This window comes from Apodemus sylvaticus, chromosome 13 (genome assembly GCF_947179515.1).
Source record: "Apodemus sylvaticus chromosome 13, mApoSyl1.1, whole genome shotgun sequence".
NCBI lineage: Eukaryota > Metazoa > Chordata > Mammalia > Rodentia > Muridae > Apodemus > Apodemus sylvaticus.
In genome coordinates, this window is record NC_067484.1 from 70,333,214 (window position 1) to 70,474,647 (window position 141,434).

The following is a 141,434-nucleotide window of genomic DNA, read 5'->3' on the forward strand; positions in this document are numbered from 1 at the left end:
GGCTCTGCAGCGTAGTCTGGAGTAACTCAGTTGAATGTCCTCCTCTACTTGATAAGGTCTGTACAAGAAGCCTGGTGCCAGGCTGGAGAGATGGTTCAGCGGTTAAGAGCACTGATTGCTCTTCTGAAGGTCCTGAGTTCAAATCCAGTAACCACATGGTGGCTCACAACCATCCCATAATGAGATCTGATGCCCTCTTCTGGTGTGTCTGAAGATAGTTACAGTGTACTTACGTATAATATATCTTTAAAAAAAAAAAAAAAGAAGAAGAAGAAGAAGCCTGGTGCTGAGGCCATAAACTTCAGGGCCCCTTAGGCACATGCTAGCCATTGTAGTAACCACTGGTTGGTTACCTGTAACTATTGAAAATGTGGGCTGAGGGTGTAGCACAGAAGTTGATTACTTTCCTAAAATGAAAATTATAACTGAACTTAAAAAAAAAATTTAATAAAAATCTTAGACCAGGCAGTGGTGGTGCACACCTTTAATCCCAGCACTTGGGAGGCAGAGGCAGGTGGAATTCTGAGTAGAGGCCAGCCTGGTCTACAGAGTGAGTTCCAGGACACTATATAGAGAAACCCTGTCTTGAAAAAACAAAAAACAAACAAGCAAACAGAAAAAAAGAAAGAAAAGAGAAAAGAAAAGAGAAGAAAAGAAAAGAATAGAGAAAACAAAAACCTTAGGTAGTGGGCTGAAGAGATGGTTCAGTGGTTATAAGAATACATTGACCAGAGTTCAGTTCCCAGCAGCGGACCTGTAACTCCAGCTGTTGTTCCTGAGTGGTGCCCCACAAAAGCTGCTGCCACAAACACAGTCAAAGCAGTGGCAGACCCCTCCTTTCCACCCCAGGCTACAGCCACAGTAGTATAATGTACCACAGGAACTGTCCAAAATGGCGGGTCCTGTCAAAATGGTGGCACTATGGCATTTCCTCAGCCTACAGATGTGACAGGAGCTACAGGAGCTGTCCCTGCACATGTCCTGTTCCTGCCTCAGCCCACAGCTTTTGTGAAACACCACTGCAGGGACTGTCCCAGAAGAGCTGTCCACAGCACCGCCTCTCTAGCCCACCCCACCCCCACCCCCACCCCTACATATACACACCAGCAGACCTACAAAGATGGCACCTCAGCAAAAGCCAGCTGCAGCCAGGAAGGACTTCCCAACCCCTGGGCCTGACGCAGGGAAGAAGGGGTGAAAAAAAGACACTAATTCCTGAGCAAGAAAACTCACCAATCCTTGAGCATCCCACAAAAAAACCACCAATCCCTGAGTCCCCAAGCTCAGGGCTTGAGATCTCACCAATCCTCACTCTGGAAATCTCTGAAAGCTCCGCCCCTTCAGAAATCCTATATAAGCACTGTCCCTTTGTCCAGTTCCCTGTTGTCTACTCCCAGGAGTAGAGGGCAGCTATCCCTGGATTCATCCCTCCTCTTCTTCCTCCTCCCCTCCCCCTCCTCTCTCCCTCCTCTCCCTGCCTCCTCCTGAATTCTTCCCTTCAATAAACCTCCTTTGTGAGATTTACTGCCTGGAGTGACAGTCAGCTTCAGAAGAAACTGAGAAGAAAGGAAGCAAAGAAGAGAAAGAGCAGGGCTGGGGCTCCTGAGCTCCTCGGCTCGGTGGGGTTACCCTCCCCAGAACAGAGCTGTTCTGCCTCTCCTGAGGATGCAGCCTCCGAGCTCTAAGGCTCCTGAGCTGTATCTCAAGAGAGCTGTGTGGTTCCTGGGCATCTGAGTCCCAGGATATCCTTTCATCCTAGCAGAAACCAGCTCCAGGGATCCAAGTCCTCTGACCTCCATGCACACATAATGTGGGCACCTGCACACATCATGCACACACCCACACAACACACACAACTAAAACATCAAACAAATTAAATCCTTAGGCAAAGGGCTGGAGAGAGAGCTGCTTATTTAAGAGCACCTGCTCTAGCAGAAGCCCCAGATTCAGTTCCCAGCACCCACAAAGTATGTCACAAGCATCTATAACTTCAGATCCCAGGAATAGGAGGCATCCCACTTCTGACTCCAGTAGGGAGTAGGCGATAAGTTAGCTTGGCTGATAAAATGAGCCAGTCCAAGCCAAGTTAAATTATAAAGGCAGGTTTGTTGGGGGCAGCTCTTGGGTGAATTCACCTGCTTGCTACATACCATACAGGAGGGGGTCAGTGAAGTCACCATACAGAGGAAGATAGAAGAGAATTAAAGCACAAGCACACAGAGAGGAGAGAGAGAGAGAGAGAGCCCCCAAAGTCTGGGTTATAAAGTGAAGAGTCACCTTGTGAGAGGAAGCCCAGTCCCTGAGCTGGCAAGTTCTGCACAAGGGCGGGGTATGCCAGCCTTGCCCTGTAACAGGTAGGACTGGGGGATGCTGGGAGAACCTGGAGGCCAGATCCACTCTGGTATGTTCAATATGCACCTCAGCTACTTGTCCAGGTCTGAAGCCCAACATCCCAGCCTTTTGTTTATAATAAATTAATAAGGTCTGATATAATTGTCCATGGCTACTCCCTGCTGACATCGAGGTGCCGTGATTGGAACATCCGGAGGCTGGACTGTTGGCCAGGTCTGGGAAGAGCAGGGTGATGTCCAACCTCTGCAGACCTCCGGGGCTAGGGATGTGAAGGCCCCTGAAGCAGTTTGGGAGGCTGGACCAGAGCACCTGTGGCAGGATCTGAGAGATATACGTGTTTGGGACAAAAGACAAATTAAGTTTAGAGAGAAATTTTTTCCTGGCTATACATTTGAAAACTTTAGGCCCATGGTTTTGGTACTTTGAAGTGGGTAGATGTCCCAGAACCAGGGAAAGGGGACTAGATCCCTCCTTCAGGAATTAGGCAGGTTGGGAAGGAAACAAGAGATTGATAGTACTCTTATCTGGAGTCTATTAAGGTCCTGTGAGAGGTGGAGCTAAATAGATTCCCTAAAGCTTACAACAATCTTTTAAGTTTACAAAAAGAGATAAATTTTAGATGTTCCACTATATACCTATGCCATCCCTGGCACTTACAAAGGGCTGGGATTAAAGGTCTCTGCCACTGTGCCTGGCTTATTTTTACAAATGTTTGGTTTTTATTCTTTGGTTTAGTTTTGTTTTGAAGACAAGGTTTTTTGAGTCTATACTAGCCTTAAACTTACTACGTATACAAAAGTGACTCTGGGTTTCTTTCCTGCATCTACCTCCAAAGTGCTGGGATCTGTTTGGAAACCAAGATTCTGTGTATGCTAAGCAAGAACTCTTTTTCTGTACTTTTGTAGGTTTTCTTGTTTTGAGGCAGGGCTTTTTTATATGTAGGCCAAGATGGCCTTGAACTCACAATCCTCCAGCCTTCTGAACGCTGAAGTTACCAGCTTAAGCTATCACACCCTGTCATTTGTTGCTGCATTGTTGGGAAATGAAATTCAGTCTGGTTCTACTCACTCACTGAGCCACACGCCAGGGCCTCAAAGGGCTTTCCAAGAGCCACGCCTCGGCCTTGCAAACAGAGGAAGTCCCCGCCCCGGTTGCCAGGGTGCTCTGTGGCGTCGCATTCTCATTGGCCGGCGACGAGTGGGGCGCGCAGCAGGAGGCCATTTCCAACGAGCTGGCGGGGGCAAAAGATGGCGACGCCCCTTGGGTGGTCGCAGGGGGGCTCTGGATCTGTGTGTCTCGCCTTTGATCAACTGCGGGACGTGATTGAATCTCAGGAGGAACTGATCCACCAACTGAGGAATGTGGTAGGCAGCCAGAGCTCGGGGAAAGGCTGCGCTGGACGCCTCCGGCGGGGGTGGGGCCAGGCTCTCGATGGATGTAGGGGGCGTGGCTAGTATACATTGAGAAGGGCGTCATCTTGGAGGCGGGGCTCACCTAGCTAGGGGAGGAACCAAGAAGAGCAGGGTACTTTCCTAAACTTCATCAAATCGGGCAATATTCCCCATTCTGCCTGGTTGCTGAAGGGTCTGGTAGATACTCGGTGGACTTCAATGTCTCCACGGTCCTTACCAACTCCCTAAGGCATCCTACGCACAGAAACCAGATCATTCCTGAAGCCGCACACCTCTCCAGTGTCAATTGCAGTGGGAATAGGAATTTGGCCTTTCACGGTGCTGATTTAAGAGCCTCCAAACTTTTTTGTGCCCTTTTGTTCCCAATCCCAGTGAGTGGGTGTCATACACTGATGTCATAGGTTACCTCGGTGCTGGCCAGCTTAGAGCTCATGCATGGAGTTTTTTGTTTCTCTTCTCGTAACTGTGTTGAGATGTGTGTATGTCTCAAAACAAACAAAAACAACCGACTTCACATGTGTTTTTCACTCTAGTGATTTTTAGACAGTGTCTTCCCTTCTGAGCAGTTAGATCCAGGGGGATTGTGAGAGGCATACTCTTGTCTCTTTCAACCAAGTGTTTGCCAGCGTGGGCGCTGAATTACCTTCAGTTCCCAGAGGGTCCCTAGATCTTCTCTTGGCTGCTCACCCCCACTGTCTGGAGTGTTTTTTTTTTTTTTCCTCGATTCATCCTATTTAACAGTCAGATTTCAGGATTAATGTCATTTTCTCGGAGAGCAACCCTGATCCTTACTAAAGCTGGACCCGGGGTTCCTCTGTGTACCACAGGCCCTTGTACTTTTGCCGAGGACATACGGTGGAGAGAGTGCTGGCTGTTAGCAATCTCCACGAGGCTGGTTGCTCTTCGTGGGCAGCACTTAGAACCAGGCCTTGGCAAATCTGTGAGATAAATGCTCCTGTCCTAAGGCCGGTCAAGACCTGTGTGCCTTCAACATGGTTCCATTACCCATCCATTGTCCCTTTGTCCTTAGAGGCCATCCTCCTCCCCCTCCCCCCCACCCCCAGTCCCTTCCTGAGCCGGGCTCTGTTGCAGATGGTTCTCCAGGATGAAAATTTTGTCAGTAAAGAAGAGTTCCAGGAAGTAGAGAAGAAACTGGTGGTGAGTAGCAGCCTCTGCAGACCCCTCCTCCCTCTGCAGACCCCTCCTCCCACTTCCCATGATCCCTGAGGCTGGGCAGAAGCCTTGAGTCTTGGCCTTTCAGAACTTCTAGCCCTCCTAGTGAGGCTGAATCTTCTTGCACCTTTGCATGCACCTCTGAAAAGGGGGTTAGTTAAAGGGATCCTAAGAGACCCAAGGTGGCTTGGGATAAAGAGAGTCGTCATCCCTTGCAGGATGAGAAAGCTGCTCATGCCAAAACCAAAGCCCTCCTGGCCAAAGAAGAAGAGAAGTTGCAGTTTGCCCTCGGAGAGGTGGAGGTACTGTCCAAGCAGCTGGAGAAAGAGAAAATGGCCTTTGAAAAAGCGTGAGTGCGTGGGCCTCAGGAAGGGACTCAGAGCTTGGGGGCTCTTCTGCCTTCTGCCTGTTCAGCCTTACATTTTAACTCCCCCCAGGCTCTCCAGTGTCAAGAGCAGAGTCCTGCAGGAGTCTAGCAAGAAGGACCAGCTCATCACCAAGTGCAATGGTAGGCGGGAGGCCCGTGCTGCCCCCCAAGTTAACATACACGGGCTCTTTTCCAACGGCCCAGTGACGGTGCCAAAATCAGGGCTCTACCCCAACTTCTGCCCCCGGCTGAGGATACAGGCAAGTCCAGGCGGGTCACACCTTCGAAAGTGCCTTCAGGGACCAGGCAGGCTACGGAAATGATGGACGCGATCAGTGTGCGGTATTCTTCACAGCCATAAAGGAACGGGCTTGCTCCCATTTTTCTTGAAACATACAACCTTCTTAGTCCACCTTTTGTTTTATCCCATTTTTGATAAGTGTTAGAAATAGTAGTTCTATTTATAACCTTGCTTCAAGAGGAGCTGCAGAGCAAACACAATCCTACTGCGGATCTTAGGACTCAAAGAACTCTGCAGGCCTGGAGACTGGGTTGCCAGAGCCATGCTCCTCCCCTGGGAATAGAGCCTAAGATTGCCAGATCTTAAAAAAACACGAGAATCTAGAAGCCAGATGTTGTGGCCCATGCTTCTAATTCCAGCATTCAGGAGGTGGAGGCAGGAGGATTGGGAGTTTGAGGCCATTGTGGGCTGTGTAAGACTTTGTCTCAAAAGCAAAGCAAAGCAAAACAAAACAAAACAATTTAGAAGTCAATGTTAATGAAAACTTCTAACTTGTTAGTGTAGGCAACTAATTTAGGCAGTTTCAGAGTAGTGTATTCACTGAGTAAAATGTGTCTGGGCCACTGGATTTCAGCTGCCGTGTGCATGCCTTTGGCTCCTCGTTCTGTGGAGCGCTCTGAGCTGGGGGCACAGCGACACAGTGTCCTATCCTGCAGGAACAGCTTTCATTGTCAGAGAATGCTGAACTCTTATTACTGTGAATTCTATGCACGACATCTGTTGGTTCACTGTGGCAGATCTTAAATAGGCCAAAAACCAACCTGAGCCCAAGAGAATTAAGATCCCTCCTCATGAGGCTCCCATGTGGGGCTCTGGGCAGCTTTCACACACACACACACACACACACACACACACACACACACTGCCTTCTGTCACTCCTGGTGAGCATTCCCTGAGAAGTGCCAACAGGCTGTTCTCTTGATCAGGGAAAGCAGGCTGACAGACATGATGGGTGTTTGAGCAAGACTAACCGAAGCCTAACCAGTAGTCACTGTCTCATATGCAGTGTCCTCTACCCCTGGGTCCTATCTGCCTTTATACTTCCCCTTTCCGGAGAGCCCAGAGAGCTGGAGTTATATCCTGGTATAGCCAGAGACACATTACCTTAGGACGTCTCCTTCTACCAAAATCAGCCCAGGCCCTAGGGCTCTGCATGTGTAATGGGGTAAGGGTCTGGTCTGGATGCCTCCCCCATAGAATGTTCTCTACCTCTCCAGTGGCCACAAGCCCTGCCCTAAGCCAGTGTGGTGGTCTGAACCTCATTTTAATCAGTACTTCTGCCTGCTCCTTTGTCATTTCAGGGTTTTGTGGATTTTAGTTTAGTTTTGATTTTTTTCTTGTTCCTGGTGTTTGTTTGTTTTGAGACAGGATTTTTCTGCATAGCTCTGCCTGTTTAAGAACTTGCTCTGTAGACCAGGCTAGTCTCAAACTCAACAGAGGTCCACCCGTCTTTGCCTCCTGAGTGCTGAAATTAAAGGCACCCCCCACCCAGCTCAATTCAATTTCATATATATATTTATATTTACATATTTATTTTTCTTTTCTCTCTCCCTCTTTTTTTTTTTTTTTTTTTTTTTTTTTTTTGTAGTCCTGGCTATCCTGGAGTTCTCTATATGTAGACCAGGCTGGCCTTGAACTCACAGAGATCCCTGCCTCTGCCTCCAAATACTGGAGTTAACAGGTCTGTGTCATCATGCCCAGTAAGTCACACAGATTTCTAGTTCTCTTTGCCAGAAGAATTTTAGATGCAGTTAATCCAAATTATGCAGATGACCTGGAGAACCGGGCTCTGAGGCCCAGTACCGTCATGCAGTGGGCTCCTTCTTGCTCTCCAGCTATCACCAATGTCTCCTTCCTCTTCTCTACATTGTGCCTCTAGGGCCAGATTTCACCTAGACTACTAAATGCACCAACATGTCTGCATGGCCGGAGCCTGGGTTATAGCTACCTCTTCTCCACCTCCCTCCCTCCTTCCCGTGTCTGTGCCCGTGTCTGTGTCTGTGCAGGCAAGGTCCAGAGGTCAGGGTTAGGTGCCGCCCTCAAGCACACTCTACATGATTTTATTTTATGTGTGTGAGTGTTTTACCTGCATATATGTATATATCTGCACTCTGTGCATGATTAGTGCCCACGGATCCCGGAAAAAGGCATCTGATAACCCTGGTACTAGATTTGCAGACAGTTGTGAGCTGCCCTGTCGGTGATGGGACTTGACCCAGAGTCCTCTGCAAAAGCAACAAGTGCTTTTAAAGTTGACTTGGCTGTCAACTACCTGACATTTTTTTTAAAGCAGTGTTTTCGTATTATAGGTGTGTGTGTGTGTGTGTGTGTCTATCCGTCTGTCTGTCTGTGTCCCATAGTATATGTATGGAGGTGAAAGGAAAATGTAGCCTTCACTTTCTCCACCCACTTTGGGTTCTGGAGATGGAACTCAGGTCGTCTGGGTCATCAGCAAGCACTTTTACCTGCTGAGCCATCTCACTGGCCCACTGTCTTATTTCTTGTGACAAGGTCTCACACCAAACCTGGAGCTTGCCAGTTTTGATTAGACTGACAAGTCCCAACCAAGGACTTCTCCAGCATTAGGACTACAGGGGCTTTTTATGTGAGTGCTGCATATCCAAATTGCGGCCTTCATGTCTGTTGCTCAAGCATTTTACCAACCAAACCACCTCTGTAGCCCCCATCCCATTTAAACTGTATGCATTTATGTGTGTGTGCACGTGTGTGCATATGTATGCGGAAGCTGGAGGACAACCTCTGATGTTATCCTTGGAATGGTACCCACTTCCCACAAGTCAGGCTCTCACTGACCTGAAGCTCACCGATTTGACCAACCAGGCTGGCCAAGAGAGTCTCAGGAATCCTCCTGCCTCTGCTTCTCCAGCACTAGGATTATCAGCACACACCACCACACCCAGGGTCTTCGCATGGGTTCTGGGGACCCCACTCCAGAAGCTCATTTTTGCAAGGCAAGTGTCTCACAGAACATGCCCTTCCCCATTCTCACTCCTCCCCTCCATTTTTATATATTTTTCTGATCATTTTGGTTTTTTTTTTTAGGCTTGTGTATCTTATATGTATAGGTGTATTGTCTGCATGTACACAGAGGATTACAGGAGGTTGTTAACCACCATGTGGGTGCTGGGAATGGAACCAGGTCCTCTGGAAGAGCAGCCAGTGCTCTTTACCACTGTGCCCACTCCCCAGCCTCCTCCCCCCTTTCAGGATGGGTTCTCATGCATCCCAGGCTGGCCTCAAACTTGCTAAGGAATGACTTTGAACTGACTGGCCTGCCTTCACTTCCTGAGCACTGGGATTACCCCATGGCGCTCTCTTTTATGAGCTTTGCCAGCTAACCATAGGCATGCACTCAACCTGTGAACTATCTTCTCAGCCCTGTGCAACCATCCCTTTAATCAGGGGGGCTTCCCCCCCCCACCATGTGATCAGATTTCCCAGGGCTCCATGGAGGACAGCTATATGAAAGCTTTCAGATTCTTAAAGCCACCTTGGATTTTGACCTAAGACACAGATGTCCTGTCTCTAATGTGTGCTTGGTTAGGGGGAGGTTTTTCCCTCACTGGCCTACTGGGTGCTCTCTATACGACTGTGGAATGGGGACTATTTATGTTTGAGAAACCTGGTCTGAAGAAGCAGCTAGCCAGCTCGCTAACCCCGCCTCCACAGGAGCCTCCTCCAGTGCAGCCTCGTCCTCGTCCTTCTCTGATCATCTCCTCTTCTGTCTTGTTTTTTTGTTTTTATTTTCCACTCTCCTTGCTTTGGGGCAGGAAATCAAACTCAAGAGCCTCACACTTGCTAGGCAAGTGTTCTAGTAATGAACCACTCCATCAGCCTTCAACCCCTCGACATTTATTTGTTCATTCATTCATTCATTTATTCTGCTGACACAGGGGTCTCAGGTAGCCCAAACTGTCCTTAAACTTGGTAAGATGGCCTTGGTCTTCCCGTACTCTTACCTCTGCCTTCCCAGTGCTGGGGTTAGTAGCGTGTGCTTCCACTCAGTTTAGTTTTGAGTTCTGTTTTTAAGGTTTATTTTATGTGTGACTGTTTTGCCTGCATATATGTATGTGCACCATGTGTGTGCCTAGAGCATGTTATGTATGTGCAACGTGTGTGCCTAGAGCATGTATGTATGTGCACCATGTGTGTGCCTAGAGCATGTTATGTATGTGCAACGTGTGTGCCTAGAGCATGTATGTATGTGCACCATGTGTGTGCCTAGAGCATGTTATGTATGTGCAACGTGTGTGCCTAGAGCATGTATGTATGTGCACCATGTGTGTGCCTAGAGCATGTATGTATGTGCACCATGTGTGTGCCTAGAGCCTATGGAGATGAGAAGAGGGTACCAGATCCCCAGGAACTAGAGTTAATGTGTTTACGAAGTACCCTAGGATACCGGGAACCTCCCTGGAAGAGCAGTCAGTGCTCTTAACTGCTGAGCCATCTGTCCAGCCTCTACTTCCTGAGTCCTGACTTCTTTGAGAAGTTAAACACATCTGGAGTAGGCAAGGGCCTCATCTCCCACAAGAGGCCCTGCATAGCACAAGACCCGGTATATCAGTCTGCCCTTGATAGGTCTGACTTAACTGAGATGGCCAAAAGTTGGTATTTTGAAGCCTAAAAGTTCTTAGAGACACCTTATTCATTCCACAGTACACAGATGTGTGTCCCTGTCCCCTTATGTCCTAGTTGTAGAAAAGGCCAACAATTGATGGATGAGACACTTTAGACATCGGCACAAGGAAAAAAGGGATGGGATGGGAGTATTGGGAAGGGCTACAATTCCCAGACCAAGGGTCTAACCACAGAAGTGGAAAGATCTGAGAGCCAGCCAGGGCTATGACAGGACTCTCCGCTTCTCTCCAAGGATTTTTGCCCCATCCTCACCTGGGTGAGGTTTATAATACAGTGGTAAAGTTACTGACAGAATCATTGTCGGGAGACTCCAAAAAATTGCTGGTAATGGCAGGGTCCTGTGGTAAACACGAAAGCCTATCTACTCAGGAAGTTGAGGTAGCAGGACCAAAAGTTGAAGGCCTGTCATTACTACAGAGTGAGTTAGCACTCACTGCTAGCCTGGTCAACTTAATGAGCCTCTGCTTCAAAGCCAAGTAGAAAGTGGAGATGGGTGTGGCAGTGCAGTTGCGGGGAGGCTGAGACCAGTGGATCTCTTCCAGTTGAGAACAGCCAGAGCTATTATAATAGAAAGACCCTGTCTCAAAAAAGGAAAGATAGAAAGGAAGGAAGGGGACTGGAGAGATGGCTCAGCAAGTAAAAGCACTGATTGCTCTTCTGAAGGTCCTGAGTTCAAATCCCAGCACCCACATGATGGCTCACAACCATCCATAAAGAGATCTGACTCCCTCTTCTGATGTCTGAAGACAGCTACAGTGTACTTACATATAATAAATAAGTAAATATTTAAAAAAAAAAGAAAGGAAGGAAGGAAGGAAGGAAAGAGAGAGAGAGAAAGAGAAAGCGCTGGGTATGGGGTGGGGAGGTAGCATGGTAGCACACCTTTAATCCTAGCACTTGGGAGGCAGAGACAGGAGTTATTTCTGAGTTCAAGGCCAGCATGGTCTACATAGTGAGTTCTAGGATAGCCAGGGCTTTGTAGAAAGATCTGCCCACCCCACCCCTGCCCCAGAATGAGGACGGAGCTCAGTGATGGAGCCCCTACCTATCAGGCATGAGGCCTTGGGTTCAGTCTCCAATACAGAAAAACAAACTCATTCATGCTAAGGAACAGGCAGCTGTCCAAGAAGAACTCCTGGGCAGGGAGAGCAAAGTTTGAAGAGCCACCCAAAGGAAGACCTCAACTCAGAAGCCTGAGAGAGGGAACCACCCTCCTCCCTGCCTCTCTCCCCCACAGAAATTGAATCCCACATTATAAAGCAAGAAGATATACTTAATGGCAAAGAGAATGAGATTAAAGAGTTGCAGCATGTTATCAGCCAGCAGAAACAGATTTTCAGGTGAGGGGCTGGGCCAGGCTGGGGGTTGTTGATGGAAGTGGGGAGCCTGACTTCTGGCCCTGACCCAGGGCTGTCCAGCCTACGACCAGCTGGCTCCATTGCAGGAATCACATGTCTGACTTCCGGATCCAGAAGCAGCAGGAGACCTACATGGCCCAGGTGCTGGACCAGAAGCATAAGAAAGCCTCGGGAACTCGTCGGGCCCGTAGCCGCCAGTGTTCCAGGGAAAAATAAACTGCTGGTTACCTTTCTATTCTCTAGCTGTGATGCCCAGCCTCTACTCTCCCTTCTCAACCCAGGGAAGACAAACTCTTTCCTTCCATCCCTGTGGGTCCCTCACCTCTCCAAGAACAAATCAAGGCACCAAGGGCTTCATGGGAGTTACGGTCTGGGGACTACCACCACTACAACTGCTTCTGAGCTTAGGGAGGGGACACTGCTCATGTCTTCAACCCCCCGCTGCTGCCCTCATTTTGGGGGTGGGGTAAAAGCCAGTGGAAGTGAGTGGGAACTGGGTCTTTGTGGGTCTTGCTGGAACTGTGGGCCAGTAGGCACTGCTGCTTGCTTTGGGTGATTAGTTTTTTCCTACATACACCGCCCCAGTTAGTCCAATCACACCCTACCTGGACTTGAATAAAATGTGAATCTCTGGGGTTAGCTGTAGTGTTAGGGCAGAATGGAGTGTGGGGGTGTGTCTCTGTACTTGTGTGTGTGTGTACATGCATGTTAGCCCTGACCAGAGAATTCAAAGACTGGATTCCAAGACCACAGTGAGGCTGAGAAACCAGAAGCCATCAGGGATTGAGAATATGTGTATACTATTCATACAGATCACATCTGTACCTTCTTCCACTGCTCAACATTCAAACAAGGAAAGTGAGAAAACCTTTTAAAACAGGGAAAGGGCTGCCTGCTCAAGTTGCTCTGGCAGATCTGACAGGATGCGAGGTCAGCCCTGTTCGTTCAGAAGCTATCACTGAGTGGGAGCGCAAGACCCACAAGACAGAGTGGTTAAGTCTAGCCTGTGCTGTGTCACCGTGAGGCTGGGTGCAAGGGAGGGGCCGGTGCATCAGGGCCAGCTGGGCCTGAGTCACAGCAGGACGGTCAGGCCAGAAGTTAAGTACAGTCCTGTCCTATTGTCTGTCATAAGACAAAGACAGCTGGAGACTGCTTCTCTATGAGTGGGGGACTGGTATAAGGGCCTGTGGGCCTAGAGCTTTAGAGGGGACCCTACAAAGATTGGCTTGTCTCCCAGGTTTGTTCTGGATGCTAGGCTGCTTGTGAAAGCTAGCTAGGGATGATCCTCCAGCTCTTTCTAATGGGCCTGAAAGTCTAGCCAGCACCTACCTGAGTTAGGAGAGTCCTCTGATAATCCCTAACCCTATCAAAGGTGGTCTGGGGAGTGTAAGGGGGGGCCCAAAGATGCATAAGGAAGGCGTGGAGGAGAATTTCTTTGTGATGGAAAAGAGTTGGGGGCTGAAGGTGTGGAATTTCAAGATCTCACACCCTGACCTTCATCTCGGGCAAGCCCCTTGCAAGGCCAGAGTTTTCTAGAATCGGGCCTAGCTGCTGCCTCCTCACTAAAGCTGGGCCAGCCTTCCTCTCCTGTCCGCCGGAGGCTGGAGCCCCACCCCCACGCTGTAGCTGCACCTGTGTTGGAGAAAGTTCGGCATGGGGGCTTCACCCCGAAGGGCCCACAGCTTAGGTCTCCCTGCTGCCAAAGCCGCTAGCTCGGGCGTTGACGCTGGCGCTTTAAGACGCTTTGACCCCGCGGCATCCAGGCGGGGCGGGGACAGTGCAGGAGCCACCAGCGGAGGCACTGCGCGGGAGGTAGTGCTAGGTGTCCTGCCCACCATGCTGACTGCGCTCGCCCCGCTAGCCCTTCCTGGGCTCTCTAGGCGGCTGCCTGCTCCTGCGGGGCGTCAGGACTCGTCCGGTTCGTCCGGCTCCTACCACACAGCTCCGGCTTCTCCGGAGCCCCCGGACGTTGGGCCGGACACAGAAGGCCGGGGGACTTGGCTCTGGGTGGCTCCTGGGCGGGGGGCGGGCGCGCAGCCTGTCCTGTCCGTCAGCGCCCAGAATAGCCGCCAGCAGCCCTGCTCCGGCTCGGGTTTCCCGCGAGGCCCGGGCTCCGGCCCGCCGCCGCCCCGGCCCCAGCTGCGCATGCTGCCGTCGGGGGAGATGGAAGTCATCTTCGGCGCGGGGCCTCTGTTCAGCCGCTCCGACGCGGAGGATCTGGAGGAGCGACAGCTCACGGCGCCTACCTTCAGCAGCCCCCTGCTGCCCGGGCCAGCGTCCCCTGCCTCTGTCTCGTCGCAGTCGCAGGTCCCCGACGGGGGCTCTCGCTGGGCCACCTACCTGGAGCTGCCGCCCCGCGAGCCGAGTCCTGCCGTCTCAGGCCAGTACGAGTGCGTGGAGGTGGCCCTGGAGGAGCGCACCGCGCCCGTTAGACCCCGCACGGTGCCCAAACGTCAGATCGAGCTGCGTCCGCGGCCTCGGAGTCCCTCGCAGGACAGCCGCGCGCCGCGTCCCCGACTGCTCCTGCGCACCGGCTCCCTGGACGAGTCTCTGAGCCGCTTGCAGGCCGCCGCGGGCATCGTGCAGACGGCGCTGGCCAGAAAACTGGGCTCTGCCGTCCCAGCCCCCAGCAACGTCACCATTAAGTCTACCGGCAAGCCGGAATCCACGACAAACTCTCAGGAAAGGGCAGCCAGCACTCGCGTGGTCCCGGAAGAGGCTAAGTCTCGGCCACCCCGCGCGCACGACAATTCTGCCTCCGCCAGAGCCCCGCGGCCTTGGCCTAGCCTCCGAGAGCGAGCGATTCGGCGGGACAAGCCGGCGCCCGGGACCGAGCCTCTGGGTCCAGTTAGTTCCAGCATCTTTCTGCAGTCAGAGGAGAAACCGCATCAGGCTCACAAACAGGAATCCAAGACCCAGTTCTGCCGTGAGACTCCGGATCGAACCGTGCCGAGGGCACGGAGTCCTCCTTTCCATCCTAGAGGTTCCCGCGTGCCTCCCAGTAGGGTTGTGAGGCCGAGGAGCCCATCTCCTCCGCAGCAGGCTCCAAACGGGGCCGCACGGGGTCCTCGCTGCCCGTCTCCCCAAAACCCTCCACAACCTCCTAAGATTGTTTGGAGAACGAGTAGCTCCGCCTTCCCTGGCGCATCCTCTGAGTGGGAAAATCGGAATGCCTCCGTAGAGGAAGTCGGCCGCGGAAGGACCCCTTCCCCTCCACCGCTTCCCCAACGGACTCAGGGTGTCGCTAGAGTTGGGAACCCATGTCCTGAAGCTCCTCTTGTGTGGAAGGTTCTGAATTCGAGAGGCGGAGATGCAGTAGGGCTGAGCAGGGACCCGTCGCTGCCAGCCCTGCTCCCACGGGAGTCACCTCATCCTATTGAAACGCGTAGCCCATCGCCCGGGGAGACTTGGAGTCCTGTTGTGCAGGGTTCATCGACGGCATTGCATCAGGAAGCTATGAATGGTCTAACTCAGGATCTGGAGCCGCCTACACCATCAGCACCCGCGACTCCAGAGCTCGCAGAGGAGCTGTGCCTGCTCACACTGGAAAATGCGCATATTGCCTTCAGAAGCTGTCAGCGGTCTCCAGAGGTAGATACAGCGGAACAGCCCCGAAGTCATCCCACAAGCACTCTGGACGACGATGTGTGCCCAGAAGCCTTAGGCTCGGGAGAAGGGGCTTCTGGACGCCCGCGCGTGACCATTCCGCGGCCGCGAGACGTGCGCAAGATGGTTAAGACTACTTACGCGCCAAGCTTCCCGGCAGGGACCCCAGGCTCCGGGCTTCCCGCGCCTCCTGCAGACTCCAGCGGGGAGGAGGGTGATGCATCCAAAACGCACAAGCTCCCCGCACTTGAGTCGCCCGCCCCGGCTCATTACACTTCCATTTTTCTCAAGGACTTTCTGCCTGTGGTACCTCATCCTTATGAGTCACCAGAAACTTCCCTTCATGCAACCCCTAAGGATGCCTCCCAGTCCAGCGGAGTCCCGAGGCGGAGGGCAGAGAACAGCACCGCGAAACCCTTCGCTCGCAGTGAGATCCGCTTGCCTGGCGCTCTAGCCTTCGGCCAGCGGCGGGAGAAAACCCCTAGTGTCCAAAGACGCGGTCCTGGAGGAGAAAACCCGGAGGCTGAGACCCAGAGCCTGGTCCCCGATCGCGAGGGTCGGACCAGCCCTTTAGGAGGCGCTCGCACCTCGACCCAGAGTTCCCCTTTAGAGTCGACGGGGACCGGACCTCCTCGCCCCGGCTCACCGCAGGCGTGTCCAAACTCGAGCCCTATGGCAGCACCCGAGTTGGAGACACCGCTTGTTGCTCCTGCAACTGCGGTCCGGGCGCCCCTCCTTCCCGATCCTGCAGCGACGGCGCCCAGGGCCGCTGCACCCTTCCCGCGAGCTGCCTCTGCGCCTCCCACCGACCGGCTCCCCCCTGCATCCTCCCTGGGGACGCGGAGGCCTCCGGGAGCCGCGCCCGCGGGGAAGGTCCTCGTAGACCCGGAGAGCGGTCGGTACTACCTTGTGGAGGCGCCGAGGCAGCCGAGGCTGCGGGTACTCTTCGATCCCGAGAGCGGGCAGTATGTGGAAGTACTGCTGCCACCCTCGCCCTCTCCCACCCGCCAGTCACGCCAGCCCTATGTCCCGCTGGCCCTAGGGCCCGGCCTCTACCCGCCCGCCTATGGGCCTATCTCTGGCCCGTCTCTGTCACCGCTGTCCCCAAACCTGACGGCCCTTGGTAGTCTCCAGCTACCTTGGGCTCCTGAGGCTGGACCCCTGGAGGGGATGTACTACATGCCCTTGAGCGGGACCCCGAGTCCGGCACCACCAGTGCTCTTCTGTGCCCCACCCTCCAGTTCTGGTCCCCTCCCGTCCACCAAGGGTTCTGTGTTGCCTTTGTGAAGCCTCAGCCCTTATTCCCGTGGAGTTGGGTTTCCTAGAACGCATTGGAAGTTCCGGCTCCCAGTCTCTTAACTTTTTTCTCCCATCAATTCTTTGGCCAGTTCCAGCCAGTCGCCAGACCAGAAGGGACCTTAAGAGAATGTATCTGCTGCCTGGGCTGATATTGCTGGAGCATCTTTAGCAAATGTCTGGCCGACTACCCCCAACCCCCACCTCCCAAAAAAATATGTATCCCTTTCCCAAACCTTCCCAGGGTGTGGTGTGTTTGTGTGTTTATGTAGACAAGCAAGTCCGTCCAAGTGAGAAGTCTAAGAGGTGTTGGAGTTTCCCAGAATAGCAGGTGTGGGAGCAGCAGGACCAGGGCTGCCTTGGTGAACTGTTTGTGTCTCCCTAACACTGGGCCCAGTTGAGTGGAGAAGGACAGTGGGTGCTGCTGAGATGGAAGGGCTGGGTGGTAGCCATCAAACCCTTCCTGGGAGGCTGTGGGAGAACCCAGTGTGTTGCCAGGGCAGCTTGGGGCAAGCTAACGAGAGCTACGAGGATAGTGGCCGGAGATGAAGAATGGATGTGGTATAAGGAGGTGTGGAGGGTTAGCCTGGGTTGGGGGTGAGAGACGTGGATGAAGTGGCCCAGCACTGCTGTAGTTCCTGTAAAGACAGCCAGTGGGACCAGCAGCTACTGACATTAAGGCCAGGCCGGCAGGAGGGACTAGCAAACGAGGAACGGGAGGAAGATTACTCTTTGGGTTTTCTGTGGCTAGGGGTGATTAAGGACAAGTGGTGAATTAAAAAATCTCAAGTGGTCAGCAATCATTTCTCTTGTTTGGCCATTTCTGGAGGTGAGAGGGCAGCAAAAGCAAGAATCTAGGAAAATAAGTTACTTTAGATTGGGGGAATTGTTTAACTAAAATGGAGGCGCTTCATAAATTGCTGTGACAGCCGGGCGGTGGTGGCACATGCACACCTCTAATCCCAGCACTCCGGGGGCAGAGGCAGGTGAACTCTGTGAGTTCAGGGCCAGCCTACAGAATGAGTTCCAGGACAGTCAGGGCTACACAGAGAAATCCTGTCTCAAAAACAACAAACACTGGACTACAGCTAACAGCCCACAGCAGGGAACCTAGGTCTCCCTCAGGTCCCAGCGCCTGTCTCCTGTAGACCCTGAGAGCAGAGCGGCCTTATTTTGAAGCCATTCCCGCCTGGACAGACAGCAAGTAAAGTTGAATGACCAGGATGACAAGAGGGAGGAAGGCCTGGCTGTTATCACGGGTGAGTTAGAGCTGGCAAGAGGAAGGCTGGCCCAGATGGAGTAGGCCAAGGGGCTCTGACCCTGCAGCTGATTCCGTGTTCCAGGAGCAGAGGCAACAGTGCCCACACAGGGACTGGTCCTTCTGTCTGCCCACAGCACAGGAAAGACCCCAACCCTGTGCTCTAGCTGCTCTGAGTCTGGGGTAAACTGAGGGCCAGAGCACAATCTCTGTGGGTGGTCTCTGTGTTGTTTTGAGCCTTGCTGAGGTGTTTGACATGAGGTGTTTGGGAAAGTATAGTTCCCACTAGAAGCAATGCTGGGTAGACATCCGATAGCTTTCTGGTTCCCTTGGAGTGCCTGTCAACTTTGCCCTGGATTGGAAATTGGCTAAAATACTCGTCAAAATAACCTCAGCATCTCTACCATAGACACTGGTCCCAATGACATGGAGGGACCAGGGCCACCCCTAGAGTATATCATCTCGCCCTGGTGTGCAATAAACGGCTGACCATGAAGAGCTATGGTGGCTGAAATGACAACCAAGTGTATGGTCCTAATTTCCTGCTGCCACCTTTTTAAAACAAAACAAAACAAAAAATCACTTTTGCCTGGTGTACACTTTTACTCCCAAGACTTGAGAGGCAGAGGCAGGTGGATCTCTTTGAGTTCAAGGACAGCCAGGGCTATCTCAAAAAGTCAAATAAATCACATTTAAAATACTTAATTTTATTTTATTATGAGCGTTTGCCTGCATGTATGTGTGTGCACCACATGTATGCTTGAGGCCCATGAAGACCAGAAAAGGGCACTGCAGATGGTTGTGAACATTGTGTGAGTGATGGGAACTGAACCCAGGACCTTAGCAAGACAAGCAATTGTTTGTAACCACTGGGCTTTCCTCAACTCCCTGCCTCTTAAACACCCTCCACAAAGCCCTCATGTCTGGCTCTGGCCTAGGTAGAGGGTACCCTAGGAGTGGAGAAAAAGACCACGTATGCTCTCACACACTGTGGTCTCCCAGACTCAGTAAATGTTTCACTACAGTTAGAGCCCCAGGCTAGCAACCACGGCCATGGCCGCGTGCGTGCGTGCGTTCCTCCTGAAGGCTGTGACCTGCGTCCATTGGGAACTCTCAGTGTGGCTTCTCCAGCTGGAGGATTTGTCTCTTCTGAGCTTTCACATCCTCTGTAGGAGAAGAAAGACTGTAACCAGCCACCTCACCCCACAGGATGTTTGGTTCGGTTCCTACCGCTTGTCCAGGTCCCAGTATCCGGTCTCCATCAGCAGCGGAGCAGCCTTGGCCAGCCACTGCCTCTCCCTGCATCTTCATCCTCTAAGTGTTAAGTGGAGCTGAGTCATCAGGAGCCAGGACCCCCCACCCAACTGGGGAACCTGCATGAGTGACACCTGGCATCTCCAGGGCCTCTTGAAGGGAAGAGGGTCAGTGAGGTGTCAGTTCCCTATTGGCCTAAACCACAGATAATTCGAGTGCGCATCTGCGCCCCAACCGCAGCCTGTGCTCCAAGAAGTAAGTTCGGAGGCCATGAGGCTGCCGCTGCTGCTACTGTTGGGGTGCAGGGCTATCCTGGGGAGCTCCGGGGACAGGGTTTCCCTCTCGGCTTCAGCTCCTACGCTGGATGATGAAGAGAAGTACTCAGCTCACATGCCGACTCACCTGCGCTGCGATGCCTGCCGGGCTGTGGCCTTCCAAGTAAGTCCTTGCTCAGACGCCCCATCTGCCTGAGACCTCACCACCGAGCCTTTAACCCCCAGCCCTCTGTCCAGGATATTACCAGCCCCTTCTCTTGAATTGCCATGCCTCAGTTTACTCTCTTGCTTGGTCACCAAAGAACAGACAATCTGAGATGGCCCCATCTTGTCACCCCAGGGAACCAGTCCTCCTCTTATAATTCTCCCTGTCTGTATCCTGTTTTGATCTGGGCACCCTCCCCAGGTCCCTGAGGTGCCTTTAATTCACTCATGTTGAACACACACATATCTATGTGAACCCATCATGCTTGTTCACCTAAGCATGCTGTGTGACTATGTTTCTGTATGTACGCAGGGTGAGCGAGTACATGTGTTATTAAAGACTGGCTAATTTATTTGCGTATTATTATTATCTTTATCATTATTATTGGCTTTCCTTGTTCTCATGGTTTAAAAATAGCATGTGCTACTGGGCAGGTGTGCCCCGAAGGAGGGGCCAGGTCTTTCACTCAGCGTTTTCTCCCCTAGCCCCGGGAGAGTAGGTCCGGCCTGAGCTGGCCCAGCCCAGCTGCGGGGCCTAGAGAAGGGCCCCTACATCCTGCCGTGCAGGTGCTTCCGGCTCAACAGCTCCCCTGACACCTCATTCTCCCCGGAGACTTGGGTGTCTGTCTTTCTCTCATTCCCCTAATTGACCAGCAGTCCCAAAGTGCAGGTTCTCAGCACCTCCTCATTCCAGATGGGGCAACATCTGGCGAAAGCAGAGGCTAAATCTCACACTCCAGACTCCAGTGGGCTGCAGGAGCTGAGTGAATCCACATACACAGATGTCCTGGACCGGACCTGCTCTCAGAACTGGCAGTCGTGAGTTGCTGATGCAGTCCCTGCCACCTTCCTTAAGGGGGAAGCGCCGGTGGGCACAGCCCTCCATCTCCCCATTGGTGCCTCCTGCTCTTCCCACAAAGGCGCTGGTCCTGAGGGAGGGGTTGGCTGGGCTGAAATCTGGGCCACGGTTGCTGTTGGGAACATCTGGGCGAGCAGATGGCCACAGGAAGATCACTGTGAGATCTTGAGACTTAGCTCTGTCTGAACTCAGCAAATGTCCGGTATACTTAGCCTAGAAGAGGAGCAAGTCCCTCCCTGAGCTGGTCTGCATTAATCCTGCATCCCTTGCTTCCCATTACCATCAGCTACGGAGTTCAGGAAGTGAACCAGATGAAGCGTCTCATGGGCCCAGGACTTAGCAAGGGGCCAGAGCCAAGCATCAGCGTGATGGTTACTGGGGGCCCCTGGCCCAATAGGTAATAGCACGTGGGGGGAGAAGCCCCCGGAGTCCTGCTTGGCTCCTCTGCTCCCCCCCCCCAACTAGGGCAGGCTAGACTTCAAGGCGCCCTTGCTCCCCTAGGCTCTCCATGACTTGCTTCCACTACCTGGGTGAGTTTGGAGAGGACCAGATCTATGCCGCCTACCGCCAAGGCCGTGAGAATTTGGAGACGCTGCTCTGCAGGGACACCCGTGGGCCCTGCTCACAGGAGGAGACCCTGGCCCAGAGAGAAGAGCTGTAGTCCACGCTGCGACACTTCTGGATCTTCTCTAATTCTTTTATTATTATTATTATTAGCTGTTTAAAGACAGGCTCTCATCATGTAGCCCAGGCTGGCCTTGAACTTGTCCTGCTCAGCCTCGAAAGCGCTGCAATTAAGTCCTGAGCCTTTGTGCTTGACCCTCCTATATCTTTTTTTTCCCCAGCGGTGGTGATGAGGAGAGGGCAGGGAAACCTGACTTTAACTGTCAATCTTCTTCCTCCACCCCTCCCTGGGGGACTGGGGTTGAGGTTGCCTTTCAAATAAAGCTCACTGACCTCGAATCCTCTCTGTGAAGGCATTTGGGGAAGGGAACGGGGCAGAAAATGGTGTTTCTGTTGAAACCTTTCCCAAGGGGGTCAAATACACACCACTCCACCTACCTGGAAGAGAGTTGGCCTGGTTGGAAATGAGAGCGAGTTAGGAAAGGATCCGGTCACGTGCTCAGGGCCAAACAGTGCCGGGGTTTAGACCATCAGGAGGGAAAGTGCAGATAGTCTCCTGTAGCCTCCTAGGCACGACTGCTTGCTCTCTGTACCCATTTAGACAATAGATAATAAATAGCAAATAAAAATGAGATGGCTTAGCCAGGCGGTGGTGGTGCACGCCTGTAATCCCAGCACTCTGGGAGGCAGAGGCAGGCGAATTTCTGAGTTCGAGGCCAGCCTGGTCTACAGAGTGAGTTCCAGGACAGCCGGGGCTACGGAGAAACCCTGTCTCGAAAAAAAAAAATGAGATGACTGCTCCTAGGTATGTTTGAGGCGCGAAGGATTGTATTGTAGATATGAGGGAGAGCACAGCCAGAGGTGTCTAGAAGAGTCCAGACTGAACCGGGCCATGGGAGGAGGTGGGTGGGGTGCAGGGAGGTGAGAGGGGGGACCAAGAGAAGAGCCCAGAACCAAAGAACGCATGGCTAAAATGGCAGATCTGATAGGAATGAGGAGCTGGGGAGAGGGTTAAGGTAGCAGGTGGGCTGAGGCATGCTAGGAACAGCCACAGGCACTTGGTGAGCCTCGACCCCTCCACCCCCAGGAGCCTGACAAATACCAGACCAAGTAAAAATTGAGCTGGGAGGGGCTTCAGACTTTGAAGGTCAGTAGTGTTGGCTGCTGGAGGAACTGGGGCTTCTCAAGCAAGCCTGAACTCGCAGACACTGGGAGCTGCTCTGGGTCTCTAGGACCTGGCAACGTGGGTTAGTTCACTAAAGAATTGCTAGGGTCTGAAAATTCAAAGCAACCCAAGCAGACAGACACAAGAGTCCACACAAAGCAAAATCTTTATTTGAATGAGGCTGCAAAAACTGACCAGTCAGGGACAACAGCAGCACAGACTCAGGAGCTGACTGCGGCTTTGAATGTTCATCTTGGTAGCTATTTCAGCAGATGACAAAACTTTATTGTACTTGGGCTGAAACTGATGGATCAGGGTCATAGAACCAGACTCCAGAGCTGAACCCCAAGCCAAAATGTTAGAGTCTTCAAGCTCCAAACCCACAAATATCTGTGCCAAGTCACAGTCACAACTTTCCATCAATCAGAATTATTTGTTCTTTCGTGGTTAGGAACAATTGTTACGTTTCGGGAATAAAAGGTAGTGGTGGTGGTGGAGGAGGAGGAGAAGGAGGAGGAGGAGGAGGAGGAGGAGGAGGAGGAGGAAGAGGAGGAGGAAGTTGGCCTAGACATCAGGAAAGCTCCCTTATAGCCTGGGAACTATGATCAAGATGGAGTCTGAAAACAAAAAGGCAGCACTCAGGACAAGTCTCTTTTGTTTGATCCCAACAGAATAAAACCACAGCAGCTTCCTCTTGGATTAATTTGACCAAGATCAAGCCCAATTTCCCTGTATCTTTCAAAGGCCTGTAGTCTGGTTTCTGGCCTGCTTGTGAGCTTTCAGTGGTGTTTGTGCATAAAATGTGCTTGTCCCTGGTTGTGCGGGAACTCTGTGTAAGATATATCAGCCTGGCCTGGAATTCACTGAGTTCTGACTGCCTCCGCTTCCCTAGTGTTGGGTTTGAAGGCATGTGCCAAACTGAGTCAGGAATGAGGAGTTCTTTATACAAATCTTTAACAGAGGTTCACAAGGGGAAAGGCCACTCACTGCTTCAAACCGACCCAGGCTGGTAAAAAAGCGGCAATCATGCTCTCGCCTATATCCACGCTTCTGTTGCAATGTGCATTAGGGATATTTGTTTCGAGTTCTCTTCCAGCCTGTTGTCTGTTTGCAGTAAAAATGTACCACCATGAATACACGCATATACACATATAACATTATTCTGGGTCAGGGCATGGATGAGCACATGATTTAAAATTAAAGCCATGCATTGGTTTAGCTTGTAAAAACTGATTGCATGGGAAATCTAAGGCAAGTAAGGCTGGTTATATAGCCTTAAATGATCTGAAGGGATATTATTTAAATTTGCTATGAGGGTTCCCAAAATTCAGTCTATTGGGGGCCCAAGAAATATATTTATTCATTTTTTTTTTTTGATTTGGTTCTTTCGAGACAGGGTTTCTCTGTATAGCCCTGGCTGTCCTGGAACTCACTCTGTAGTCCAGGCTGGCCTCGAACTCAGAAATCTGCCTGCCTCTGCCTCCCAGAGTGCTGGGATTACAGGCGTGCACCACCACCGCCCGGCTAAGAAATATATTTATAAAAGTGTATTGCTGCACCACCCCACATATACAGACACATAGATAGTGTCTAGGGATCTCAATTAGTTGTTTTTCTGGTTTGGTTTGGGTTGGGTTGGGTTTTGTCCTCTGTCATTTAAAGAATTAAAAGGTGGGGGCTGGAGAGGTGGCTCAGCGGTTAAGAGTCCCGACTGTTCTTCCAAAGGTCCTGAGTTCAAATCCCAGCAACCACATGGTGGCTCACAACGTTTGTAATGAGATCTGACATACTCTTCTGGTGCATCTGAAGACAGTACAGTATACTTAGATATAATAATAAATAAATCTTTAAAAAAAAAAAAGAATTAAAAGGTGGAGATCTTGATTGCAACAGGCAGTAGCAGAGAAATTTGAAACACTGAAAACAGCAGCAGACAGAATCAACAGCTTAAGAAAGGTGTTTACTGGGCTAGAGAGATGGCTCAGTGGTTAAGAGCACTGACTGTTCTTCCAGATGTCCTGAGTTCAATTCTCAGCAACCACATGGTGGCTCACAAACATCTGTAATGGGATCTGATGCCCTCTTCTGGTGTGTCTGAAGACAGCTACAGTGTAGTCATAAATAAATAAATATTTTTTTATCTTTTTTAAAAAAGTAAAATAGCAAAATTTTTAAAAAGAAAAAGGTGTTTATTGTGGATAGGGAAACACACACATGCAGCAGACGCATAGAGAAAAATACCCTCCAAAAAGCAGAAGGGGCATTGGAAAGCTGAAACTCCTGTCTCTTCTCAAGGCTGGGGCTTTTAAAATCTCTGAAGGGTTTCCCTGCCTTAATTTTGGGTTAGTCAGTTTAAAGAGAAAGGCAGGGTGATTGAGTGGCCCACAGCTGTCTGCTCTGACCCAGTCTCTAACTCGCTGGTTAGCCAGGCAGTCACCTGGCCTGCTGGCAGGAGGCAGAGCCCACAGGACCTTTGTTTGAAGCAGCCAGGTCAGGAGGGTGAGGACAAAGGTTCACCATCTTTATTACTATTCATGCCCCACTCCCTCTCTGTTTGCCTACCATGGAATAGTCTGTCCGGAATAGATAAGTGAAACCATTTTGTCTGACTTGAAAGAATTAAGTGCCTGGAAGAAAGGAGCCAATCCCCAGGTTGGCAGCTGGCATATGAGCCAAGCCCTGGTAGGTTCTGATATGCTAATAAACTGTAAGGGATCATGATTCGCGGAAGAATGATACTCCGGACTCAAATAGTATGTAAAGGCAAAGAGTGTTTTACTCTACAAAAGTCAAGGATGCTGGGGTCTCCCATTACCAGAACAGAGAGACACCCAAGTGAGCTTGCAGGCCTGATTTAACGCACACTAGGGAATCCCAGAGCAGGTGACCTCTATGCTAATCTGAGGGGTCCATCTCTGTGGACATTCCATCACCAGGGTGTGGGGGCTGGAAACTTGCTGGGGAGGTCTGGAAACTGTTACTGAGGAGGGAGCTGAGGAAGTCTGGAAACTGCTGCTGACCCGCTGTCTTTGCTTCAGCCAGGGGGCTGGGACATCCCAGGACCTGGGCATGAAGGCCGGAGCTTGGGTTTTTTTTTTTTTTTTTTTTCTTTTAGCAATTGACTTGCCCAGGCTTGCCTGGACTAGTTCAGGTTTTTTTGGCTTAGTTTCCTTAACTGCCAATTTGTCATAGAATTAGCCCAGCCTTCTCAAAACCAACCCAAACATACCATTGATATCCTAATGAACCAGCCCTAAGAGGTGAACCCTGATGGCACAAAACTAATACCCACTAGACAATACAAAAACCTGGAGATGGGGGTTGGGGATTTAGCTCAGTGGTAGAGCGCTTGCCTAGCAAGCACAAGGCCCTGGGTTCGGTCCTCAGCTCTGTTAAAAAAACAAAAAACAAAAAACAAAAAAAACAAAAAACCTGGAGCTGTGGATGTGACCTGGGGAATGCTCCTCAGGTGGCCTCTGTGCAGATACCTGTTGGCAAGGGGGCTTTGGGGCTGCCCCTGTGTAACTCTGTAGACTGAGCTCACACGTTAGCCACTGGCTGACACTCTCAAGGGCCGCCTGGGACCTCCAAGGGTACTCCCCCCCCCAGACCCCCATCCCCTCATGGGGATGCCAGCTGAGTTTGGAAGCTGCTGAAAAATTCTAACTGGAGAATTCTCTGGTGGAACATTAGCTGCTTGATGAACCGTTGGCAGCCAAATGAGATAATCTGTTTATGTGAGATTGCTGTAACCTTTAGAATACCATAGTATTGTGAAGAAGGTCTGTGTGACTAAACCGGGCCTATTTCTTTTTTTGGGGGGTGGGGTGGGGGATGTTTCAAGACAGGGTTTCTCTGTGTAGCCCTGGCTGTCCTGGAACTCACTCTGTAGACCAGGCTGGTCTTGAACTCAGAAATCCACTTGCCTCTGCCTCCCAAGAGTGCTGGGATTAAAAAACCAAGCCTATTTCAAAAGCAAATCTGGTGTGTGTTGGGGTTTTGTCTAAGTTCCACCCCACACCTACCTGGCAATAGCCAGGTATGCCCCGCCCCAGAGATCTGGCCCACTATAAGAGGGGCTACTTGCCCCTCCTCTCTCTCTTTGCTCTCCACTCTCCCACACTCTCTCACCTCTCTGCCCCTTGGGCTCCCCCCCACACGTGGTCATGGCCGGCCTCCACTCCACTTCTCTACTCTCTCCTCTCTCTCTCTCTCTCTCTCTCTCTCTCTCTCTGCCACTAACTCCCATCCCCTACTCTGAATAAACTCTATTCTATACCATGCCTGTGTGTGTGTGGTCCGTCAGGGGGCAGAGGTGCCCAGGCAAGGGCCTGCCTGGACACCCCCTCCCCCATGCTGCCGTGCCACACTCCCTTAACCCCCAATCCTCTCCTTTTTAAGCCCCCTTCAGTGTGGACATTCGAATTGTTGAATTGTCTCTCAGCCCACCGGGCATGCTCTCCACGCTGTCTAACTCCTAGTCCCCTGCTCTCACTTGCCCTAGGAGCTACACCGTGCCTCCCTTTTCTTCTGGCCCTCACCCTAGTGAGAAACGTCAGAAATCAGAAAGCCAGGGCCCAGGTTGCTTGCTGGCTGGACTGTTAGGGGTGTGAACCATGAAGGTCTGGGAAGGCGCCTGTGAAGAGAGCCTGAATGATCCTGTCTGACGTCATCAGGGAACCAGGTGTTCCTGCTTGGTTCTTAATCTTGCTAATAAAAGTATTTTAAAAGGCTACTGGTGGGCTGGAAAGATGTTTCAGAGGTTAAGAATGCTTGGTTTAATCTCCAGTGCCCATAGAGTGGCTCACAACCATCTGTAACTCTAGCTCCAGGGGATCCACTACTTTCCTCTGACCTACTTGGGCATTAGACATACACATACAGGCAACACATGTACACATAAAATAAAAACAAATCTTTCTGCTTTCTGCTTTCCCCCTCCTTTTTTTTTTTTTTTTGAGATAAGGTTTCACTATGGAGCCTTGGCTAGACTGGAACTTGCTGCGTAGACTAGGCTGCTTTTGAACTCACAGAGATCCAAAAAACAAACAAACAAAAAACAAAAAAGAAAGAAAGAAAGAAAGAAAGAAAGAAAGAAAGAAAGAAAGAAAGAAAGAAAGAAAGAAGAGAAAGAAAGAAAAACCAGGCAGTGGTGGCGCACTCCTTTAATCCCAGCACTTGGGAGGCAGAGGCAGTAGATTTCTGAGTTCGAGGCCAGCCTGGTCTACAGAGTGAGTTCTAGGACAGCCAGGGATACACAGAGAAACCTTGTCTGTTTTGTTTTGGAAAAACAAAAACAACCAAACAAACAAACTCACAGAGATCTATGTCTCTGCTTCCCAAGGGCTGAGATTAAAGGTGTGTACCACCACACCCTGCTCAAAAATGAATAAACCTCAGGGGCTGTAGAGATGGCTCAGCTGTTAAGAGCACTGACTGCTCTTCCAGAGGTCATGAGTTCAATTCTCAGAAACCACATGGTGGCTCACAACCATCTGTAATGGGATCTGATGCCCTCTTCTGGTGTGTCTGAAGACAGCAACAGCGTACTCACATAAAATACATAAACAAACAAACAAACAAATCTTTAAAACAACAACAACAACAACAACAACAAACCTTTAAAAAGTTAAAAATGAATAAAAACAGTCATGGTGATACATGCCTTTAGTCTCAGCACTTAGAAAGCAGAGCTGGGTGGATCTGTGAACCCCAGGCCAGCTGGTTACATGGTGAGTTTCAGACCAGCTACTGTTATCTGGTGAGATTCTATTTCAATAAATAAAATTTTTACATGCACTCAGAAGAACATGTCAAGACAATTTTTATCAGAATTTGAGAGGAAAGGAAGGCAGACAAGCTATAAGTCTCAGCGGCTGCTGGAGGAGGGAGGGAGAGCCAGTCACAGGGTCTGAGGAAGCAGGTAGCGTCCCCGAAGGAGGCTGCAAGCATTTACAAAGGGAAGACTAGACAGAGATCGATGGAAGCGACATGGAAATCACAGCAGAGAGGCACATCTGGAAGCAGAATCATTCTTTACTGAGGATAACTGAAGTGCCTTGGCTCCCCTGAGGAGTGAGACTGCCTCTGATATATGGGATCCTGGCCTTTTACATGATGGCCAAGGGGCAGCTCTGGGGATGAAGACTGTCTTCAGGCCAGCTCCCTGCAGTCGGGAGGAGGTAGAAGCCAGTGAGTTTGGTGTGTAGGTCACCTTATCAGAGGCTTCCACAGGCATTAGCAGTGAGGTCAGCTTTCCTGCCCAGAGAGTCAGTCCACCTGAGGCTTTTAGGTAATTAACTTTTCCCAGATAATCAGGGAAAGCATTCTTAGGCTTTGGATAGTATTTTAAAAAAAGAAAGAAGGAAAAAGGGAGAAAGGGTTATAATTTCCTAAGTTAGGACTCAGAAAAGTAGGCAGGTTCTATGTGGTGGCACAAGAAGTTTGACTTCTGGGAAGGATGTTGTCTCATGAAGGGATGAGTTCTCCTCGAGCTCCTTGGCGTGGCTGATTCCTCGGTGAGTCAGCTTTTTTTACTGTGGGCTCTTGACCAGGAGGTGACTGACAGCCCATCTGGGTTACCCTGCTCCTCTTCAGTGTGTGCTCATGTGTGCTTGCATGTGTGGTCATGTGTGCTCCTGTGTGCTTTCATGTGTGCTCTTGTGTGCTTGCATGTGTGCTCTTGTGCAGTCTTGTGTGCTTGCATGTGCTTGCATGTGTGCTCACGTGTGTGCACATGTACTCATGTGTGCTCTTGTGTGCTCGTGTGTGCTCTTGTGTGCTCATGTGTGCTCTTGTGTGCTCTTGTGTGCTCATGTGTGCTCATGTGTGCTCTTGTGTGCTCATGTGTGCTCATGTGTGCTCTTGTGTGCTCTTGTGTGCTCATGTGTGCTCATGCGTGCTCATGTGTGCTCTTGTGTGCTCATGTGTGCTCTTGTGTGCTCATGTGTGCTCATGTGTGCTCATGTGTGCTCTTGTGTGCTCATGTGTGCTCATGTATGCTCTTGTATGCTCTTGTGTGCTCATGTGTGCTCATGTGTGCTCATGTGTGCTCTTGTGTGCTCATGTGTGCTCTTGTGTGCTCATGTATGCTCATGTGTGCTCTTGTATGCTCTTGTGTGCTCATGTGTGCTCTTGTGTGCTCATGTGTGCTCATGTGTGCTCTTGTATGCTCTTGTGTGCTCATGTGTGCTCATGCATGCTCTAGTGTGCTCTTGTGTGCTCATGTGTGCTCATGTGGAAGTGAGAGAGTGACTTGCTGAAATCAGCTTTCCCCTTCTACCCTGTGGATTTAAAGGATCAAACCCAGCAACCAATCTCCCAAATACCTTTTTTCTTTTTCTTTTTTTTTTCTTTTTTTCTTTTTTTTTTTGGTTTTTTGGATTTTTTTTTTTGTTTTGTTTTGTTGAGACAGAGTTTCTCTGTGTAGCCCTGGCTGTCCTGGAACTCACTCTGTAGACCAGGCTGGCCTCGAACTCAGAAATCCACTTGCCTCTGCCTCCCAGAATGCTGGGATTACAGGCGTGCGCCACCACCGCCTGGCTCATTTTTCTTTTTGAGACAGGGTGTCTTAGTGTTCTATTGCTGTGAAGAGCCAGCATGACTGAGGCAACTCTTTCTTTTTTTTTTTTAAGATTTATTTATTTATTTTATGTATATGAGTACACTGTAGCTGTACAGATGGTTGTGAGCCATCATGTGGTGGCTGGCAATTGAACTCAGAACCTCTGCTTGCTCCGGCCCAAAGATTTATTTATTATTATATTTGAGTACACTGTAGCTGTCTCCAGACACACCAGAAGAGGGCAACAGATCCCATTACCAATGGTTGTGAGCCACCATGTAGTTGTTGGGATTTGAACTCAGGACCTTCCCAAGAGCAGTCAGTTCTCTTAACCACTGAGTCATCTCTCCAGCCTCAAGTCAACTCTTTTTTTTTTTTTTTTAAAAATCATTTAATTGGAACTGTGCTTACAGTTTCAAAGTGTTAGTCCATGATCGTCATAGCAGGAAGCAGATAAGGCATGGTGCTGGAGCAATAACTGATGGATTGGCAGGCAATGGGCAGAGAGAGACACTGGACTTGGTATGGGCTTATGGGAAACTCACAGCCACGCCCATTGATAGGTCTCTTCCAACAAAGGCCTGTTGGGATTCGTGTGGTCCTGCTATGTAGTCAAGTGCTATATACTATATCCCAAGACCTGGTTGTCTCAAAACCTTGCCTCCCCTCTCCTCAACTTATCTCTGATTGGTTAATAAAGATGGCTATAGCTCAGGCTGGGCAGAAGGGGTGGGGGGAGGGACCAGGAGTAGAGGAAGAAGAAGGAAGTGGGTCTTGGGCTCGTTGGCCAGAGGAACAGCCTGTCGGAGCCAGCGGCCCAGGTGGAACATGACACAGAGGGCTGCTCTCAGCTCAGCTTGTGCTTTCAGCAGTATTATAAATCTCAAGGTTCTGGGTCTTTTACTCGGCAACTAAATGATCTGAAGTGGGGTAGGAGCCCCAAATAAATATTTAAAGGACACAGGGGGTCTGATAACCTCCAGAATAGTGATAACCACAACAAGACCACACCTCTTCACCCAGTTACTATGAATTCAAAAATATGAGCCTATGGGAGACCATTCATATTCCAGCTACCAATTAGCAGACAGAGAAAGAGAGGGAGACTGGTATTGGTTTGGCAAACCTCAAAGCCCACTCCCTGCTGGGTGGTGGTGGCGCACACCTGTAATCCCAGCACTCTGGGAGGCAGAGGCAGGCGGATTTCTGAGTTCCAGGCCAGACTGGTCAACAGAGTGAGTTCCAGGACAGCCAGGGCTACACAGAGAAACCCTGTCCTGAAAAAAACAAATCCAAAAAAAAAACAAAAACAAAAACAAAAACAAAAACCAAAAAACCCCCAAAAAACAAAAAATCAAAGCCCACCCCCAGTGACACACCTCCTCTAACAAGGCCACACTTCCTAATCCTTCCCAGACAGTTCCATTTTCTGGTAACTAAGTATTCAAACTTATGTGCCTATGGGGGCCCTTCTTCAAATCAAGACACAGGGTGTTAGTCAGGGTTTTCTAGAAGAGTGGTACTTATACACTGAGTATCTATCTATCTATGTACTATCTATTTATCATCTGTCTATCATCTATGTATTATCTATATCTATCATCTATTATCTATATCATCTATTTGTCATCTATCTTTTATTATCTATCACCTATTTATCTTCTATGTATCTATCTATGCATCTATGTATCTATATACCTATGTATGTATGTATGTATATATGTATGTATGTATGTATATACGTACATACGTATGTATGTATGTATGTATCTATCTATCTATCTATCTATCTATCTATCTATCTACCTATCTAAAAAGGGAAAATTAGTGATAGGATAAAAATTGTAGGGCTGGGCGGTGGTGGCACATGCCTTTAATCTCAGCACTTGGGAAGCAGAGGCAGGTGAATTTCTGAGTTTAAGGCCAGCCTGGTCTACAGAATGAGTTCCAGGACAGCCAGGGCTACACAGAGAAAAAAAAAAAAAGTAAACAACGGGTGATAGCCCGTGTCAAGATGGACCACTGAGAAATTATGCCATGCCACGATCATTTCTGATGCAAGAGGTTTATTTGGGGGGCTAGAGAGATGGCTCAGTGGTTAAGAGCACTGACTGTTCTTCTGAAGGTCCTGAGTTCAAATCCCAGCAACCACATGGTGGCTCACAACCATCCACAATGAGATCTGATGCCCTCTTCTAGAGTGTCTAAAGACAGCTATAGTGTACTTACATATAATAAATAAATAAATCTTTTTTTTTTTTAAAAAGAGGTTTATTTGGGAAGGGGAGAGTGAAAGGTGTCTCAGAGTTGGGAGAGAGAGAGGCTGACAGGCATGGAGACAGAGAAAAGGAATGGGAAAGAGGGCTCTAGAGACAGATAACAAGAGATGGCAGAGAAAGAAACACAGAAGAAGGCAATGAGAGAGGGACACAAGGACACAGACATCTGGGGTGGCTGGGGGACACAAGGACACAGACATCTGGGGTGGCTGGGGGCCCTTTTATCCGCAGCACATGCCTGGCTCGCCTGGTGGTGGCAGGTGATGAGGTAAGTTGCTGCTGGGCCCGAGAGCAGGCCAGCAGGAATGCCTGGTTACTAATGTAAGGCTCCAGAGATTGCTGAAGGAAGACCCCAGACTCAGAGAGTATTAAGACAGAGTGTTTATTCTGCAGAAACATCCAGTGTGCGTGGGTCAACCATTCTTCAAAATGGTGACCCCAGACAAAGGCAAGCAGGCCTTCTTATAGCAAAACAGGGGAAACTCCCAAAAGGACTAGATAATCTAAATTTCATCGGTGGGTGCTGGGGCTGGGTGTCTCAGGTGGTCAGTGGCCTACATTCCTGTGTCGTGAACGTTTAACCACAGGATGAGATAGGGCTGCCCAGGGCAGATGACCCATTCTGAGATACTTCCTCATTTTTCGGTTACCTCCGGGTTGTTTTTTGGGTGGGGTTTTGGCCTTGTTTATGGTCTGCTCCAGGAGCTGGTGCCTGTGGCCTTCCTTTCAAAATCAGGCCCGGTCCTTAAAAGGAGGCAAATAGGGTTTATGTTGTCCCTTCACTAACAATCGGAATGGCTTACAGGCTGTGCTCCAGCTAGACCAACAATGTCCGTCTACCAGTGGAAGGTCCAAGAATCCAGTTGTTGTTCAGTCCATGAGGCTGGAAGTCTCAGCTGCTCTTCAGTATCTGTCAGGGTCCCAAATAGTCTCCAATGCCGGGGGAGAGATGGACTTGCCAGCAAGAGTAAAAAGCTAGTAGACCAAGAGAGCAAGGCTGTGCCCAGGTTAAAGTGGATCTTCCCACCTCAGTGTTTGGTTTCAAACCCAGGGACAAGGGACTGAGGTGCATATTTTACAGACCAAACCAGACCTGGCCTCCAGGTTCTCCCAGCATCCCTGGGTCCTGACCTGGCACACCCTGCCCCCAACCCTGAACTTCCCAGCCCATGGGCTGGGCGGCCCCCAGAGGCTCCTCCCTATAGAATCCAGACATTTTGATCTCTCTCCTCTCTCTCTTTCTCTCCCTCTCTCTGCCCACACACCCTTTCTCTTCCCACTCTCCCCACCCCCACTCTCTCCTCATGGCAATAAACCTGCCTTTGTGTATGTTAATCTGGCTTGAATTGGCTCATTTTACTGGCAGTGGAAATAATGTGTCATTCGAGGATCCAGAATAAAAGTGGGTTTTCCCATTTCAAATGACGTAATTAAGGAAAAAAAATCTCACGGACCATTTGAGTTTTAGTTAATTCCAGGCATCATCAAGTTGATCACCAAGCTAGCCTGACGTTCTCTATGTAAACCAGGCTGTCCTTCAATTCACAGAGATCCATCTCCTGCCTGCCTCAAGTGTGCTGGGGTTAAAGGAATGTGCCGCTATGCTAGCTAGGCCTGAAGTAACTCTTAAGAGAAGCAACAATAGGTAATGTTCTAATCTTTGGAGCAGATCAGAATGTTATATCCACCCCAGGCCAGATATCTCCTATTCTTTTGAGCAGTAGGCTTAAGGAACAGTGACAGAGTGGATGTTTATCTTCCTAGTGTTGCCTGAGAAACAGGAGGTGGGGTCCAAAACTGACCATTCTCAGTGGCCTCTAAGGTTACACTGCCAGATAGGGTCTTAAAGACGTCACTATGGTGGAGGCTAGTGTCATGGTCCACACACGCACTGGGACACTTTTTCAAACCTTGTAATGCACATGTCCTGGTGAGGTTTGGGCTGTATTGAGCTGTGATTGAAGAAGGGGGGGTAGGGGCTCCCTTTTTGCCACCCGCAGAGAGCTGGGAGGAGCTGCAGAGGCCCAACAGGTCAGACCACTTTGGGAACTGCAGTGCAGGAACCAGGAGAGGAGTGGATCAAGAAGCAGACGGAAGGTTGGAGCTGGACAGGGAGCTGCATTCAAGACGGCCATGAAGCTGCTGCCCGGCTGGAGAGCCCTGCTGCCCCTTAGTCCTTGGCCTGGCCTGTGCCCCTGCATCCCAGCCCCACCATGGGCACAGCAACTCACAAGTAGGTAGCCTCTGGGGTGGTTGGGACTATGCTAACCTGACTGCCTCTGCTAACAGTCAGGCTGTAGCCCAGGCTGGATAGGAAAAGAGAGAGATGCAGGTACAGACTGAACACGGGTGAAGTGCTCAGAAGGGTCCTATGTTCAACTTAAAACCCTGATATATTATTATTATTATTATTTATTATTATTATTTTGGTTTTGGGGATTTGCTTTTTTCGAGACAGGGTTTCTCTGTGTAGCCCTGGCTGTCCTGGAACTCACTCTATAGACCAGGTTGGCCTCGAACTCAGAAATCTGCCTGCCTCTGCCTCCCAGAGCGCTGGCATTACAGGCGTGCACCACCAGCTCCCAACTTTATTTATTATTTTTTACCCCTTTGAAATAGGTATGGTGGTGGTGCGTGCGTGCATGTGTGCGTGCGTGTGTGTGTGTGTGTGTGTGTGTGTGTGTGTGTGTGTGTGCTGATTTTATTATCTGAGAGTCTTACTATATAGCTTGGGCCTGGAACATATTCTTTAGACCAGGCTGGCCTCAAAATCATAGAAATTTGCCTCTGCCTCCTGGGTGCCGGATTTTAAAAGGTGTGAGCTACCAAGATAGGGTTTTATGCAGTCAAGAATTTTGGAAGCTAGTCTTGAACACCCTCTCTTGCTTGCACCTCCCTTTGTGGGATTACAGGCACGTGTGATCATACCTAGCTTTTGTTAGTTTAAAAATTAATAAATTATATTGTGTGTGTACTCAAGCATGTGTAATGATATGTGTGTGTGTGTGTGTGTGTGTAGGGGGCAGGTGGCAACTTGAGAGACTCAATTCTTTTCTAGCTTGTGGGTCTTGGGGAGAAGACAGAACTCAGGTCATCAGGCTTGGCAGGAAGTGCCTTTTCCTGCTGAGCTATTTTGCCAGCCCCCAATTTTATTTTTATTTATTATTAGTTTGTGTGTGTGCATACATGCATGCATGCATACATGCACGCATGTGTGTATACATGCATGCATGCATGCATGCGTGTGTATGAGTGCATGCATGCATGCATGCATGCATGTGTGTGTATGAGTGCATGTGTGCGTGCCTGTCTGTCTGTTTGCGTTTGTGTCTGTGTTGTTTGAGTTTGAGTGTTTTGCCAAAGCGGCAAAAGACTTCTGTGGAAGTCAGAAGACAACCTATGGAAATCAGCTCTCTTCCTCAGGTCCCAGAGGTCAAATGCAGGTCACTGGGTGGCCTATGCCTTTACCTAAGGAGCCATCCAGCTGACCCTTTCCTGTTACTTTTCAAATAAGAGTAATAGCTATGTTGTGTATTCTTTTTTAAGAGCATAGCCCAGGGTGGCCTAGATGACTTGGTTTTCTGAACCTATCTGACCTTGGTCATATCACTCCTAAGTCTTTTTCTTTTAGCAGTGAAAGAGTTAACTCGTGCAGCCCGAGAGGGTACGAGTGACTGCGCATGTACAAATACAGGTACTGGCATTTGATCCTAACCCTGAAGAGCAGCGAAGGTGATAAGATAAACTTCCATTGATAAATGGGGAGGGTTTTGAGAGCAGGTGATGAGTCACGTCCTCTCCTGCTCCTCGCGTGTCATCCCTACACTGTCCCCTCTTCACCCTGTAGACTCTGGCCCTCTCTAGAGAAACAAGAACAGGCCTTGTGCCAGGCTTGGATGCTGGTAGGAGGGAGGATACTCAGCAGGCACACATGCCCCTTGCTTTACCACCAGAGCCAGAGTTAATACCTCACCTCCGCCCAGTATCCTTTCGCAATCCTGAGCTACGGGCCTGGTTACAGATTGACTTCGAACAATGTCTGATGAGTGGAGTAAAGTCCTCCCTGGCCTTGGTCAAGCCCTCTTCTTTTTTCCTCAGAGGTTTCTCAAACCTGTGCCTCAGAGATGAAAACTCAGGAGGACGCCGAGAGCCCAAAGCAGGTGCTGGGGGAATAGCAGAGCTGGGAGCTGGGCAAGGAACATGGCAGGCGTGGGCAGGGTCTGGGCTGGCCATCTGGGAGGACAGAGATAAAATTCCCAATGTACTTGACAAAAAATGACAGTCCTGAACTTCAAGTGGCACTCGGGGAATGGGGTGGAGGGAGGGGGTGAGTGAGCCTTAGGTTTAGGGGCTGGCTGACTTGGGCTTAGGGGTCAGTAGGGACTGGGCCTCCTCTCCCTGTGGTCCCTTCCAGGACCTCTAGGAGGTAGAGATGGGACAGGAGGGGGGTTTATCCACAGTCTAGACCTGCCCAGTCTGATCCCATTTTGGTCTCCCTAGTCTAAGCTCCTTAGGGCTCAGGAAGCCAGGACTGTGCTTTCATCCCTGCAGCAGGGTGTGGGAGGCAGGACGGACCACTGAGCCCCAGCTGGGGAGGGTGGCTGCCGCATCCTGCCCTCACTGAGTTTCTGGGAGGCCACTGTGGCTCCCATAGTCCAGGCTGTGCCCTGAGCTGCGGCCCCCTCTCCCCTGAGCAGCATGAGGTTCGGGACTCAGCAGGGATTTCCACCAGGGACCAGGTGGCGCCTTTGCCCACAGAGCCCAAGTTTGACATGTTGTACAAGATTGAGGACGTGCCACCATGGTACCTGTGCTTCCTGCTGGGTTTCCAGGTGGGTTTTCTCAAGGCCTCCCCAACACCATGTAAGGTATCGCAAACCGCCTCTGGTCAGGAAGGTCATTTCAGGCTAGAGAAAGAGACAAGGTCAGCCCGATGACTGTCACCAAACAGCTGTGCCAAAGAAGGTTAAGTAGCCTGGGAGGATTGTGGGTAGCATATGACAGACAGGAAGGGCCCATCTACAGAACCGTGGGAACAACCTGGGGGAGACTGCGGTCCCTGCGTGCTGAGCAGTAAGCTCTCTGGGAATCCCTTGCCAGGGGGTGGCTAATGTGATTGCAAGTCAGTCAGTATGGTTCAGGTTCAGGGCACAGATCCAGGGCCTGTATGTTGTGGGGCCATCTCTCGACTGTCTCCCACCCCAGCATTACCTGACCTGCTTCAGTGGCACCATCGCTGTGCCCTTCCTCCTGGCTGAGGCGCTGTGTGTGGGCCGTGACCAGCATATGGTGAGTCAGCTCATCGGTACCATCTTCACCTGCGTGGGTGTCACCACTCTCATCCAGACCACAGTGGGCATCCGGTGAGCGGTCCCTCCCCGGCTCAGAGGCACACACACTGCATGCGTGCACGTGGAGGGACAGGCGGTCTGAGACCGGCTGGGTTCTACCCTGTCTGCTGCCCTGTCTGCCTGGCTAGCCTTAGAACTAGGTAGCTGGGTTCCTAGGAACCCTCAAGTGCCCTCCTCTCACTTTACTCCAGAAGTTTAGGAGTACTGTTCCCTGCCTCACTGCACATGCCTGTGAGCGGGTTTTCAGCATCCACACGTAGACCTTGGGGACTCCTAGTCCTGGATGAACAACAGTCCAAGTCTGGTTGGCTCAGTGGTGGTGGGTGGGGACAGTCGCAAGCAGCTGTTCAGAAACGGAGCAGCAGTCCGCTGCTGAGGCCTTGGCTCTTCTGGGTGCTGAGATGGGGGGGGGGGGGGCTGAAAAGTGCAGAGCTTGAACTGGAGGAGCCCCGAGAATGTGGGGGAGGGGCTCCACATGGGGGCTCAGGGACTTCCCTGTCTCTGTCCCTTCCTCCAACCCTCATTTTCTATACCTTGTACTCAACCCACTACCCCGCTGCTAAGGCTGCCGCTGTTCCAGGCCAGTGCCTTTGCGTTTCTGGTTCCAGCCAAGTCTATCCTGGCCTTGGAGAGGTGGAAGTGTCCTTCGGAAGGTGGGTTTGGTTTTGGTGTCTGCACTGGAGGTCTTGGAGGTCTGGGCAGCTTCCCGGAGTCTAGGCACAAAGGGTGCATTTGTTTACAGCAGTGTGTTCTCCCCATCTCTGTCCCCAGAGGAGATCTATGGTAACTGGAGCATGCCCCTGAACACCTCTCATATCTGGCATCCTCGAATTCGGGAGGTGGGTAAAGAGATTGGGTTTGAAGGAAGGGCTGGATGGACAGACCCCTGCTGGTCTGTATTCAGGGAGGTGGCTGAGGAACTTACATTTTGATAATGGCCAGATCAAAGTGACTGTAGCTCATTTTGCCTTTTTTAGGTCCAGGGTGCAATCATAGTGTCCAGTATGGTGGAGGTGCTGATTGGGCTGATGGGGCTGCCTGGGGCCCTCCTCAGCTACATTGGGCCTCTCACCGTCACCCCCACTGTCTCCCTTATTGGCCTCTCTGTTTTCCAAGCTGCTGGTGACCGAGCTGGCTCCCATTGGGGCATTTCGGCTTGGTGAGCAGGCAGCAGGACTATTTCTGCCCAGTCCCAGGCGCTACCCCACCTCCCATCATCCCTGCCCTCTCGTCTGTTTCCTGGCCCCGACCTGGCCCACCAAGCCATTTTCTTCTTGCGTCTCTGCCTCCAGCTCCATCCTACTGATCGTCCTGTTCTCCCAGTATCTCCGCAACTTCACCCTCCTGCTGCCTGTTTACCGATGGGGCAAGGGCCTCACTCTCTTCCGCATCCAGATCTTTAAGATGTTTCCGGTGAGGAGCTCTCATGTGCTGCGAAAAAGGGCGAGGCTTGAGCCAGGGAAGTTCGGGGAAGGCTGGGGGTTCCCGCCAGAGGCTAGGAGTCAGATAGGGCTCTGGGACTGACGCAGAAGCAGGCGAGTCTGCACCAAGGTCTCCAGTGTCTGCAGCGCCCTGTCACCCCACCTGCTCCAGATCGTGTTAGCCATCATGACCGTGTGGCTGCTCTGCTATGTGCTGACCCTGACAGACGTGCTGCCCGCAGATCCCACAGTCTATGGCTTCCAGGCTCGAACTGATGCCCGAGGGGACATCATGGCTATCTCTCCCTGGATCCGAATCCCCTACCCATGTAAGCAAGCCTGCTTGGTCCCTTCTGCTTCCAACTGAAATTCCTATGAGACACCCAGTGACTCTGGATTTGGCTGACAATGCAGCATTAGCCCTGTTTTAGGATGCCCGAGTGGTGGTTTACCTCCAGATCTTATTCTGGACCAGGGTATCAGTGAGACCCCCCCCCCCCCCCCACCAGCACCTCTCCCTTTTTCTTTACTTATTTATATACTTTTTTTTTTTAATGTAAGAGTGCTCTGTCTGCATGTACACCTACATGCCAGAAGAGGGCATCAGATTCCTTTCTAGATGGCCACGAGCCAGTGTGTGGTTGTTGGGAATTGAACTCAGGACCATCTGGAAACACTGTCAGTGTTCTCAACTGCTGAGCCATCTCTCCAGCACCTTCCACCCCCTTCAAATAACCCCATCTATTCCCAAGTCATCACAGTTTCCTTAAGAACCTATCGTTTCCTCCAACCCAGGTCAGTGGGGCCTACCCACAGTGACTGTGGCTGCCGTTCTGGGAATGTTCAGTGCCACACTGGCGGGCATCATTGAGTCCATCGGTGATTACTATGCCTGTGCCCGGCTGGCTGGAGCACCACCCCCTCCAGTACATGCCATCAACAGGTATGCCCACCTCAATGTCTGATCCCAAGGAGCCACTATGACAGCAAGTGTAGGGACAGGACTAGGTCACACACTTAAGCTTAGGCATGAAAGTTACCCTCACTTCTAGCCTTCACTTCCCTGGAGCATGGAGTGGGGATGACTCGTTCTGTAAATGCTGAGAACAGTGAGGATGTCAGTGCCAAGGAAACCAGTTGTTGACAACCATGTGTGCACCCAGTTTGTGTGCATTCTTATTCAATGGCTAACTATGCTGTGAGATTGGGCCCCTTATCATCTTCATGGTACAGAGGGGAATTGAAGCTCAGAATTGTCCGAAGGGAGTAAGCACTGAGTGCTGGTTCTGACAACTGGCTTCCAGGCTCTAGATGGTACCAGCCCGCACAGCTTCAGAGGGACATGTAGTAGACCAAAGTGACAGTAGACTGGTGAAGGGGCGGGGCCAATACCTCACTCACCATTTCTTTACAGGGGAATTTTCACTGAAGGCATCTGCTGCATTATCGCTGGGCTACTGGGCACAGGCAACGGGTCCACCTCTTCCAGCCCCAACATTGGGGTCCTAGGGATTACCAAGGTGCCACACCACCGCTTGCCAGAGCAGCAGTCCTGTTCATGCGTTGCAGGCCCTGTTCTAAGCCACCTTGGCTTTAGCCTAGCCCCACCCTGTCTTTGGGAGCATCCCACCTTTATCCTACCCCCTCCTAATGTTGGAGTCCATTATGCGCCTACTACCCTGCCCCTGGAACTAGCCCCACCTCTGGGCCTAGCCAGCCCCTGGCTTCCTGCAGGTGGGCAGCCGAAGAGTCGTGCAGTACGGTGCAGGTATCATGCTAATCCTGGGTGCCATTGGCAAATTCACAGCTCTCTTTGCCTCGCTGCCAGACCCCATCCTGGGAGGAATGTTCTGCACCCTTTTTGGTGAGTGTCTGATGCCTCCCCAGGGGGTGATGGCAGGACCTGGTCTAGCCAGGCTGAGCCTCTAGCAGTTCTGCTGTGGCAGGTATGATCACTGCCGTGGGACTGTCCAATCTGCAGTTTGTGGACATGAACTCCTCCCGCAACCTCTTTGTACTGGGATTCTCCATGTTCTTTGGCCTCACACTACCCAACTACCTGGACTCCAACCCAGGTGCTATCAACACAGGTACTTTTGTTCTCTGCTATCTCCAGAGATGGGGGACTGTGGGCTGGAGAGCACTCCAGTGGCACAGCAAGGAGGCTGAGGTGATAAGCAGAGCCTACCTATTGAGGGTTTTTTTTTTTTTTTTAATATGCTCATTTAATTTTCCTAATAGTTGCACGAGATTCTATTACCTCTGTTGTCCAGAGGAACATGAACTCAGAGAGGCTTAAGTGACTTGTCCTAAATCACAGCTAGCAGCTGTCAGAAGTTTCTCCCCAAAGATGAGACAGAGGTACAGACAGGCTTGAAGGTCAGGCTTGGGACTATTCCATGGCTATGACAGTTTATAAGAAGTCCGTGGACCACACAGGTAGAAAGTCCCTATGCCTTCCAGAGAAGGCCACTAGCCCACTGGCCTCTGACTCCTCCCACAGGCATTGCTGAAGTGGATCAGATCCTAACTGTGCTGCTGACCACAGAGATGTTTGTCGGCGGGTGCCTTGCTTTCATACTGGACAACACAGTGCCAGGTACTGGGTCAGTTCTGGGAGAGATGCGCAGAGCCAGGCTTATACCACATCATGTATACATACACTCATGATTTGGTTCTGGAGATGTGGCCAGGCTTGCTGCCATGCAGGCCAGTGCGCAGAAGAAATGGGCTGGTGGAGTGTGCACTGGCTGGAGGGAGAGACTGAGGCACAACCTATCTCCTAGGTCTTGAGAGCTCTCTGGTTTTGGGAGTCCTTGTCTCACCAACTCTTTAGCGTCATCAGGCTGAGAACACCTTTATCTTCACAGAGCTGGATAGGCAAAAATGCAGCAAAGGTTTGTAGGAGAAATTTATCAAGAACGGTATCAGCCTGCTGTACAAACAGAAGGAGCCCCCAGAATGAACCTTGGATGCCAAGTTTTGTTTGTTTTGCCTTTTGCAAGGATTGTGGAAATGTGACGGTCTGGTATGCATATGCCCAGTAAATATATTTTAAAAACTGATAGCCATCAGATCTGAGTCAGTGGAAGAGTGTCTCACATCACCCTTAAACCTGACAAGCAAAGTAGCTGCCCAGATCTGAGGTGCTACACTTAATCCCATGTTGAAGCAAAGCAACAACAACAACAACAAGTTACTACAAAGTCATAAAGTAACATTAAACTGCCAATCTGAAACAGCATGTATTCAAGCCTTTTACCACAATGCTTCTGCAGGTGGGTTCGAGGACACTGGGTGGGTAAAACTCAAGAGCGCAGTCATTAGCCACATCTGAGACTTGGCAAGCTCAGACTTTCTGAACTTCTCATTCTCTTGTCTTTATCTGCTCAGTGTTGACTTTATACCTGCCTCACACCTCAGACAAGAGTCAAATGCAGTTTAGGACAAGCTGGTGGAATTTACCAGCTTGGCCCTGAGTCAAGCTGAGGAGGATGTGGGTAACTGTTGGTTATGAGGAATCCTGGCCACAAAATCGGAAGTAAAACTGAGTTTAAATTATAAGCTGCAGTGAATAGGCTGGCATCATTGTAGGTAAGCCAGCTCCATGCTAGGCGCCTGGTAGGAAGAGGATGCTCTAGGTTAGGCAGGCTTTCACGCTACAGCAGAGGAGTAAAGCCAAACGGGGATGCTGGGACCTCATGGCAATAGCTCTTTTCCCTTTCCACCCTGGCCACCTGATTCCGGGTCCTGTGTGAACATCTCCAGGCAGCTTCTAGTGATGTCTCCCTCCTTGTTGAGAGCTACAGCACAATGGGCTACTTAGTTCTAGCTGCTCTCACTCCTCCCACTAAGTGAATTAGTTCAGTCTTTGTCAGCTCCAGCCCTTCTGAGAACCTGCAATCTCTGGGATTCCTCTCCCTACTATAAAAATGGTTTATGTCCCAAATGTAGAATCTTAATAGTGAATCCTAATACTGATAAAGTATTTCTTTGTATGGTCTATGTACTTGGGCTGGCGGGATAACTCAACAGGAAAGGGTACTTGCCGAATCTGAACTGAGTTCAATGCCCAGGGCCTTTAGGATGCAGCAAGAGAAGCTACTTGCTTCTCCTCGCTCTCATGGTTCCAAAAATGCTAGATAAACAGTAAAGGTGATAAGTTTTTAAAAACATGTCCTTACTCTGAGGTGCAAGCTGGACACTATTTGCATCCCAGGAGCCAACCACACACTAGCCCCATATTCACAGTGTAAAATGACTTAGCTTGTTTATTCACCTTCAAGTTTTGTGCCTCTGCACCTCCCAGGGGTGTTCAGAAACAATGAAATTACTTAGCACAGGACCTGATGCTGTAGTTATCTAGTATTACTCGTTTAAGGTTTCTCAGAGCTCTGGCGAGTAAGGCATCCAGAGTGCCTATGCAGCATGCAGAACTGCCTTGGGCCCCATCCTGACAAGGCAGATTCATACTTGATTCTAGAAACATGACTTAGGACTGGCTATGTGCAGAAAAGGTAAAGGGTTGTTATCCTCCTAGATGACCTCACTGTCCTTTTGCAGGGAGTCCAGAGGAAAGAGGCCTGATACAGTGGAAAGCTGGAGCCCACGCCAACAGTGAGACCTCAGCCAGTCTCAAGAGCTACGATTTCCCCTTTGGGATGGACATGGTAAAAAGGACCACCTTTTTCAGATATGTCCCCATCTGCCCAGTCTTCAGAGGATTTTCTAAAAAGACAGAAAATCAGCCTCCAGTTCTAGAAGACACTCCGGACAATATAGAAACTGGGTCTGTGTGTACCAAGGTCTGAAAACTACCTCTACGAAAGGTAGGACGTGTTATGGTTCTTGTGGGAGGCTGAATAATCAAACATCTGTTTAAACAAAAAGAAAAATCAAACTACTTTCATTTTTGTAATGTTACATGTTTCTTCACGGGGAGATTAGGCTGGGTAAAACGTCCAATGTGGATCTGGGTAGAATTCCTTAGCCATGCTATAGTGAGAACAGAAATTTTCAACTGTTGTGAGCCATCGATAGTCACAAGTGGAACTATCAATCCCACCAGACACAGGCAGCATCTGGACCAACTAGAGTCTAAGAGCCGTCACCGTCAGTCTGGGTCCGTGTACTTCTGTAATTAAGTGCTGGCGTTAGCACAATCAGCTCACCCTCCACTGATGCAATCTATTTATAGCCCCTCTTAAAGTGAAGGAATTAAAAAGTATGCATTGTATGTATGTACATTAGTGCACATCATATGCTCGTCCGGTGCCCACAGAGGTCAGAAGAAAGTATAGGATCCTCTGGAACTGAAGTTATGGATGGTTGTGAGCCACCATGTGGGTACTAGAGAAAATAAAACCTGGGTCCTTTGCAAGAGCCACAAGTGCGCTTACTCCCTGAGCCATCTCACCAGCCCTTCAAATGCAGGGATTTATAGGTACATTACCATTACCACACCTACGTAGTATCTTTGAGATTGGAAAGGTTGGAAACACCAGTACCATAAAACAGGAGAGATCCTTCTACATATGTTGTTTCAATGTTAGTAGACATAAAATTAAAATTATTTACAATTCAGTTACCAGAAACCTGTTAAGACAAGCCTGTAAGGGTGTGATCATATATCTTTAAGCTTCAAAAACATGTGGGCAGTTCCAAATCCTACTTTTGCCTAGAATGCAGACACTTGGCTCTAGTTAATTCAAATATTTTCCTCCTCGAGTAAGAAACATTCCAGTGAAAGTTGTGAGTGGTGGCTTAACCCTGTAAGCCCTGCTGTAAGGAGCAGGCAGGAGCCACGGGTTGAAGCTGGCTTGAGCGGCGCCCCTTGTGCACTTGATTCTGAGTAATTAGAGAACAAGTGTGTTACACCCCCCCACCCCACCCCCCAACAAGTGTCAAGCATGCCTGTCTTTTCCAGAGTTTCTTTAAAAACTTGCCTGTGGCCTGGCGTAGTGGCACACATTTAATCCCAGGACGTGGGAGCCAGAGGCAGGCAGGTTTCTGTGAAGTGAAGCCAGCCTGCCTGACACAGGAAGTCCAGGACAGCAAGAGCTATGGAGGGAGACCTTGTTTCAAAAACCAGTAACAGGAGGCTACTCTTCCAGAGGATCCTGGTCCAATTCCCGGCACCTAAGTGGCAGCTCACAGTTGTCTGTAACTCCAGTCCTAGGGGCTCTGATGTCCTGTTCTGGCCTTTCTGGCTACCAGGCTTGAAAGAGATACAGACATACCTGTAGACAATAGTCACTCATCTAATAATAACAATTTAAAAAAAAAAGAAAATTAAAACACTCGTCTCTTTATTAGTTTAAGGTAACTGTTTTTGAAAAGCAAAAAGACTCTCATTGGCTGCACACGGTGGCATAAACCCAGCAGAGGCAGACAATCAAGGCCAGCCTGGACTATAGAACAAGTTCCAGGACAGTCAGAAGTACATAGAAAAATCCTGACTTGGAAAAACAAAACAAACAAAAGACCCTCACTGGATGTGGATGACCAGTGACCAGTGGTTGGTTAGCGTGCATAAAACAGCTCTCAAGTTCCACCTCTAGCACCATGAACAAAACCCAAACCAAATAGAGAACACCTTAAAGCTTTGCAGAAAGAGCCAGAAATACCATCCCAGGTTATCCCATTCAAGGTAATCCCAGTATCCAGAAGCTTGAAGCAGGAGGACCCTAAGTTCAAAGCAGGCCTTGGCTATTTAGCAATACACTGTCTCAAATATAATAAATGGCTACCTGGCCTGTTTCAGTCTGCAGCTCTACAATACCCAGAACATCTATGCTGCTGCACATACTAAGCAAGTGCTCTGCACTAACAGATACCCCCAGCCCAACCACAGTGCTACACCATGGCTGTCTAAGATTGCTGACAATGCAGTCTTGGGCAAGGACAAGCACTGGACAGAAACCTGCATGGCTACTAGAGCACACCCTCCTGTCAGCACACCTCACACGCAGGGCTGCCCACTGCACACACTAGATGAGCACCAACGCTGGAGTCTGGAGTCTGCACCAATAACACAAGCACCAGCTCGGTTCTACTATCATTTATTTTTTTAAATATTTTTGAAAAAATATAATTTTTTTACAATATTTTCAACTTAAACACTATTCACACTGAACACGTATGGCAGCTCAACCTACTCAAATAACGGAGTTTAAGAAGCCAACTGTTCTAGCTTTGTTAAAAGAAAACCTGTGCTGCAGACCATAGTCATGACGGTTAACAAAGCAAGGAAGAGCACCAAAGTCATGCTGGCTGCCGTCGCTCGCTCGAGTGCTTCAACTGGACCGTGGGTTGCTGTGGGTCTGTGTCAGACTCCACACATGATGGCTATGATGCAATCAATCTTCAGGAGATGAAAGCCTCAAATTGCATTTCCCCAAGATTAACACTAGGAGAACTCAGTATTCCTAACATGATAATACACCAGGCAGACTAGCTCCTATCTGACCACCACCTTGTAACCCCAGTCAAAGACTTTCTTGTGAAATTACTTACTTCAAAAGTTACAGATTTTCTTCAGAAAAGGTTATTTTTGATGGACAAAAGCAATTGAGAAATCTGTTTAACAATCAGAACCTAATTTAAATTTACTTATCCTTTTTTTTTTTTAACAATGTGTAGATATTAAAAAGTGTCAACTAACCCTAAGGGACCAGTTTAGCCTCAAAGACAGACAATTCAATGAGATTTGGAGGTGATTTAATTTGGTTCTTTGTCACAATTGACTGGTGCTTCTTCCATTGCTGTCTTTACATTAAGCCATGCGGCCAATTCTACTTTCAGTAACTGTGTGACAGCTTCTTACTTAGTAACAGTCTCAGCACTTTTATTAAGCATGCAAGACTAACAAAAACTTTGGCAATGCGTAAGTGTAACACAGTGACGAGAGAGCTTTTACAATGGAGTCTTCTAACACTGCCTTCCCAGTGTGGAAACTGTGCTACATCCACCAAAAGCGGCCGGCTGCTCAGACATGTCAGTACTTCACCCCAGGAACAAACTCCTTTGCATTGGGATTCAGATTGCTCTTGACCTGGAAAAAAAAGAAAAGCAAGTTCATTACAGATGACTGTGAATTCTCAGAAGTATTCAGCCTAGACCGTTAGGTAAAAATTATCGCCCAGAAAAATACAAAAGATTGGACTCTAAGGTTCACCTAAGCCCAAACTCATGGCAGAGAAGGAATGTAATCTGGCTGTCCACAAACTCACAGAGCCCACCAGCTTGTGTGCCTCGAGAGTGGTGCTGGGACTGCAGGTGTGCACCACCACCTGGTCTCTATGTCCTATCATACCAACCTCTAAAGTAGGAAGTGACATTAAGTATAAAAAGAAACCCTTGCCGGGTGGTGGTGGCACACGCCTGTAATCCCAGCACTCTGAGAGGCAGAGGCAGGCAGATTTCTGAGTTCGAGGCCAGCCTGGTCTACAGAATGAGTTCCAGGACAGCCAGGGCTATACAGAGAAACCCTGTCTCGAAAAAAACCAAAAAAAAAAAAAAAAGAAACCCATTAACGTCACTTAAACTATAAGAAATAGCATAAAATAAGGAGTTTTTTCCAAGTGTGCCTGATGCTCTGAAAATACTTCCAAACATGTTATATACATGTTCTCAGTTTGATTAACTGGGGCACTGTTGGTTATTTGGGAATTTTATTTGCGATTTTCACTGAAAACTTGGGGGTTATCTTTCTACAACTGTTGTTTTCTAATTCCCATAGGAGACATTGTGTGTAACAGGAAAAGAAAACTACCCAGGAGACAGAAGACCTGAGTTGGAGATCTCAGCTGTACCCTATTCCAAATTCCCATGGAAGCTTGTACAGATCATCCTCTGTGACTCCACTGCCGTGTCAGCCCAAGTCTCTAAGTACTCCAGAGACCTGTACTGTAGTCCTGTCTTCTCACTTCCACTTCCCCAAGCATGCAGTCAATGTAGAGAGGAAGAGCTGGAGATCCTCTACACTGAGAGCTGATAAAAAAGAAACCTGGAGAGATTCCAGGGGTAGATGTAGACATGAAGATAGGATTAAAGAACCAACCAACCAACCCACCCTGAATTTAATTCAATGCCATGTATTTTAAGACCAATATTAAGACATAATATTAAGTAACATAGTGGACCAATAATTTAGATAAGTATTCTCCCTTTACACAGGGGAAATAAATCTATACTTTCAGACTAGTTCAGTAATAAAAATGTCTGTTTAGAATGTTCTAGTCCTCGGCTTGACCTTCAACATTAAATATGTAGAAATAAAAACCCTTAAAAGAAAAAAAGCAAGCATGGTTTAATTGTAAAATCAAAACAAAACAAAAACCCAGAATTCTTGACTATATAACCTTCTAGAAGCTAGAGAAGTCTAAAAATTAAAGTAATCTTGAAAAGATTGAGTCAAACAATCCAGTTTCTGTGTTATGGATTTATGCAAATCCAGGCTATACATTAATTCTTTATTCATCAGAGCATCAGTAGTATGTGAAATGACTAAGCAGTAGGCAAATATGTCCCAACAGACCAGATCATACACCTATTCATTTCAGCTCTTGTCAGTTACTGCACAATGTGAATTTGTGTTCTCTATGTTGTTCTTTAGCAGCAGAATGTTTTCCAAAAGCTTGGTGGGAGCCGGGCAGTGGTGGCGCATGCCTGTGATCCCAGCACTCTGGGAGGCAGAGGCAGGTGGATTTCTGAGTTTGAGGCCAGCCTGGTCTACAGAGTGAGTTCCAGGACAGCCAGGGCTACACAGAGAAACCCTGTCTCGAAAAATCCAAAAAACCCAAACCAAACCAAACCAAAAAAACTTGATGGGGAGGAGAACTGTAAAGCATCCTTTGGGATGCTTGAAATCTGAGTATTCAAGTTTAGGTGATCATGATGAACAGCTTAGTAAACTAATCCATAACACACAGAAGCTTCTAATTCTAGGTCTCGGCAGTCTGGAGGTATGGGGACTGCTCATGTTTAAGGTTAGTCAGGGCTATACATTGAGTTCCAGATTGGAGGAGAGTGAAACTCTGCTTCAACCACCCACCTACTTCATGAAATAAAAAAAAGAATCTTTTGTCTTAATTTTAGTAAAAGACTCCTCGGGACTCAGTGACTGATCTTACAGTGGTCCTGAGTTCAATTCCCAGCAACCACATGGTGGCTCACAACCATCTGTAATGGGATCGGAGGCCCTCTCTGGTGTGTCTGAAGACAGCAATGGTGTGCTCATATGATGTAAACTTTATTGCAAGCACATTACCAGTGACAAGACTGAGAAATAAGAAGATGAACCTAGGTTTGTATTCTTTTTCTGCCAAGAGCTTGTAAATGTATCTCAAAGAAACTCAATTAAGAGATCTTAGAAGTTTTATCAGATAAAAATTTCCAAATTTTACCAAATGTTTAGGTTAAAATTAAAGATGGAAACTTTTATCAAGATACTTTTATATAATCAAGTCATATGGTAACACTTTAAGTTTCTAGACCACTCCAAGATACTCCAAGACAGACGGGAGGCCCCAGCTTCCATCTACAGTGGAAGCATTTTCAAAGGACAAGCAATTGGAAACTCTTTCTTAAAGAGCAGATGGGTTTTCCACTTATGGGAGATAAGATAGGGCGGACACACACACACACACACACACACACACACACACACACACACACACACACAGATGAGAAACGACTTTTTACCACAAGATCTTCCAGAGAAGAGCCATCACTGATAACAAGGTCATTAAACTGGTCTTGGATTTGGTCCATAGTTTGTGGGAGATCTCGGGCTGGAATAAACCATTCGTGTTCTTCTTCCTCTTCCAGCATTTCTTGGAAACAGCGTTCAATAAATTCTTCTTCCCACAACTCCTCTTCTATCTAGATTTATAACAAAAGGGGCTAATTATGGCTTAAAATATTTTAAACCATGCCATCTGAAATCATAATGTAAGGGCCAGGTATGGTAGTGCATGCCTTTAATCCCAGAACTCAGGAGGCAGGCAAGCAGTTATCTAAAAGTCTGAAGACTTTTAGATAGATACATAGTGACTGTCTCTGTAGAACAGAACCAAATCAAACTATCATGTGCCTGGCTGTGTGGTTTACAACTCTCATGTTGGCACTGAAGTTGTAGGGCAGCCTGTGACACAGTTTGATGAGCTTGTCTCTCAAATGTTCTCATTACAGCCAGGCACAGCTGTAATCCCAGGACTCTGGAGGCTGAGATGTGTGGAGTTCACATCCACACACCACAAATGTCAGAGTTGCGACTGTAACTCATTGATATAGTAGTCCATTGCGATGCAGGGAGTCTGACTCTCCTCCCTGCTTCTGTACTACAGGAAAAAAAGCCCCAATCTACCATTAAAGACCTAGCAATGTCTGTTTCGGGCTACTCCAAGTCTTTACTTGTCTCTACAGAAGGTTTTTCCATTGAGAGTAGCAAAGTAAAAAGTAATGGATGATCTCTTCGAGGGATTTTTCAGAATTTCTCATGAAGCCTTAAAATATCTAGGACTTAATCCAACCTCCATAAAGACTAAAGAAAATCTCTAAAAGGTAGAGATTAACAACAGCTCAAAACCCCTCAACTGATTTCAGGATGGAGACATGGTCAACTCTCAAAGCAAAACGAAGCACACACACCTACACACCTGTTAAACCGTTGAAAAAGAGGCTCAATGTTAAAGTCTGGTTCCCACACCCACACTGGGCAGCTCAAGATTGCTTCTAATCCAGCTGAGGTGACCCAATGCCCCCTACGGCCTCTGCAGGAACTCGTACACACATACATAAACAATAAAAACAATCTAAAACCCAGCCAGGCCTAATAGCTCATGCCTTTAATTCCAGCACCCGAGAGGTAGAGGCAGAGACTGACAGGCGGCCCCCCATGTGTCAAGACAGCCTAGTCTATATAATGAATTCAGCCAGCCAGGGCCACAGGGAGATACTCTCACTGAAACAATACAGAACTGTTTTACTCTGGAATGTCCATCACAGGATGCAAAGAAGTTGAGCTAACTACTGACTGCAGAAACCATGATCAGGATTGGGAATGAGAAAATGACAGACAATAGAAACATGGGAATAAAAGATGACATCAATTTATCAGAGCTCTCTAAAGAGAGGCAGGAGCAGATTTTTCAGGTTGATTAAGATTGAGGCTCTCCAGGCGGTGGTGGCGCACGCCTGTAATCCCAGCACTAGGGAGGCAGAGGCAGGCGGATCTCTGAGTTTGAGGCCAGCCTGGTCTACAGAGTGAGTTCCAGGACAGCCAAGGCTACTCAGAGAAACCCTGTCTCGAAAAACCAACCAACCAACCAACCAACCAACCAACCAACCAACCAACCAACCAACCAACAAACAAGATTGAGGTTCAATGGGGCTGGAGAGATGGCTCAGTGGTTAAGAGCACTGACTGCTCTTCCAGAGGTCCAGAGTTCAATTCCTAGCAACCACATGGTGGCTCACAACCATCTCTAATGGGATCTGATGCCCTCTTCTGGTGTATCTGATAGATAGAAATAAAAAAAGTAAATCTTTAAAAAATAAAAAAAATTGAGGCTCAAGTGAAAAGCAGATAATTTTGAACCAGGATGTCTATGGTCTGTCTGTTCCAGTTTCCCAAATACTTTTGGATTTGCAGTGTAATAGAGATGTGACTGGTTTAAGACAGTGGTTTACAAACTGAAACTATCCAGAGCTCTTTTCAGTTTCCCAGGCTCCACCCTATTCTTCTGAATCAATCTTTAGGGCGGGAGCCTGAAACAAGCTGCCCAAGTAATTTCAATGAGCAATTTAGCCTGGCAGTAATTAGCAGCCAAATAAAATAGGAGTGGTAGCACATAAATCCTTAGTGCACAGAAAGGACTAGACACACACAGTTCAGGGCCAAGCACATATCTGAGATAGGAATCTATGAAAAGAAACATGTCTGTATAGAAAACTAACTTGTCTGTTGAATTCCTCTTCATTTTCCATCCACATGTACTCTGCAAATGGATTATCCTCTTCATGAGAATGACCGTTAATAATCACATCGTCATTGATGATGCTTGGGCTAGTACTGCTGCGACTTGGATCTTTCATGGTTGGTGTTCGTTGTCGTTTTTAACCTTTAAAGTAGAATACAATCTTAATGAGCACGCTTGTTATTACCTATCAAGGTTTTAGAGGCACATGCTACATTAGTTGGAGAGCTTCTTTCTTTTTCCAAAATGACTTTAAGAGCTGAGTGCTAGATTTGAGGTACAGATGTAGGACAATTTTAGTGTATGAGGACATTGGACATGTATGAGAGCCAGAGGTCTGGTGCCACCAATTGTTTAAAAAAGGTTTGTGTCAGTACTCAGAGGCAGGTAGATGGATATCTTTTGAGTTCCTGGCCAGCCTGGCCTACATATGGAGTTTGAGTATAGCTAGTGCAACATAGTGTGACCCTGTCTCAACAAAAAGTATGACATATGCTAGGTTTGAGATATAGACTTATGTACGTGTCATGAGATGTGTGTGGAAACTAGCAGACAATCTATCCAAGTTGGTGCTTTCTTTGCACTATGTGGGAGTCAAACTCAGTAAGGTTTTCAGGCAAATGCCCGAATCCACTGAGTCATCGTCTTGGCTTCTACATTATTTCGTTTTTGGTTTTTTGAGACACAATATCACTCACTATGTAGCTATGGCTGCCCTGCAACTATGCAAACCAGGTTGTCCTCAAACATAAAGAGATCCACCTGCCTCTGCCTCCAAGTGTTGGGATTAAAGGTGTGTGCCACCATGCTGAGCTAGAAAAAAACACAACAAGAAAATTTTGAAAATTTATGTCTGAAAGCCAGGTGGTACAGGCTAAAATCTTAGCATTTGGGAGGCAGAAGCAGGCAGATCTCTGAATTTGAAAATAGCCTGGTCTATAGAGTGAGTTTCAGGACAGTCAGGACTACAAAGAGAAATCCTGTGTGTGTGTGTGGGTGGGGGTGGGAGTTTTCTTTTGTTTGTCAGGCCAGAAAGGCTTATGGAATCTCAATGATCGTTTATGTCTTTTTTTGTTTTTTGGATTTGTTTTTTTTTTTGAGACAGGGTTTCTCTGTGTAGTCCTGGCTGTCCTGGAACTCACTCTGTAGACCAGGCTGGCCTCCAACTCAGAAATCCACCTGCCTCTGCCTCCCAGAGTGCTGGGATAATAGGCGTGTGCTACCACTGCCTGGCCGATTCTTTATGTCTTTCCTGGCTGTCCTCTGACCTCCACTTACACACTGTGATGTGTGCTGTAATATACCCTAGAAAGTATAATAAATGTACTCTCCCAATCAGAGTTTGGCAAATATACTGTCTGACTTTAGTTGAGACTACATGTGGTAGGTATTATGTGCATTATAATTACTGTCAACTACAACATTTAATACCTAAGCATGCTTATTAACATGCTTAGGGCTTAATGGATGTTAGTAACTCTTTTATTCCAAAGACAACAATAGTCATTTGCTCACATTTGATAGTTTCTCACCAGCAAATAACTTAATGTAACATAATTACCTATAAAAATTAGGCTAGCCAGGTTGGTGGTACAAGTGTTTAATTTTAACACTCTGGATGAAGAGTCTGGAGGATTTGATTCTGAGGCTAAAAATTAAAACACAGAATTTCAGATTCTTCACTATTTTCTAGTTAAGTTTGAAATTGAAACAAAAGTACCAGATGGTGGTAGAATAGGCTTTTAATCCTAGCTCACCACTTGAGAGACAGAGCCAGGTGGATTTCAGAGTTCGGAGCAAGGCCTGGTCTACAGAGTGTTTCAGGACAGCAAGGGCTGGCTGGGCTGGCTACACAGAGAAACCCTGTCTCAGAAGAAGAAAAAAAATGGGCAAAGAAGATCAGTTGGACATTTAGTTGATGTTGTCTTTAATAAAAACAATTGTTAGGGGCTTAGTAATTCAAAGGATATGGGATAGAGACAGTTTGACAACGCTGTGGGCTTTCTTGTAGGTACAGATTAGGTTTGCCATAAGGTTACCAAATCAAGAGTTCTAGCCCAGCATGGTAGCAGCACATACCTTTACTCCTAGGTCTCAGGAGATAGAGGCAGGTGGATTTCTGTGATTTGGAGGCCAGTTTGGTCTAGACAGCAGCTCCAGGCTAGTCAGGGGGGCACAGTGAGACTCAGTCTCAAAAAGAATCTAGAAAAAGTATTCACCTCCATATATTGAAAGATTATGAAAAGAGATGCTGGGGGATCTATAGCAACCTTATGAAATATACTGTTCACTGAATAGAAAGAACAAAGGCATCTACATTTGAAAAAGGATACAAGAAAGATGCTTTGATTAGAAAAAGCACACACAGACTTTCACAAGAATATCCCAAGAATGAAATCAAAATTTAAAAGAATCAACAAAGACTTCCAAGATGAGCACATGTCACACAGACATGGTGTCACACACTTATGATCCATCCTGGCAGTGGAGAGGTTAAGGCAAGAGATGAAAATTTCAAAACTATCCTCAGCTACAGAGGGAATTTGAAGCCTGACTACATGGGATGCTGTCTTAAACCTGTTTGGGCTGATTGGGGATACTCAGTGGAAGAGCACTCAGGTGGTAGCGCACACCTTCAGTCCCAGCACTTGGAAGGCAGAGGCTGATGGTTCACTATGAGTTTGAGGCCACCCTGTTTTGGTAGGGGTAGGTGAGTGGGTGGTGGTGGTGGTATGAGGCCCTGTGTTCACTCTCTAGTACCATGGTGCAGTGGGGGAAGGGAGGAGAGACGGATAGACATTTCATCAAAATATATTTTAACCCCCATCAAATATAAACAAGCAAAGGATTTGAATAATGATAGATATACAGATGACTTATAAAAACAAAGCTCACACCTTTACCCCAGTACTCAGGAAACAAAGGAAGAGATTTCCTCTGCTGAGTCTAGGCCTACCAGAGCCACACAGTTCTTGTATTTAATAAAAAGAAAAAAAAAGCTTATAAGCGTTTAAAGTAAATCTAACATCCATTAGAGAAATACAAACCAAAGTCACACTAAGACGCCAGACCACACCCTCTAGGAGAGCTATAGTAAGTCTAAGTAAGAATGTAGAGAAACCAGAACCCTCACTCATCAAGGGTGGGAAAGTAATGTGCTATCAACTGCTTTATAAAACATTACGGCAGGCCATTAGTAGTTTAAACAAAGACTATCATTTGGCCCAGCAATTCTATCTCCTAGGTATATACTTAAGTAATTAAAGTGTATGCCTACATGTGCTGGAACATGGCCCAGGTATGGAGTCATATGAGAATTCTGAGTGCTTGTGAGCACACTTCAAAGAAAAACAAGAGCCTGCGACCTCAGTTTCTTTAATACTTGGAACTGTTCTTTGGAAAATGTTTTCATGCTCTGCCCAGGTGTAGGATAGTGAATTTACTTCAGATTATTCATTATTGTTTGTTGCTGTTATTCAATTAAATGTTTAAACTACCCTTTATATGCTTCTGGGAAACTTGCGTGGCTTGTTCTTGTGACTGAATAAAGCTAGAACTCAAGACAACTTCACTGAGGTGAGCTTTACCCATATAGGTTTTGAGCCTGTCTGAGGCTCTGAATGAAGTTGGCTATTGCATAAGAGTTTAGTTGGCCTCTTCTATTGGCTCCATTCTCCCAGGTCCCACCACTTCTAAAACGGTGATGTAAGCGGGGCGTGGTGGCGCACGCCTGTAATCCCAGCACTCTGGGAGGCAGAGGCGGGCGGATTTCTGAGTTCGAGGCCAGCCTGGTCTACAGAGTGAGTTCCAGGACATCCAGGGCTATACAGAGAAACCCTGTCTTCAAAAAAGCAAATCCAAAAAAAAAAAAAAAAAAAAAAAACCAAAACAAAAACCAGTGACATAAGCAGAAAGAGCCCAAATGAAGCTGCAGTTTGGGGTCAGCCTAGGCTACTAAGGAAGACATTGACTGAAAACAAGATAAAAACTTCAACACTTGGGAAGCTTAGTCAAAGGGCCACTATAAGTTCAAAGCCAGCCTGGGTCACACAAGTGCCAGACTAGCCACAGTTATATATAGCAAGAGCCTGACTCAAATAATAAAATCCCAAAATCAAATCAAAAACCTAACCAGGTGCTGTCAGCTGAGAACATGAGGACCTGAGTTCCATTCCCAGCACCCAGATAAAAAGCTGAACGTGGTGGCATATGCCTTCCAGACAGCACTGAGGTGGTGAATCCCTGGGGCTTGTCAGTCAGTCTAGGACAGTCAGAAAGCCCCTACTTCCTGATGAGATCTCCTTTAAAACCAAAACCAAAACAGGGTGGGGTTGGCCATATGGCTCAATCGCTAAGAGCACTGGGAGAGTCTTTTGAGTGCTTACAGGGCAACTCACAATTACAACTCTAGTCCCAGGGGACCAGATGCACTCTGACTTCCTGGGCACTGCACACATACAGTGCCACAGGCATACTTACAAGCAGAATACCCACCTACACAAAAGACATACAAATTTTAAAAATAAAAACAAGAGACAGGGTCTGTGGTGGCTCACACCTTTAATCCCAGCACCCAGGAGGTAGAAGCTAGCGGAGCCTCAGCCTGGTTTAGAGTGAGTTCCAGGACATAGAGGATTACAAAGAAAAATCCTGTCTTGAATCCTCCCCAAACAAAACAAAACAAACACAAAGCAAGTTCTAGGGCAGCCAGAGCTACCCTGAGAAAACCTGTCTAGAAACAAAATTTAAGGGGAAAAATGAAAAGACCATTTTGACTCTCTGGTGATAGTAAAAAGGTTAAGCGTGACAGGTAATAGGTCTCTTTTGTGAGGTATTAAGATTGCTCTGAATTTTTTGGTTTTTGCTCCTGAACTCCTAAGCCCTCCTTGTCCCCACTTTCTAAGGGACAAATATATAGGCCTATATAGATGTTTCTAAATAGTTTACAAAACAATTTCATTATCTGCCTAGTCTTTCGATCTTGTCTTACAGGGTGTTATTTTTTCCTATGTGGTTCTGGCTGTCCTACAACTCTGAGATCTATGCCTCTGCCTCTCAAGTGGTGGGAGATTAAAGGAGTTTGTAACCACTGCCCAACCTTTTTTTTTTTTAAATGATTTTAAAACTTTTTGATGACTGTTTGGTTTTATACTTTCCATTATAATTCCATGTTTAATTTTCTTATCATTTTAGATTCCATTAAATATTTTGCCCATGATATTTCTTAGTTATTTTCCTATGAGTTTAACTGTTTTTGTGTTGGGGACTACACACCCAAGGCTTCAGAACATAAGCAAGGTAAATCATGTACTGTCAAGCATGTGCTCAGTTCTTTTGCTGAGAGTAGAGAAATTAGATAGGGTCTCTTTATATAACTTAGGCTATCCTTGAACTCATGATCCTTCTGAATACTGATGTTATAGGCCTTTGTTACCACAACCAGCTAGCAAACATTATTTTTTCTTGTATCTTCACTAGGTGCCCGTGTAAGTGCAGATGCCTACAGAGGCTAGAGGAGTGCACCGCATCACCCGGACTTGGAGTTTACAGGCACTGTGAGTCACCTGGAGAACTGAACTCTGGCCGCCTGCAAGAGCTGCATATCCTCTTACCTGGAGCCACCTTTCCAGCCCCGGTTTTCTTTTTAACTTTTTATTCATTCTTTGTGAATTTCACATCATGTACCCCATTCCCACTCATCTCCCCCTCAAAAGCAGCATATACACACAGAAAACTATCTTGTTGAAGTTGTAGTGTCACATTGTATATATACCCTTTTGTCTACTTGCCAATCTTCACAGTAATCAGTCAGAAATCTGGTTTGAGGACTCAGGCTTCTGCTATACTATCAATATTGGAATCCTCACAGGGACGCCTCTCCTATATCCTGTGGTTGCAGCTTTGGATCTGAAGGATCAGCTCGATCCAGCAGTTCATAGATGGGGTGGATAAAAGCCCCCAATTCAAAGCCCTGGATCTGGGCCTTGATGTTAGCTGAATAGGTCAGCCTGCCAACTCCAGCACTGGCCCAGCTAGCTCATCCAATGCTACAGCTGGCAAGAGACAGAACTACCTTTCCCACCTGCCCAAGCTGGAGAAGGGTTAGGGGCGGAGCAGACCTGAGGGGCACCTCAGGGCAGACCAGTGGCAGGGGCAGCTCTCCAGAGTGCCTTTTGAAACAAGTTTTTGACTACTTAACAATTCATATTATCATCCTTATTTTATTAGCTTCATTGTTCACCATTTATTTTTATTTGTAGTACAGGGGAATGAAACTGAAGGCCTCATTTTTGCTAAGTACACACTCTTCCACTGATCTACAGCCTTTGCTAGGTCTTTTAGTGCCTCTGGAGGTCAGAAAGGGGCATCAGATCCCTAGGAATTGGAGATTGGATAGTTAGGAGTCATCAGGAGGCTGCTGGGAACCAAAGTCAGGTCCCTGCAAGACCAATGAGTGCTCCAAACCACAAGTCATCCATTTCCAGTCTTTAAGTCTTTGTAAGTTAGGCTGCCTGTGACTAGAGACTGTCCTTCTCTGAGCTTCAGTTACTGACAAGCCTACCATGCTTGACATTCATCCTTGTTTCTTCTTTTTGGTTTTTCGAGACAGGGTTTCTCTGTGTAGCTCTGGCTGTCCTGGAACGCACTCTGTAGACCAGGCTGGCCTCGAACTCAGAAATCCGCCTGCCTCTGCCTCCCAGAGTGCTGGGATTGCAGGCGTGCGCCACCACCCGGCTCATCCTTGTTTCTCATATTAACTTCCCATAATTTGATACATTTGAATTTTACTATTAGTTTAATGTACATGAGTTTACTGTCATTCACATCTAACAGAAAAGGGAATGAGTCACAGATGCTCACAAAACAACAACAACTGATATTAGTATACATTATTCTGTTTAAACGTAGGCTCAGAAAACCACAACAAACTACACTTGCTGCATGCCTCTTTGGAGACATAATCCTGGCAACAGCTCACATAGCCCTAGGAGCAAGGGAAGGGCAGCACTTCCTACAGAAGGTGCCTGGATCATTACTGCCAACAGCAATCGGGATCCATTCCTAGTCCACAGGAAGCTGGACTTCTGAAAAAGAAGTTTAGATGCAGGGTTCCAGGAAGGTAGATTGTTATTTTCTTCTCATTTTACATATATATGTGCCTTGCTCTAGTGTATGTCTGTGCACCATACACATGCCTGGTGCCTGCAGAAGAGGGCACTGGATCTTCTGAAACTGAAGTTATAGACAGTTGTGAGCTATGATGCGGTTCTAGGAATCATACCTGGGTACCCTGGAGGAGCAGCCAGTACTCTTACCAGAGAGTATTTTTTTCTAATGGTTGCCTACTTTCAAACAACTGCATGTTCAAAAACGTCTGTTGCATTCAGATTTGAGTAGGAACTTTAGTCTTAACTAAATTTTCAGACATTTGTGTTTCTATGGCTTTACTGTTGCAGGGAAATTAATTTTTCCTTCTTGTGAATACTGGACAAACAGATAGGCATAGTAGGTACCTCATGCCTGTAATCTTAGCTACGCAAGAGGCAGGCAGGAAGATCAGATATAACATGATTTCAAGGCTAGTCTGCATAAGATGAAACAGCTACCAAGGTAAGTTTTGAAATTTTATTATTATTGGAAGGAAGGAAGGAAGGAAGGAAGGAAGGAAGGAAGGAAGGAAGGAAGGAAGGAAGGAAGGAAGGAAGGAAGGAAGGAAGGAAGTCGGTCCACTGGGTTGGGAATAGCCCAGTGTTGGAGTGTTCGGTATTTCTAGGGCACTATATCCCCAGCACTACAAAAACAAGTTACCAACAGGGGTTGGGGCTCACTTAGGGATTTAGAGAATTTATTCCCATCTTATATGAGGTGGGGGAAGAGAAGATGGCTATGTTTTAAAACTTAGATTTAAAAAACTTTTTAATAAATATTTTTATTTATTTTATGTGAGTACAATGTCACTGTCTTGAGATACACCAGAGGTGGGCATCAGATCTCATTACAGATGGTTGTGAGCCACCATGTGGTTGCTGGGAACTGAACTTCTGGAAGGGTGCTTTTAACAGCTGACCCATCTCTCCAGCCCTAGATTTATAAACTTTACTAGACTTTTGTTAGATTAATTTTTTTCAATTAATACTGCTTAGAAGTCAGCTGACCCCTTCAATTAGGAGCCTATTGTCACTTGGTTATGATCTCTGATCCTTCCTGAAATTCCTTACATATTGTTCTCCAGCAATGTCCTTTTATAGTGCTACTAAAACCTAAAATATGGTTTAACTGTCTTTCTCCATTAGTTTCACTGGTGGCGCACGCCTGTAATCCCAGCACTTGGGAGGCAGAGGCAGGTGGATTTCTAAGTTCGAGGACAACCTGGTCTACAGAGTGAGTTCCAGGACAGCCAGGGCTACACAGAGAAACTCTGTCTCGAAAACCCAAAAAAAGCCAGGCAGTAGTGGCACATGACTTTAATCCCAGCACTTGGGAGGCAGAGGCAGATGGATTTGAGGCCAGCCTGGTCTACAGAGTGAGTTTCAGAACAGTCAGGGCTACACAGAGAAACCCTATCTCGAAAAACCAAAATAAAAATAAACTTCAAGCAGATTATCTTCTGTTTCTTTCATTAATTTGCCTTGAATGGCATTAATTTTTCTTCTGTGACTCTTTAGCTTTAGGTGCACTTTAAATTATCCCCCCTCCTATATGCACTCTTTATATATTAGTCTACCAGTCTCTTCAGGGGTTAAATAAAAATATTCTACCAGGCACGGTGATGCCTATCTCTAATTCTAGCACTCGAGGAGTTGAGGCAGAAAAGCCCAGAGTTCGAGGCCATCCCAGACCACATATTAAGTTCTAGGCCAGCCTGGGATATGCAATAAGACCCTGTCTCAAAAACAAAACAAAATTCACAAGAGAAAAATATTCTCATTAGTCCTTTGGGAAAAGCATTAAATTTCCGTCATAATGTTTGACACTACAAGGAGATAATTACAAGAGCATCCTACGAGCCAGACACAGTGAAGCACTTTGGGGAGACTGAAATGGGAAAATCTGGAGTTTAAAAGGTTGGGGGTAAGGGGGACTGGAGAGATGGTCATAAGTTTAGAGCACTGGCTGCTTCTCCAGAGGTCCTAGTTCAATTCCCAGCAACCACAACCATCTGTAATGGGATCCAATGAACACAGCGGTCATACACATAAGATAAATATACATAAAATATAATCTTGAAAAAGGCCATGTATACACTATGTATATAGTCAAGACTTATTTTCTTTTTTTTTTTTTTTGAGACAGGGTTTCTCTGTGTAGCCCTGGCTGTCCTGGCTGGAACTCACTCTGTAGACCAGGCTGGCCTTGAATTCAGAAATCCGCCTGCCTCTGCCTCCCAAGTGCTGGGACCAATACAGGCTTGCGTGCGCACCCAAGCAGGCAGGCAGCCAGCATGCAGGCAGGCGGAGATAGCAGGCTAGGTAGACAGTGCTAGATGGAGCATGTCTTTGATCCCAGCACTCAAAAGGCAGATCCAGGCTAGGTTATATAGTGAGTCTGGCTCAAAAGATTAAAATAACAAACTGTTTCATCATTATTAGTCTGTTTTATTCTTATTAGCTGTGTAATAAGTTAATCTGAGGCTCACCTTCCTCACATGTAAAATGGGTAATAACTTTAAGGGCTGAAGAGGTGGTTCAGCAGCTGAAAGCAACTGAACTCTCTCTCTCATAGGCATAATCTAAAATGTCTCTTTTAAAAAAAAATATTTAGCCAGGTGGTGGCGGTGCACGCCTGTAATCCCAGCACTCTGGGAGGCAGAGGCAGGCGGATTTCTGAGTTCGAGGCCAGCCTGGTCTACAGAGTGAGTTCCAGCCAGGACAGCCAGGGCTACATAGAGAAACCCTGTCTCGAAAAAACCAAATCCAAAAAACAAAATAAATAAATAAATACATAAATTTAATTTTGTATGTGTATTTTGCCTACAGGTATTTATGTACATCACAAATGTGCATAGTGTCCGTGGAAGTTACAGATGGTTGTAAGCCAGCCACTACACTGATGCTGGGAACAGTATCTGGGTCTTCAGAAAGAGCAAAGCACTCTGAACAGCTGAGCCACATCTTCAGCCTTTTGTTCCCCAAACAGAATCTTGTAAACCAAGGGCAGCCTTGAGCTCCTCACACCTCTGCCTCTACCTCCCGAGTGCTGGGATTACAGCAATGCAGCACTGGTGCTTACTTAGCTTTAGACAGGGGCTCACAATGTCTCCTTGTCTCATCTGTAACTTGCTGTGTAGACTAGTCTGGTCTCAACTCAGACCCCACCTGCTTCTGCCTCCTGTATTTACTTTTTTTTGAGACAGTCTCACACTGTGACTTATGATGGCCTGAAACTTGGGGTAATTCTCCTGCCTCAACCCCCTAAATGCTAGGATTATAAACGATCTAATCATTTAATCAACAATTAAACCTCTAAAGGAAAGTACAAGTTAAAAATCACAGGTTTTATACCTGCAAGAGTGAAACAATGTTACAGAAAAATCCTAATCAAAGGCTGCCAGCATGGTGGCAGACCCTAGAAGTCCTAGCCACTAAGGAAGCAGAGAGGTAGGTAGTCTGGTCAGTTTATCAACAGGTGGAGGTGTTAGCAGTTGCACTACAACAACAAAACAAAAATTAAAAACCCTAATGTTTAGAACACTCATCTCTAATGTTCTAAAGGCGATGTGGTGAAAGTTAAGGACAGCTCCCCATTCTTCATCACTTTAATCAAAAGCTGAACTATACAGAAACACTATTCTAGTTTATGCAGCCAGGTATTAAAATTAATTCAAACCCTTCAGGCAGCTGACCATGTACAATGGTACCAATTAAAGTCATTTTCATTAGAATTTACTTTTTAATCCTTTACTTGAGCTGGCCATATTTCATGTATCTCCCCTTTCCCCATCTCACTGAGACCTGCCCTCTTGCCTCCTGAGTACTGGGATCAAAGGCGTTTGCAACCACATTAGGCCCTATATTTTCTGAGTTTCAAAGATTCAGTCACCACACATAGTTTAAATGATATACTTGCCAAATCTATAAAGTGCCTGTTATCTCAACTTTAAAACAGGTAAGAAAAAAACCCGTTTCTTTTCACATGTTATATGAAAATACTTTATAAATTATAAAAAGATGTTAGAGTCCAAAAGGTTAATATACTCCCTTCAGTCTTCCACAATACCCATTAAAATAGTTAACAATGGATATTGTATAATTTCCGTTAAAATGAAGGCAACACAAAGGTTATAAAGAGATACACCTGAATAAGATTGTTTACAGAAGGGAAAACCTGGTATCAACTTACTCTGTCCCAAAAAGGATAGAAATTACCTACCTCAATTTGAGTTCTCAAGGACCAATATGCACAGCCTTTAACCATTACAGTGAATCGCCATTCCCCCCATCCCCTAAAGAAACAGATAAATAGGGTATAATTTGTTTTGAAAGTTACCTATCTTTGCGATATATTTGTGAGAATGGTTTTGTTCAAGGTCATTAACTAACACAAAGACTGCTTTTCATATCCTGTCATTCACAAACCAGAACCACAGAACAAGTACTGGATCTCATTGAAGTCCTAGCATAAACCTTTTTTTTTAGTTGAAACAACCTACAACTGAAATTTCAGATCCTACTTTACGAACCAACACCTATCAACTGCTCAAAGAAACGCGTGAAAAACGTGCTACCTTGATACAAGAAATGCTCAGCCAGCACACGCAAAATGAACGTTCACTGAAATGAGAGTCAAACGCTGTCAGCAAACTGAAAACCAAATTCGTTGTAGGGTTTGGGGCTGTAAAACCAGGGACAGTAAGATAAACCAAGTCATTTAGCACTCATTAGAAAATTACTTCAGGCTGCTGCAACACGTTTTTAAAAATTAACCTCATCAGAAGCCCTACTATCCTACACTCTTCCCTTTCCCTGTAATGGTGGAGAATAAGCATATATTAAGGAAAGGTAAAAACGCAAGTATCAAATCCTAAGAATTCAATGGGCCTTGCTTATGTTCCCAGCGCCCCCAAACAACGGCCCTATCTGGAGGACGTGATAAAGTTTAAAATAAAGGGTTAGGGATGGTGAAGAAATGGAAAGGGCTGAAAAAGATACAAGCCGTTCGACCGTTACAGAGTGCTCCCCCGGGACACCGCCAGCCTGCCAGTCCCTTTTCTCCCCAAACCCAGCATCGGCAGAACCGCGCAGGCGCAGCAGTATGGGCTGCGCGTGGCGACGCGCAGGCGCAGAGTGGGTAGAAACAATGAGCTTTGTTGCCCAAGTGGCAAAGGGGAGGCGGGGGGGAAACAGGGCGCAGGGGAAAAGGCACTGAACAGGGGAGGAAAAAAGACTGAAGAACGCAAGAAAGTGCTATCCCGGCAACACTCGCGCGCCACAAAAGACCCGGATAGAGGGCTGACTGTGCAATCGAAATCATAATGAGAAAAATGAGCGACGGCCATTTCATAGAGAGATGGAGCCTGACCCAGTTCATGCCTCACACTCGGCAGAAATGGACCAGGAACAACCGAGGTCAAACCCGGCTCGAAGGCCCACAGCCTAGGCGGCCTTTTTACCCCCTTTAGCCTTCTCCGAGTGAGGCCTCTCGACCACCGGGGTCGCCACGCCCTCACAACGGTCCGTCTGTCAGGACCCCTCACCCAGTGCACGACAGCGGGGACGGTAGCCAACGAATCCTGTCGGCCTCCGCGGATCTCCACAGGCAGCGCCGCTCCCCCGCTCGACGTGCGCTTTGCCCGCCGCCTCCCTTCTCCAGTCCAAACAAACACCCCTGCCCGGAAGTGACTTCACTTCCGTCACCGCCGGCCCCGCCCACCCATTCTGTCTTTGCTTCCCGGCCAGGCCACTAGAGGGCGCAAGAGAGAACGTGGCTCCAAAATTCTGCTCCGTGTTGTGCTCTCTTCAAGAGCAAAGGATTTCCTGGTGCTCTGCAGACACCTCGGGTTTTTCTAGTCCTGTTGACTTCTCTGAGGCATGTGTGGCTCCTCATTCAGCAGCCCCACCAGACTGACGTTATTCTGTGGATATGGGAGCTGGGAACTAAGGTATGCATATATAGCCTCAAGTATATACAACAAAGGGAACATCGAAATAATGACTACACACACACACAAAGAAGGTATGCACATGTAGTAGCCTCAAGTATATACACTAAAGGGAACATCCAAATAATGACTCTACACACACACACACACACACACACACAAAGTAAGAACTAGGCACTCATTGAGTTCCTGAGTAAAATCAGAGGCATATAGCAGATCCACAAGCACTCGATTCACACACTGGCAAAATACCTGCGGGTAGTTCCGATGCAGCCTGCCAAGCCTCTTTAAACCAAGACAGGAAACTGAGACTACAAAAGAATTTTCACACCAGCAATTTTATCACTTAAGTGGAAGCAGAAGCAGGAATACAACAAGATTATCTTTTGTGACAAGAGATCTTGTCTTAAAAGAAAAAAAAGGCCAGCAAGATGTCCTAGTAGGTAAAAATGCTTGCAGTGTGAGCTTTGTTCCACTCCCAAGACATTAACCGTAGGAGAGAGCACAAACTGGACAGACTAGTATCGGATATTAATACATGCCATAGCAAACCAGCCAACGCAACCCAACCCCAAACCCTTCAGCTTAGTTGGCCATATGTTCTTAGTCACATTTCCATACCATCACCACTGGTTAGTTCTAAGATCTATCTAGTAACACTAAGCAAGGTAAAGATGTGTGAAAAATTATCTGGGCCTATTTTTATGAGCCCCATTAAATGCCTTTCCTCTGATACCAGAAATATGAACTTGGAAATAAAATTTTAATCCTTAGAAAAGTACATTTGGAGCCAGGCGGTGGTGGCACATGCCTGTAATCCCAGCACTCTGGGAGGCAGAGGCAGGTGGATTTCTGAGTTCGAGGCCAGCCTGGTCTACAGAGTGAGTTCCAGCCAGGACAGCCAGGGCTACACAGAGAAACCCTGTCTCGAACCCCCCCCCCCCCAAAAAAAAAAAAAAAGAAAAGAAAGAAAAGAAAAGAAAGAAAGTACAACACTTAGGAGCACTGACTGCTCATCCAGAGGTCCTGAATTCAATTCTCAGCAAGCAGTCACATGATGGGTGGCTCACTACCATCTGTAATGAGATCTGATGCCCTCTTTTGGCGTGTCTGTGTAGTCACATACATAAAATTAAAAAAAAAAAAACTTTGAAAAAAAAATCACGTATTATTCACTGAAACAAGCAATTTTTCCATGGCTTTTATTTTTGTAAACATTTGCAACCGGCTCCACACTTGCAAGGTCTTCACACCAGTGACATTCTCTTTGCAATAAGAACGCAGTATGCCCTTTGTCTTTACTACCCTTAGGTAACAAATTTTACCCTGGGCCAATCTTGGTGACAAAGTGTGTGAGAACCCTTCCCATTTATTTATTTCTAGCCAGTTTAAAGTACCACCAAAATCAACATGAGTCATCTAACATAGTTTAACTACTTCACCAACATTTACAGAACTGCATGCTAAACTTCCTACCCTCTTATCTGCAAGCAAGTAAACCAATCACTAAGCTGAAGTCCCACAACTGTAGTCAACTGTAAGGGAAAGTTCGACTTTGTTGCTGAGTAGGCATATAGTTTTGAGAAAAGAGACTGTTATGATTAATCCAAAGGATGCTGACAGACTCTAGTAATGTCGTGCAGACTATAGTAGTGGGATGCAACTATAAGCTTGGTCCTCAGAAAACAAGCTAGACTGTTGTTGGTTTGCACCTCAAAACCAAATAATATTGGTGAAGAACCTGGAAAGTGGAAAATAAATCCAAGGTAGACACAACAGAAACCAAGATAATTTTACATATTCTCCAATTGAGCTTATAAAAATGTGTATGTCTATATATTTGCCATATGTGTATGTACCTATTTATCTGAATTGGATTTAAAAGGTGGTTATGAGCCTCCATGTGGGTCCTGGGAACTGACCCTACAGTCCCATTTTTTTCCCCTGAAAAGGGAAAATCCACTGTAACCCATGTTCATTCTAAACTCACAGCAATCCTTCTGTCTTGGTCTCTTGAGTGTAAGATTGTAGGCAAGAGGCACCACCACACATCTGGCTAACACCAACACTGGTGGGACATGTCTAGAGTCTCAGCTATTCTGGAAGCAAAAGAACACAAAACTCAGGCCTAATTGAGCTACATTGAAAAAGCCAAGGCTTATCTTAAGCATTTGCTTAGCATGCACTTATTAGATCTCAATCTCTTAGAAGTGGCTGCAGAAGATCATGAGTTACTAAGGACTACTTGGCAACAGTGATGCCTTTCTGAAAGCAAAAGCCAGGGCCAGAGGTATACCTTAGTTCAATGTGTGCCTAAGACATGTAAGGACCTGGGTTAAATCTCCAGTATCTCACAAAAACACCCAATCCAAGCACTCAGAAGCAGAGGTACATTAGATTCTGCTTTAAAATTAAAAAAGGGAAGCAAGGGATGTAGCTTACTTATCTACCATATTCTCAACCTTGAGCTTGGTAGCCAGCACTAAATAAAATTGGGCATCATGGCACACACCAACATTTGGGAGGGTAGAAGCAGAAGGAATACAGTTTAGATCAGCTTAACATCCTCAACTACATATGGATGGCCTGAGCCACACAATCCTCCAACCACCTGCCAGAGATAGCATCGCCATACCTTTAAGCCCAGTACTCAAGAGAAACAGGAAGGTTTCTGTGAGTTGAAGCCAGAATAGCTTACATAGTGAGCTCCAGACCAGTCAAGGTCTCAAAACAAAACACCTCAAACAAAGCCTTGTTTCAAAAAGGGTAAAAGAGCCTAAGTATTATTTTTATCCTGTAGAATTTGGGCAATACACCCTTGAACCCACCATTGAAGTCAGTAAGCCTATCTCTGAATAACTTGAGGACTACAATATTCAGTGTATCTTTTGGACACAGGTCTTGATAGGCTTACTAAATTTCTAGTAACAGTGCCCATGCTTCAGCCTTCCAAGTGACCCACATCCCACTAAAGATTTTGAAAGCATGTGTCAGCATTCAAGTCACTGAAGTGGTGGGGAATTCTGTAGCATTTTTTTCTAGAAGAGATTTACACGTGAATATTTACATATAGTTTGAATAACAAATTTGAATAATAGCGTAGATAGGTAATGACTAATGATGTAAAGATGAGACAGTTGGGCTGGAGAGATGGCTCAGGAGGTTAAGAGCCCTGACTACTCTTTCAGAGGTACTAAGTTCAAATCCCAGCAACCATATGGTGGCTCACAACCTTATGTAATGGGATCTGATGCCCTTTGCTGGTGTGTCTGAAGACAGCTACAGTGTACTTAAACAAAAAAATATCTAAAAAAAACTTCTCCAGTTTGGCTCGGCTTTCTATAGCTCAGCTGCTGATCAAAGATGGGTCAGATACCTGTTATTACCAGAAAACTATTAAGTTATATTTAATCTCATAGGTCATTACATTAATAAGTATTTGAACTGCATCTTTCATGGGTTCACATAGCATTACAGTACAATTTAGGTGGCTCTCAAAGACACAAACATGTTTCCTAGTACTGAGGACTGAACATGCTAAGCAAGAATTTTAAGACAATTCTATACTTCTGATCTGGGACACACACCTTAAAGAGAGGTCAATTCATAACTTAGGAGGTAGGTAGCAGATGAGAACTTGTATTTATAGTCCAATTTAAATTAGAGTGGAAGAAAAAAAAATCTTCCATTTAACTGTTGGTAGTGTCATCCCACAGCATTCCAAAGGCAGAGGCCAGACTGGTCTACAAAGCAAGTTCTAGGACAGCTAGAACCACACAGAGAAACTGTCTTGAAAAACAAACTTGTTTTTTCTTTCTCAGTATGTGATTTGAGATATTTGAATAGTTTGGACTACAAAATATTATCTTCATTTCTGATTTAATCCTGGCAAAACTGGGCAAACTGGCCATACTTTTCATATGCAGTAGCACTGAAACTCAACAGCATTTTGTTCAAGTCAAATCTACCTCTTAATTGAAAGGCTCAATCCCCAACACCACAACAACACCCCCCCCAAACAAAAGCCCCCCAAACCAAATCAACCAACCTAATATCATCACAGTATTCATCTCTGCTGAATAAATGGTGAGTGCCACTAATACTCAGTGGGTAAATACACTTGCCATGTAAGTCTGACAACTTGAGTTTGATCTGGGGAATGAACAGGAGACAAATAATCCCAGAACGTCTTCCTCTGATCTCTACAAGGGTACATGTGTCCATATTCTCACGTAAGATACAAAACAAAAAAAGTGTTGGTGGCATATGCTATAGCTAGAAATTCTTCTTAGCCCCAGTCTATTACACTGCTCAAGCTTAGGGTCAAACTGAAGCTTTGTACTTTCTTGAATACCAGAGTGGGCTGAGTTACTGCACAAAACATAATTTGCTTCTGGTATACATAAGTAACGTAAATGTCAACAGGAACAACACTATGAGAACTTCCTAGAAATAGATAAAAAGGCATTGTAGAATAAGCTCAGGGCATCTTTTAAAACCTCCACTTTTGTAAAACAATATGTTCAACATTATAACAAGTGTAAAAACAACTCTTTTATAGGTTTGCCATAAACTAGATCTGGGGGAACCAGGCATGTGCCCAGGTATACAGAAGTTTGGGTACAGGGAAAATGGGAGGGGGAAATATTTACTTATGATATTGTGTTTTCCAGGCAAGTTCTCACTATGTAACTGGGCTAATTATGTAGGCCAGGCTGAACCTCAAAGCAGAGGCCTGTGTCTGCCTTCCAAGTACTGGGATTAAAGGCATGGAGTCATACCAGGCTTCTAAGACTTTTAAGATTAAACATTATCTAGAAGGATGAGATTTCCTTTCCACATCTTTTCCCCCTCCCATTTTTTCTAAGTTTAAAAGAGTTCTGGGATTATTTTAAAATATATATTATCACTCCTGACATATGGGCTTAGTGAATGCTATAAAGTACCAATACAAAATGAGGGGCATTTACAGGCATCTCAAAAGTAAGAAAAAAAAAATCATTGCCAAGCTTGGCAGTGGTAGACATGCCTTTAATCCTAGCACTGGGGTGGAGGATATCTGTGAGTTCCAAGCCAGCCTGGTTTAGAGCCAATTCTAGGAAAGTTGAGGTTATACAAAGAAACCCTGTTTCAAATAGTGCTACAGATCCCTCACAAGCAGCTTATTTATAAAACAAAAGAACTAGACAGCATCAAAACTACCACCAAAACAAAGTGGACATGATTTCTTTTTTCGGTTGTTTTTGTTTTCCAAGATCTGGGTTTCTACCCACCTGCCTACACAATCATGATCCTGATAAAGCCTGATTTCTTAAAGCCACAAATCAAGTTAAACTATTCAAAGTATTCCTACAGCTACTAAATCCACAAGAGTCATACAACATAAACTATCAATGCTGATGAATATGATGTTTCCATTTGTATGTGCACAATGTTTTTTGATTTTTGTGGGTTTTTTTGGCCTGTTCGTTTGCTTTTGAGACAGGGTTTGTTGTTGTTGTTGTTGTTGTTGTTTTCTTAAATGTAACCTTGAGTGGGCTGGAACTCTATATAGACCAGGAGGTCATCCATCTCAAAGACAAATCTGCCCCTACTTCACAAGTGCTGGGAATAAGGATATATGTCACCATGCCTGGCCCTATCCAGGATTTTTTTAGTTGCTGTTAGATTGGGAAGAAGGAAAAAAAAAAAAAAGGAATTAACTAAGTACATAATTAGTAACAGCTAAACATAAACTGAAGATTGGCAAGGATTTTTTGTGCATGTTACTAAAATTTTACCCAACAATATATTTAAAATATTTTAATAAAACTAGGCCAGAGAGTTTGAAAGACAGTTGCTATTTATCACTGATTTAAATTAATGCTATTCTTGGGTCTCCAGATTATTCAACACACCAAAAATTCCTTTTTGATTTTGAAGCAGGGACATACTAATTTTTCCAATGCTATTTTCAATTCTATTGTTAAAGGCACAGAAATCTCTGAATTTGAACTTTTGCAATTTCTTTACCGGAAGCATTTAAAACTGTCAGGTTAAAGAAAAATAAAATGTCTCATTTTTAGTTATGTAACAAGAACAAGAAATCCATCAGCACTAAACCAAAATCTTTAGTAGGTTTTAGAACACCAATATAGACTTAAGAATAATTTGTTAAAGCATGCATAAAAATTTAACAGTGAATAAAAAGCCACAACAGACAAATATTTTGGTTAACATTCCAGACATGTTTAACCAACCAATCAACATGGCCTAGGTTTTTTTTTTTATTGGTATTCACTTCAGTAACTTGAATCCACAGATATAAGCAGTATATAACCAGAGAGTTACAAGTAAACACAGATTATACATGCAAATTTCTGCTCACAAAGGTCACATGTGCAGGTACATGAATTAGAAGCGTGCGTCTAGAATTATGGCCAAACTGTTTTTGAAATGCAGAAATGTAAAATTACATCTTGAAAATACAGATGGTTTACACACTTCAAAAATCAAATGTTGCTTATACCAGAGATGTATGACAGCTACAGGATTCAAGTGACAAGCAATAGGTTCTCAAGAAATTAATACTGGTCAAAGAGAACGGGAATATTTTTACATTTCACTGAAATAACATTGACTACTAGAATACAAAACCTAGCAGGAACTCAAAAGGAAAAAAAAATACAAATCTAAAGCCAATTACTTAATATTTCTTATCATCTAAACAGCATGACATTAAAAGAAAACTGCACCTGCATTTGAATGGGCAACCTCACGTGAGGTTCTCTAGAAATGCAATGCAACCGAAACAGCGTCCAAAGTCAAATGAAAAGTCTGCAAGGCTCAGATTAAAATGTGGAATGTTTCAGATGAAAAGTAATAAAAAATACAATTGGTTTTGTTCTTTATTGAATGGAATCAAAAGTTGACATTTCTTTGAAGCCTCAAACTACTAAATTTCATTTTTCTGAATGGTTCTATGTTATCTTTTTTCTCTTAGTGGTGCAAGTTGTTTTCCATAGCTTACTTACAACAGTCAATCTCTAGGAAGTACTTTTGTCTGTTGTCACTGTGATGAAACAAAAACTTTTTCATTAACTTAACCGTATGTGTACTTTTTGCTATAACACTTAAACACAAGAACAGACATCTATTATTTTCCACTAAAACAAAAGAGTACAGTAGTTTTCTAACTATCAGTATTGTATTTTAAAAAAGGTTAACATTAAAATCAAAGAACCATTGTTTTCTTTGAAATAATTAAGCTTCTTGTACATCTTAAGTTTCCTTCTTCTGCCTCCGTTCTTCTGCCAATTTATTCAGAAATTTCTGAGGGGGGAAAAAGAATTACAGGTCTAAGTAATTTAAGAAACATCTAACATATATATTAATTATAAAATATTCATTCCAAGTTTAGGAACTTAACGCTTAACACTTTATGAACGAGTTAATCTTAACATACAAAACTAAACTGGCTCAGGACACAGGAATCATGAAAAAAAATGGCAAATGTGGAAAATGGATATTTCAATGTGCAATTAACCCTAACTTTTAGAAATTAGAATTCATATAGGAAGAAACAGCTAGATTACATCATTGCTGTAATAATTTCACTGACCTGAAAGAGACATAGACAACACCACCCATGATCTCTAATGCATAATTTCTTGACACAGATCTATTAAGACTCTAAGAGAACATGAACGATATTTAAAAGGATTTCAGTTTGTTTCTGGTTAAAATATATCAATATTGGTTATTGCAGATTGAGAGGGTTAAAAGCCATTATATCCTTAAAAAGAAAATGAAAACAAACAAACAAACAAACAAAAAACAGAAGGAAAAAACCCCACAAAACATCTAGTTAAGTGTCAAAGCACTCTCAATTTGAGCAACTGTCTACTAACTTTTTAATGCAGGTGATTCATATTTCTCTATATAGAGAAGGAAATACTTAGTCATAAAGTGTACCCTTCTAGGAAACAACACTGGTTTTGATGCCATAAAATGCCTAAAATCCAGTGTACTTCTAATATGAATGAAGCCATATTCATCCTAAAGTAAATGGTTCTTAGCAGTGAAAATAACCATTCTTTTCTTATATCCATAATGGCAGGAAACATACAGATTACAAAAAGGTACATCTGAATACAACAAAAAAATGATATAACAAAGGACAAATTATTCATTGAAATACAAAGCTACCAATATCCACCAGTTGTCGCAGAAAATGTGCTGAGATAACTGAAGGCTATACAGGTATAGTTTCTCTTGTTTTAAATGCTTAGATCTAGAAATTTTGGAGATTTCAGATTTGGATGAGGCCCCAAGAAACCTAGTCCAAAGGTAATAATTGTATCTTTTTCTATTTCTTTTTTGTGCTTCTAAGCTGGGACCTTACACATGCTACCAAGAACTTTGCAACTAAGCTGCATTTCTATCCCTTATAGGTAATTTTAAGTACATGATAGTTATCAGGAAATGTCTTTGATTGCCTACAACCTCATTCACTAATGCAGGGTCTCTCAATCAAACCCAAATCTTACTGATAATGCTGGTTTCACTAGTCAGCCTCCTCCATTTCCATCTTTGACAGCTAGAATTACAGTCTAGTCACCACCCCACTCCCCATCAAGTATTTACCTGAGTTCTGGGGAGTAATCCTTTTGCTTTCACAGCAAGCAGTTTAACAACTGAGCCATCTCCCTAGCTCTCCAAATATAACTTTACACAATATTTTTAAGTGTTATCAACATTCTGATGGCAATTTATTTCTGCAACTAAGCTAGAAGTGGTATTATGTTGCAGTAATTTTTAACTTTTAAAAAAATTAAAAAATTTTTTTATGTAAATACACTGTGGATCTCTTTAGACACACCAGAAGTGGGCATCAGATCCCACTACAAATGGTTGTAAGCCACCATGTAGTTGCTGGGAATGGAACTCATGACCTCTAGAAAAACAGTCAGTGCTCTTAACCACTAGTGTATTTTTGACTGACAGATTAGGCATATTCAACAGGTAGCAACTATACATTATTATTATTATTATACATTATAACTGTAAAAGTATGAAAAACCCAATCACCTAGGTTTGCTTGTATTACCTAATATTCAGGTCTCAAGAGGCTCCTAATTAAAAAACACAGTAGGAACTGTTCTTGTTTTCTGTTGGGCTTTACTCATTTATGGTGTGATACAAAAATAAACAATCTATTGGTTATAAAAGTGAGAGCATCATCAGTAAGTAACATCGGAATAATAATCTTAAAATGGTAGCTCACACTTATAATCATAATCCCAATACTTTGGGAGGCTGAGACAGCAGAAGAATCTCAAAATCTAAGCTAATGACCTAGAAAGGGAGAGCCAGTTTCTAAAATGAATAAACAGAATAAGGTCTCTGCACTCTACAAACTCAAAAAATTTTAATTGTTCTATCTCTTTTTCTTTTTTTTTTTTTGGCCAAGGTTTCTCTGTATAATCCTAGCTGTCTTGGAATTCAATCTATTGACCAGGCTGGCCTCCAACTCCATTTGGCCTGCCTCTGTCTCCAGAGTACTGTAATTAAGGGCATGCACCACCATCACCAGGCCTAATTGTTCTATTTCATGTTCAGACCTCTAGCATCTTTAACATTTGAATAGTTTGAGAGTACTCAGATAAACTCTACTGTAAAAAAATATACTTAGAAACTATTAAGTTGGGCGGTGGTGGCGCACGCCTGTAATCCCAGCACTCTGGGAGGCAGAGGCAAGCGGATTTCTGAGTTCGAGGCCAGCCTGGTCTACAGAGTGAGTTCCAGGAAAGCTGGGGCTATACAGAGAAACTCTGTCTCGGAAAAAAAAAAAAAAAAAAAAAAAAAAACAAAAACTATCACTTATTTTGCTTTTTCAGATTTTGCCACATAGCTGAAAGATAGCTAGGATCTCCTCACTATTATCTCCCAAGTCTAAGAAATATAGGTATACAACACGAAATCTTGTTTAACCATTTGAGGGAAAAGAGGCTCAAGTTTGTAGAACCCGTTAAAATTCCTTAAAGCCCAGGCAATTATGGAAAAATGACTTTGGAATAAAGCATTATGCTGGGTCCAGAGACATACACACATATCTCACTTATTTCTATAACGTATATCAGTTGTTAGTTTTCACAAGTCTCCTCTTATATTCAGCCTTACCTTTAATTTCTGATAATGAGGAAGGCTGCTGCAATGAGTATTCTTTGCAACTTCTTCATTTGTATAAAAGAGTGAACACAGCTTACAGTAAAACCCTGTTTTAGGTATCACATAGTCTATACCTAGAAACACAAACATACATTCTTACAAATTAAGTAAACTTAAATTTTATTTAGTCTCAAATCTTTTTTCCTGACAATATAATTTGAATCAGAAAACGTGTGATAAGTCCATTATGGCCTAAGCTAAAAATACCAACAATATCACATTACCCTTTCTTTTTACTTAACTATGTTCAAGAGCCCACCTAACTTTAGTCTTAAAATGAAAGACAAGAATATATAACAAACACAAAACAAAAAGCAATGTGTCATTTCAAAAATCATTATGAGGAGAGAACACAGTGGGAATGGTAACATAATACAAAATTAGGAGACACACAGAAAGAGAAATATAGAGCAGTGTAAGAGTAAATTTAAAATTAACTCACCAGGGGGATATAACTTTATACACTATCAAAGCTTATATAAGATCCACTTTTAAGTCTTATTTTAATCAATTTCTTGGGAAAAACAGAGAAGGGGAAGAAGAAAATCTTTAAAGCTCACCAACAGGAACGTTAGGCTGATATGGTCCAATTCTATACTCATCTGGAATTGTATAATCCTCCTTGTTCTCATCATTTTGGCCATCCGCATTCTCACTTGTGTCTTTGTTTGGATCATCAGCATTCTCAGATTCAGTACCCGGTTCTGTGTTTTCCTCATTTTTAATTCCATTTTCCAATGCAGCTTCATTTTCTTGATCAAGTTCCTCGATTTTGTCCACCTTAATTTCAACCAAACCATCATCATTTTTGTCATCAGATATAAATGTCTTGCCTGCATATGAAATTTCTGAATTTCCTCATCACCAACCTCATTTATACTGACAAAGCCTTCCATACTCCCTGGAAAAAGCTGTTAAGATACTCTGCAACAATTATCTTGCAGTATCCCTTCCATTTGTTTTACTCAGAAGGGTAAAGGATAATGTCTTTTTTCCTTGAGACAGGCTCAAACTGGAGATTCCCTTTGCTATGCAGCTCACAGATGCCCTTTCGTGACATGTACAAAACCTCAGCACCATAAATCTTCAAGATTTAAGCCAAGGAGAAAATTTCTCTGCTTAACTCACTAAATGTCTTCAAAAAAAAGAAACCAGTTTTGTTTTGTTTTGTTTTTAAATGGAAGAAAACAGGTTTACTGGGCATAGTGTAAAGAAAGGCACAATGGTCAGTTGTAAGAGAACTAATTATGGTCAATTTAGCTTGTATAAAATTAATGAAAAAAGTTTATGGTTATTACTCAGTGATCAAGTGTTTAATGTGCAGCCTTTAGAGAACTCTCTAGAGAAACAAATACATTAAGGTTCAACAACATGAAGGCCAATACTTCATCAAATGAAAAGCCTGACTCATCTAAGAAAAAAAATAGATGTGAGAATATTCATACCCAGGCTGGAGATGGCTCAGTGGTTGAATGGTGACTGCTCTTTCAGAGGACCTAGGTTAAATTCCCAGGACCCAAATGACAGATGAAAACTGTAACTCTAGTCTCCAGGGTATCTGACACATTCACACAGACATACAGTCAAAACACTATATTTATATTCCACTAAAGGTGCAAATCAGTGGCAAAGCCTGCTTAAAGATTTGTCATGCCCAACGCTATACACACTCAGTATCATTACAAAACAACAACAACAAAAAGAAAAAAAGAAAAAGAAAAACAAGAAAGAAATGTCATTCTTTGTTTCCAAACAGTGTTTCTCTATGAAACTAAGACCTGGCTGTCCTTGAACTCGCAAAGATTGGCCTGCCTCCTGCTCCATGCTTGATGTATCCATCAATATGAAGGATAGAAGACAATCTTGGCTGACATTCCTTAGAAACCAGCTACCTTTTATTTTTGGTAGACAAGGTTTCATGTATCCTGTAGGCATCTCAAGTTCCCTAGATAATTTAGGATGACCTTGAAATTCTGCTTCTGCTTCTCTGTCCCTTAGTGATGGGACTTTTGGTGTGAGCCACTATGTACAGTTGCTATCTAATACTAGAGATCGAAGAGCTTTGTGAGAACTAAGTAAATACACTGGCACTAACTAAACATCGCTAGTCTTCATTTTCTAATTTAATTCCCTTAAAAACCATTAAAATATCTAACCTTACTAGGTTTAAGTGGTGGTTTACACCTTTAATCCTAGAGCTCAGGAGGCAAAGGCAGGCAGTCTGAATTCAAGGCCAGCCTGGTCCTCAGAACAAGTTGTTCCAGGTCAGCAGGGGATAACACTGAAAAATCTGATAGAGAGAGAGAGAGAGAGAGAGAGAGAGAGAGAGAGAGAGAGAGAGAGAGAGAGAGACTGAGAGAGAGAGAGAGACAGAGAGAGACAGAGAGACAGAGAGAGAGGGAGAGAGGGGAGAGAGAGACAGAGACAGACAGACAAACTTTTTTAGGACAAAAAATATCTTCAAAAAAACCAACCAAACAAAAAACATTAGTCTCAGGTTTTGCTTTTCAGTGTTTCCCACCACCATCTGGCTATACTGCTGAGCCATCTCTTCAGCCCTCAAAATTTTCTCTTTTAAAGTTTCTTCTTTAAATGCTTTTATCTTGAACTGTACCTGATATATCTAAGCCTGTTTGGAGAAAGAAAAATAAGAAAAAAATGTACAAGAAAAATTGATTTAACTTAGTATTCTAATTAAAACATCAATATAAAACCTTACCTTTTTAAGTTTTTTCTTGGATGTTGCTAAAGCACTTGCATCTTTTTTCACAGCTTTATCTGAAGGCTCTTTTTTCCCATCAGAAGAGACATCCCCTAAATTAGCAAGATCAGTCTCGTCGCCCACTGAACTACCACTTTCTAGTAGTGCTGCAGCTTCTTCTTCATCGACAAGCAGTTCATCTTCAGATTCAAGAAGCATACTGGGCTCCTGTTCTGTCTGGTCATCCTTGGTGTCTTTCTCACCATCCTCACCGGACTTCTCTTCTTGTTCTTTACCCTCAGCGGGACTCTCAGTCTTCTGAGCACCGTCAGTTTTGGACTTCTTATCACTTGGGGATTCTTTTCCATCTGGAGAATAGGATCTTTTCCTGCAAAGAGACATTTTGATTGCAGAGTTGAAAAGTTAAAGGCATAACAGTATGCATGGCTAATATTGATTCTAATTTGGCAATATCTAAGACCAGGTCAGCTGCAGAGGGAATATCCACACTGAATGTGGGTGATACCATCCCATGGACTGCCTGAGGTTTCTGACTAAATAAAAAGTGAGGTGAATGGCATTTATCTTTCTTTACTTCCTGACTACAGATGTGATGTGAGCAGTTTTCGCAAGTTCTCAATGTTAGTACTTCCTATCTATGCTGGACTGAATCTCAACTTTGAACAAAATAAACAATTCTTTCTTGAAGTTGCTTTGGTCAGAAGTTTGTCAAAGTAAAAGATTACATAATATACACAGACACAAGCATTATTATATAATATACACATTATTACATAATATAACATACACAAAAATTATTACATAATATACACAGACAGAAACAAAATCAAATTACCGGGATTTATCTTTTTTCAGTAAGTCAATGCCTCTGTTAGGAATCTAAAAGATACAAAAAAAAAATTTGTAGAAGTTAAATACATTAAAATTTGCTCATTTGTAGAATATATAAATCAAGTAACACATTGCAACCCTCCTTTATATAAATCTGTACAACTATACCCAACAAAATCTGCCTGTATTTTAAAATTTCATCTCACCACCATATCAATAAAGAAGTAAGCAATATAACGTTTTGGTAATAATAACTGTTCCAATACATTCTAAACAGGTTAGAAAAATGGAAGATGCTTTCACAAAAATCTCTATACTGGGGAAAAAAAGGTTCTTAAGACTGAGAAAAATTCACAACAACATCCTTTTTTTTTTTTTTCATCTTTTAAGGTACAGTCTCATCAGCTCAAGGGAGCTAGCTCTAGCTGCCTCTGCCTTTCAAGTGCTGGGATTAATGGTGTGTACCATTGTACCCAACCCAGATTTTTCTCTTTTTTATATGGGCTTACATTTTATAAGGGTTTTGTCTGAATGCTTTTAATGGACCACATAAATGCCTGAATCACAGAGATTAGAAGAGAGGGTCAATGTTGAGTTTTGTTCTGTTGCTATGTATTGTAACGCTAAATTCTGTATCCTAAGATCTAGTTCCCTCAAGATGAGTGAATTCTCATGTGTATAGCAGCTTTTGTTGTGAAAATCTTGCATTAAAATGTCCACACATTTACACATTAGATGTAGGCAAATTTTCAGTTACCTGGTTGGGGGTCTCAGAAGGGGGATTTTAAATTGGTTCAACTACAGGTAATATGCTGAAACATTTACAGGTTGTGAGTCATGTCTGTGATGGGAACGGAACCAAAGTTCTTGGCCAGACCATCACATGCTCTTCCCCAATAAGTCAATAAGACTTTAAGCTAGTAAGATTTACATCTGTGTCTACCTATGTTGAGTGTATAATAAAGTCCAGGGACCATCAGAGGCCAGGAAAAGGTAAATTCAGTAGCTTGGGGCGCACTCAGTTACATAGTTAGACCTTTTCACCTAAGATATTAAAACTATTAAGCAATACATACCCGCAACACCAGTTTTTTGTATTTCTCAGACAGATCAACTTTAACACATCTCCCTTGAAACCAAAGTGCTTTCTTTAGACAGTGGTCAACCATAGCCATTGCATCTTCTCTGGTTTCCATCTCAATAAAAGCCTGGAAGGAGGGAGGGGGAGAAGCCAACAATGACATTACTTTTACTGGAACTGAGTTAAAATTATTTTATTCTACATCATGAAATCATCAAAAAACCAAATACCCTGAATGATTCTGGGCATTGCTGATGTTTAAATCCTAAGACTTGTTTCATCCTCTGTCCTCTGAATTCTTTACATAAAAATTTCAAATATGCATAAAGTGAATTCAACTACTAAAATTGGATTCTGAAAAGTTGGCCACAATGATACATGTTTAAGTCTAGCACTTAACAAAACCAAATCTACAAACTGTACCCAAATCCTCAAACCTGGGTGTCTATATGTATAATAAGCCTATTAGGAAGAAACTTCTTAAAAACACTTGTCGACTATAACAAGAGAAAAAACAAAACACTTTACTTCCAACTTTGTACTTTTCAAAACTTTAATGCTTTCATGGGCATCTAACTAAAATTGTGTGTGTATGTGTGTGCCACACAAGTGCATGTGTTTAGGATTAACCCCCAAATCAATACATTTCTACTACTGACATCTACTCTCAGCATACCAAATTATCTTAAAGCTCATGAGAAGAATTACTCTTAAAAAACCTGCCCGTGTGTGTTACCTGACTTTTCATCCTCATCAATATATAATTCTTTATTTTCCCATAAGGCTCAGCAAGCTTGAGTACAGCACTGTCAGAATAGCCAGAATGAGGTAAATTGCTGAGATGTATCACACGTCCAAGTTCTTGCTTTTGATCAAACTTCTGATCTGGTTTTCCTTCAGGTTTCTTTAAAAACAAAATACAAAAACAAAACCAGGGAGGAAATTAGAAAAAAAAAAAAATTAAAAGGCAAGTTAAAGGTTGACAGCTATGCTACAATTACTAACAGCTTAACTTTTAATTAACCAAACTAACAAATACAGAAAAGATATATTAATCTAACTATATATATAAAACACAAAGGCAAAGACAAACAAAATACTACCTTTATTCTCTTATACTTCTGGGATAAATGAACTCTCACTGGCTTGCCAAACACTAATGCTGGTGTAGTTGTATAATAATCCACAGCAGCCTGGGCATCTTCTGTGGTCGCCATTTCAATAAATGCCTAAAATTACACAAAAAGAAATATCTAAAAATGTTACCTCCAATATTTACAGATTTTACATTATTGTATTTAATCATTTAATAGAAAGCATCTTCAATAACTAAAATGCAAAAGACCACTGTTGTCAAGCTGATATTTTACTTAGGAATCACAAACCTATCATTTACTAATAAAAATCTATTTAACTTTAGGATCTTACCTTCTGATATTTCAAATTGTCAATTAAAAATGACACCAGAACTAATTAAATTAGTTCTATTCATTAATATATGAATGCTTTGAATAACTGATGTGTAACTCATACCTCATTAATTTTGTTTAGAATCAGATGGTTTGAAATGACTCCAAATGGTTCTACCAGTTGTAATAGCTGGTATCTCAAGTTTTTTCCTCGCTGAAAATCCATAATGTGAACAACTCGGCTGGTTTCCTACACATTAGAGGGACATACACATACACAAACAAAAAAAAGTCCTTTTAAAATCATTTTAAGAAACTTTAACAGACAATATTATAGAATACTTATCGCGCGCGCGCGCACACACACACACAGAAAAAAAACTTTTACATATTTTTTTATGTATGTAGGTATTCCCACTAGTGCCTATAGAGATCAGAAGAGGATTAGATTCTCTGACATTGGAATCATAAAACACCATGAGCTACCTAACATAAGAGTTGGCACCAAACTCCAACAACTGTGTTACTACTAACTGCTGAGCCCTACACTAACATAGTTTTACAGTACCCCCCCAACACACACACACACACACACACACACACACACACACACACACACACACACACCATCTTAATGTTTTTGGGCGTGTGTTCATGTGCAATTATGTGGGGGCGGGGATTTTATTTCTTGTTTTGGGTAAGGAGAAAATACAATTAAAATATATTGCTGTTTTGAGACAGGGCCTCTCTCAAACTCAAAGATATCTGCCTGACGTCTCCTGAATGCTGGGATTAAGTGTATATACCCTTACACCCAGCAAAACTAATAGTTTTCTAATTAAAATACCTATCCTTTTATAAGGACTGCGACTCAGATTGAATTAATGAATAGTTGGGCATTGATGGTACTCTTTGATCCCAGCATTCTAAGGCAAAAACGATTGGATCTCTGAATTTGAAGCCAGGCCTAGTCTACAACAGCCTTCACAAAGAAACCCTGTCTTGAAATCCCCTCAATTCCCACAAAAAAGATTCAATTAGTAAACATTTAAATGGAATCACATTCCCAAGAGCAATCATGGATAGAAGCAGTAGCTGTATTACGGACCACTCTGCCTTTTTGCATGTGTCTTGGTCCCTGCAGGTTCCCATTACCAGCACCTGTGTAAAGGGAATAAAATTTTTTTTAAATGATTCACAATAAATATATGCCCTTTCTTTCTTCCTTCTTTCTTTCTTTCTTTCTTTCTTTCTTTCTTTCTTTCTTTCTTTCTTTCTTTTTTAAAAAAAGGACATCTTTCAAATACAAATGTAAAGACATTTACAAATGACTGTCTTAACTTTTCAATGAAAATTCTTACACCACCATTTTTACACTAAAGGCAGTTATAAAGTTGCTATTAAAGGCACTATGAATTTCATATAATCACCCAGATTTCCTCTTGGTCCAACTGCTGGTCCTCCAAGATGAAATGAGGGAGGTGGCGGTCCCAGAATCCCTGGTGCTGGGTTTGTAGACTGCTGCAGCATGAATGGATCACCCCTAGCAATAAGAACAAAGTAAGTAAACTACAATAAAGCACCTCTTAAATAACAATGACCATGTTAAGCTTTAGAAATACTTGTATATAAAGCAATAGAAAATGTGTAATAGTGAAAAAAGAAAAAAAAAAACCACTTATTTTCTGCAAATTCCTTACACTAGTACTTTTAAAAAATGTTATTTGGTGAAAAAAATATTTTTTTTCAAATGAAACAAGAAAGTTAAACTTGGATTCCTTACATTGTTCTCCTTTATAAACAATAAATAGCCTAAAAAACTTACATTGTGTGTCCAGTATCATTGTCAGGATTCCATTCTGGGTAGCTTTAAAAAGACCAGAGAATTAATTTTAAAATAAAATGGTTCTTCTCACATGGTAGCTTTGTTAAGCCTCTTAAACAGAGATGATTAGTAAAGTTACCTGAGAATCTACATTGTCAAAAGCATTTAGTAGATATTTCAAAAAAGAACTTTAGACACCAAATGATTTGGAATAAATCTGGAGTTGTAATCATTTAAGTGATACATGCTGAAATGTTCCTTCATTTTGTTAAATTGTAAGCAGGGAAAATGCTGCACAAGGAATTAGAAAGCAGGTTATATATAAAGAAGAAAGAAAAGCCAGTGTCCTTCCCCAATATTAGGTATCAGAGCAGAGTCAAGGTATGGCACCAGATAAAGGACAGCCCCAAAGGAATTATGTATGTGTGGATAATATGTACTACAGTAGGCCATTTCTTTGAATTCCATTTTGATGTAGCAGTCAAAATTCAGAACTAAAGCCATGTATGTCAAAAAGTTTCCACGTGGAACTTGACTTTGTTTCTAGTAATTTTAAATTATTCTTCCATATTTTTTTGTTCTACAGCATGTAGTAACTATTATTAAAGTGCTATCTTTTCACTACTTCTACTGATATTCTTTTTTTTTTAATGTTATTTACTTATTATATATAAGTACACTGTAGCTGTCTTCAGACACACCAGAAGAGGGCATCAGATCTCATTAAGATGGTTGTGAGACACCATGTGGTTGCTGGGATCTGAACTCTGACATCTGGAAGAACAGCCAGTGCTCTTAACCACTGAGCCATCTCTCCAGCCCCTCTATTTAAATTCCTAACAGGCCAATGTATATTTATCCTAGAAATTAAAAAGCAAGTAACAAAACATTATTATATCTATATTCATCAAGATACACTTAGAGATCTGTAATTAAATATTAACCAGACATCAATTATGACAGTAACACCATATGCATAAGTAAATGATGAAATCCCCCAAACCAACAATGGCTGTTTCTGATTCACGGTACGGATGCTTTATGTATTTCAAATTCCTACATTTCAAGAAGAAGCTGGCATCGACGACTGTGACTTGCTCCATTGATATGTTGACTCCACTCCTGCAGCAAAGTAAATTAGTAGAATTAACAATAATTAATAGTCAAAATCTTATATGAACCATTAATGTTTATGCAGTTTCAGGTTGTATGAACACCTCCTGATGTATTTAAAAAAAACACACTGGTTTATGTTAAAACAATTCCTGAGTCCTTTAAGCTTGATCCTGCCCTCAAATACTCTATGCACATTCTTGGAAAAACTGGATTAACTTGGTCAACATAATTGAGACCTGACAATGGAAAGATATAGATAGGAAAGATCAGGAAGAATAATGGACCTTGAGGTCAGCTGAGCACACAGTAACTGCTGTGGACCAAGCTTAAGCATCCACTGTTATTGGAACTGATATTTAATAATATTCTGCATGTTCAAATAGCCACATATCTAGATTTCTAGGAAATGTGTGTGAATAAATGAGGTTAAAGTTGAATCTTTAATTTCATCTAGCCTTTTAGACAAATTCCAAACATACTATACTTACTACTCTAGCAAAAACAAAACAAAAAATAAAAAACCTCAACAACAAAAACACTACCAAAAGGCCAACATGATTTAATGTAAATGGCTTATCTAAGAAATGATCCCCATTTATCAAAATTTTAAGTTTCCATATTTCCCTAAAATATTTTTTTTAAAATATGGAATGCTTCACGAATCTACGTGTAATCCCTGAGCTGGGACCATACTAATCTCTGTATCGTTCCAATTTTAGTATATGTGCTGCTGAAGTAGAGCACTAGAATTTTTAATGCATGTCTTTTCCCCAAATTTGAGGGAAACAATGTATTCCATCAATATTTTCTTCCTTGAGATTTATTTTAAAATATAAGGCATTAACTAAATTTATTTGATTTAAATTGATTACCCTATCTCTAGGAAAAAAGAAATCCAGTTTAACTTTTTATCCAATATTAATAGTTAAGGTGGGCTTTGCCACCAAAATGCCTTGGCTTATTTCCTAAATTACAACATAACTAGCTATGTCTCCAAAATTAAGTTATTTAAATTCACTACAACAGAATCTATGGTGGTGAAAAATAAATGAATAAAGAACAAACTATTAGAACTCTCCCAAATATATGAGGTTATCTATACTGCACTGTTTAAAAATCCACTGTTTTACAAGTATTTTTATTTTTTCAAATTCCCATATATATCAGACAATTTCTAAAATATCTACTGTTCTTGAAAGTTCTAACTAGAATATAAACATGGGCAGGCAGTGTAATTCTTTCAAATAGGGATTAGCGAGCTTCAGTTATAGGAAAATATAGCATCAATTCACACATTTTGCCTTTTATGAGGCTCAAAATAAAGTTTTATCAATTGGATGCTAATTTCTGAGTTTGATTTGCTACAGTCTTCATATATTTTATGCTCTAAGAAAGTTAACTAAAACCCTGTGAAAGAACTGAAATGGAACATAGCCAAACAAAATAATGCTTAGAATGTGAGGTGCTATCAACTACTATTCTTAGTAACTCTGAAAACTATATACTTTCAAAGTTATAGCTAATACTTGAGAGATTTCTATTGATGTTATACAATAGTTTCTACTTCCAATACAACAGACCATTACTGGAAGCCATTTTAAATATGGCTAAGCAAGAGGCGCCATAGGTAAATTCATAAAATTCAAGAAAGGGACTAAACAAACCCATCAACCTAAATAAAGAATTTCAGAACAAGTTCAGATACAAGTATTGATCCTTAAGAAGCAGTGTTTTTAGGAAAGAATGTTATCATATTAAGCATGCTTCTGAATTTATAGAAAATAGAAGGACACAGAGCTGCAAAGAAATTATATCCAATCCCCCATGTCCTTTAAGTTTTGAGTTTATAGTAAAAAAAAAAAAATGTGGCTGGAAAAGAAGGCCAAGATCAGAAATTTAGTTACACACCTCTCATACATCCATCATAAATTGGCTCTACTGTACCTAGTCTTTTACTGTCTAGTTTATAAAATGAGGACTAAGAATTCAACGGTTAAAAAAAAATAACTAAAACCAAACAGAACAACAACAACAACAACAACAAACCCAAAACCTTCTTGACTATGCTAGTTGTAAAATAATCATTCTAGAAGCATTTCCAAAGTGGCAGAATAAAATGTATAATTTAAAGACCTAATTAATACTAAAAGGAAAAAATAGAAACTCAAGTCATAAAACAAAAATGCTGCAGTGGGCATTTTCTATAAGTTAAAAGAAGTTTGAGATTGTGTGCTAAAATGACCTTGATTAGAACTCAAAGGAAGACCATTACTTAAAAATCATCTAAAAATTAGGGCACTCCATCATGACAAGTTACTATCATACTTTTCATGTGAACTTTTGTAATGTAGGCTATTTAACATTACCCTTAAGTGAAAACAACAGATTTTCCAAGTTATGCAGTGATACCAGAGAGCAGGATACTTAATTTTTTTCATTGTCTATGTCTACAAGATTTTCTTTTAAAAAAAGTCTTTATCTGTTCAGTTTATTGCTCAACTAAATAATTGCCTTTTCAATGAAGCAGATACACAGAAAATATCAGCTAAATTGAGGCTGTAAAACTGTAAAACTATAAAACACTTAGAAAATCCAAGTACTTAAAATATGCTCCAATTGGTCTAACCTATAAACACATTTTATAAACCCAATGGTTAAACAAAAGTCTTCAAAAATAATTGTTGAATATACCTAATATTTAAGAGTATGCAAACTAGAAACCAAGCATTTTCATAGGCTTAAAAAACACTCCTCAATCCGAAGTGTCAGCAAGTATTTCAAACTTTTTTTTTGTTAATTTAGATTCATTTAAATTATTAGCCTTTGTTAGGAACTAGGAAGTAGTAAAATCTGGAGGGGGAAAAAAAACCTTTTACAAAACAAACTTTTATCTGACAAATCCTCTTATGTTCCTTTCTTCCAATAGCAAAGATTCACAGTACTTTAAGATCACTTTCATTTGATCACTGTAACTATTCCCTTAAAATTTAGAGATCTTCTCTGAGAACACCAGGTCAAGTAATTTCTGCTTTGTAAAGAGGTTAAGAGGTAATATCGAAGTCAATCAAATTTAATGGAACTGTTTTAATTTACACTAGGCTAAATCTTAATAGTTTAGTGTAGAGTAAAACCATGGCATATTTAGTATATCTAAAAAATTGGGAAAAATAAAAATGTCTAACAAATAAGATTTGCTGACTCTTAGAGCTCCAGTTCTATTTCTTTGTTAGGACAGGGCCTCATTATATAGCCCTGGCTGGCCTGGAGATCAGGCTGGCCTGGAGATCCACCTGTCTCTGCCTCCCCAGTGCTGGTATTACAGGTGTGAGCCACCACACCCGGCGGCTCCACTTCTTTAAAAAAAAAAAAACAAAAAAACCCTACAAATCTAAATTTGGCATTTATGGCAACTTACTGACAAAAGGATAAAAGATTAAAAGATAAAAATGCTGAGATCTAATCACAGAAAAGAGAATAAAACAAAAAAAGGTAACAGGTGGATTAAAAAAAGTCAAACATTAAAAAATGAAGTTAAAAGAAAGTGATATGAAAAGAAAACTTCCCAGATGTTGCTGTAAAGAAAAACCCCTGTAACAGTAACCATAAAAAACCAATCTCATGGTAGCATATATTCCAGTTAGGTAGGTTACTACTATAAAGCACATTGGGGAAAAATGGATGGACATAGATTACAGAACAAGCTAGTGGGGTGCTGTGGCACCATTGACTTTAAGTCAACTGTAATATATACTGAAAAATAGATTTAAAAACCCCATGAGAATAACACTGAAAAAGCTGAAAGAGAAGGATAACATATTTAAAAGGGCATTTTGAAATGGTTTCCATTTGCCAGATGTGATAATTAAAGGAGAATTAAGTTTCCTTTCCCCCCCACACCAGAAGTACAATAAGCCTAAATCAGAAAAAGAACTTGGTTTTTTTTTTTTTTTAAACAAGGAACACAGAGCAGAGTAATGTATGTAGTCAATGATTTATCAGAGTCTCAAAGGGACAGATGCAATAAACATGGGATAATAAAAAGTGAGCTTTGAAGTATGTTTAAGGAAGTTGTGGAAACGGAGGAAAAAAATGATGAAAATTTTCATAGTATGAGAGTTTGTGTTAAAGGGAAACTAAAAACGGAAGAACGAACTAGTCTAAAATATAAAACATACTGAAACACACACCAGGGCTCTACATTAACTCTTTCCCTGTAGCCACAGATAAGGAAAAAAGAGAATTGTCTAAGTATATTTGACTACATATAAATCAGCAATCAAGACAGATGGAAAGCTGAAATCTAGCATCCTAAATGGAAAGCACATTGACTTCAGGGGGAAAAATGCTTAAAACAATTTAACAAAGCAGACTGGGGAGAAAAAAGCCTGCTTAAATATGATTAAGAAGAACATATTGATGCCTTAAAAAAACCCAAAACAACAAAACAAAACAAAAAACCAAAACAAAACTCAAAAAAACAAAACAAAACAAAAACAAAAAACACCAAGATAGTTCCAGTGGATGACAGTTTTGTGGCAAGAAGCATTCTAGGTAGATTGTATTATTAATGCAAAGCCCTGGTTTATATTTCTCAAAAACAATTACCTTCCAAACAAAGTGTTCTCAAAAGTATAACAATTCTTGATCAACTCAATGGTCATCAGACTACAGAATTAGAGTAAAAGATATAGATAAATACAGAATAGGCACTACAATGTAAAAGAAATTAGAAGCATCTGTTGCTTTAACTCACCTTATTAGAATGAACTGGCAAATCACATATAGAGCACAGATGGGGATAACCCTTCGGTAAGAGTCCATGGAAGTCTTCAATATTGCTACTTGGAGGAGCGCCCCTCTTTTTCTCAAAGAGAGATCTCTCTTGTAAGGGGCCAGGACCACGTCCCATTCTCTCATACTCACTGTCAAATTTATGATAGTTATGCGAGGTCTCACCAAAAAAAGAATCATCCCTACACCTTTCTCCATCTCTTAATCTGTCATCTTCATAATCCATTCTGTCATAATAACCAGATTCTTGAGAACGACTTCCATGGTCATAATCAAGCACTGGGTTGAGACTAGGACCACGATCATCAAAACTATCTCTTCTAAAGTGCCTTTTTTCTTCCCAATCATCCCTAGGTACTCTGTATGGTGGCTCCCGTGTAGCAGATCTGCCATCTCTACCATAACTCAATGTAGGGCCTTCTTCAGTTCTCCTCCTTTTAAGCTGTAGAAGAATTTGGGGCAAGTTCTCAGGAGTAATCTTGTCCTCTGGATAACGACTCAGTTCATCTAAGTCTCTAGCAGACAGACCAAAGCTGGCCAAAATATTACTGGCCTGGTCTGTATCTCCACGGTGTTGAGAAGACAAAGGGAGTGGACCTCTACTTCCAATGTTAAATATAGACTGCAAATTATGGGAAGAAGTACTAGCAGAAGACAGTGCACTATGAGCTCCTTGTTGATTCAATGAAGAACTCATTCCAAGATTCATTAAACTAGCAAGGCGTGCAGTACCCTGGTTCATCCTTCCAAGAGATGCTGGCATACTCAAAGACTGGGTAGCAGCAGCAAGAAGGCCTATTCCTGCTGCAGACAGGTCACGCCCATGACCCTGTGAATCCCTACCGAGAGATGACTGCTGGAATGACTTGGACATTGTAGAACTATCTCTTGTCTATTTTATAGATCAAAAAAAGGAAAAAATGTTTTAAAAGACGGCCAAAAAGAAAGCTCAAACTAGAAAGCTAGGTTAACTTTGCTTCAAAAATGGTAACGCCAAGAAAAAGGATCAATAAGGACTGTAGAATCTTCTTCAAGCTGAGAACCAGCAGACAACTCTGTAGAAAAATAAGCAGTTTTAGTCATAAATCCCTTTAGTAGATGCCGTTTTTTTTTTTTTAAGAAAAAAATTATGCATCATGTTGATTAAAAAAACCACTTAAGATCTCAAACTTACAAGGAATTCATTACATATCTTAAACAGATTCTGGATATATGCAGAGCTTGCATATAGATATTTAAAAAGTAGCTTTTCATGCTGAAATTTAACAAAGGGAATTTCAAATTGGGCTTAAAAACATTTAAATACAAGGGCGAGATGTTTGGGTGCATCAAAATTGCAGTGAAAACATTGATGGGCTTCTTCTTTTAGAAGAATAAAAATATACTCTATTGTACGATGCTGAAGTTCTAGAAGACTAAAAAAAAAAAATCAAAATTAAAAAAAAAAAATTAAGGTCAGCAAGTCAAAGATGAACCAGTCGTATTCTGCTTTAGAAAATGAGACCTATTATCACTCTCAGAAAGAACCAAGTAAAATCACAAGTAAATGAAGCTTAGGGGTCAAGCATCTGATGTAAGATCTAAGATCAAGTAACAGTTAAGACCTTCATGCAGCAAAAATAACTTTGAGGTGAAGACAGATGTGAATAAGAAAAATAAGTAATTTCCTACAAATTTAAGGATTTCTGTCCAAATTTAAGCCACACAACTAACTGCCTTCTTACTGACCATCCTATACCAGGCAGTACTTATTTGATACCTACTCTTGTAAGGACAACAATTTTGGTCAGTATAGAAACAGACCTACCAAGAAAAAACCCCAGATAAAGGAAATACAGGTGATTTAAAGAAGGGAAACATCCCAAGTTAGCACCTATTATTGTTCATTTAATGTTCAAGGCTATACCATCTCTAGAATTCAAAGTTTATAAATGAAATCTAAGATCTTGTTAACAGATTTCTGCAAACTCTTCACAAGAACAGCCCAGTAGCTTGAACCTTTTAACTGATTGTGATCCTTCAAGATGTGTTTCTGGATGAAACTTATTTTATTAAATCTGTTGCACTGTATCTCAAAACTGCTATAAGGATATGCAAAGTATTAACATGTGATTCCCATAAAGCATTAGTTAAAAGATACAATACAACCAATGTTTTCTATAGGACAATTTTATAATCACAATCACATATAAGATAAATCTGATCAGTTTGCCACAGACTTCTTCTATAATGCATTGCTTTTTCAGTTTTAAGTTGATTAGCCATATACCTAAGCATTGGTAGTTTAATAAAATTTATTGTACTAAAACCCAGAAAGTACCCAATAGTTAAAAGTCAACTATAGGATCAATTCCATCAATGATAGATTAAAGGAAAGATATACTGGACGAACACAGAGGTAGAGGAAGAATAAAAAAAAGTTACAGGCAAGAAAGATTTGGACTGGATTAAAAAAAAATAGATGTAATAAAGTAAGACACAAATGCTATCAGTGGTAGCTGGAATTACAGATGTTTTTGTACACCAAGAAAGATGAATTTGAGAAAAGACACCAAGGAAAATTGTTCTAGACAAGATCCACTTATGTAATCTACTTAAGCTATGAATTAAGATTATGAAAAGAAGAATTGTTAGTGAACAGTGGATGAAAGGTTTTTTAAATAGTATCTTTAAAATGCCACACATGACAGCAGGCTGAAATATCAGATACATTAGTATTAATGTCTACATTTTATGTGCACTTTTTAAAAAAAGGAGCGATTTTAAAATAGAAGTTTTAAAACATTAGGGTTAATACTTATCAGCTTTGATTTTCATGTTACAAAGTCAAAGCCTTTTATTGTTCAAAGGTCTATCTTTTGAAAAAGTTGTTAAAATAGTATTTTGTGCATTAAAAAAGACCATATTTTAAGGAAACAATAATTTTAAGTTAGAAACATCAAATACATTTTTGTACGTTACATGAAAACAGTGGATCTGGAAAACCAAGTTAAGGTAAAAGACAAAACAGAAAATGGATGTTAGAAAAACTCAGGAAAGGGAGGACAAACAATATAAATCCTATGACAAGTGCAATTCTACAAGAACCACTTCTTTATTACTTTTAACATGCTTAATTTCAAAATGCAGCTAAGAACAACACTGAAGTAATATTACTCAAAAAGGAACTTAAGTTGGGTTTTTAACTGATACAAACTAAATAAACTGCCAAACCTTACACTCCCACTCTCGGCCAGCAGTAGTGCTCATAAATAATAAACTTAGCACTTAAACTGAGACATTAGGAGTACTGTGAGTTTGAGGCTACACAGTTCCACACACACACATTCTAAGACATCTTGGAACCTGTCTTCAGAACAAAGAAGAGAAATCAGGCATGAAAAGCACTGCTCAGAAAATACGAAAATGGTGCCACTAGTATTTTTAGTCAATGAACCTACGATATACAAGCCATTTTTAAGGGTTCACTTCCATGAGACCTGACACATTAGTAAAGTTAGCATAATACTGAATACTGAAGTTCAAGGGCTGGGGATCTTAGCTCAGTGGGACAAGGTTTAGAAAGACCAGTCATACAAGTTCGATCTCAAGAGCGGACAGAAGGGTTTGGAGTGACCCCACAGAATTGTCTTCTTGTGGCATTTGTGTTCCACCATCCTTGATGCAGCATGTTCTTATCCCCAATTATAAGTAAACAAAATTTATTTTTTAAAATTAAGGAGCTGAAAGCTTGAGATGTTAGCCAGTAAGTGGAGTGCTTTTAAAACCTTGGTCTTAACCTCTAGCATTGATACAATGTCACTCAATTGTGATCCTAACATAAAGTCCACATGTGAAGCTTGGCTTCAAACTCAAGACGCTCTTGCTTCTACTTGCACTGACAGAGGCAGGAAGATCATCAGCAAAAGTCATTTTCAGCTACAAAAAAAGAGTTTGAGGCTGCCTGGGCTCTCTTCTGAGAACTAACCTACGAATGTAATGTTAAAATATAATTTACCTATAAATTCTAAATGTCCATCCATGAGTGCACAATCTTCTACCCTCCAAACATCAAGTACCACACACACAAAAATAAGTGAATGAAATTTACTATAATATGAAAATCAGTTTACTTTATACTTGAACTCCAAAGGCAGGAGGATCTTGGTCTACATAGTAAGTTACATAGTAAGACCCTATCTCAAAATGAAACAACAAAAATATTTTTTATGTGTGCAGTGAATATGAGTATAGTTATAGGATAGCTTACAGGAATTAGTCATCTCCTTCTACTATGTGAGTTCTAGGGATTAAATAAACTCAGGATATCAGTTTAATGCCCCTGAAGTAAAGTTTAAAAAGGCTGGGGCATAGTGGTAGTTTATAATCTCTGCACTGAGTCTGAGACTGGGTCAACCATTGCAGTCTAATTTGGCGATGTCAGGCCAAAATGAGACCTGGTCTCAAGAAGACACCTTGCACTGTCCAACACATCTCTTCATACACTTTAAAAAACTAAAATATGCCAGAAAAGAAAAAAAAACTGTTAAAAGGTATCTATTATTGTCATATCTTGAGTTCTCAATTATATTAAAATAATCGCTTCTTAAAAACACATTAGCCTGGCGCATGCCTTTAATCCTAGCACTGGGAGGCCGAGGCATGAGGATTTCTGAATTCAAGGACAGCCTTGTCTACAGAGTGAGTTCCAGGATAGCCAGGGGTATACAGAGAAACTCTGTCTCAGAAAAAAAAAACAACAAAAAAATGAAACAACACAAAAACATTTGTTGGACTTGAGAAATGGCTAAGCAGTTAAGAGCACTGGCTGCTCTTCCAGAGTTCCATTCCCAGCAATCACATGGTGGCTCAAAACCATCTGTAGTGGGATCCAATGCCCTCTTCTGGTATGAATGTGAAGATAGCTACAGTGCACTCATATACAAAAATAAATAAACCTTAAAAAGAAACCACACTTGTTTTTAAGTCTGCATATGGTGTTCACATTGTGATAGCAGTACTTGGCAGGCTGAGAAAGGGAATTTCTAGATCAACTTGAACTAGAGTGGGTGCCAAGCCATGGTGATCTAGCAAGACAGTCTCTGAAACAGAACAAATTAAAACGACTAGAGATGTCAACTAATTTGATGGTGATTTAACCACAAGTGGTAGTTTAAGACATAACCAAAAAGTAAAAACATGCAATAATATTCATTATACATTAAACTCTTTCATAGTTATAAAGAACTACAAATGTCAATCTTTTTATTATTCACCTTCTGAGTCATACAAAAGGATAGCAAAGGCAAGAACTTTTTAGATTTTTCTGCTTTTGGGTATGTATTATTCATTTTATAAGATTAGGACTTTCCAATTTTTTCACCAGGTTCCTGAGTTTCAAACTCAAGGTCTCAGACATAAGAAGATACTCTTACTACAGAGCTATACTCTAAGCCCAAGGGGAAGATTTTCAAACTAGTGTAAAATTCACATTCAAGGTCAGGGTTAACAATTATTCTTTAAAAGTTTCATTTGAAAGAGCACAGGTTATTCTTTCAGAGGATCAATTCCCAGCACCCACATGGTGGCTCACAACCATTGGTGACTTCAGTTTCAAGGAATGCCTGCCCTCTATGGATATCAGGCACATAAGCAATACACACACACACACACACATTTAAAAACAAAACATTTCATTTGGAGCTGGGATGTAGTTCACTGGTGGAGCACTTAATGTGTAAGTGTTCTAGGATCAATCCTTAGAATCAAAATAGTTTTAAAAAAAAGTGTCACTCATTAAACCTTGCAGAAGGAAGGCTTTAATAAGTTACCAGCACAGGGTTAGCGATGACTTAACCAGTAAAACTGCTGTGCAAGCATGAGGACAAGTCAAATGCATAGGAGGAATATCTGTAATCCCAGTACTTCTACAGAACATGGGAATCAGAAGAGATCCCAAAAGTTGCAAAGCTTGGAGTACAAAGCAAAGTGGGGTGGAGTATAATTCTATCTCAAACAGATCTAGGTTCCATACATGTGAGCCTGCATTTGCTCCCTCACAAACACAGTAAGCTACATAGCAAAACCCTATTTCAAAAACAAAAGAGAAACGTTGCATTTTCTAATATGTGCTCCTGATTGACATAATAAGATGAGTACATTAACTGGATTTGAGGGGTGGGGAGGGGGGCAGTCATCCTATACATTTCATTCCAGATAGTCTTAAATACTTAAAAAAAAAAAAAAAACCCAACAACAAAAAACCCCAAAACTTCTGTATAGTTAAATTCCTAAGTCCCACACCAATGAAATCCCTTAAAGACTACACATCTAAAATTTTCTCCATTCTAGTGTCTTTCTGTTCTACTTTTAGTTATTTATAGCTTTCCACACAAACTTTGTTATTTTAGAACAGCTGGGTGTGGTGTTGCATGCCTTTAATCCCAGTGTAGGGGAGGCAGGAGCAGCATTCAATCTCTAAGACTGAGGCCAGCCTAATCTACATGATGAGACCCAGTTTAAAAAAATAACAAAAAGGAATTTTAGAACAAAGAAAACATATTCTGTTCAGATATACTAAGGACACCTAACAAACCATTATCTGATACCTGATCTTAATATCACAAGTACTAAATTTTTATCATTTCTGAAGATTCCACTTTCCAGAATTTGTTAAAAGCTAGCCTGTTTCTATCGTAATTCTTAAAGATGCATGAGGCCGGGTCGAGGTAGTGCATACCTTTAATCCCAGCACTTGGGAGGCTGAGGCAGGCGGATTTCTGAGTTCAAGGCCAGCCTGGTCTACAGAGTGAGTTCCTGGACAGCCAGGGCTACACAGAGAAACCCCCCCCCGGGGGGGGGGGCAGAGGAGTATGAGATACTAAAAACCAGGAGTCTGATCTGATAAGGGCTTCTATCATGTATACCTAGGACACACTCATTTTTCCACATTACAAAAGCAAATGCAGGCTTGCTTAGTGGCACACACCTGCTGTCTTAACACTTGGGAGATAGAAGCAGGAAAAGCTGGAGGTCTGCCTGGGTTATAGTGCCAAGACCATGACCATGATCCAACACACACACAAAACCCAAAATAGTAAATGTAACTTTCAAATTTCAAAAAATTACGAGGTAAGAAATCAACCCTAGTGTATCAACTTTCAGAGACAAGATTTTTGGGTGCATTTTTTCACATTTCTTCAATAAATAAAGTCAACATCAGTAATACTGATTTTCCTTTCCATGTAATAATGTAAGAATAATTGCTTCCTAATATTATCCTCCTCTTAAAATGTTTTTTAAAAGTAGCTGTAAAGATTTCCATTTCCAAATTAAGACAGATGCCCCACCTCAAACTGAAGTTTTCAGAGTCAAATTTTACACGCCTACCAACAAGCCCTGAGCCTTTTGGACATAACTGAATAATAAGAGTGAAACCACTCAATTCCATCAATTAAAATAGCATGCTTAAAAACCACCATTATTAATGTTTACACTGACTGTTATGATAAATCACTTTAAGTGCAACCTTTCCATTTTAGGACTACTAATTAAGGACCATACTGGTAGCATCGTCAATATAAAATTAAAACTTAAACTCTCTGGGTGGGTACGGTAGTGACATCTTTAACCTCAGTGCTCAGGAAGCAGCAGCAGGTGAATCTCTTGTGAGTTTGAAGCCAGCCTAGTCTACATATCAAGTTCTAGAGAAAAACTTATCTAAAAAAAAAAAAAAAAAAAGAAAAGAAAGAAAAGACAACACTCTCTAATACCACAATAAGTATGTGAACCACAATACTTCTACAATTGTGTAAGATATATTATCACTGCATTCCTGCTTTTAAATTTTCACCTATCGCCTTGTTGTACTATTAATTTAATTAAAAGTATCAGGTAAAAAGCTAAAAGTTTCAAATCAGTTCATGTTTAAAATGCTGTATAAAAGCTGTATATAAGCTGGGCAGTTGTGGCACACGCCTTTAATCCCAGCACTTGGGAGATGGAGGTAGGCCAGCCTGGTCTACAGAGTTCCAGGACAGCCTGGGCTACACAGAGAAATCCTGTCTCGAAAAACAAAACAAAAACAAAAGCCGTATATAAATGATGAAGGAAAGCTACCTTTATGGTTAGGAAATATAAACTAAATACTTGTGACATGATTAGAAATGTAAACTTAAAAGAACCTCAATGTAAAAGCTATCTTTTTAAAGGATTATATAACCAACCAGATTAATCTTCTCTAGTGCTTCGGTGACATTTGAGTTTGAAAAACCACTTAAGTGCAAAGACAACCTTGGGGTTTTTTGCAGTAAAATACTTTCTCCTCCTTTCTAGATTCCTAAGATACTAATGTTCAAAAGTTATGACGATAACTGGGCTGGGCGTGGTGGCACAAGCCTGTAGGTAACGCAGCTCTAGGGAGGTTGAGAAAGGAGATACAGCCTCTCAAAAACAGCCTCCAGCTGTCTCAAAAAGAAATGTACATAATTCATAGAGTCACTTAACTGCTAGTACAATAATGTTTTGAGACAATCTTGATGTTACTGAGACTGGCCCTGAAGTCACTGCAATTCTCCTACCTTCTACCTTGTTCTCGAGTGACGCTATCACAGGTACGCGTCACTACGTCCAACAATTAGGAGCTTTTCAACACCTATGGAAAACCGCCTAAGATATAATTAAATTTTGCCTGCATAGTCAAGTCTAAATTTACCTGGACGAAACATGTTGGACCGACTGATAAGTTAGCCCATTTAAATATGCGGCACTCAGTATCAACACAAAAATCCCATGAACACTACCTATAAAATCAGCTACACGAAATTTCAGAGCACTAGAAAAACTAGACATTTCAGAAGCATATCTAGACGTTCTAGAAACGTCTAGATGAATAACTGTAACCTAGCCAATATAGAAATATTCCACAGTAGGGGCTATTCCACAAGACAAGAGTCACAACAGGAAACGCGTCCGAGGGACAAACACCTACGGTAATAGAAAAACACAAAAGCATGGCACAGCAACAGCAGTGAAAAGAAAGATTGAAGGACTACACCATGGCCCTCCAAACCCTTTGTCTGAAAACCGGAAGGTCCCAACACACGTTCCTGCCCAGAGGAACCTGGACTATTTTGATGGAGAAAAGAAATGTGTGGGAACTGGTTAAATAAACAAATACCCTAGCATGCAAAAAGCTTTACCAAAGACGCAATTCAAAATCCAAGCGTTAACGTTTCGTTTTCGGCCATTTTTACGCAAGTGCGGGGGGGGGGGTGTGAGGGGGCAGGGTGGGGGGCGGGGAGGGATTGTTCCAGATGCCTGGCTAAAATCGCGCGCGGGCGAGGGACGCGGGAGTCTTGGGAATGGGGCAAAACAAGGCGATGGGTGAGGAATGGCGAGGTTATTGACGCCGGAGAAAGAAACGCTGGTCAAAACACGCAAGCTCTTCACATCCTACGAAATCCTCCATTTTGGGTCCGTTTCCAGAGGAAAAACGGCAAACGCGTTACACGGGCCCTGCGCGCCTACGGACTTTCCTCGGCTTGGACTATCCTCCTCAAATGGCAGGCCCCAGTGGACGTTCGGTCGGTCCCTCAGGCTTCGAACGCTCCTCCCTCCTCAGCGCCGCGGCCCGCGTGTAACGGGCTCGTCCCGCCCCCGCCCACTGCGAGTCTAGGGCGCACGACGCTCGGCGGACCAGCACGCCTCCGGACCCCCGGCTCTCCTGCAGCATCCGGGCCGCTGCCCGGCTGCGTACCTTCCACTACGACCGTTCGCCTCCGCCGCCCGAGGAGGCTGGCTGCGCCGCTACTGCACTCCTAACATGGCGTCCGCCGCTCGGGCGGCTCACATACGCAGCGCCGGAGGAGGCAGGACGGGCGAGCCCGCGGGAGCGGGAGCAGTGTGCCAGCCCCCTCCAGCCTCGGTTATGGCGGCCGTCCCGCTCTGAACAGACGCAGAGAGCCCCCAGCCACCCGCCCGGACTCTTACCCTCTTCACGCCTACCTTAGGGGAAGGGAGAGGGAAAAGGAGAGATACCTCTCTCAGCGAGCGGGACGCGGAGGCTCCCACAATCCCCCGCAGCAACGGCGCTGGCAGGAGGTGGCGACGGAACGAGAGCTTAATCTCGCGAGAGCGCCCGTTCCCACCCCCGCCCCAGTTCTAGTTCGGCACGCGCCAAGCCCCTCCCCCTGCGCGGGGTGGGCACCTGACCCACGCGGCTAGCGTTGTTCTCCAAGGCCTAGGAAGGATGCCTCTTCCGGCGATGGCGGGAAAACGGCTCCAGCTGGTCTACAGGTTCGAGTACCTCTCTAAAAAAATGCTTCGCATCTCAACGTCTACATGCTACAGATTATGGGTTAGCGCGCTACACGGGACTCCGTACTTTATCGGGTGGACACGTGCCAGAAGGAACTAACGTTTTAGTTGTTTAAATCAGTTTTCATTCCTAACTGCTAAGGGCTCCTCACTGTGTCTGGGTGCTGAAATGCTGTTCCCAGATTTTATTTAGTACACGACTCTAAAATATAGACTAGTAGGCTGTAAACATCCTCCAAGAACTTAGAATTTGGAAGGCAGAGAACCTTCCTATATAGATTAGTTATGGACAGCTTTCTGTGGGGTGGCAATGCTACTTAACCAGTTCATTTTGACAGGTGAAAAGATGCATGGCTCAGCCTCCCAATTAGCACTTTACCGCCGAAGTATGATTCTGTCAGTGCCTCAGAGAAAAGCCAACTGTCATGTTTGTCCTAGCGGAGCTCACACCACACGCAGGTAATTGAGACAGAAATGCATATACATTTAGCTAGATGGGTGATGTGAAGAATGAGAAAGCAGTGGAGGATCAGGGGTAAAACTAGTGGTTTTATAGGCAGACGTCACAAAATTTTATTAGCGGTTGAGGTTCCAAGTGCAATGAGGATAGGTAAAACAAGTGACACCCAAGATGGATTAGATATAGTGATTAACATAAAAAAATCCAAAAAACACAAAGCATGCAGAACCATATTTACATCCTCGAAGACATCTCTGCTCCCACCATGAGTAGGCAAGGGCAAAGAGAACAGATATAGGGCAGTGTTGTTAAGCATGAAAAGAGATTACATGTGCCCCACGTTTCTGCTCAGACTGACGGAAAAACTGGGAAGCAAGTTGTAGCTTAGTATTCCCCAAAAATAGTGAGCAAAAGTGAAGGAATACTTGGAAAATCACAATGATTAGCAAGAACAAGACTTCAAAATAAAACCTTGCAACTTGGCTATAATAGATGCTGAATAAATTTATCGATGGCAAACAGGGCCCATTCAGTGAGGTATGTGCAGCTAGAGAAATCAGTTGGCCTAGGCTGGCTCCTAAACACAATCTGAGGTAAGGAAAGGTTGGGAAAGGAAACAACATACAATAGACGTTACTCATAGAACAATCTTTAAAGACATCTATATAATAGAGCTAAAATTTAACGTTTTGTTGGAGGACAAGGGTGTTAATCAAATGATTTTAGTGTTTCTGACACTTATATGTGGACCTAGTTAAATTCTATGTCAGAGAACAGGAATAAAGAAAGCTTTAACCAAGATCAGAGTTTCAAGTAATAAGACTCAATGGCCATTGAAATATCAAGATCTCCCTACCAAATTTCAAGTCATACTTTACCAAATGTCTGCAGAACTCTAATGGCATCTCATGATTTTAAAGTCAGACATTTTAAATTATTTATTGAAGATCTGCACTGAAGTGGAAGACAAATTTAGAGTCCTAGGAGACTTATCACAAAGACAAAGTACATTATAGTTTGGAGATACAAAGTTGGGAAGACCATCTTCTGATGAGGTAGACATTTGGCCTTAGGGAGGGCCAGGCAGGCTATGGGCTGAGACAAATCAAGAACTCTTCTTTGGGCTTTGGCGATGTGGCCTCCACCAGGGATGGTAAGAACGATGCCCTCAAAACAGGAAAAGCTGCTTTCAAAGGTCTAGGTGACCGGCCTGGTACAGATATGATGGGATTTTCCAATGCCAGGCTTTAAAAAGAAAGGAATGCTCAGGACCTGTCCCGGTTAATCAGGCTTTCCAACCAGCAGAAAGATGCATCTATGTAAGACAAGATGTGTATTAAAGCATTTGGGTGACTCATGCCTGCAACCTCAATTAAGGCAAGTGTGAGAGCAATCTGACTAACCCACAAGACCCCGCCTTACCAAAAAACCCCCTCACATCCACACAATATTTATCTAGTATAGTAAGCACATCATCAATATATTTTCGGGCACTGCAGATTAAACACGGGGAAGAACATGTTACAAGGAAGAACAGTATATTTCATTTTCCGAGTGCATGGGATTGAACCCAGCACCTCATATAACAAATGCCCTATGAGTGAATCAAGTCTCCAACTCAGTAATTATTGTCAGATTTGTCAAAGAGTTTGAGATGTAGCACAGCTGGTAGATTCCTTGAAGCCTTGTGTTTAGTGTTCAGTCAACATAATTTGAGCAGTGTCTGTAGACCTGTAGAGCTGGAGCTTCAAGGGTACTACATACCAAGACAGAGGTGAGTTTTGACTAGAGACCATGTCACAAAACAAGTCACAGTAATTTTACATTTATCTTTAATATAATCTACCATGAATTTAGCTACAAACAGTAATGGCCTTCCCTCCCCAGGAGTTAGGAGTCTAGTAGCTTTATCCATTGCCTTAAAGTGGACCTGGGTTCAATATCCCAACAATGGGGGAATGTGCATGTCTCCTGTTAGCAGCTTAAACTAATGCAGAGGCTGACCGTGCCTGTAACTGCAGAACTTGGACACAGGGCAAGAGCCTCTTACTCAGAAACACAAAGCAGAACTCTTAAGTGGTGGGAGAGATCGTTTAGCAATTAAAAGCATACGGGGCTTTTGTAGAGGACCAGAGTTCAGTTTCCAGACACCTTGGAGAGATGGTTCACAAATGCTTCAGGGAACACCTTCCACAGGTCTGCATTCACAGGCCCACAGGAAATTTCTATCATTAACATAACCTTTAAAATAAGGCATCCATCACCTTTATGTGATTAAAAAGAGGTGCTTTTATGGCTAAGCAAGTCCACGGCCCCATGTCCAATGTCCAGAAGAATGAACTTTACCTATAGGCTCTTCCTTGTGAATCTAAGACGCTAGCCAATAGGCCTATTAAGGGCAGTCAGGTGGAACAGTTCTCACCAATTACCACGTAAAGTGGCTACAGCACTCAGCACATGTGCGGCAGACTCCTGGTCATTCATTGTGCCTTCACCTCCAAATGCTGGGAAAACTGCCCCAGAGACCTTTAGTGAGGTCTCACTGTGTCTCCTCGCCTGCTAATGGAGAGCCTAGCGCAGAAACCTGTCCCTGGGAAAGAACTGGAGTGTTGATGTTCCTTCTAGACAATGAATTGCTAATGCTTGCTTGATTTCCTTTTCAGGTTAACTTGAAAGTAGGATGGCACCTAATTGAAAAACATGATTTAGCAAATTGATTTATTGCGCATTCCTTCAGTAGTTAGAGCAAGGACGCTGCTAAGTAAAAAATCTCAAGTATTAGTTCATTAGCTCAGTGAAATTGTTCTCCTAAGAGTTCTCCATAGCTCCATTTATGGGAACTATTCACTGGTCTCCAGAGTCATTTCCACTCTTCTCAAGGCCTTAATTAGCTGCTCTTACCTGTCCTTTCCCTCAGTGTAAACCTCCTAGGGGCTAGAGAGGCTCTTTTTGTGTCCCTGTGGGCTCTCTAGAATTTATCCCTCTGGGTTTTGTTTTTCTAATTGTAATCTGAGACCTGGCCCAACATTCAAAAAAAAAAATTGTCACTTATTTAACTGGGTGTCATTGTGATAAATGGCCATTTTCATTGGCAGCACTAGTTGCCTCATTCTTCACGTGTTCCTTTTAACTCACATAAGATAGATGTGGGACATAAAATGTATCCGGAGCCATTTGCCAACACTGCCCTTGTTCAGTCCCTGGGTTCAGTTCCAAGCACCTACAGTGGCTCACGTCCCATTTTACCTCCATTTCCAGGGCACCTCATGGGAACAAAGGACATAGAAATGCAGGCGAAAGCTCATATGCATAAAACAAAATAAATTATAAAGCGTTATTTTCGTGTGAATGGGTGGTTTGCCCGTGCATCACAGAAGCCATCAGATCCCTTGGGTCTGAAGTTAAAGGTGGCTGTGAACCACCTAGGTTCTCTGGAAGAATAACCAGGCCTTCTAACTGATGAAACTCTCCAACTATCCCCCACAAAATAAACATTTTAAGTTGTTTTGAATGCTTTAATGAATCAACTTCAATTTACCAGGACCTAAAGGACAACTGGGACACTGACTAATTAATTCCACTTATCAATTAGTAAATCCCATTAAAATTCTTTCGTTGCATTATCTATGGCATTGAAACCCCCCATAGGCCAGTGAATCCATGCATTAATAGCCACAGTATTAGCTCTTCCAAGATGAGAGGAAACAATGTTATGGGTATCCATACCTGGGGCCAGGAAGGCAACCTGAACAGTCCAAGACCCAAATTTCTGTATGCGGCTTAATGGGTAAAGCTCCTTCAAAGCCTGACAACTTAGTTTGTTCCCAGGACTCCCATGGCAGACATGGACAGTGTTGCCCTCTAGTGCCCATTAGCGTTGAGAGTAGCATGCACAGTCCTACACTTAGGCTGGGCGGTGGTGGTGCACGCCTGTAATCCCAGCACTTGGGAGGCAGAGGTAGGTGGATTTGTACAGACTGAGTTCCAGGACAGCCAGGGCTACACACAGAAACACTGTCTTGAAAAAAAGAAAAAAAGAAAAAAAAAAAAAAGAAAAAAAAATCCCGTAAGTGTTGGATGTGGATATAGATGGCTCAGTGGTTAACCTTGCTGGTCCTCTAGAGTACCAAGTTCTTAACACCCATTCCAGGGGATTAAAAATCCTCTTCTGCCCTCCAGGGGCATACACATGTCATACACATGTTTAAATTTCACTTTTAAGTTTGTCACAAAGGGAGAGAACCACTATGATGGAAGCCATATAAACCCAGGGATAAGAAATAAGGATGATTCTGTTTCTTCCGGTTAATTTAGTCACCTTATTCTCCTACAAGAAGGAATAACAATAAAATCTTGCGAGGGTGTTCATGAATCTAGCACTTGGAAGGCTGACCCAGGAGGACTAATGCTGACTCAGAAAATGCCAATGAAATTCCAATGTTAGTGTTCATCAGTTATGTTTATTGGAATATAGCCATGTTCATTTGCTGATACATTACTTTTCACACAGAAGCAACATTGTTGCAAAACCAAAGACAGTATTAACAATATTTACTATCTGGGCCATTATAGGAACCTTTGCTTTTAAAAGCAATATCCTAAATGTTTCTGGAACATTCTAAGCTGTCCTAGGATGGCTACCATCTAAATAGATGTCTGAAAACCACATACTTTTTAATTAGCAAGTAGCCAGCTTATGTAGTGCACAGACATCAACTAGTCCCTCTAAAAATTATAGCTGGAGATGTAGCTCAGTAGCCATGGGTGTGAGCTCCTTTGCCTCCTCATCTGCTGAAGCCTAGCTGGACCTTACAGGCTTCTCTGGAACTACATCACAGTTCTGTAATCCTCTAAAGCAAACTTAACATTCCCCACCTGACCTGAAGTACCTCTACATTACAGAGACCACATACATTACTCAAAACACAGCGTTGTCAGACACCTGAAGTCCTGATGGAGGCAGATCTCATTCAGATCTAGAATTTAAGAAGGAAAAGATGACAGTAAGGTCCAGGGCCTAGTATATGTAAAGCAAGTGTCTTCTCACACACCATGTGCAGTCGTTCTCCCTTTTCCTTTTAACACGAAAACTGTTTGCATCTAGACTAGGAACAACGCCACAAAGAGTCATTCCACTCTCAGGGATGCAACACTGCCTGAAGGTGCTCAGCCCCGACACCAAAACAGCGCTCGGAGCCAACCCTTAACAAAGCAGCACTTACTCTTCCAACAGTGTAACACAATCACAGGCACCACACAGCCTGGACAGCTGACAACTGCTGGGCCGGAAAAATCTCCCCCTTTCCCATTTTCCAGTATCCCAGGACCACCCCAGGTGGACACAGATAGCACAGGAGTCCTTTCTCTGCTTTCAGCTTTATCCAAGTCTCTGCCACTTGGCAGGGACTAAGCTTAAACTCTTAGCAGTGAACAGAAACACACATAATATTCTTCCTTAGTTGGAATGGCAGACACAAAAATATTTTATGCTACTTGAAAGGACTTTCAGCACCAAGATGAAAGGGCTTAAAAGGGGGGAGTATAGGGGGTTAGGTGAGTGTGGCTAGGCGGCGTGGGGGAAGGTGTCCAGGCGGGCCTTTGCCTGGGCACCTCTGCCCCTGAGGGACCACACACACACACAGACATGGTATAGAATAGAGTTTATTCAGAGTAGGGGATGGGAGTTAGTGGGAGAGAGGTAGAGAGAGAGAGAGAGAGAGAGAGAGAGAGAGAGAGAATAAAGAGTGAGAGAGTGGAGGCTGGCCATGACCACGTGGAGGGGGGAAGAGCCCCAGCGGCAGAGAGGTGAGAGAATGTGGGAGAGCGGAGAGCAAAGAGAGAGAGGAGGGGCAAGTAGCCCCTCTTATAGTGGGCCAGATCTTTAGGGAGGGGCATACCTGGCTATTGCCAGGTAGGTGTGGGGTGGAGCTTAGACAAAACCCCAACACTACTTTCAAAAATACCAAAATTCTACAGTAACTGCAGAGAGCGAACTTGTCTCCCATTTGTGTCCCAATGCATGCATGCCAAGCAGTCAACAGGCCTGGCAGAGAAGGCAGTCACTGTTGGAACAGAGCTGCTTACCTGAGAACCGGCCGCAGTGCACCCTGGTGTGGACCATTCCTTCAGCCTGGTGAAGACCACCTTATTTTCAAGTCATCCTTAAAAACCACAGACAAGCTTTAGCAACTCACAGTACCTCAACAATGCACTATATACTTACAATTGGAAATAACCAGCTCAGTCCTTCCTTGGGTCCCACACAATCGAAACAGAGAAATGACTCTTGTCCCAACTCCCTTCCACACACACAAAATATAATTGATATCCCACTCAATTTTGCCTTCAAGCTAGCAACCTCTGATCACCACTAGTCTGAAGACCATTTACACCGTAACACTTGCCCAAGTCCCACACAAAGCATTCCAAGGCTCAGCTGAGTCCTTGTAAAGGTGAATTAATGGGAAACTCCGGTGACTAGCTGCCCAAGGTCTTCCCTGAGATGAATTAGGAAGAGCAAAAATAGGGGACAGTTTTATTTTTGATACAAGACAACAGCAGTTGGGGAACTGAGTTTAGAAATAAGGTTTAGTTAGTGAATTTATTCTAAGTGTTTAGAAGTGGAATCCTTGTCAAGAGAGGAGTGTTAGCGCTAGTACAGAGGGGCCATAGACGGAGGGCAGGCTCAGTGGCCTAGCAGAGGGTGTTTTCAGGGCTAAGCTGGTGCTGCTATTTTGGAACAGCAGTAACAAAATAATTAATGGGCATAAATCCAAGAGCAGGTAGATGGAGTGGGTAATATGGGGCAGTAATTTTACTCTCAGAACTGTGATAAATGTGTTTTCTGACTGGTTAAAGGTGTGTGCGCATGCGCACACGTGTTAAGGTAGCCCAGGTGTTACACTGAGGAGCAGAAGGGATGTTGATGTGAGTGGGAGGGCAATGATGAGGGTGAGTGACTTAGACGGTCAGACGCTCAAACTGGGGTGCTTGGTGGCTGGGCCTGGCAAATGTCCTTGTTCACGGTTTCTCCCAAAAAACATTCAGCGGGGTAGGGTGAGACTTCTGGAAACTGATCAAGGTAGGCTATGCATAGCTCGGCTACAACTACCCGAGCATCCGTCAAAGTTCAGGGCTGTCCTGTTGGGTCATGGAGGTAGGGGGTTAGTCAGGTACCCTGGTAAGGACCCATGTCCATGGGGAAGAGAAAAGAGGGGGGCATAATAGATGGTGGATCAGAGGTTGCTACCAACCCTTCAGGATATGGGTAAGGTATATTAAGGTTGTGTCTTCCTATAGAAACCAGGTTTTCACAAAAGCAGTAACTATGTTGGCTCTAGTATATAATCACCAGATTCATTCTGAGTGATGATTGCTTGCCTAAAATTGAGGTATTTCTTAGAAAAGCTGCATTTTAATAACAAAATAGGGGGAACCTAACTGCTCACATAGTACTATTTCCCAGAACCCCCATGATCAATTAATAAGCATATTTATTGACGAGCTAGAGATCAAAATACTAATGGCTTTTGAGATCCTGCATTCCACTACATCAGACTCAATATTCCCAACAGGGAGTTCACTAAAGGGGATCATGATTTAGCTTTTATTATTGTGGAGTGAGGAACCAATAATTCTCAGTGAAAGTACAGTCCAGTAAGTCCCTCCACTGCCTCCGGCCCACTCCATTTACAGGCACTAAATCTTGAATTTTTTTTTCCCCTACTGGCTTTTACTCAGTTCCATTTCCAAGTTGTGATTTAAGTAGCCTTCATGGCGGAAGACCTAGATTTTAAGTTTCTCCCTGCAGAACTTGCTCTTCTCGGCATGGGTAAGCAACTATGCTGACATCCTGGTGTAGTTACCAAGAGTTGGCATGAACCAGGCCCAGAATGCCAACCAGCTATTGGCTGCTGTTCTCCCAGCAGTGTAACACTTGCCTAGGTACAAGGAAACCTAGGTAGCTGCCTACAGCTGGGGAAAAGGGAGGAAGCTGGACTGTACTCACCAGGGTAGGCATCTCCTCAAACTGGCAGCTGGGCACTATGAAATCAAAACATCCCAGATTAGAGTCGGCACCCGTGCAATTACATTAAAAAACAAAAGCCATCTCCAGCCCTCAAACCCCCTTCACCTTGTTGGGCCAAGTCAAAGAAACAATAGTAGAGAAACAGCTTAACTTTGAGAGCTCTACTCCCAAATAACCATTCCATTAACCAAGTTCACTACCTGGAGTTCTCATTTAGACAGCACCCCTGTACATCAGGTAGACTGGACCACAGTGCATGCTCTGGTGACTGATCCCTGTAATCTTAGCATGGAGGAAGCAAAGACGGTCTCTAGAACCAGCTATCCTGCATTTTGAGACCCACTCTTTAAAAATGACACCTTAGTAAAGACGGTGTGTGTGTGTTTGTGTGAAAAGAAGCGTTACCCAGTGTTCTGAATAAATCTAGAAAGCAGGCTTGAATACAAGCCGTTTTTAAAGTCAATAAAAGTTAACACTTCGGGGGCCGGAGAGAAGGATCGGTGGTTAAGAGCACTGAATGCTCTTTCGAAGGTCCCGAGTTCAATTCCCAACAACCACATGGTGGCTCACAACCACCGGTAATGAGATCTGATGCCCTCTTCTGGAGTGTCTGAAGCCAGCTACAGTGTAATAATAAATAAATCTTTTTTTAAAAAAGTTAACACTTCAAATAGTAGTTTAATGTAGATGTAGTGTGAGGGGACTTGTGCTAAGGACCTCGAAGGCTGGCGATTTACAAATCATTTTAACACACCTAAGGACAAGTTATCAAAGCCCAAACTAACCAGTTCTAACAAATTTAAACGAACAGGAAGATGAATACAGGCCTCATTGTTTAGGTCTAAAAACCCCCTTCAGGGCGTAGGCTGAAGCAGATCTGGTTCTCCCCGGACACGTGTTCCTCACAAACCATTCTCGGTTCACGTCCGGGGCTCCGGAAACTCTAAGCTGAGCCGGATTCCAGGTGACTCCCTAGCTGGATGGGACTGCACCTCATTGGTGGCAACACTTTGCCACCAATTGGCATTCCCTTTAAGATGACCTCTAAGTTCGGCGGTAACAGAAACAAACCCCAGTTCCTTTCCCTGCCCAGGCAAAAACCCTCTCCCTCCCGCTTCTCGCCTGGGCCAGTGAAATCTCCAGATCCCTTGCTCCGTGGGACCTCACTCACCTGCACGTGCTCGGAGCTCCGCAGAACACAGAAGCCCCGGCAGAGGCCGCGGAGGAAAGGGCAGACCTGAGCCGCGGGAGCCCCGCCCTGGGATGGTTGCAGGGCGGAGCGCGGAGTCCCGCCCAAGAAAGGCGGGACTAGAATCTCACCAGGCTGACGGGGGAGGAAGGCGACATCCCCATTGGAACTGACCTGGCTTTGAGACTTGGTTAGTCTGTGCACAAAGGCTACATTCTCTGCGTCCCTTCGGGTTCCTTATGAACCCTGGGTTTGCAGCTGCTCTATTCAAAGCCCCTTGTGTCCTAATGGGATCCAGGCCGACTGCCTGCCTAGGGCTGGTGGTCGCGGTTACTGTAGATGTAGCCCACGATTTTGCACTTCCACGTGCAGATCTTTCTGGCTTTCATCGTCTGCGTTGTTAGTTGGTTAATGGAACTCCCACACACGCGAGCCTTCTAGTCATGCGCTCTGGATCTTTCCTGGATGTTCCTTAGATTAAGCCGGTCAGTGCTGTAGTCTAACCCTTGCTACCACATCCCTGATGTCCTTCATTGAAATCCTTAACTGAATGGCAGCAGCTGAGACTGACTTTCTCTGGCAGGTTTGGGCTGCTTCAGTGGCACAGCCAGCTAAAGAAGGCCATATCCTTGCTCTAAATACACACTTCTCCGTTACCAGGATTTCTTTTGAACACTGACATTGTTGACTGTACTGATTATGCTTCTGTCCTGTTGAACAATTGGTGATGCTGGCCAAAGCCCAGAGGAGCAAGGCCCACCAATCTTATTTCCTGAATCTATTTTGTAACTCCTTCCTTCAGATATTGCTTTCTGACTCGCAACCGACCCTCCTTTCCTAGCATCTCTGTTGATTATGACACCTGTCAATAATGGTCAGGCAAGCCTTCCGGAATCAGCCACTGTGCTTGGTGTCTGCCAGCATGATTTATTATCTATTTCCTCAGTTCCTTCCTAGCGAAGGTGGGGAGAGGTCCTGTGCATCACAGCCCTAGCATACCCCTTTGAAAACACATGGTGTTCCAAGCTGCTTCCAACAGAAGACCCTAGGCTATGGAGCCAAAGAACTACCAGAGAAATAGCAATCCCCAATCTTCCTCCCCACCTGGCTAGGGAAAGACTTACATAAATACAGTAATTTAAAAGGTCACATGGTCAGTGCTGGGCTGGAAGACCGGGGGCTCTGTCATAATCAATGCAGCTCCAGCTGTCACAGCATATTCGAGAAAGGAGGCTTAGGACCTGTTAAACCTGACAGATTGGCTGGGTAATTGTCCTGCAAAGCTCTGCTAAAGGAGGAGGTGCATGGCCACCTCCCTTCCAAACCCACAAAGTAGAGAAGGCAGGACTACCTGCGGAGTTCTTAAGAGGGAAAGATGACAGTAGAGTGTGTGTGTGTGTGTGTGTGTGTATGAGTGACTTCAGAGAGGAGGGAGGCCGGGAAGGAATTGAACATAGGGAGATGTGAGGGTCTTTGGGGAGAAAGAGACCAATCACCTGGTGCCGATTGTATTCACAACTTGGTCTAGGTAGAAGTAGAAAGCACGGACTGTGTAAAAGAAAGTACTGTCGTTGTGAGTGCTGCTGTGTGGTGAGCCCTGTTCTGACATCAGTAGAAAGGAGTCAGCTTCTCTTTTGGGATGGGTCATTCATTGTCATGTGGGAGAATCTGGGTCACATTTATTTTCATAGTTAAAAAAAAAAAAATCCTGGCCGGGCAGTGGTGGCGCATGCCTTTAATCCCAGCACTTGGGAGGCAGAGGCAGGCAGATTTCTGAGTTGAGGCCAGCCTGGTCCACAGAGTGAGTTCCAGGACAGTCAGGGCTACACAGAAAAACCCTGTCTTAAAAAAAGCTTCCCCCCCCCCCCGCCCCCCAAAAATCCTTAGTAGTCTGCCTTTTAAAAAGCACATCCACTGGGCATTGGTGGCGAATGCCTTTAATCCCAGCATTTGGGAAGCAGAGGCAAGTGGATTTCTGGGTTTGAGGCCAGCCTGATCTACAGAGTGAGTTCTAGGACAGCCAGGGCTACACAGAAAAACCCTGACTCGAAAAAAACAAAAAACAAAACAAAACAAAAAAAGCACATCCAGCCAACTGGGTAGATAGTCCCAGCACTCGAGAGTAGATAGATCTCTGTGAGTTCAAGGCCAGCCTGGTCTGCAGAGCTAGTTCCAGGACAGACAGGGCTACACAGAAAACCCTGATTCAGAAAATAAAATCAATCAAACAAAATTCATCCTTTTAAGTCATGGACATGGCTGATTTATGAATATTTAAATTTTTTGTTATTTGAATTACCAACGTTTTCCTGCATTTTTTGTCTCTTATGCCTTCAGAGACAAGATTGTAGAGACAATAATAAAATAAAGAAGAAACACTTCTCTTTTCCACAGCACTGAGAATTAAATCCCAGCTCTTTGAAACCTTGCTATGTAAGCCCAAGAAGGAACATTTCCAGACCAACAGTGTGGGTGGCGGGAAGCGGAGGATGGTGGCCCAGAGAACAGAAGCCCAGCCTGGGGGACCGGGCCTCAGCTTCTTGCCTCTTCCTTGTCTTCCCCTTCTCTTCTCTCCACCCACTTGTCCTTGTTTCTTCCTTGGTCCCCCTTTGCCTTTCAGACTACTCTTCCCCCTTCTACCTCAACAGCAACCATCAGTAGAACAATACTAAATAAATTGCTCAACAGATGGGCTGGAGACATGGCTCAGCGGTTAAGAGCACTGACTGCTCTTCCAAAGGTCCTGAGTTCAATTCACAGCAACCACATGATGGCTCACAACCATCTGTAACGAGATCCAACACCCTCTTCTGGACTTCTGGAGTTGTTAAAAAGAACCAATTCAACAGATGCAGATAAATTCAGAGAGAGATATTCCTGTGTGCCCAATGCTTATAGTCTAGTAGGGGTCATCGTTCATTACACATCTAGGTCTTAGCAGCTGGCAGGGCAGAGAGAGTTCTAGAGATGGCTCATTCTCTCTCACGACCTAACTAAGAGTTTACAGGAGACTCTGTTCATCTCTGTATCATAGTAGCTGGTAAATAAATAATAAATAATAGCTACCCAAGTTAGACAGGGGTTCTGTGGTGCCCTCATTATTCCTCAAACGCATAGTTAGATTGGCAAGATTGCAGAGATTAAAACCCTCCTAGCCGGGCGTGGTGGCGCATGCCTGTAATCCCAGCACTTGGGAGGCAGAGGCAGGCGGATTTCTGAGTTCGAGGCCAGCCTGGTCTACAGAGTGAGTTCCAGGACAGCCAGGGCTACACAGAGAAACCCTGTCTCGAAAAAAACCAAAAAAAAAAAAACCAAAACAAAACAAAACAAACAAACAAAAAAAACCTCCTGTGTGCCGTGTGCCGGGCAGTGGTGGCGCATGCCTTTAATCCAAGCACTTGGGAGGCAGAGGCAGGCGGATTTCTGAGTTCGAGGCCAGCCTGGTCTACAGAGTGAGTTCCCGGACAGCCAGGGCTACACAGAGAAACCCTGTCTCGGGGGAAAAAAAAAAAAAAAAAAAAAAAAAAAAAACCCAAAAACCTCCTGTGCTCCTGTGTGCCGTGTGCCGGGCGGTGGTGGTGCATGCCTTTAATCCAAGCACTTGGGAGGCAGAGGCAGTGAATTTCTGAGATCCAGGCCAGCCTGGTTATACACAGAAACCTTGTCTCAAAAACAAACAAAGCAAAAAACAACAACAACAAAACACCAAAAACCCCTCCTGTGCTTCTAGTAGCTATATAAAATGGTGCAGCTGCTTTGGAGAGCAGTCCAGCAGCCAGGGTCAGTGGCCCCTGTGTTCATAAAGATCCACTGGTCTCTTCCTCCTGCATGCTTGGATTAAAGGGTGCTGGGAATGGAACTCAGGTCCTCTAGAAGGGCAGGAAGGGTTCCTAACTGTTCAGCATTTCTCCAGCCCCTTTCCTTCCTTCCCTCCTTCCTTCGTTTTTGTTTAAAGATTTATTTATGTGAAGAGGGCATTGGATCCTATTACAGATGGTTGTGAGCCACCTTGTGGTTGCTGGGAATTGAACTCATGAGCTCTGGAAGAGCAGTCAGTGCTCTTAACTCCTGAGCCATCTCTCCAGCCCCTGTTTTTGTTTTTCAAGACAAGGTTTCTTTGTGTAGCCCTGGCTGGCCTGTAATTCCCTATGTAGACCAGGCTGGCCTTGAACCCAGAGATCTGTGTGCCTCTACCTCCCATTGCTGGGATTAAAGGCATGTCCCACTACCACGTTCTTTTCTATCTATTTTTCTTTCTTTCTTTCTTTCTTTCTTTCTTTCTTTCTTTCTTTCTTTCTTTCTTTCTTTCTTTCTTTCTTTCTTTCTTTCTTGACACAGCATTTCCACTATATAGTTTAGCCTAACCTCAAATTTACTATGTAGTTCAAGCTAGCCTTGAACTCTTGGTGATCATCCTACAATAGCTAGAATTATGGGTGTGTACCACTGTGGATGACTGAACTGTATATTTAAATGAGTGAGTAATCTAGTATATAAATCATTTCTCAATAAAGATATTAAAATAAGCCAGGAGGTAGTGGTGCATGGCTATAATCCCAGCACTCTGGGGGGCAGAGGCAGGTGGATTTCTGAGTTCAAGGCCAGCCTGGTCTATAGAGTGAGTTCCAGGACAGCCAGGGCTATACAGAGAAACCCTGTCTCCAAAAAACAAACAAACAAACAAACCAAAAAAAACAAACAAAACAAAACAAAACAAAACAAAAAGATGTTGAAATATCAAGGAAAAGCATACGGGGGCGGGGGTGCTGGAGAGATAGAGAGAGGGTCCAGGAGTGAAAAACCCTGGCTGCTCTCCCCGAGACCCGGGTTACATTGCCAGCACCCACAGGGCAGCTCAGATATGATGAGGGGACCCCTATCCTCTTCTGGCCTCTAAGGTCACAAGGCATGTGAGTCACAGTCACAAAGTCCCAAAACCCGTACATGTAAAAATAAATTTGAAAAAAAAAAAGAATACTTGGAGATTAGAAAATCTGTAGTCCTGCTTATAATTATAGGCTGCTAATGCATTTTGTTTCATTTTTTGCAAATTTTTAAGGACTAGAAAAGACTTTTCCTATGAGTCCTGTTGCTTTTCAGCATCTCTTTCTCAGTCTCTGGGAAGACATAAGGCCTGTGGTCCAGCAGCGCAGCAGATTAGAGGAGTCCCCACTGTCCCCATGCTGCCACTCCCTAACTAGCATCGTAGGATGGCTCTGTTCAACATGGTTGATGTACCTACCACGCACAAACCACGTAGGACTTAAAGGAGCCAATGTCTCTTTATTCTCTCCAATGGTTAAAATTAAATTATTATTATATATAAACAAATATAGCTTTTAAAATAAAAAGACAGCGAGGTGCTAATAATAGTCACAAGGCAGCCTTTGATCCCAGGTAGAGGCAGGCAGATCTCTATGGGTTCAAGTCTAGAGTCCTCTACAAAGTCCAGAACAGCCAACATTGTTACACAGAGAAACGGTGTCTCAAAGAACAAACAAAACTCAAAATGTCACAAGGCAGCCTGGGACTCTGGGCTGTTTCTGTGCGTATGAGTGAACGCATGAGCAAGCTCTGCGACTTGACCCCATCACATGCCTCCCGTCACCCCTTCATTTGCTTGCTAGACTTGATTTGCTAGTCTATTTTCATACCCCTCATTTTCTTGCCACCCACCCCCACACTGTCCAAATTGGCCCTCCAATCCTGAAACCATTTGCCGGAAATTCATTAAGCTGAGCACATGGGAAATTACAGAGGCGATCTCACTTGTCACTTACGCTCCAGTATAGAAAGTAATTTTCAGAGGCCAGTGCTGGGAGGCTATTTTCATCTTGGATGTTTGCGCTGAGTCCTCTTCTCCTGCGCCCTCTCATTCCCTTCCTGGCTATGTCCCCTTTGCTTTGCTTTTTCCTCAGACTAAATGCTGCCCTTTAAATATTTATCCCAGCTTCGTTCACTCGAGCACATCACAGATTGTCGTCCATCTCACGGTTTAGAGTCTGTTTCTGACTTCATTATTCATCTGTCATGCAGCAGGCCCTGTGCTAGGCACCAGGAGGGGTCAGTGGAAAGATGGAGTCCTTGCTGTTGTGGAGTTACAGCTGGGTAAAGGTGGGCCTCGGGGATAGTGGATTTAGATTTGGTCACCATGGCCGGGCAGTGGTAGCGCACACCTTTAATCCCAGCACTTGGGAGGCAGAGGCAGGCGGATTTCTGAGTTCTGAGTTCGAGGCCAGCCTGGTCTACAGAGTGAGTTCCAGGACAGCCAGGGCTACACAGAGAAACCCTGTCTGGAAAAGATCAAAAAAAAAAAATTGGTCACTGTGAAGCTGGCAGAGATATATTTGTACTGTTCTGATTCTGATATATAACCACCCAGTAAATAGGGATGTGAAAATAGCCAGAGGCCTGGCATGTTCATTAGGAAATAAGCCTGTTATCCAAACAGGTAAGGAAACACAAGGCCTTGGCATGCGGGTGATATGTCCTAGTCCTCTGGGCAAAGAAGAACAATATCAACCAACCAGACCCCCCCCACCAGACCTCCCAGAGACTAAAGCACCAACCAAAGAGTACACATGGAGGGACCCATGGCTCCAGCCACATATGTAGCAGAGGATGGCCTTATCTGACATCAATGGGAAGAGAGGACCTTGGTCCTGTGAAGGCTCGATGCCCCAGTGTAGGGGAATGCCAGGGCGGGGAGGTGGGAGTCAGTGGGTGGATAGGGGAGTACCCTCATAGTAGCAGTAGAAGCAGGGGAAGGGGAAATGGGATAGACGGTTTCCGGCAGAGGTGGGGAAACCAGGAAAGGGGATAACATTTGTAAATAAAGACAATATCAAAAGAAAAAAAGAAAAAGAAAAGAACTTCTACATGCTGGGAGCTGGGAGCGGCACATGTGAGCTGTGCACCTGCACAACTCTCTCATATACATATGAAACAAATTAATGATGTCTGTAAAGTGAGTAAATATGGGCCGGGGATGTAGTGCCTCAGTAAAGTGGGTCAGTATGCACTATGTAAGCCAAGCCACACGCAGGACCCGACTCAAGCTGCCTGCCTTTAAGTCTAGTACTTGGACAATGGGAGCAAAAGCACCAAGTTCAGGGTCATACTTAGCTATATAGTTCAAGGCTTTCCTGAACTAAATGAGACCCTATCCCAAGACAAATACAAATAAGTAAGTAAGTAAATAAATAAATAAATACAGCTCTGGTGGCAAAGACCTTAATACCAATTACTCCAGAGGCTGAGGTAGGAGAATCAGGAGTTCAAAGCCTACCTGGCTTGTACCCTGAATTCCAAACTAGCCTAGAAAACTTAGTGAGACGCTGACTCTAAATTTGAAAATAAAGTACATGTGTGCATGAGTGCTTTGTGTGTCTGTGTGCGTGTGCGTGTGTGTGTGCATGTGTGTGTGTGTGTGTATTGTAACTTTTCACACTACCCTAACGGGTCCCTGTGTGGCCATCAGTTCAAAATAGAACAAGACTTTAACATAAAACGTGGTACTTTAGCATTGTCTGAGGAAAAGAGGCCAAATGCTTCAAGACACAGATATGGACAGGAAGGCTTCTGAAGAGGGTTTCAGCAATACAGCACAGAACCTCGAGGATTAACAAATAGGATGAAATTAAAAAGCAACTGCACAGCATAGGAAACAACTATCAGCGAAGAGACAGTTTGACCAATAGGAAGAAATATTTTCTGACTATATATCTAATTAATATCTAGGAGATTAATATCTAGAGTCTATTAAGAACAGTAAAAAATAATCACCGAAATCAAATCATACAGTTAACAAATAGGCTGAAGAATCAAAATAACGTTTTTTAAAAAGAATTTATTTACACTGTAGCTGTCTTCAGACACACCAGATGAGGGCACATGATGCAGTTGCTGGGAATTGAACTCAGGACCTCTGGGAGAGCAGCCAACAAGGCTCTTAACTGCTGAAACAACTGTTCAATCCCCCAAAATGACAATTCTTAAAGGAAGAAATGTAATATCAATAAATAAATATTTGAGAAAATGTTCAGCAACCTTAGCCATCAGGAAAATGTAAATTAAAATTGTTTTGATTTTTTTTTTTTGTTTTTTTTTGTTTTTTGGATTTGGATTTTTCGAGACAGGGTTTCTCTGTATAGCCCTGGCTGTCCTGGAGCTCTGTAGACCAGGCTGGCCTTGAATTCAGAAATCCGCCTGCCTCTGCCTCCCAGAGTGCTGGGATTACAGGTGTGTGCTGGGATTACAGGTGTGTGCCACCACCGTCTGGTAAGCCTAAAGAATTCTTATAGTATGTCAGCAAATCGTGCTTATTGCTGCCCTGTTCTCAATAGCCAGTATATGGAACTAGCCAGAGACGAATGGATAAGGGAAATGGAGCACATATTCTATAATGGACTTTTTTTTCCCACCGAGACAGGGTTTCTCTGTGTAGCCCTGGCTGTCCTGGAACTCACTCTGGCCTGGAATTTAGGCTGGCCTTGAACTCAGAAATCTGCCTGCCTCTGCCTCCCAAGTGCTGGGATTAAAGGTGTGCACCACCACTGCCCAGCGTATAATGCACTTTTATTCTACTATAAAGAATAATGAAATTAATGACATTCACAATAAAACAGAACAGAACTAGTAATCATATAAGTGAAATAAGCAAGATTTAGAAAGGCAAAATTTAATTTTTAGCTAAGTTTAATTTTTTGTTTTTGAAACAATATCTTACTATGTAGCCCAGACTGTCTGCAACTCACTTTGTAGATCAGGCTGGCCTAAAACTCACAGAAGCCTGCCTGCCTCTGGGTCCCGGATGCTGGAATTAAAGGTGTTGCAGGGTCCCATCTGTTTTTTTGTTGGTTTGCAATTGCTACTGATTTGGTTCCCTTGCTGGAGTTGGCAGCACTCAAAGGTGATTGACTGGGCAACCAGGGATTCCAGGCTCCTTTCCTGAATATCCTGGGGAAAGTTCAATTCCCTTTGTTCTACAAACTACAAGGAAAGGACTTAAGGTTAGACTTCTCTCAGCAGCATTCCTTCCTTCCTTTCTTCCTTCCTTCCTTCCTTCCTTCCTTCCTTCCTTCCTTCCTTCTCCTTTTTCTCATTCTCACTGTCCTTTGCTCCCCCTTTGTGCTCTCTCTCTCCCTCCCTCCCCCTCCCTCTCTCTCTCTTTGTCTCTGTGTCTGTCTCTCTGTCTCTGTCTCTCTGTATCTCTGTCTCTATCTGACCTGGCGCTCCGTATTCAGACCAGGCTGGCCCGAATTCACCTGTCCCTGCCTCCTAAGTGCTGGGATCAAAGGTGTGCACCACCACACCAAGCCAAGTCTTGCTGCTTTTTGAAAGGTTTGGGGGCCTTTTTTGTTTGTTTGTTTGTTTGTTTTTGCTGTTGTTTCATTTGTCGAGACAGGGTTTCTCTCTGTGTTTCTGAGCCTGTCCTGGAACTCAATCTGTAGGTCAGACTGGCCTTGAACTCACAGAGATCCACTTGACTCTGCCTCCCAAGTGCTGGGATAAAAGGTGTTCACCAGCACCACGGCTTGAAAGTTTTAATCCGCTGCTGTGAAGGATCTGGACGGCTAGTGGCTAGTGAACCAGACGGCACATTTCCCTCACTTCTTGGACTGTTTTCTTTATAGAGCTGGGAGACAAAGTCTCTAACACAGGCTGTCCAAGAACTCACTATATAGTTGAGGATGACCTTGAACTTCTGATCCTTCTGTCTTTGCCTTCTAAGTGTGTGTGTGTGTGTGTGTGTGTGTGTGTGTTGGGATCACAGTTGCGTACCACAATACTTAGTTTTGTGTATTACTGGTGATCAAGCCCAGTGCTCCATTCACACTAGGTAAAATTCCCAGCCTTAGATTTTTCTTAAATGCTGCCACATTCATTTCCTGATTTGATCACGACAACTTCTCTACAATAGGAGAGAGAGTTTATATTAGTCCATTTTATGGATGAGTAATGTTGAGGTACCAGGGGTCCATAATTAGCCAACAAGCAGTAGAGTCAGGTCTTCTTTTGTTGTTGTTGTTGTTGTTGTTGGTGGTGGTGGTGGTGGTGGTGTGTGTGTGCGTGTGTGTGTGTGTGTGTGTGTGTGTGTGTATGTGTGTGTGTGTGTGAGCGCGAGCGCGCTCGTGTGTGTTTTGAGATAGGAGTCTTAGGGTTAGGGTTAGGGTTAGGGTTAGAGCTCTCTGGGAGGTCTCAGGGTTAGGGTTGGGTTAGGGTTAAGGTTGGGTTAGGGTTAGGTTTAGGGTTAGGTTTAAGGTTAGGGTTAGGGTTCAGGGTCAGGGTCAAGGTTAGGGTTAGACCTCTCTGGGAGGGTTAGCATTAGGGTCAGGGTCAGGGTTAGACCTCTCTGGGAGGTCTCACACTCCTGTGCTTTTTGCCTCAGCCCCTGCCTGCATCATCTCAGTACCCGGCTCAAAATTATTTATAGTCTTTGTTTGAATTTAATGATAATGTAACCATGCCCTATCACGATAAGAAATATGATATATTATATCAGAACTAGAAAACATCCCATAAACTGTTGAAGTTGACATCCATTTTTTCCTAGTTAACTAAAGATGACTTTCACTGTGCTTTGACACTATTCCATATACTAGAAAGAGAGACATAAGAAACATCAGTGAAAATACAAATTCTTGCCTTTGTGAAACTTTTATTCTAGTTAGTATATGTGTGGGAACAGAAATAACAAACACATAAAATATATTTATTATCCTGTTATGTTATATATTATGTAGTTATAACAGCTATGAATAAAAATAAACCAAAGAATAGGAGAGGAAGACATGCAGGTTGCAATTTAAGAGGGAGACAGGGGCCTTGGGGCTGGAGAGATGACTCTGAGGTTAAGAGCACTGGCTGCTATTCCAGAGATTCAGAGTTTAATTCCCAGCAACCACATGGTGGCTCACAACCTTCTGTAATGGGATCTGGTGCCCTCTCTTGGCCTGCAGGAAAACAGGCAGGCAGAATGCTGTAAGCACAGTAAATAAGTAGGAAAATAAATAAATAAATAAATCTTTAAAAAAGTAAAGAGGGAGGATGGGTCAGTGAGACGGCACAGTGGGTAAAGGGGCTCGCGCGTGGTTGAAGGAGAAACTAACTTCCACAGTTGTCCTTTGACCTCCATAAGTGTGCCTTGCCATTCCTGTGCCTACTCTCTCACACACAAATACCTAAAATGTAGTTTTAAAAGGACAGGGCAGGATTAAGAATAGCTGTTCTAAGACCAGAGAGAGATGGTTCAGTGGTTAAGTCCCCAGTTCAGTTCCCAGCACCACGTGTTTATCTGACAAACAGTTCCAAGTTCCAAAACCATCTTCTGACCTTTGAGGTCAACAGGCACGCATGTGATGACCAGACATATGTGTAACCAAAAGACCTATGCACATAAAACAAAAAGTAAATAAATTTAAGAATAAAACAAGAGAAATCTGTTCTGGGAAAGCAGCATTTGAGACAAGACCTAAAGGAGCTGGGGCTGGGGCTCTGCAGCCCAGGGCCTGCCTGGCTGGCCTTGTGAGCCCGCCCGGAGCTTCATCCTCTGCACTGTACAACGCAGGCGAGGTGGCTCATACCTGTGATCCCAGCATGTGGGAGGGAGAGGCAGGAGAATCAGGAGTTCAGGGTCATTCTCCACTTAGGAGGAGCTTAGTAGGAGCTCAAAGCCAGCCTGACTCACCCTGTCTCCAAAAGGAAAGACAAACTAATTCAAACGGCAGGAGTTAGAGCTGATCCAGGGGGAGACTGAGCTAAGGAGGCAGCCGGGCATCAGGAGATGAGGCCAGAGAGACTGGGGAGAGACTCCAGCCAGATTTATAGGGTATCACTAGATTCATAAGGTAACAAGATGATATAATAAGATGATGTAATAAAATGCCATATGGCAGGTCTGTTACGTTGCTACAAAACAAATTATCCCAACACTTTAAGAGCTTAAAATAATGAATGCAAGTGTTTGTCTCAGAAGTTTCTGAGCGGTGGGAGGTGAGGTGGCTTAAGGTCACTAATTAGGCCTGCAGTCAGTCACCGGACAGTAATCTTGTCATTTCCCCCATCCCCCGCCTCCCCCGGAGCTGAGAACTAAACCCAGGACATGGTGCTGGCTAGGTAATCGCTCTACCACTGAGCTAAATCTCCAACCCCAGATCTGATGTGATCTTGCCCAGAGCTGGAGGATCTTGCACATGGCTGCTACATGAACTTCTCCATAGCAACTGACTTCTCCAGGATCGACAAGACCAACAAAGGTGACCAAGACGAAACCAAGAGTCTTTTATAACCTAAGCCTGGATTACTCCTGCCATGTGCCATTGGCCATACAGATAAATCCTGGCACCAGGCGGAAAGGGGATTACAAATGCCTGAGAATCAAAAAAGGGGATCATGAGAGATTGTTGTAGAGGCTGGCCTATAGACCTTCTTCAAGGGCGGGCATCGGTGGGTGAAACCTCTTCAGGGTATACATGGTGGGTAAAGTGATTTCTGGAACCTATAGCCTATGGTGGAAGGGGAGAACTGACTCCCAAAAGTTGTTGTCTGATCTCTAAATATATAACAAGGCACATGTTCTCATCACCATCACCATCACCACCGTCATCAATAATAGCAATATTAATAATAAACCTTCAAACTAACCATCTCTTCAGCTGTGTGGCCCTCAGAGCACTGGAGCTCACGGCCCTCTCTGGGAAGAGGCTGGAGCAGGAATAACCCAGATTAAGAAGGCTGTTGAGAATCTGTGTCAATTCAGCAAGAGCAAGCTCATTATTTTTTTTCCACAATTCTGATTCTTCTCGGCCTACATTCATTATCTACCCATCCAATTAACTCAACTTGCAATAATCTTAAACCCGCACAGAAACAAGAATCACTTTGAGGAAATCTACGGAATTTCAAAGGCAGGCTGGTACTCCTCTGGGTAAATTAACCTTGAGAGGACACTGGAGTTTTATGAAAAACAGCAGATCCAGCTCTCCTTTCAGAACCCCCAAGTTCTTTTTTGTAGGAGATAGGCATCCTGCCTTGCCTCAGATGAATGACTGACGACAATGATCAAAACATTTGCCTTGTCCCTGAGGGTCAGTACTGGATTTGTCCAGAACAAAGACGCGGTTCTCTTGAGACCCACAGCCAGCCAGCTTCCGCCTCCTCCCAGGCTCCCAGGCCTTTGCAGTCTCAGCCGGTTTCCTCGGTTGAACAGCAGATGGCGCTGTAGCCTCATCTGCGAGCGGCGGAAGCCGCTGACACGTGCAGGGCGCAGCACGAAAGGCAGGCAGCTAGTTTAGCTTCTGGAGGCTCTTGAGGTAGTTTCTGCTCTATGATTGCAAATGAAGATGCAGTCGGGCTGGAATCTCAGAGAGCAGGGCCTGAGCCCCCAATTAGGAAACAGGTGGTGAACAGAGGGCCTTTTAAAAATGCATCTTTTCTAATACAGATCAAAATCGATGGCTGCAGGGACTCTTTCTTCTTGAACCGGCTTTTCGGGGTTTGCAGAGAGTTATGTCCTAGATTCAGGGGATAACCAGTTCCGGAAGAACTTCTGGGATGGTCAGATGAAGCCAGAGTGACTGGAGGTACCACCGGTACTGGAAAACATCTATGGGATTTGTTAGTGTTTTGTCTAAGCTCCACCCCACACCTACCTGGCAATAGTCAGGTATGGCCCGCCCCATGGATCTGGCCCACTATAAGAGGGGCTACTTGCCCCTCCTCTCTCCCACATACTCTCACCTCTCTGCCCCTTGGGCTCTCCCCACACACACACATGTGGTCATGGCCGGCCTCCACTTCTCTTCTCTCCTTCTCTTCTTCTTCTTCTTCTTCTTCTTCTTCTTCTTCTTCTTCTTCTCTCTCTCTCTCTCTCTCTCTCTCTCTCTCTCTCTCTCTCTCCCACCCACTAACTCCCATCCCCTACTCTGAATAAACTCTATTCTATACTATGCCTGTGTGTGTGGTCCCTCAGGGGCAGAGGTGCCCAGTCAAGGGCCTGCCTGGGCATCCCCTTCCCCACGTTGCCGAGCCACACTCCCTTAACCACCCAATCCTCTCCTTTTTAAGCCCTCACAGGATTTCTGGGGCTTAAAAACACTGAATCCTCCCCGCTCCCTTACCCAGTGACCCAAATGAGAAGTTAGGCCTAGCACTACCTGGGACCCAACCTGCAGATGCAGTGTTCCCTGCAGATGTTCCCTGAGCCTGTCTCCTTCCCTCCCTGTCGTTGTCTCCTCCTCCCCTTTTCTCTGTCATCTCTAACGCTTTATGCTTTCTCCTCTAGAGACCAACTTCTCTGCTCTTCTCCAGTGCAAGGGAGAAACCTTGTTACCAAATAAGTGAGAACTCTGTGGCGCTGGGTTGCCCACACGCGGCCTGCCTTCAGGGACTCAGCCCTTTCTAGGGGGCGCTGTGGCGCTGGGTTGCCCACATGCGGCCTGCCTTCAGGGACTCAGGCCTTTCTAGGGGCGCTCTCCTCCCTTCTGCTGCTTGAGGGCTAGTTCTGGAAACTGGGCCCAGACACAGAGACATCCAGAGGTTATTAAAAGAATTTATTTTCTTTCTCCAGCGCCTGTGCTGCCTGCTTCCTATCTCCAGAGATGAAAGGGATTTCCCAGGAGGGCTGAGAGGGTCACTGGATGCTCAGAGGTCAGAGGTCACTAGGATGTAGTTAGACGACAGGCCCTGCCTATTTTTGTTCCCTACTGTGTCCACATAACAGAGGCTCAATAAACAGTTATTAAAAAACAACCGAGTGGGGCTGTTAAGATGGTTCAGCAGTTAAGAGCATTTGCTGCCCTTGCAGAAGACCTTGGTTTAACTCCAACCCCATTATGGTGAGGCTTATAGCTACCTTTACTCCAGTTCTAAGCAATCAATTTCCCTTCTGGCCCATGAGGAAACCTTTATGCATGTAGTACACACACACACACACACACACACACACACACACGCACACACACGTACACACACACAGGCACCCCTCCCCCAGAGAGAGAGGTTGAGAGACACACAGAGAAATTTAAAAATAATGAGTGAATGGTGTTTCAGCTTGTAAAATACCTGTCATGTAAGCATGAGAGTTTGAGTTTGAGTCCCTAACACCCACATAAAATGAAAGCTGGGCAGCCTGGGATACACACATCTGCAAGCCCAACACTCGGAAGGATGAAACAGGCAGAGCCTTAGCGGTCCTTAGCCAGCCTAGGCAGGTCTAATGAGAGGCCCCGGCTCCAAAACAGAGGTGAGGAGCAACACTGGAAGACACCTGATGTCTGGCTTCCCCATGCACATGTGTGTGTGCACCACGTATACATGTGCATACACACACATGCACACTGAGCGACAGAAACATGACTCCTGAGCTCTGTAGAAGGCAATAGGAGTAGAACACAAAAATGCAATCCCAGTGCATATTACAGTGGACAGCCCACCTAATCATCTGTAACTAGACTAGAGGATGAGGCTATAGGTAAAGCTACATGGTACCCTCATTTGTATCCTGAAGAAGAAACAATCACTCACCCATTCAGCAGTTGTTCCTGTGACCTGCTAGACTCTTGGCAACAGCCCAGATGCAGGGCTGTAGTTAAAAATATACTGTTTGAGAGCCCTGTGTGATGGTGCACGACTTTAGCTCCAGCACTCTGGAGGCAGAAGCAGGCAGACTTCTGTGAGTGAAGTCAGCTTGGGCTACATAAATTCCAGAACAGCCTTGACCATATAGAGAGGCCTGGAGAGAGGCTCAGTGGTTGAGAACACTGTTTGCTCTTCCAGAAGACCCGGGTTCCACTCCCAGCACCTACACGGCAACTCGCAACTGTCTCTAACTTCAGTTCCAGAGGATCCAACACCCTTCCCACACATAAATGCAGGCAAAACACCAAAGTACATGAAATAAAAATAAAAAAATAAATTAGTTGACTGTAACTGGGATACACACACACACACACACACACACACATGTGTGTTTGTTTTAAATAATATATTTTATTCAGTTCAGTGAGTAGTTCAATGGCTCTCAGCCTTCCAAATGCTGTGACCCTTTAACATAGTCCCTCAGGTTGTGGTGACCCTCAACCGTAAAATTATTCCATTGCTACTTCATAGCTGTAATTTTGCTACTGTTATGAATTGTCATGTAAATATCTGATATTCGGGATATCTGATATGTGACAACACCCCCCCCCACGGGGTTGCAACTTACGGGTTGAGAACCACTGAGTTAGTTGAGTGTGGGGAACAGAGGAGCAATGGCAGACATTGTGTGGGGAGTAAGCCTGGGTTATAGCAGGAGACAGGGCGGCTTGCCTAGTCTGAGAGTTCTGGGAGGAGTTTTAATGGAGGGAGTTTGTCTTAGTTGGGCTGCTATTGCTGTGTTGATGCACTGGTGACCAGAAGCAACAAGGGAGGGAAAGGGTTTATTCAGTTTACACTTCCATAGTGCTGTTCGTCATCAAAGGAAGTCAGGATGAGAACTCAAGCAGGGCAGGAATGCAGAGGCCGGAGCTGATGCAGAGGCCGGAGCTGATGCAGAGGCCGGAGGGGACGCAGAGGCCGGAGCTGATGCAGAGGCCGGAGCGGACCCAGAGGCTGGAGCTGATGCAGAGGCCACGAAGGTTGCTGCTTACTGGCTTGCTCCCTGTGGCTTGCTCAGCCTGCTTTCTCATAGGACCCAGGACCACAGGGATGGTACCACTTAAAATGGGCTGGGCCCTCCCTCCCCTGTCAATCAACAACTAAGCCAACGCCCTCCAGGTTTGCCTTAGCCAGTCCTGATGGAAGGAAGCATTTACTAGTTGAGGTTCTTCCCTTCCAGGTGACAGACAGCCTGCGGCAATTTGACATAAAACTACCCAGCATGGAGTTTAAGCTGAGAGCCACCATAAAGATTTAGTAGAATTTAGCTGGAAAAAAATAGGGAAAGATTTTAGATCAAATAAGTATCGTGCAGGGTCAAGAGAGAAAGTTTCAGAGAGCTGAGCAAAGGTGTCAGTCATGGCTGGGTAACAAACAGCAGGAGAGTAAGACAAGGAGCAGTGGGCAGGGGTGGGCAGGAGAGCTCGAAACTGTGCTACTCTGGAGTGGGGCAAACTTGGAAAAGTTTTAAGGGAAGTGACAAGACTGCGTCTTAGATTATTAGATTACGCCGCCTCTCTCTTTCCTCCCTCCCTTCTTTCTTCCTTCCTTCTTTCCTTCCTTCCTCCCTCCCTTCTTCCTTCCTCCCTCCCTTCTTCCTTCCTTCCTTCCTTCCTTCCTTCCTTCCTTCCTTCCTTCCTTCCTTCCTTCCTTCCTTCCTCCCTTCTTCCTTTCTTTCTTTCTTTCTTGATCTGGTCTTACTGTGTAACCCTGGCTGGCTAGGAACTCACTGTGTAACTCAGACGACCCTTGAACTCACAGAGCTCCGCTTGCCTCGGCCTCCCGAGTGCTGTGATTAAGGGTGGGCGCCACCGCGCCCTACAGTCTCGGGGGCGTTCTCTAGGACACAAACGGAGACCAGAGGGACGTTGTCCTGGAGATCATCTAGAGAGAGGAGATGACATCAGTGGGCAGAGTTGAGCGTCTTCTAGGAAGCTCATGTGGTCGTCTATCTTTGGATCGTGAGAGGGCGCAGACGTGGAAGTGACCGAGGGTGTGAGAGTTGGAGCGGCAGGCGGACCGGGCGAAGGGCTGGGAGAGTACAGAGAGACGACCTGCTAGCGGCAGATAAGGAAGCAAGGTCGGGCTGAGTGTTCTATCAGAATCTGACAACCTCTCTGGGGGTTTAGCTCCTTGGTAAAATACTTGCCCACTGTGTGCAAGGCTCTGGATTTGATCCTCAGAACTGTGAAAAAAAATCTGAATGTCCCTCTCCTAAAATGGGCCCCCAAGATGGCTCAGCAGTTAAAAGCGTTGGCCAACAAGCCTGAAGGCCTGAGTTTAATCCCAGGAACCAACATGCTGGACAGAACTGACTCCCTTGTTGGTTGTCGTCTGATCTTCACGCACCAGTGAGTAGACACATGTGCACACACACACACACACAATACACACAGAATAATGTAATTTTAAAAATAAGACAAGTTCCCGACTTATTCTCTTTTCTGCCTACAGACCTAAAGGCATCCTACAGATATTTCTATTTTTTTCCCCCTAAAGAAAAGACTTCGAAAAAGGTAGAGCGAGTGAGTCACTTAACATAATGGTGAAGAGACTGGGTTCTGCCTCTTCCTTGTTTTGTAACTCAGAGCAAATCATTTAATGGAGCCATTTTCTCACCTGTTGGTGCTGAAAGCCTGAAATGAGCTTAATGTGAACGGAAAACGTCCCTAATGCAGCTTCACTGCTCGCTGTCGGTGTTCTTGGGAGCTTGGCGTCAGCCAAATGGAGCGGGGCTCACAGGGCAGAAAGAGAACAGAGTGCGACAGAAGAGGACCGAAGGGGGGGAGGGGCGTGGGATCCGATGTGCTCTGAAGCCTCCTATGGCTTCCATAACCCACACTGCCCGATCCTCCACTGCTGTGGTGCAAGTGTTGCCCACAAAGTTCATGCACTGGAAACGATCCCCCATCACCAGGGGGTGGAGCTCAGTGGGCGGTGACTAGGTCTTAGATGGCTTGGCATGGATTTCGGCATTCGTGGAGTGGACTGGTTAGAAAAGTGAGTTTAACTCCCTCTTGCCCTCTTCCTTTCCTGCGCTTCTTTGTTCTCCTTGTGTATATATATTTGCACACCGTATATATGCAGATCCATACACGCGATTGCCACTGTGTGTGGAGGCCAGAGGTCAACTTGGGCAGCGTTCCGCAGAAGCCTGGTTTTTGAAACAGAATCTCTCCCTTGGGCCTGGCGCTTGATTGTTAGGCCTGACTGGCGGGTCAGCGGGCCCGGGGACCTTCCTGCAAGTGTCTCTGCTCCCCTGTGCTGAGATTACGATTTCACACTGCCACAGCTGCATCTCTAGGTGAAGACGGAGCTCAGATCACATTTCATGCTTGGGTGGCGGCACTTCACTGAGTTACTTCCCAGCATCCCTCTCCCCACCCTTGCTTTTGGGACAAGGTTCATTGTGTAGCTCAGGCTGGTCTGGAACCTGCTCTCTTAGACCAAGCTGAGCTCAAACTCACAGAGACCCACCCGCTTCTGCCTCTTGAGAGGTGTGTGTCCCCACCACGCCCAGCCCATTTTGTTCCCAGTCCCCAAATGGTGCTTCACAACCATCCGAAACTCCAGTTCCAGGTGATCTAATGCCCTCTTCTGGTCTCTGCAGGCACTACATGCACTCATACATAAAAGAAAAATAATTAAATATTAAAAAAATAAGTGACAGGATTTCATGTAGCTCAGACCGTCCTTGAGCTCACTGTGTTACTCCCCTTTCCCTTAACTCCAAGCACTGGTATAAAAGACTAGAATTATAGTGTGTGCACAGGCTGCTCTTGCAGGGGAATTGGGTTTCCTTTCCTGCTCACAACCACGCTTGTGCTCCTCGTGGGTTCCTGGTGCCTGCAAAGGCCAGAAGAGGGCGCCAGATCCCCCGGAGCTGACAAAGACAGCTGTGAACCACCCTGCGGGTGCTTGAAAGTTGGACTCCAGAACTCTGGAAGGGCAGTCAGTGCTTTCAGTGGCGGAGCTTCCTCTCCAGTTTCTTTTCTGAACTAGGCTTTCACATTAAATCTGGAGCTCAGTGATGGGGCTAGCTTGGCGGGCCAGCAAGTCCCAGGACTCTCCTGTCTCTCCCTCCATGGTGCTGGTATTAAACCTCTCTGCCGTCTCTTTTCTTCTTTCACCATTCTTTTTTTTTTTTTTCTTTTTTTGTCTTGATACGCTGGAGGTGCTCACCTGTTTGCCTCTGCCACCAGAATGCTCGAATTAAAGGCCCATGCCTGGGCCTCTACCTTAGTTTTTGAGAATTGGTTTCTCACTGAACTAGGAGTCTGAAAATTGCAGCCAGACTGGCTGGGATTCACCTGTCTCTGCTCCCGAAGCACCAGGGTTACATGCATTGCTGTCATCCCTGGTTCCGGAGATCCACTCAGGTCCTCATGCTTGCGTGGTTCTGTGGTTTGCCCCGTAAGTTCTCCCCCCTGGAGTTGGTCACCACTTGGTGGCGCTGTTTGGGAAAATTGAGAACTTTTAGGAGGTGGAGCCTCACTGGAGGAAGTAGGTCAGAAAGGGTGGGCCTTGAGGTTTTATAGCCTGGCCTACTTCCTGTTCGCTTCCTGAATGAGTTCAAGGTGAGCAACCTTCTGTTTCTGCCACCATTTCTTCCCTGCCTGTTACTAGTTATACTCCACCATAATGATCCCTGCCCTGGCACTGTAAGCCAGAATAAACCCTCTCTGCCTTGGCTGCTCCCGTCAGTCCAGGCTGAGCACCCTTTGAAGCAAAGGACTTGTTTTCTATTACATAATCAGCCCAATAGCACAACGTGTGGGACCCAGTCTGTAAATATTGATCAGATAAATCAATAGGTTCCTGTCCGATCCATAGAGAAGCCATGGTTGCTGCCAATAGGGGGGCATATGTGTGTAATTCCAGAGCTGGAGAGGCTGAGGCAGGAGGATTGTAAGTTTGAAGGCAGCCTGAGCTGCAGAGAGACTAAGCAGGAGGACTAAAAAGGGTACAGGATTAAATATATTCAGTCAAGTTCGTGTTTGGAGATTCTCTGAGCTCAGCTCTGATGCCCAAGGGCACACTTATTCTTTGAATAAAGGCTTGTGGGAGGAGGGGGTTATGTGGTGTCATGGGATACAAGCCTTAGAAGACTTTGATACCTCATCAAAAGTGAGCTCAAAAGGAACCTTGTGGCTCTCCTTGTTTTCCTACCCTCTCCTAAGGACAAAAATGAGAGCCTGGCACAGCCTCTAAAGACCTGGGAATTTAGCCGGGCATGGTGGCCCATACCCATAATCCTTCACTTCCAAGGCACTTCACCCTTGGAGCCAAGGGTTTGAGTTTCTCTCAGTTATATAAGGAAAACTGGTCTGGTCTGGCATATGTGAGGCTCTGTCTAAAAGAAACAAACAACCACACAAAAATGACCTGGAACCTTTCTCACTCTGCAGCCGTGAGCCTGGCTTCTGCGTACCCGTCCCGTGTCTGCTGCTGAACGCTGGCTGTGGAGACAGTCTTCTTCTATCTACTGCTTCTGCCTAGCTTGCCTAAAGCCCTCAGCATCTCCCCCTCTATTCATTCCTCTGGTTCTGGTTGTCTTATCATTGTCCCTCCCCTTCTCCTCCTCCTTCCTTCCCTCCCTTCATAAAGCAATAGCCTCGCTCTTTTCTCCCCAAATTGAAGGGCAGTGGTGTAGTAAAACAAATTGCTGTCAACAAAAGTACATTTCCACTGTATTTATCCCCATGCAGGGAAGATTTATCAGGGTCTCTCACCCTGCACTGTTATGTAAATGTGGCAATCCAATGAAAATATGGCATCTAAGGAGCCGGGAGGATAGAGCCACAGTAAAAACTATCAATTACCCACCGAGGCTTCACTCCGCTCAGCTCGCTCATTACCTTGCCTGCTCTTAGGGTATATTTTGGCAGGTTGTGGCAGCTAATAAAAGATGCTCTCTGCTTTCTTGGGTCCTAGGAGGTCATCTAGAGGACCGAATGTTTGTAAAGTGCCTGAAAAATTATCAAGCGCTACATAATTCAAGGGTATTATTATTTCTGCTGTCATGTGGGGCATCTCTCGGCTTCTGGGTTGACAGATGTCAGCTCTGTCTGCGACCCAGAGCTAACCCTGGGCATGCGCATTCGTAACTTCCTTTGGCTGTCTACATCTCTAAGCAATGCTCCCCTCTGTCCTATGTTTAGGTTGGTAGGTCCCTAGGCCCCCCAGAGTCACCCAGATGTTTGCTTGTCCTCTAGGTTTACTAGGAAGGTTAAGGGGGCTGAAAATTCTCTGAGCAGTTCTTACCATTTCCAGCTCACTGGCATGGAGGGTGGGATGGATCTATCTGAATCAACAGAGCAGCTAGGGTTGGAGGCCCTCTCTCACAGGCCCCAAGCCGCAGTTCTGAACTCTGAGGATGGCATGTACTACCCACGGTTGCTCAGAGGTTGTACTTAAAGGGGCCTACGTGGTCCTGTGGTCTCAAGGCTGGAGGAGAGCCTTGTAACGTAGGTGTAGGAGGAGGCAAGGTGCAGGTTCGAGGCCCAGCTCTGCTTCCTTGAAGTTAGTTCGTGCTCACTTTTCTCAGTTGCAGCACGCCAGTGAAACTCTGCTTCACAGAGTTGATGTGAGGATAAACGAGACAGTGCTCGTGAAGAGCTGAGCATGGAGGGAAGAAAAAATTGTGTCGTCTGAAGTGCCAGAGAGCTTCCTAGATCATGAGCCTTCCCCTTCAAAGACCTCGTCACCTTCCCCCGAAAAGGACCGTAGGTCTGAGTTCTGCCAGCTTCTCTCGGGATGAGGCTGTTTCAAGCCAGCAGTCCTTTGGGGATGCAGTTGAGGTTCTGGGGGAGGCAGCAGAGAGGCAAGAAGAGTTTTGGGGGAGGTGGGTGTCTCTTACTTAGAAATGTCAAGAGTCAGAGCTGAAAGTGAGGGAGGTGGCGGGGGTGGAGGGAGGGGGGAAGCGTATAGGATGTGTCTAAGCTGCCAGCGGATGGGGCTGCAGTTCTTGGGGCCTGGCACTTCCTGCCACCCCCAGTCTTGGGAATGAGTCACTAGAGGGAGGAGTGATGGAGGCAGCATGCTCTGCACCCAGAGCATAGGGTTCTGTTCCCCAAAAGAGGTCTGGTGGGAGGGAGATTTAGAGCACAGGGGCAAGGGCTGGGCTGGGCGGGGCCTCAGGAGCAAGGAGGAGCTTCCAAGGTTCTGCTCACTTACTGTGCACATGGGTCCTGCCTTCCACTGTGAGTGCCAGCTCAGGGTCCACAAAGAACAGGCGGAACCCAACTACAATTGCTCTTCAGACTTCTGCTTCTGTTTGCCGAGTTTTCTCCAGAGGAGGATGCTTCATATCCTTTCGATCATCTATGGTAGGGGAGGGGACGAGAGTCCATGCCTCCCTGCTCCATCTGGCCGACTCAGAGCCTCCTTCCATCCATAGTCTTTTCCTTTGGCTCTGAACATCTTATCCACGATTTTGTTGTGACTATTGGCTCATTTGAGAGGATTTTTCCCTATGACTGCTTGATCCTTTTGTACAGATTTGGGAAATTGAGTTAGTCTCCCTCCTTCCCCTCCTCTCTCCCTCCCTCCCTTCCTTCTTTCCTTCTCCCCCATTTCCTCTTCTCTCCCTTCCTCCCCTCTTTCCTCTTTCTCTCTTAGACAGTGTCTCCTATAGCCTAGGTAGACTTCAAACTTTCTAAATGGCCAAGGTCGGCCTGAACTCTTGACACTTTTGCCTGAACTACCCAAGTGCTAAGATGGCAGGGTTATACCACCATCATACCTACCAAGAGGCTGCCTTGTATGTAGCCCAGGCTGTCATCAAGCATCAAACACTGGGTTCTTCTATCAACCTGCTGCTGCACCCTCTCCTCTTCCTCTTCCTCCTCCTTTTCCTCTTCCTTCTCTTTTTCTTCCTCCTCCTCTTCCTCTTCTTCTTCCTCCTTTTCCTTCTCCTCCTCCTCTTCCTCCTCTCTCTTTTTCCAAGACAGGGTTTCTCTGTGTAGCCCTGGCTGTCCTGGAACTCACTTTGTAGAACAGGCTAGCCTCAAACTCAGAGATTGACCTGCCTCAGCCTCTGTCGGGATTAAAGATATAAGCCACTACCGCCTGACTCAGGTTTCTTCTTTAACTGCTATTTTCTAACTCTTCCTTATGGTTTGCATTTGCTAAATACTTGCTACAGGCTATGTTCTTTACACATATTTTAATGTACTTAATCCTCATAATGACCTAATGCTCATTTCACAAATAAGAACATTGGGGCCAGTAAGTTCCTAAGATCACGGCGGCAAAGGTGGTACAGCTGAAGGTTGGACACAAAGTACTCACATTTTATTGTCTTAGGGGTTTTGGGGCCTGGGATGTTACTGTTGGTAGAATGCTTGTGTAGCGTGTATGAAGTCCTGGGATCAATCCCAGGACCACAGAAAACTAGGCATAGTAATACGCACCTGTAATCCCAGCACTTGGGAGACAGAGGCAGGAGGATTACAGAAAGTTCTTGGCCATCCTGGCCTACATAATGAATTCCAAGTTATTCAGCATTTCATAGTGAAACATAATAATAGCAATAATAATAACAATATAAAATTATCTTTTTTTTTTTTCTGAGACAGGGTTTCTCTGTGTAGCCCTGGCTGTCCTGGAAATCACTCTGTAGACCAGGCTGGCCTCAAACTCAGAAATCCTCTGCCTCTGCCTCCCAAGTGCTGAGATTAAAGGTATGCACCACCACTGCCCGGCTAAAATCTTAAAATATGACATCATGCATCTTAACTTATTATAACGTTTTCTGGTCATACTCTTTCTGTCTTGGCTTCCCCAGGTCTGGGTTATAGATGTGATCCACTATGCTCAGCCTCCAAATACTTCTGAAACATCCTGTGCCTCAGTAACGTCACAATAGTGTTAAATTTCATGAACTTTCATGACGAACATTCAAATCAGAGCATCCTCCATGTTCACTGGGACACAGCCCATCAATCCCAAAGAGAAAGGAGCAGGGAGGGGCCTGCAGAGAGAGGAAAGGGGGGGGGGGAGGGAGAGGAGGAGCAGCAGGAGCAGGAGGAGCAGGAGGAAGCAGAGAGGAGAGGAACACTCATCCATAGAGAGCAGAGAACTTGGATGAGGGAGAGTCACAGGCTGGCCAGGAGGAGGGTCTTGGGAAATGGAATTCCTCATCAGATATGTCTTCAGTTCACCCTAGCCTTACTCCATATATCAGAATGACCTGGCTCCCCAATGCCATGATTATTCCCGCATTTTCTCCTAGTATCTCTTCCAAATACCTAGTAGTTATAGGGAGACTAAATGCTCCTTGATTTGTGAGATTTAATACGAGGCCCCTGTTGAAAAACCTGTCTCAAAATGAAAAGCTGCTTGGAGTATAGCTCAGTGGTAGAGCAGCTTGTGTAGCATGGTGAGGTTCTGGGTTCAAACCCCAGAACGAAACAAAAGAGAGTATTTATAGCCAGTCATAGCAACCCATTCCTGTAATCTTACTCTGGAGACAGAGGCAGGAGGAACTCTACAAACTAGGTTACATGGCAATTGTGAGGCTAGCCACAAGACGGAGGGAGGTTGTCTCAAGAAAACAGAGCGATGGGGAGAAGGTTAGGGAAAGACATGAGCTTGATTTTCCACCAAGGCCTCATTAGCCTAGGCTAGCCTAGAACATCCTACTGCACCTGTAGAGCTAGATCTACGGGCTTGTGACTCCACGGCCAGTCTCTGAAGTGCTAGGGTTGGCACCCAGGGCTCTGTGCATGCCAGACAATCACTCCATCAACGAAGGTACAGCTTTAGACAGCACAGTGGTGGGTGTGGCATGTGTGTTGGCTACTATTCAGGAGATACTGGCATGTGGGTGGGTATGATCTCCAACAGAGCTCTACTCTTGGGCTTTGGGGGTTGGGATTAGGACTGTGACTTTCTCTTTTCCTCTTCCCTTCCTCCCTATCTCCTTTCCTTCTTTCCCTTTGACAGGGTCTCATATAATCTAGACTGGCCTCAAGCTCTGTGCCCAAGAATGAGCTTGCATTTTAGTTTTCCTGCTCCTACTTCTAGTGCGGGGCTTTCCAGGCACATGCCACAATGCCCAGCTTTATGGGATGCTGAGGATTGAACACCAGGGCTTCCTGCATGCCAGGTAAAGCACTCTGTTAGCTGAGCCGTAACCCTAACTGTGACTTTCTTACAGCTATGTGATCTGCTGACTGCAGCTGGGCCCAGCGAGTCTTGCTACAGCTGATTCTGTGTCTCAACCAAGGCCGTCTTTGTAACTAAAGTCTGGGGAGGGGATGATGCTGTGAGAGGTGGGGGTTCAAGCTAGAGGAGACGCAAGCTTAACTCCCTGCTAGTGAATAGAGGAAGGATGGTCGAAATTGCTCACTTAGCAAACGATTTAGCCAGCTGTAGAAAATCCCATTAAATGACAATTCTTATCTCAGTGTCTGGCTTCTGGGAAGTGCAATTCTGAGCTTTCATGAGGTCCAGGGCAATTTCTCCTGAATTCAGTCAAGCGGGCATCACTAGTGAGAAGCCAAAAACCAGAGATGAGCAAAACCTTCCCAGTCTCCTGCTTTTTCCTGACCCTTATACCAGGTCTCCATATCATCTGTCAATTACCTGGTTAGCTGAGCCTTTTCTCTGCCTATTGTAATATAAATAGTGAACATTTTACTGCTCTCCATTAAACATTGTAATCAGAACCAATTACTAAATGAGACTCGGAAAGTCGTGATTTGAAATCCTGCCCTCGTTGTGACTAGGCTTTGTCTGAAGCCAATGTGATAATTGCAGTGGCAGCCAAACAAATGGTTCTACAGATGTGAGGTCCCTACTTCTAGCCTAGGTTCCATCCTGGTGATATTCACCCCTGTACTGGCTAGTTTTGTGTGTCAACTTGACACAGGCTGGCGTTATCACAGAGAAAGGAGCTTCAGTTGGGGAAGTGCCTCCATGAGATCCAGCTGTGGGGCATTTTCTCAATTAGTGATCAAGTGGTGAGGGCCCCTTGTGGGTGGTTCCACCTTTGGGCTAGTAGTCTTGAGTTCTATAAGAGAGCAGACTGAGCAAGCCAGGGGAAGCAAGCCAGTAAGTAACATCCCTCCATGGCCTCTACATCGGCTCCTGCTTCCTGACCTGCTTGAGTTCCAGTCCTGACTTCCTTTAGTGATGAACTGCAATGTGGAAGTGTAAGCTCAATAAACCCTTTCCTCCCCAACTTGCTTCTTGGTCATGATGTTTGTGCAGGAATAGAAACCCTGACTAAGACAACCCCTCACCCCCTAAGAGACCCAAACTCTGTACTTTACTTTAAAAGAGAAAGCTGTATATATCCTCAGACAGCTTCAGTGGGCCTGCCCAGTTCCCCCTGCAGACTCATGCCTCTGGGCATGGCAAAAGCTTGGGCCTTGAAGACAGTGCGGAGACAGCAGAGATGTTAGGTCACCGATGCTACTGCCATCCCTGTAAGCAATCTGTCATACCTTACATCCTATCTAACAGCTTCCTGGAGTTGCTAAACTCCTAGCCTGTAGCAGCCCCAAGGTTGTTGAGTGAGACAATACCAACCAACTGCTTCCTAAATTATGGCCTTGTAAGGTGACTGCTGCTGCCACCTATCTGCAAACTGAGACCCTTCCCTTGTAAAGTTCTAAGAAAGTAAGGTACTTTCTTTGTCCTGTTGGTTGCTGTTGGAGCTCCCTGTTTTCCAGCCTCCTGCTGTAAGTGACCAGCATTATCAAAGGGGGGCCTGTCTGCAGAGAACCAGCACTTCAGGTTTATTCTTCTTACTGCTTCTGCTGCTGCTGCTGCTGCTTCTTCTTCTTCTTCTTCTTCTTCTTCTTCTTCTTCTTCTTCTTCTTCGATTTATTTACTTATTTTATGTGAGTACACTGTAGCTGTCTTCAGACACACCAGAAGAAGGCATCAGATCTCATTACAGATGGTTGTGAGCCACCATGTGGTTGCTGGGAATTGAACTCAGGACCCCTGGAAGAGCTGTCGGTGCTCTTTTTTGTTTGTTTGTTGTTTTTTGTTTTGTTTTGATTTGGTTTTTTCGAGACAGGGTTTCTTTGTGTAGCCCTGGCTGTCCTGGAACTCACTCTGTAGACCAGGCTGGCCTCGAACTCAGAAATCCTCCTGCCTCTGCCTCCCAAGTGCTGGGATTAAAGGCGTGCGCCACCACCGCCCAGCTCAGTCAGTGCTCTTAATCGCTGAGCCATCTCTCCAGCCCTTATTCTTCTTTCTTATTAACATGCTGGTGCCAAGGGACTGGGTAAACTGAGGTAACACCGTGGGCCTCGCCACCCTGATGTCTCGTTCTGAGGAGCTTCGCTCTCACCTTTCCAGCTTTTCAGAACACTGTTCCATCTCCTCCCGGAGACCTGTCGTCCTGAACCTCACGCATGGGCGTTTGGCTCTGTTGGCTTTCATAATTAGCATGTCCTCCTCTCTGCCCATCACTCTCTGCCAGCTCCAGAGGAGCCCTGCAGCAGGCTCCTTCATGTGGTGGACTACGACATATGTAATCCCAGCAGTTGATTGAGAGATTGAAGCAGGAGGATCAGTAGTTCAGGATCATCCTGGGCTACATAGTGAGTTAAGATTAATCTAGGTTACATAAGATCCTGTGTTAAAAACAAACATGTACATACAAAAAATCAAGAACTGGATTGGTTGTGTATAAATACATTTAGCATTAATTCAGTAGTGCCAAATGTATTTATATGTGGTTGGCAAGTGTGTGTGTGTGTGTTGTATACCTTTAATCCCATCACTTGAGAGGCAGAGGCAGACGGATCTCTGTGAGTTTGAGGCCAGCCTAGTCTACAGAGCAGGTTCCAGGATAGTCAGAGCTGTACAAAGAAACTCTGTCTCAAAACAAAACAACAACAACAACAAAACAAGCAAGCAAATAAACTGCAACAACAACAAAACAATAAAACATGGGGAGATGGCTTAGTTGGCAGAGTTTCATTCTAGTATGAAACCTGAGTGTGATCCGCAGTACTCACTGGGGAAAGTGAGTTGTAGTGCTGTATCCTTGTAATCTCACAGGGGAGGGAGAGACAGGGCGATCTCCGGGGCTTGCTAGTCAGCTGCTCTCATCCAGTTGGTGAGCTCTGGGTTCAGTGAGAGACCCTGTTTCTTTCTCTTTTCTTTTTTTCTTCTTCTATTTTTATTTTCAAAGCTTTATTATAGAAAAGTAGGAAGAAAAAAGGAAATAGAGAAGTAAAGAGAGAAAGAAAAGATAGAGAGATGAGAGCTGGCCATGACCACGTGGAAAGAAGGGAAACGGGGACAAGAGCAAAGGCAAGAGAGAGAAGCAAGAGATTGAGACCCTGTTTCAAAAACGAAGATGGAGAATGTCAGAGGAAGACACCAGATGCTGACCTCGGCTTCTGTAGGGCACTCACTAGTCCTGGGTTTGATCCTCAGAATTACTCACACATACATGCACACACACGTGGATGGTAAATTGTATTCTTTATGACTTTTACCCCAATTAAAGGAAAATAAAATGAGCCAAGGGTTGTGGCTTGTGTTTAGAATCCTAGCACCTAGGAAGATGAGACAGGATATCTCGTTTGAGTTTAGTCTGGGTGATGTCATAACTTCAGGTCCCATTGTGAAACTTTCTCAAAAATTAAATCAATAAGAAAGCGTTCTTCGCCGGGCAGTGGTGGCGCATGCCTGTAATCCCAGCACTCTGGGAGGCAGAGGCAGGCAGATTTCTGAGTTCGAGGCCAGCCTGGTCTACAGAGTGAGCTCCGGGACAGCCAGGACTATACAGAGAAACCCTGTCTCGAAAAAACCAAATCCAAAAAAAGAAAGCGTTCTTCAAGGTCTGGTTCCTTCCTGCTTTTCCAAGCAGCTTTGTCACCTTGTTTGTCCCTGGCTTACTCACCTTCAACATGTCAAACATCTTCTGATCTCAAGACTTTAGTATGTCTTTATTCTTCTGTTTAGTAAACTCTTTCCTTTAAACCATGCCTGGCTTCCTGTCCTACCTCATCCATACCTCACCTTTTTTTTTAAAAAAAAGATTTATTTATTATATGTAAGTACACTGTTACTCTCTTCAGACACTCCAGAAGAGGGAGTCAGATCTTGTTGCAGATGGTTGTGAGCCACCCTGTGGTTTCTAGGATTTGAACTCAGGACCTTCAGAAGAGCGGTCAATTTTCCAAACCACTGAGCCATCGCTCCAGCCCCCACACCTCATCTTTAAATGACGTGTTTTACTCCACATTCTATTTTGAGATCTGGACCTTGTGATCCTTCTGGCTCTTGCCTCCAAGTGCTGAGATTACAGGAATCAGCACCATGCCCAGCTTCAGAGCACTTCTGTCCGTCCGTCCGTCCGTCTGTCTCCATCTCTCTTTTTCTCTGTGTTTAGATAAGCCCAGGCTGACCTATGGATTCAGCTTGTAGTCCAAGCTGGCCCCAAACTCCTGGCAATCTTCCTGCCTCATTTTCTCAAGTGTTGAGACTACAGGATGAGCTTTAAATAGAGATATTGTGCAGGGAGATGGCTTAGAGGGTAAAGCTTCTGGTGGGCAAGCTCCCCACAGGCCCTGTAACCCTAGTGCCTGGGGTGAGGGGGAGGACATACTGATGACAAAGAGTTCATCGACCAGTCAGTCTAGATAATTGATGAATTCCAGGTTCTGTGAAAGACTTTGCTTAAAAAAAAAAAAAAAAAAAAGTACGACTCAGTAGTTAAGAGCACTGACTGCTCTTCGAGAGGGCCTGAGTTCAATTCCCAGCAACCACAACTATCTTTAATAGTATCTGATGCCCTCTTCTGTTTTGTTTTGTTTTTTGTTTTTTTTTCGAGACAGGGTTTCTCTGTGTAGTCCTGGCTGTGCTGGAACTCACTCTGTAGACCAGGCTGGCCTCGAACTCAGAAATCCACCTGCCTCTGCCTCCCAGAGTGCTGGGATTACAGGTGTGTGCCACCACTGCCCGGCTGATGCCCTCTTCTGGTGTGTCTGAAGACAGCTACAGTATAGTAAACATTTTTTTAAAAAATGCAGAGAATGAGTTGCTCATCTCTCTCTGTCTCTCTGTCTCTCTCTGTCTCTCTCTGTCTCTCTCTGTCTCTCTCTCTCTCTCTCTCTCACACACACACACACACACACACACACACACACACACAGAGGCAGCCTTTTAGAAACAAAAGGAGGCAGCCTCAGCATGGTGGTTACAAGCCTTAATATCAGTATTTGGGAAAATGAGGGGCAGGAGGATTACCATTAGTTTGAGGCCAACTTGGGCTACATAGTTGAAGGCCAGCTGCAGCTAAATAGCAAATAAAATTATAAAAGATAAATAAGATTGAAAAATAAAAACATGTCTCCATTTTGATTTCTATTTCATCCCATGAGTCTAGAAGTGTTTATAGATACACGAGGAGGCCCTTGCTTTCTTCCTGCTGAGTTCCATTAGATAAAGCAGCTTGTTAATTTTTTTGATGCCTGATGAGAGGTGCATTCTGGTTTAGTTTGTGATCAATTGCTTTAGATGGTCCATGGGTACCTGAAAGAATGATTGTTGCCTGCCTGATGGGGCTGTGAGCATAAATATTCAGTATTGCATATGGGACTGTTCAAACTGTGCTTAGCACTTCTGAGATCTCAAGAATTGCCAACGTTGACTTTTGTCATTACTATTGTTGCTAGTGGTTGACAGTCTCGCTCATGGCTCTGACAATAGGTGCCCTAGGAATGGAGGAAATTGTGTCCCATCCTACAAGTCAGCATTCTACAGCTCTTTCCCTAATGGTAGGGTTGGTTGATCCTTGATATGCAGAAAGCACCATTTTATTTATTATAGTAAAAATAGAGTTCAGAGCTGTAATCCCAGCGCTCGGGAGGTAGGAGGACAAGAACACCAAAAGGTGATGCTTTCTAGATATGCAATTTGAGAGGAGACCCAGTCTCAACAAACAAACAAACAAACAAACAAACAAACAAATAAGTTTAGTTCAGACTGAGCTATGGCTGCCTGCACCGGAGCCCTCACTCGCACTATGTGACACCTTCCCTACCCACAAACCCCACTTGTCTTGTGAGGAAGAATCAACATAATCTTGGACTTGCGGGGCTGCTGGAGGAGTTTTCGGAGAGCCTTTGGCATGGGGCTAGCCAGGATGCAGACCTTGGAGAAGTGTTGAATTTTCTCCCTAGGCATCCACCAGTCTCCGGGGACAGAGGAAGAGAAGTTGGGAGTTGTAATGATACAGCCGCCTCCGCTCTCCTTTCCTGGCCTCTCTCCTTAGAAAAGCCTCCTTTGCATCCCTGCAAGACTGCACTTGTCTGAGGCCCTTCCCCTGAGAGCAGTTTGGAACCAGCTGTGACTGGGAGAGAAAGAAGAGGATATTGGCACATTCAAATCAGCACCTAGCCTCCTGCCGAGTTAGCATGGCACCTGCTCTGACAGAATTTCTCTCCCCCGCCCCCTTATGTGAAGCAACCCAATTAATTTTTCAGCCTACCAGTTACCATATCCTGCAGACCACAGAACTCCTCACACCCTCATAGCAGGGCCATACAAACTGGGGTTTGCCCCTGCCCCGTCCCAGATTTTTAGGTTCCATTAGTGTCTCAAAGTCACACACCGCCTTTCCGAGGATCTGCAGCCACTCCTCGAACCTGCCTGTAACTTCTCCCTCCTCTCCACCTTTAAACCTCCACAGTGTGCAAAGTGGTCGGCTGATTTTCCTACCTGTATATTCAAGAAGAGGCTTGAAACCTAAGCACGGTGGGCGGGGCTAATGGGATCTCTGGACCGGGAGTTTCCAAGGTGTTCTGAGGATGAAGATTGCCACAGGCATTTTGTGTCTGTTCCCACACTTACCTCTCTTTCCTCTGCATCCTCTCATTCCGTTCCTCCCGCACTAATTCTAGCACTGACAGGGTTCATTTTCTCAGCTCCTACCTCCAGGCTGCCAGGGAAAACCCACAGGATCCTGGTCACTGGCTTCAGTGTCTGATTTCCCAGACA

General features: G+C 44.8%; 6 protein-coding genes and 2 non-coding genes across 12 annotated transcripts; 4 read left to right on the forward strand and 4 right to left on the reverse strand.

Moving 5' to 3' along the window:
* The first annotated feature begins 3,549 nt into the window (after positions 1 to 3,549).
* On the forward strand, positions 3,550 to 11,863 carry Spata24 (spermatogenesis associated 24). Its single transcript, XM_052155499.1, has 6 exons — positions 3,550 to 3,716; positions 4,857 to 4,922; positions 5,156 to 5,286; positions 5,375 to 5,445; positions 11,505 to 11,607; positions 11,712 to 11,863. Exons 1-6 carry the CDS (start codon positions 3,600 to 3,602, stop codon positions 11,839 to 11,841), a joined length of 618 nt encoding a protein of 205 aa, XP_052011459.1. The 5' UTR covers positions 3,550 to 3,599; the 3' UTR covers positions 11,842 to 11,863.
* A 1,514-nt stretch (positions 11,864 to 13,377) lies between these two features.
* On the forward strand, positions 13,378 to 19,067 carry Prob1 (proline rich basic protein 1). Its single transcript, XM_052155498.1, has one exon. The coding sequence runs from the start codon at positions 13,462 to 13,464 to the stop codon at positions 16,516 to 16,518; it is 3,057 nt and encodes a 1,018-aa protein (XP_052011458.1). The 5' UTR covers positions 13,378 to 13,461; the 3' UTR covers positions 16,519 to 19,067.
* Positions 19,068 to 19,220: 153 nt separating this feature from the next.
* On the forward strand, positions 19,221 to 21,340 carry Mzb1 (marginal zone B and B1 cell specific protein). Its single transcript, XM_052155500.1, has 4 exons — positions 19,221 to 19,477; positions 20,213 to 20,337; positions 20,664 to 20,774; positions 20,879 to 21,340. Exons 1-4 carry the CDS (start codon positions 19,310 to 19,312, stop codon positions 21,036 to 21,038), a joined length of 564 nt encoding a protein of 187 aa, XP_052011460.1. The 5' UTR covers positions 19,221 to 19,309; the 3' UTR covers positions 21,039 to 21,340.
* Positions 21,341 to 32,814: 11,474 nt separating this feature from the next.
* Positions 32,815 to 48,129, forward strand: Slc23a1 (solute carrier family 23 member 1). The gene is made up of 16 exons (XM_052155568.1): positions 32,815 to 34,242; positions 35,641 to 36,169; positions 36,707 to 36,841; positions 37,215 to 37,372; positions 37,925 to 38,013; positions 38,132 to 38,199; positions 38,338 to 38,519; positions 38,653 to 38,773; positions 38,954 to 39,110; positions 39,577 to 39,724; positions 40,196 to 40,301; positions 40,516 to 40,645; positions 40,728 to 40,871; positions 41,285 to 41,380; positions 43,345 to 43,610; positions 47,522 to 48,129. Exons 2-15 carry the CDS (start codon positions 36,134 to 36,136, stop codon positions 43,590 to 43,592), a joined length of 1,818 nt encoding a protein of 605 aa, XP_052011528.1. The 5' UTR covers positions 32,815 to 34,242; positions 35,641 to 36,133; the 3' UTR covers positions 43,593 to 43,610; positions 47,522 to 48,129.
* Positions 45,827 to 64,588, reverse strand: Paip2 (poly(A) binding protein interacting protein 2). 3 transcript variants are annotated; one of them, XM_052155571.1, is made up of 5 exons: positions 64,456 to 64,588; positions 53,323 to 53,409; positions 51,742 to 51,905; positions 49,486 to 49,665; positions 45,827 to 46,834 (listed from the first exon to the last, which is right to left on the reverse strand). In XM_052155571.1, exons 3-5 carry the CDS (start codon positions 51,877 to 51,879, stop codon positions 46,778 to 46,780), a joined length of 375 nt encoding a protein of 124 aa, XP_052011531.1. In that variant the 5' UTR covers positions 51,880 to 51,905; positions 53,323 to 53,409; positions 64,456 to 64,588; the 3' UTR covers positions 45,827 to 46,777. The 3 variants fall into 3 exon arrangements, with proteins under 3 accessions (XP_052011531.1, XP_052011532.1, XP_052011530.1); XM_052155572.1 differs by lacking the exon at positions 53,323 to 53,409 and adding an exon at positions 63,132 to 63,204; XM_052155570.1 differs by lacking the exon at positions 53,323 to 53,409 and having other exon boundaries at positions 64,456 to 64,587.
* A 6,525-nt stretch (positions 64,589 to 71,113) lies between these two features.
* On the reverse strand, positions 71,114 to 108,882 carry Matr3 (matrin 3). Of its 3 annotated transcripts, XM_052155565.1 has the most exons (18): positions 108,801 to 108,882; positions 107,609 to 107,643; positions 105,685 to 105,761; positions 104,514 to 104,576; positions 88,807 to 89,899; positions 83,998 to 84,059; positions 82,938 to 82,979; positions 82,543 to 82,655; positions 82,221 to 82,273; positions 81,237 to 81,362; positions 80,807 to 80,932; positions 80,440 to 80,607; positions 79,699 to 79,830; positions 78,627 to 78,670; positions 77,789 to 78,158; positions 75,630 to 75,849; positions 75,022 to 75,143; positions 71,114 to 72,171 (listed from the first exon to the last, which is right to left on the reverse strand). In XM_052155565.1, exons 5-18 carry the CDS (start codon positions 89,716 to 89,718, stop codon positions 72,121 to 72,123), a joined length of 2,541 nt encoding a protein of 846 aa, XP_052011525.1. In that variant the 5' UTR covers positions 89,719 to 89,899; positions 104,514 to 104,576; positions 105,685 to 105,761; positions 107,609 to 107,643; positions 108,801 to 108,882; the 3' UTR covers positions 71,114 to 72,120. The 3 variants fall into 3 exon arrangements, with proteins under 3 accessions (XP_052011525.1, XP_052011526.1, XP_052011527.1); XM_052155566.1 differs by lacking the exons at positions 104,514 to 104,576; positions 105,685 to 105,761; positions 107,609 to 107,643; positions 108,801 to 108,882 and adding an exon at positions 98,829 to 98,925; XM_052155567.1 differs by lacking the exons at positions 104,514 to 104,576; positions 105,685 to 105,761; positions 107,609 to 107,643; positions 108,801 to 108,882 and adding an exon at positions 98,862 to 98,907.
* LOC127664312 (U6 spliceosomal RNA) lies at positions 84,693 to 84,797 on the reverse strand. The gene has a single exon (XR_007973159.1). It is a non-coding gene; the product is annotated as a U6 spliceosomal RNA (small nuclear RNA).
* On the reverse strand, positions 104,690 to 104,884 carry LOC127664320 (small nucleolar RNA SNORA74). The gene has a single exon (XR_007973166.1). It is a non-coding gene; the product is annotated as a small nucleolar RNA SNORA74 (small nucleolar RNA).
* Positions 108,883 to 141,434: the final 32,552 nt, after the last annotated feature.

Bases quoted from the DNA above. Each gene is read 5' to 3' on its own strand.
- Spata24 (XM_052155499.1), top strand. From the start codon at position 3,600: ATGGCGACGCCCCTTGGGTGGTCGCAGGGGGGCTCTGGATCTGTGTGT. The intron at 3,717-4,856 runs GTAGGCAGCCAG...GCTCTGTTGCAG, and splicing joins TCCACCAACTGAGGAATGTG to ATGGTTCTCCAGGATGAAAA. The intron at 4,923-5,155 runs GTGAGTAGCAGC...CATCCCTTGCAG, and splicing joins AAGTAGAGAAGAAACTGGTG to GATGAGAAAGCTGCTCATGC.
- Mzb1 (XM_052155500.1), top strand. From the start codon at position 19,310: ATGAGGCTGCCGCTGCTGCTACTGTTGGGGTGCAGGGCTATCCTGGGG. The intron at 20,338-20,663 runs GTGAGTTGCTGA...CATTACCATCAG, and splicing joins TGCTCTCAGAACTGGCAGTC to CTACGGAGTTCAGGAAGTGA. The intron at 20,775-20,878 runs GTAATAGCACGT...TTGCTCCCCTAG, and splicing joins GGGGGCCCCTGGCCCAATAG to GCTCTCCATGACTTGCTTCC.
- Slc23a1 (XM_052155568.1), top strand. From the start codon at position 36,134: ATGAAAACTCAGGAGGACGCCGAGAGCCCAAAGCAG. The intron at 38,520-38,652 runs GTGAGCAGGCAG...CTCTGCCTCCAG, and splicing joins CATTGGGGCATTTCGGCTTG to CTCCATCCTACTGATCGTCC. The intron at 40,302-40,515 runs GTGCCACACCAC...GGCTTCCTGCAG, and splicing joins GGGTCCTAGGGATTACCAAG to GTGGGCAGCCGAAGAGTCGT.
- Paip2 (XM_052155571.1), bottom strand. From the start codon at position 51,879: ATGAAAGATCCAAGTCGCAGCAGTACTAGCCCAAGCATCATCAATGAC. The intron at 49,666-51,741 runs GTTAGTTTTCTA...TTATAAATCTAG, and splicing joins AAGAGGAATTCAACAGACAA to ATAGAAGAGGAGTTGTGGGA. The intron at 46,835-49,485 runs GTAAAAAGTCGT...TTTTTTTTCCAG, and splicing joins CTTCTCTGGAAGATCTTGTG to GTCAAGAGCAATCTGAATCC.
- Matr3 (XM_052155565.1), bottom strand. From the start codon at position 89,718: ATGTCCAAGTCATTCCAGCAGTCATCTCTCGGTAGGGATTCACAGGGT. The intron at 84,060-88,806 runs GTGAGTTAAAGC...ACTTTGCTGCAG, and splicing joins TGCCAGTTCATTCTAATAAG to GAGTGGAGTCAACATATCAA. The intron at 82,980-83,997 runs GTAGGAATTTGA...GTCTTTTTAAAG, and splicing joins TGCCAGCTTCTTCTTGAAAT to CTACCCAGAATGGAATCCTG.
- Prob1 (XM_052155498.1), top strand. From the start codon at position 13,462: ATGCTGACTGCGCTCGCCCCGCTAGCCCTTCCTGGGCTCTCTAGGCGG.